This window comes from Dendropsophus ebraccatus, chromosome 5 (assembly GCF_027789765.1).
Source record: "Dendropsophus ebraccatus isolate aDenEbr1 chromosome 5, aDenEbr1.pat, whole genome shotgun sequence".
In the NCBI taxonomy this organism is placed as follows: Eukaryota; Metazoa; Chordata; class Amphibia; order Anura; family Hylidae; genus Dendropsophus; species Dendropsophus ebraccatus.
In genome coordinates, this window is record NC_091458.1 from 154525232 (window position 1) to 154669410 (window position 144179).

General features: G+C 44.9%; 4 protein-coding genes across 15 annotated transcripts; 1 reads left to right on the plus strand and 3 right to left on the minus strand.

The window, feature by feature from the left end:
* Positions 1-5788: 5788 nt before the first annotated feature.
* LOC138793919 (uncharacterized) lies at positions 5789-47742 on the minus strand. Its single transcript, XM_069972663.1, has 8 exons — positions 47691-47742; positions 45476-45619; positions 41765-41852; positions 37989-38170; positions 36506-36629; positions 34070-34187; positions 32058-32294; positions 5789-6739 (listed from the first exon to the last, which is right to left on the minus strand). The coding sequence occupies exons 2-8, from the start codon at positions 45551-45553 to the stop codon at positions 6682-6684; spliced, it is 885 nt and encodes a 294-aa protein (XP_069828764.1). The 5' UTR covers positions 45554-45619; positions 47691-47742; the 3' UTR covers positions 5789-6681.
* A 14007-nt stretch (positions 47743-61749) lies between these two features.
* MEAF6 (MYST/Esa1 associated factor 6) lies at positions 61750-80853 on the minus strand. 3 transcript variants are annotated; one of them, XR_011363238.1, is made up of 9 exons: positions 80629-80853; positions 77017-77132; positions 76248-76335; positions 74835-74880; positions 73027-73219; positions 68445-68474; positions 63724-63777; positions 63396-63429; positions 61750-61981 (listed from the first exon to the last, which is right to left on the minus strand). XR_011363238.1 is itself a non-coding variant. In XM_069971691.1 (7 exons), exons 1-7 carry the CDS (start codon positions 80716-80718, stop codon positions 61973-61975), a joined length of 576 nt encoding a protein of 191 aa, XP_069827792.1. In that variant the 5' UTR covers positions 80719-80850; the 3' UTR covers positions 61750-61972. The 3 variants fall into 3 exon arrangements, 1 of the variants encoding a protein (XP_069827792.1); XR_011363239.1 differs by lacking the exon at positions 68445-68474 and having other exon boundaries at positions 80629-80851; XM_069971691.1 differs by lacking the exons at positions 63724-63777; positions 68445-68474 and having other exon boundaries at positions 80629-80850.
* Positions 80760-119555, plus strand: AIRIM (AFG2 interacting ribosome maturation factor). 10 transcript variants are annotated; one of them, XM_069971685.1, is made up of 8 exons: positions 80760-80989; positions 83954-84019; positions 87244-87334; positions 95688-95797; positions 111148-111420; positions 114041-114220; positions 118530-118651; positions 119446-119555. In XM_069971685.1, the coding sequence occupies exons 5-8, from the start codon at positions 111149-111151 to the stop codon at positions 119487-119489; spliced, it is 618 nt and encodes a 205-aa protein (XP_069827786.1). In that variant the 5' UTR covers positions 80760-80989; positions 83954-84019; positions 87244-87334; positions 95688-95797; position 111148; the 3' UTR covers positions 119490-119555. The 10 variants fall into 10 exon arrangements, with proteins under 10 accessions (XP_069827786.1, XP_069827789.1, XP_069827784.1 ...); XM_069971688.1 differs by having other exon boundaries at positions 87264-87334; XM_069971683.1 differs by lacking the exon at positions 83954-84019.
* SNIP1 (Smad nuclear interacting protein 1) lies at positions 89942-100386 on the minus strand. The gene is made up of 4 exons (XM_069971680.1): positions 99985-100386; positions 95671-95782; positions 94363-94922; positions 89942-92340 (listed from the first exon to the last, which is right to left on the minus strand). Exons 1-4 carry the CDS (start codon positions 100122-100124, stop codon positions 92049-92051), a joined length of 1104 nt encoding a protein of 367 aa, XP_069827781.1. The 5' UTR covers positions 100125-100386; the 3' UTR covers positions 89942-92048.
* Positions 119556-144179: the final 24624 nt, after the last annotated feature.

Consider the following 144179-nt stretch of genomic DNA (forward strand, 5'->3'; position numbering starts at 1 on the left):
AGATCAGTGATCTATTGCCTACATGCAGTATAAAGTTACAGCAATAAAGTAACAATTTGCCAGAAGCAGTGTCATCCGTTTTCCAACATCCAGAACTACATTTTAATACTTATACATAAGAGCTCACCACATCAAACCACATTTAACCACTTTGGGTTACTTTTGTTTGGTAAGAACTTTCTCTAAACTCATGCAGGTGGAATGTGGCCTTGAATCACCTATGGTGCTGCACCTTTCCTGCACCTGTGTAAAGTTTTCTCTCAGGTTTACAGAGTGTGTTCTGTGTTTTCCCCACTAGGTGTCACTCCTGTGTTTTATTATAGCTTATTCTGTGCACAGCTGAGGAAAGTACTGGGTTGTCTGTTGTCACATGTTACTCTCTTGTCCAGTTGTAGGTGCAAACTGTTTTCCCTCCATTTTCTGCAATATCCTATCCCTTCTCTCTGACACATACAACGCTCCACCAATCACATAGAATCTTAGTAAGACCCTAGGTAAGGAGTCTAGTTCCTTGTGGGAGGAGTTCAATCGAGTCTAGTCTCAGACAGTGGAGAGAGAGCAACCAAAAAGAGACAGTTCCTGCTGCAGTCAAGTCAGGGTCTGGCTCCGGCTAGAACCCTTTGTCAGGGACCCAGAGACTTAACTCACTTCTTCTCTAAAGCAAACAACCACCAGCATGCAGTGCTAGACCGCCTTAGGTGGAAAAAGACATTCTCTGCGGAACACCTTGCCCATGCCAGGGATACTAGCCTCACAGTACAGGGCAGTAACCTGGATCCAGTTAGGCACTGACCGCAGTGGAACAAAGGTCATTAGGAGGTTCAGTAAACGTGAGTAAGAGGATTTTCTCTTCTGCTTATTCTTCTCTCCGTCACCCAGCTACGCTATCCCAGGCAGAGCACAGTTCTACAATGGGCAGGGCCCTCGAGACGGTCCACTACTACACTCTCTTCAGCTCACAGCTTTACACTTCTTCGCTATCCCGTCTGCACCTATTGCCGCATTAAATAAAGACAATGGTTGACCGAGGAGACGATCATTGACTGATTGTTTACTTTTATCAAGTTAAAAAAATCTGGCTGGTGAAAGTGTAAAGAAAATAATATAGATTACACTTACCTGTCCATGCTCCAAGGTGTCCTGCTGCCTTGTTCCTGTGTTCCCTGCTGACCGCAGCTGGTTCTGTTACTTCCGAGCCCGTCTCTGAAGTGACAGGCCATTCAGAAAATTGCTGACCGAGAGGGGGCAGCACCGATTGGCTGAGCCGCCATTCAGAGACGGGCTCAGAAGTATCAGCAGCGGCTCTGGTGGGGAGCAGTGAACAGGAAGGAGCACAGTAAACAGGTAAGTATTGAACATGTCAATTCTTTGAGCGGAGAACAAGACATCCCATTAAGACAGTGAGGCAGGCAAGAGTCCGTGGCACAAGTTCCACTTAGAATTTCCGCCTATTTTGCTCCGTGTAAACAGGTTCTTACATCAGATCTCAGGCTGTCGAAAACAGCCCTAAGTGCAATGGAGGCCAAAAGAAGACATCATCGGGTGAAAAGAACCCTACGGATACATTTTGCAAATAAATGCTTGGAGATCCTCCCAATGTTTACACAAAACACAAGCTCCAAATGTCATGTCCCCATAAGCTTTATCTTCTGACCTTTTGCTAAAGCCGCACGGTGGTGTCACCCGAAATACACTGTCCTCCAGTATAGCATATTTCTAGTACTAATGCTAGCAGACTACCTGTATAGAATACACAACACTGACCAAAGAGGTACGCTGCAAGTAAACTTAAAAGGGATTTTCCACTTCGGACTTTCATGACAGTAACAAGTTCATCCCACACAGGGTTCAGCCGTGAAGTGTCCAGTTTCCTTGCAGTTCCTTGCTCTTTGTAACTAATCTCAATTTAGTAACTTGGAATTCCATAATGTATGAAAATGGGTTTTCTAAACCAAAGAAGCCCTTTAAGTCATTATGTAATAGTAAGGGGCAGGGAAGTGCAGACATACCCATTCCCCTGTTAAGAAATAGTAATTAAAGGTGACTGTGGTCAGCAAGCGTCTCTTTAAAAGGGTTATCCAGTGTTAGAAAAACCTGGCGCCTCAGAGACAGCACCGCTCTTATCTCCAGTTCAGGTGTGGTTTGCAATTAGGCTCCATTTACTTCAATGAAACGGAGTTGCAAAACCAGCACCCAAACTGGAGGCAAGAGGGCTTCTGTGTCTGAAAGAAAGTGGCCATGTTTTTTATAGGCTGGATAACTCCTTTAAATCTGACGCCAGCAGGACACGTCAGAGGACGCTGAACTTGAATGACCTGGCATTCCTGTTTCCTGAAAGGCTAACCAGCACCACCATCTGCAGGGTTGGTAGATGTATTAATGGGAAGCCTCTTTATGCCTGACACTAGGCTTGATCGAACATTGAAAAAAGCTAGGTTCGATCAAACTCGAACCTAGCCGGACCTTCCGCTTTTTATTGCTAATGCCTTCACGGTCCGTGCGGGAGGAGGAGACATCCTGGGGACCGCCTGGAATTCTAGGATACAGCCTATTACCTAGGCTCCCCGGGATGTTTCCTCCTTCCTCACGGACCATGAAGGCATTAGCAATAAAAAGCGGAAGGTCCGGCTAGGTTCGAGTTTGATTGAACCTAGCTTTTTCCGATGTTCGATCAAGCCTACCTGACACGTCATTGGCTTGGTTGGGTCTTCTATCTGGTTTAGGAGAGAGAGCAGCATGCAGCCCACACTATCCAGTGAAATGATATTACCGATGCACAATCCAAGTTGACATATGATTTATTTTTTTTTATTTTTTACAGAATGAACTTTACAAGATTATCTTGGTAAATGTTTCATCCTATATTGCACCATGATACTTTAGTTATGACATTGCTCAGAATTTCTATTGCTCTTCCTTCTGAAGACTCATTTCCTAAAAATGGTAGGTATTATTGCCTTTACTGCAGATCTTTGCAGGATGTTCTTTTGTAGTTCCTTGTGGACACGGTCATGCTTTGTGAAACATACAGGAATGCAGCTTTTTTACTGTAAGAATGACGGTTCAAGTAAATGAAACCAAACTGCCAAGAGGGAAATACTTGGTGTTTTTTGTGCCATTGAAAAAAAGAATGTTTAGACATGAAAAGATACGTAAGAAAAGTCCTTTGCAAGAAAAAAATGGTCACTCACTTAGACTGTGACTTCATTGTTCTACTTGGTTACTGTTTATTGTTTTGAAAAAAAAAATGTATCCATTGTTAAATATTATTATGAATACAATTGCAAGAGGGGGTTACCAAAGGTGGTCATACACATTAGACATTGCTGGTCGGTCAACAACTAAACAAACAATCGCCTATCGAATAATCGTTCCACCACTGGTGCCATACACACTTTAGTGCATATTGGCTCCTATAGTTGTTCGAACTATAACAGTTAGTTGGGAGAATGTCTCAAGAAGTGGCAGAACAGGAACAGCAAAAAAAAAAAAAGGATATAAAAAAAACCTATATCAGCAGAGCAATGGTCAATGGAAACTGTGCAATCTCCTTGCAATTAGCCAATCTGAAGTGGATCCAAGGTTGATAACCAGTATCTCTGTCCAACTTTTAAGACACGTTATACCAGAGATTCATGCGATCATCATTAAAGTATTAAAAAACAAATTTCCTCTAGAATGTACGAAAATTTTTTAATCAGATTATATAAAGCAAAAGACAGAAAAACAAACCGACATAATGTCTAGGGTTTGAATCTTTCAGTCATTTATGTGGAGAGCATTTAATACCGTTATGCAAAAATACCACCTGCAGTTTTTGAAGCGTGCAAAAGAACATGCATGTGTGATTCCAACCTAGTTGGTGTGCAATTTTATTTTACACTCTTAAGAGGGGATTTATCATTCAGCGCCCTGCCGTACAACGGGAAAAAGGTGCCGATTTTTGTGTACACCATACAGAACCACGCCTTTTCCCTGACTTAAGGCCCATTCGTCTGATGGGTGGGGGAGGGGCACTGAAAGGCGGAGAGGAGGTGTGGCCTCCTCCCGAGCACTTCCAGGTGTAAATGATGGCAGAAAGTTATATGCTGTAGCCGGAGTGCTAAGGTGTTATGCAGCAGGTAAGCTCAGGTGTTTTTGCTGGGACACTTGTCATGGTGGCCAGGAGTGGTGGTACCCAACCCCTGACACTCTGGCACTGGCACTTACTAAGGTAGCACCGTTATTTTCACACAGATTAGTATCAACATGAAAGATTGGCTGGTTAATGAAGATGCCACAAGCCTTTTGTCCACTCAGTCGTAATCTCCCTCACATAAGAGAGCTTTTGTTGAACATACTCTAAGGGGGAGACAGCCAGCAAAAACAGGCAATCAGTCACAAAGTACAGCAGAGTTACCCTCCTTCAAAGTGGTATGGTCAGGATAAGCATCGGAGCCAAGATTTTTCTTTAGTCCCCCGTGAGCCGGGGCTTCCCCCATATGTTCCTGGTGCAGGTTACAGAGCCTTGGATGGTGGGGGTATGAAGGCTCCTGAGCAGCTCCGGTTACCAATTGTATGGGCAGCTCTGATCTCCACCACTGCACTGCTCTGCTCCCTCTCTGTCTCGGATTCCTCTGCCATGCAATTTCAGCATCAGACCATGTAGTTTCAGCTTCCCACTACATCCGATTACTTGGAGAAAGCCTATCTTGCTTCTCCAGAGACGGATCGCATAGCGTCAGGAACCCAGCGAGCACTAGTATCTCCGCGTGGAACACGGTAAGCAAGAATGCCTTTGCATTCACCTTAATCTATGCCCAAGTCTGGGTTAGCATTGCCTGAACCTCAGAACACGCCAGGATAAAATCCTCAGGTCAGAATAATAAGAAAGACGCCGGACAAGGCGTACCTCAGCTCCGCCCCATGCTCCACCCCAAGTTAGCACAGTTGTAAGGGTGCAGAAATGTAGCTTGACTTAGAGAAGGTATAGGCATCGTCTTCGGGGCCTTGTCCAAGGTAGAAGTGTACTCTTCAGGGATTAGTTTAGAGAATAGTACTTAGTGTGTTCACTGAATTCCGGCCCAGAAAACTGACATGTCAGTTTTTTCCGGCGCCGCATGGGATCCCGGCCGCAGCGCATACAATGTGTGTACGCTCCGGCCAGGATCCCATTGAAAATAAGGCTATGTTCCACCCCTCAAAACTACGGCCGTAGTTCTGCAGCGAGAACTACGGCCATAGTTTTACGTAGTGTGAACATAGCCTTACAGTGAACTGTATGAGCGATTAAAGGGACCTGTCACCCAGGGCAGAGTCCGCCCGACCTCCTGGTGGAGCCCCCAATACTTACCCACTCCTGCCAGTCTCGCTCCCGAAGACAGGTCCTCTGCTGAGAAATCACCGCCCGACGGTCTTTGTGCTTGATATGTGAATGAGAAGATATGGATCTAACGTCCATAGGAAATCACTGGAGCAATGATTTCCTATGGATGTCGGACTCATCTCTTCTCATTTACTCATCATATACATGCTCACCTCGCTCGGCCTAGTCCCCCGGCATAGTCATTCCTAGTGACGTCTGGGAGAATGAAGAAACGCTGAGGGACTGTGCCAGGTTGGGTGAGTATGGGGAAGAGGTGTACAGAATTCATGGGGCCCCGTGCAGTCCAATCCTATCTACACTCCTGGGACTGGGTCAGCATGTCACTTCTCACTGGTTCTTCATTCGTGCCTCCAGGATCGGTTCCTCTGGTCAGCCCGACAATGCACTCACCTTTTTCTTCCAATATAACTTCAATTATCTGCAAATGTTTGTAAGTTCCACGTTTCTTTCTTTGCCAAATTGAATATGTTTTGTCCTCATTTCTGGCATAAAGATTCCTCACAGGTTACAAAATGTTGGGATCCTTTTTATTAGCGTTTTAAGGTTTATTAGATAAAATTTTATTAGATAAAAAATTTGAAAAAAAATTAAGTAAAGAATATAGAAAAAATAAATGCCTGGTGTAATATTAATCAACTACTGACTGCCACATGGTTGCAGGCTATTATAATGGAGATGGTATGTGCTGCTGATCTGCGAACAGTAAATATAGCATGGCTACCTAATATATCCAGTTAGGGTCATCATAGAACTTACACCTAAACTAGATTACAGCAGTGGTGTTGAGAATGGATACGAGTTTGAGGTATATATATTTCCAAGTAACGCTGGGTTCACAGTATGTTTTCAAAATCGTTTTTTTTTTCATCCGTTTTTGCAAAAACGGATGCATTTGTGTGCATCTGTTTTGATCCATTTTTCCATTGACTCCCCTTATTTAAAATAGGATCAAAACACAGCCGTTTTTTTAACGTACACAGAAATGTACTTGACCTTATTTTTGTAAATGTTAAAAGTAACGAATGCGTTTTGATCTTTTTTTTTTTTTTTAATGGGAGTCAATGGAAATACAAATGCATACGTTTTTCCATTCGTTTTTTTGCAAAAACGGATGAAAAAAAATGGATTGCATAAACGTAGTATGAACCCAGCCTAATGTGTATAATGCACATAACATACTACTGTATATACACAATTAAAATCCACATAATCCAATATACTTCTAGTGAATACTCTTTGGGGTTCCAAACATATGGATCTTCATTAATCTTCAGAAGTAAAATCCAGTAAGAACAGAACAAGACTGGAGAATCGGTTCATTCCCAAACCATTAGTACTTTGCTGAAAGGCACAAGCACACCCGAGGGCGGATCACTGTAACAAATAAAAAGCAAAACAATAACAATTCAGAAAAGAAAAAAAAACTCCTTTTATTTAATCCAAATCATTCATGTCAGTCTCTAGTGTCGTTTCTGTGGAACTCTGTACAATACACATAATTTCTTTGTGAGCATAAATTCCACTACAACATGGGACTTGTAAGATAATTATGAGCCTTATTGTAATGTTCCAGATGTACAGAACCAAAATTGTGGCACCATTAAAAGTAAAAAGGAAGTAACCCCAGGAAAAAGGAAGTAAACCCAGGAAAAAAAGAAGTAACCCCAGGAAAAAGGAAGTAAACCTAGGAAAAAAGAAGTAAACCTAGGAAAAAAGGAAGTAAACCCAGGAAAAAAGGAAGTAAACCCAGGAAAAAAGGAAGTAAACCCAGGAAAAAGGAAGTAAACCCAGGAAAAAGGAAGTAAACCAAGGAAAAAAAAGGAAGTAAACCCAGGAAAAAGGAAGTAACCCCAGGGAAAAAGGAAGTAACCCCAGGGAAAAAGGAAGTAAACCCAGGAAAAAGGAAGTAACCCCAGGAGCAAAAGGAAGTAAGCCCAGGAAAAAGGAAGTTGTAACCGGTTGCTTTTGATAATAGTCTGAGAAGGCTACAACCACACAGATTTATAGAAAAAGAAGAGATTTATTACAGAAAACAATACTTAGCTGCAGTTACAGATGGTACAGATGCATGGTTGTTCCTTCCACAATGAAATGGAGATCCCCATTGTATATTATGGACTAATATACACCCATCCCGCTCGATGACAGGGTGCTGGGCACCTTCCATCCATGGTCCCAGCTGAGGCTGACTAGAAGCTACATACCCCCGATCTTTATAGTAAGTTTGGGTGGGGGGTGATGTGCTTCCAGAAATGTCTATGTAGACCAGGGGCGGATTAACTTTACCATAGGCCCCGGGCTGTTCACCAGGCCTGGGCCCCCCCACCCCACTGTAACTATGGCGGCACTAGCCTGGTGTTCATAGTACAGGATAGATAATGTCATGATGTCCTGATTTGTGCAAAATTGCCATAAAAAAAAACTGTGATTTTTGTAAATCATAGTGGAAGTGTAGCCAGGAGACAGTACACCACTGAAAGTATAAGTCTTTTGGGTGGTCATGGGCCCCCCAGGAGCTCAGGGCCCTGGGCTGCCGCCCGAAACGCCCCTATTATAATCCACTTCTGATGTAGACCACTGATGACCATGAATGGAAGTTTCCCAGGCCTTGTACATGTTTATCAAGCACAATGGGCACATGGTTTTACAACTACAGCTACAAGGTTTTGACAGCTGAACAACAACAACAACCAATGTTGACACTACTGGGGAGGTTTACAGCTGATTGACACGAACATATTGACCATTACAAAAGGGAATAAGTATACATATGGGTTCCCACACACACAACTATAATGAGTTTCACACACATAGCCATACAAGGCCAGCTAATCTATACATATACGATACATTGCTTCCTATCACATCAATAAGACACTTTAATATTCTTTAATAAACCCATCTGGTTACAGAAGTAAACCCAGGAAAGAAGGAAGTAACCCCAGGAAAAAGGAAGTAAACCCAGGAAAAAGGAAGTAAATAAAGGGGAAAAAAGGAAGTAAGCCCAGGGAAAAAGTAAGTAATTGCAGGGGAAAAAGGAAGTAAACCCAGGAAAAAGGAAGTAAGCCCATAAATAAAGGAAGTAAACCCAGGAAAAAATGAAGTAAACCCAGTAAGAAAAGGAAGTAAACCCAGGTAAAAAAAAAAAAAAACAGTAAACCCAAGAAAAAGGAAGTAAGCCCAGGAATAAAGGAAGTAAACCCAGGGAAAAAAGAAAGTAAACCCAGCAAAAAAAGGAAGTAAACCCAGGAAAAAGGAAGTAAACCCAGGAAAAAGGAAGTACACCAGAAAAAAAAGGAAGTAACCCCAGGGAAAAAGGAAGTAAGCCCAGTGAGAAAAGGCAGTAAGCCCAGGAGCAAAAGGAAGTAAGCCCAGGAGCAAAAGGAAGTAAGCCCAGGAAAAAGGAAGTAAACCCAGGAAAAAGGAAGTAAACCCAGGAAAAAGGAAGTAACCCCAGGAAAAAGGAAGTAAACCCAGGAAAAAGGAAGTAAACAAAGGGGAAAAAAGGAAGTAAACCCAGGAAAAAAGAAGTAAACAAAGGGGAAAAAAGGAAGTAAACCGAGGGAAAAAGTAAGTAATTGCAGGGGGAAAAAGGAAGTAAACCCAGGAAAAAGGAAGCAAGCCCATAAATAAAGGAAGTAAACCCAGGAAAAAATGAAGTAAACCCAGTAAGAAAAGGAAGTAAACCCAGGTAAAAAAAAAAAAAAACAGTAAACCCAAGAAAAAGGAAGTAAGCCCAGGAATAAAGGAAGTAAACCCAGGGAAAAAAGAAAGTAAACCCAGCAAAAAAAGGAAGTAAACCCAGGAAAAAGGAAATAAACCCAGGAATAAAGGAAGTATAATAAAGGAACCCAGAAAAAAGGAAGTAAACCCAGGAAAAAGGAAGTAAGCCCAGGAGCAAAAGGAAGTAAGCCCAGGAAAATTCGACTTTGGAGCCAATCACTTGCCTTTATGGGTTTATTTCCTTTACAAATATCCTATTAGACTGTATTGATGTGCGTGCAAAGATAACAATAATGTTTAACATATAACTAAAATGTGCACTCCACCCATGTCCCAAGGGTGCTATAAAAAGAGATCATTTGGCTTCTATTTGCCCAGTAGTGTGAAAATGCTAGAGTAGGGACCATGTCTCTAAGGACACCTTAACGTTGGTGACATGGTCCACTCTGTTTGATCAAATAGTTTGCTAAGATGAGGTGAGGACCTTTTAATATCTACAGAGCAGGTGTTTACTGGAGAGTATATATGGTAAGCCCTTGCACCTTCTGTTTTTTTTTTTTTTTTTTTAAACTAGAATATATATATTATAAAATATAAGAACCCTTATGGTAAAGATTGTTAGAAGGACTACTCAAGACTACTACAAGGATTCAAGAATTGCACTGAAGACTTCCTTTCAAAATCCACAATAACAGAACGGAGGATAAACCTCTGGAAGACAAACTTAAATACAGCTAACATTAAACTCATTAATAAATCCGTATTCAGGGAGACATGACAGACTGTAAGAGGGAGGCAGGGCTTAAAGAGAACCAATCACGGAAGAAATTTTAAAAAAAATATATTTTCTAATTCAATGTAATTATTTATTTAATTAACATTTGTAAATACTTTTATTTATTTTTTCGGCCGTGTTTTTTCAGCAGTCTGTATCTTCATTTTGTCTATTTAGGAAGATACAGACTTCCTTTGCAGTCTGTTTCTTATACTTTACCTGATCCTCATGTCCGCTGCAGCAAGGCCGGGCGCCGCCATCTTGAATACGTCACTTGCGTTCCACCGCTGGAACGCAAGTATTGTAATCAAGATGGCGGCGCCAGACAGCGGACATGAGGATCAGGTAAAGTATAAGATACAGACTGCAAAGGCAGTCTGTATCTTCATAAATAGACTACCTTTACAGTCTGTAGCTTATACTTTACCTTATCCTCTTGCAGGATAAGGTAAAGTATCAAGATGGCGGCGCCCGGCCTTCGTGCAGCAAACAAGAGAATTGGGTAAAGGGATAAGATACAGACTGCACAGGCAGTCTGTATCTTCATAGACAGACTTAGGGAGAGATTTCCTTTGATAATAGGGACAGTGATTTTTAGGTGATTGGTCCTCTTTAAAGTGTAGCTGTCACAATCATTTAGGAATACAACAGGGATTGTGATCTCAAGAAGTTTTGCAATATATTCTGATTCTCTGCTACACTGGGACAATATATTGCTGGGTGGTATGATTACCATGTTTTCATGTATCATGTATTACACACTGTATTATTGTTTTCTTTGTTTTAGTCCCACCTTGGCTCATTAAGCTTATGTACTGTATGTAGCAGTGAGCAACCTCCTGCATTATAGGAGGCTGCTGTTTTTTGATTTTAAATGTTTTTAACTTTTTATAGCCGGTGTGCGCCTTACCTTCACACCCTATGTTCCTCTTGGTTTATACAATCTAATAATGGACAATCCCTTTAAGCAACCTCTGATAAAGGGGAATTCTAGCCATAACCATTTGTGACCTATCAGTCCTGGAACCCAAATTGGCCAACAGTTGCATGAAGCAATAGCTGACCATGCTTTTTGGTAGGCACATTTGTATTGTCCCAGAGCGAGTGTGCCACTACTGTTCCTAGCACATCTGGTACTATGTATTTCTATGCTGTGGGCTGAAGGTTTGCACTTTACTGCCTGCTACTAGGTGTCTCACTATTTCTATGTTCTTTGAACAGCTGAAGGGAGTATAGAGGGTTGACGCTGTACTTATGCCTTGTTATGTTTGTCACTTTGTTGTCCAATCCTTGAGCTGGGTACCCACCTCCACCTATTACACACCAATGCGTAGTTCCTCCCTACCAATTGGAGATTAGTCCCATCATCTCCTATAAAGCTCACTGAAGGTCCTTAGGTGGGAGTTCAGATCTAGTTTTATGTCAGAGAAAGTGTACACAAAAAGTCTGTTTCTGCTGAAGCTCACCCCAGGGCCTGGCCCGGGGGCCAGGTTCCATGACAGGAACTCTATGACAGGTTCTGTTTTCTTTTTAAGTACTACTACAGCTGTTATGCAGTGCTAAAGAGGGGGGGGGGGATACTAATAAAGGGATAACTTCCTCTTAAGTCGGGACATTCCAGTTACCAAGGGTTTGTATGCAGTTAAGCAAAGAGCAACTACAGCCAAGTGCTCCATTGATATTCGCCCCGTCATCTCGGGTAATCGTGAGTGTCTAGCTACACCCGGTTGTGCAAGCCTGGGACCTATGCTTCCAGAACTGGCACTCTGTGAGCTCTCTGGCAAGAGGCGGTTTTCTCCAAGTCACCCTGACTGAGTTCTGCTACTGCATAGGCAGAGTTCCCCTTGGTAGCCCCCTAGCCTTCCTTACAAGTCTACTACAAGCCTAACTTAGCTGAACTTCACCTACAAGTCAAAAACAAGTCTACAAGAATATATACCTCAACACCCATGTCAAGTGATTTGTGTTGTCCACCGTGTGAAAGAGTACTATTTTTGCTATTTTACCATTCACCTGGTTAAATACTGGACTCTGTGGTTACTCGGCTTTTGCACCTACATCTGTTCTACCTCGAAGTTGTGTATCAGTGCATTCAGGGGGGGGGGGGGGGGCAATCCCACTCAAGTGCCTAGTCAGTAACCTAACACCTAGCCTCCAGCTAACACCTAGCTACCCCGGCTTACTGTACATTAACAACCAAGTGCAAGATATTAGGCCCGGAGCAAAAAACACAGAATTATCTTTTTTAGACTATCACTATTCCAACATATATTTCCGATACAAATGTGGCGAGTTTTTGTACATGGTGAATTATTTGTTGTTGTTATTAAGTGCCCTCAAGTTATTGTAGGCTTGTTGGATAGCTTCCCTGTAGCATGTTCTGTCTGATGCCAGATAACTTTGATTTCTATATATCTGCAGCAGTTGTTATGATGTCAAGTCTACAGGTGACAAGCCTTCATTTCTTGTGAATTCCATCTGTCTTTCCCAGCATGACGTCTCTATCTAGTGATGTTTTTTCTTCTCCTGATTAGGGATGATCGAACATCTGAAAATCTTAGATTCTATCGAACTTGAACCTTGTCGAACCTTCTGCATTTGATTCCCGATGCCTTCCCGTTCCGTGGGGAAGGAGGAGACAGCCCGAGTACCGCCTGGAATTCCGGGATACAGCCTAGTTAATAGGTTGTATCCGGGAATTCCAGGCGGTACCCGGGCAGTCTCCTCCTTCCCCGCGGAACGGGAAGGCATGGGGAATCAAATGCGGAAGGTTCAACAAGGTTCGAGTTCAAAAGAACCTAAGATTTTCCGATGTTTGATCATCCCTACTCCTGATATGACCGGAATATGTAGGGAAGTACTCACTCAAGAGTCTCCATTGATACATTGCCCTCTATAAATTTAAATATGCAAAAAAGGAGTCTGTGGAGCCTCAGTTGCGAGTCTCAAAACACGGGAATAGCCAGATATTCTCCAGGGAAGGAAAGCCTATTGCCAAGGGGGGTGATCACCAAACCCCCCTGATATGAAGCCCTTTAAGTCCCACTCGGTACAGTGCTCCCTCAACTTACAATAGCCTCAAGATACAATATTTTCAACATGTAATATTCCTTTCTGGACCATCGCAACTTGAGACCAGACTCAACATACAACATACAATGCTACAGTCAGGATCTGCGGCACATGTGAAAAACTAGATGATCAACCAATGAAACTGGCCATTTTACTGGTAAAACCCCAGTATTGCTGAAATGCCTGCACTGGTTGGCTGTCTAGTGGTGATTCTCCAGAGTATAGTGATATACTACCTGTCCTGTACTGCTCTGTACCTGCGCCAGAAAGAGTTGCTTCTTTGGGCACCAGGTATGGGTGGCTTCATTTTATATTTCTGGGACCCTGTGTGTTCTGTACAGGACTCTGAAGACGAGGGCCGGCTCCAGCTTTTTGTGGGCCCTTGGGCGACAGAGCCTCGGCGGGCCCCTTTGAGGAGCAAATCATGGAGAAACAGGCGAGGAAAGATTTGCAGCAAAAGAAACATGCGGCTGCTGCATATCTTTCTCCTCCTGTATCTCCTGATCTCTGTGGTAGTCAGGACTCTGGAGGAGTCAGACCCAGTCACAGGAATATATATATATATATATATATGAACATGGTGAGACCTCTAGTTCTCTTATATACAGGTCCTGCAGTGATATACAGTGTATATATACAGTATATATATATATATATATATATACACACACTGTATATCACTGCAGGACCTGTATATAGGAGAACTAGAGGTCTCTCCATGTTCATATGATAGATAGATAGATAGATAGATAGATAGATAGATAGATAGATAGATAGATACAGATATCTAGTTGTTTTGTGTATAGAGGTCCTGCTGTAATATATATATATCCTGCTGTAATAGACATATATATATATATATATATATATAACAGCAGGACCTCTATACACAAAACAACTGGAAGCCCCAGCACATACAGAACAGGTCAGGTGTCCGATCACATGACCCGTGACATCATCAAAGGTCCTTCACACTCAAAGGTCCTCTTTCCTACTCGGCTGTAGGGAAGATTTGTGAAGGAAGACAGGTGCCCGGGGACCCCAGTATGTATCGGCGGGCCCCTAACTGTCACATGTGGCCTCTAGGGGCCCAGTCCCATTTGTTACTACCCTTTTTTTTTTTTTTATTAACAAAAAAAATGTAGTAACAGACGGGACTGGGCCCCTAGAGGAGCTGTGGGCCCCGGCATTTGCCCTAGTTAGCCGGGTGCTGACGCCGGCCCTGCTGAAGACGATCCCATATTCTACTTAGAAAATAATATCAAAGCTTCCAGTAACTCTTTCTGATTGTTGTATGTAAGGATATGCTTTATCTAAATTAATTATCTGCTTATTTTCCTTTGAGGCTATGTTCAAACTGCGTACGAATCCGTACGCAGGTCTTACGATGCCGTACATGTGCGGCTGAAACTACGGGCGTGCGAAGAATCGACATGTGGCCGTATGCGTACGCACCGCGAACATACGCCCGTAGTACAGTTATGCTTTCCTAGCTTGTTTCGAAGCGATCTGAGGCAGGTCATTTACTTGGAAATCTTCGCCCAGCCGCGTAAACCACACAGAACCTTTTGGATCGAAAAATCAAGTTCAATTTGGCTGAAATAAGTACTCCGTACGGGACCGCATGGAAATCCACGGCCGTGAGTTTCAACATTTCCGTCCTCAAACAATGGTCTTGTTCATTTTTCACGGCGCCGTATACGATCCGGCCGTAAGCTCATATGTAGTGTGCACTGTGCGGGCGTATATCGTATACTTTCAAGCGAACGCATCAACCTCAAAACTACGTGCGTATATTCGCGGTTCGCACTATGGACGCATTCATACGCAGTGTGAACATAGCCTAAATCTTATTTTTGTCTCATTTTGGGATGACATTTTAGTAGACTTAGAACCAATTACCAGTTTTCCGTAGAATTTTGGTCTCAACATACAATATTTTCAACATACAATGGTCGTCCTGGAACCAATTAATATTGTATGTTGAGGGACCACTGTATTGGAACATAAATAGGAAAATACCAGGTTGGTTCCTTTTGCATCAAAGTCTAAATCAGTTGCGAGTATTGGGACATGACAAGGTATTACCAAAGCCAAGCATCCATCCACAGACAGTTGTTTCAGGGTATTTGCCCCTCATTAGTGTGGAGCAGGATTATGGCTAATGGGGGAAATGAAAAGTAGACCAACAAAACACAGTAATCACTGAGCTCAGGGTGGTCAGTGAAAAAAAAAGATCCAATGAAGTACTCACTCAAAAGTCTCCATAATACATTGCCTCATATAAATTTAAATATGCAAAAAAAATATGCAAAAAAAGGAGCCCGCAGAGCCTCAGTTGCGAGTCTCAAACAATAGGGGAAAGAGAAAGCCAAGGGGAGGCTTCTTTAGGGAAAGCCTTTACGCCAATGTAATCACAAGGGAAAACCCAAGGCCAGGGATCCATCCACAGACAGCTGTTTCAGGTGTTGCCCCTCATCAGTGTGGAGCAGGAATCTGGCTAGGTGGGAGCAATGCCTAGTAGAGCCATACAGGAAATAGATCACTGATCTAAGGGAGACCAGCCAAAGAAAACACTGTCAGCTGCTGTAAAATCCTAGGTGCATTGCTCCCTGGGAAATATGAATATGCAAAAAAAGAGTCTGTGGAGCCTCATTTAAAAGTCTCAAAACACAGGACTAGCCAGATATCCCTGACTTATAGGGCCACTTAATATGGTGGGTTTGGGGGTTTCCCTACAGGAGCCATCCCTTGGCTGGGCCCTTCCTGAAGGTCTGTGCCCTTGCAGTCCTTGCTAAAGGATAATAGGCCCAGTAAACAAGTGCTGATGTAGCAGATCAGCCTGTCTAAAAGAACCCTAAGAAAGTGGACATTCAGTGTATAAAAATGTGCCCCATTCTGTGAAAGTTTACAACTGAAGCGTACAACACAATGGAAAGTGAGTTGATAAATGGTCCCATGTTTATTGACATATATCTCCAAAGGCGAAGCAGTTATTCACTTTCCTGGAAACAACGCATTTCAAATAACTTAAGGTTATCAACTGCGCACAGTACAAAGTACATGTGTTCGTGGTCCTCTCCTTAGATGCCCTTTCAAAGGACTGTTCCAGTGTAGTGTATGGTTGCAGATACTAATGCTGAAGGCATGGTCAGTTTTTAAGTCACTTTACGGCTGGCTTCACGCTGCCTTTAAATCTAGGAAAAATGCAACAAAAAAAAACACAATTTTTTTTTTCTTTAAAAAAAAAAAAAATGCCAGCAGTCAGATGTTAGCTGGAGGTCAATGGAAATTTATAATCGGCCTTACACACTTGGAGCTTTTTTATTTTTTTTTATGGGGTTTTTCTCTCCTTTCTGGTGTTTTTGAGGCTCTGTGGCAGTTTTTCCAAAACGCAGTATGCTGAGGGGGTGGCTTTTTTTGCATACTGTGACGTTTTTTCTGATGGGATTGTTCTGGTTGTCTTGTCATAGCTGTGTGTATGCTGTTTTTTTTGGCATGTGGTCCAGCAACATGTGATGGTGGAGGAAAAGAAAGTTCAGCACAAAAAAATAGCATGTATATATGACAGGTTTCAGTAATACAAGAACTTGAGGGAATTTTTCTAAAGATAAAACCAGACAACCCCTTAAAGGAAGTCTTACGATATCAGAATTTGCATCTTCACTGAATCTTTGGGATCGGGTATCTTGGGAGAAGGCTGGGCAAATGTACTTTGTACTGTTTATAGCCTATAATCCTGAGTTACTGTATTTTAAATAGATTACAGTAAATGTAATTACTGCAAAGTCCAGTTCCTGATATATGGTAGTACATGTCAATATAGCTTGATAACTGGAAGTTCCTAGACCCCAATTCAAGCCTGTATAGGGACCTCCCAACAGTCACCTGCCCCTTGCTGTATATATCATATTTTCCAGCATATAAGATGACTTTTTAACATCGAAAAATTTTCTCAGAAGTCGGGGGTCATATTATACGCCGGGTATGGTAACCGCATACGGTTGGGGAGCTTAAAAATTGCCGCACCCCCACTGTATGTGGCGGCCCCAATAATAAAAAAAAAAAACTCACCTGTGACCCGTGCATCTCCCGTCATGTTTCTGGTGCGGGCAGTGTGATGCAGAGACACTGCCTGTACCGGAGGTCCCCGAAGCCCTCCCGGCAGCCAAGCGTCTCATCGGAGATGTTCGGCTGCCAGAAGAGCTTCGGGAGAATGGCAGAGATGCCGGAAGTCCCTGAAGCCTTTGTCATTATCCCGAAGCTCTCCCGGCAGCCGAACGTCTCTGAGCTTCTCCAATTGATTATTGTTGTTTTTTTCTTCAACTTCAGTTAACCACTGCCTAACCGCAGCAGGGCTCCAGCTAGTAAACACTGCTGCGGTCAGGCAGGAGTTAACATTTTCCGGCGTATAAGACAACCCCCCGAAAATCTCCTTAAAAGTTTTATATGGGTCGTTTTATACGTGGGAAAATATGGTACTGTAAAAATCAAGTACGATGCCATAGGCTATTGCTGTCTCTTAAAGCATCAAAAGGCAGATACAGATACACAATCCCCTTTCATAGGTCCGCCAATCATGACGAGATGAGCGAGCACCAAAAAACTCAAGCTGAGTGCTTTCCAATGCTAAAGTGCTCAATTCGAGTAATGAGCCTCGTTGAAATCAATGGGAGTCTCAATCTTGAATTAACCCCCTGGGGACCAGCAGACTGTGCCCTGTTGTTGGGGGGGGGGAGAAGGTAAATGATACTTACCGCTCCGGTCTTCTATCTGTCTTCACTACCACCGCTTAGCCAATCAGAGGCTGGGGTGGTACATTGCTGCTGCAGCTGCTGACTGGCTGAGCGGTGGTAGTGAATACAGATAAATATACTAAGTAAGTATACTTTCCCACTACCCCTTGCAGTTTAAAGTGTACCTGTCATGATCAGACCTTCTGCTAATCCGGAAGATCGGGTCTCCATGGATTATTATCCATAATCCCTAGCGCCCGTCCAATCAGCTGCAAACCAAACTGTCATGTCAGCACTAGAGATGAGCGAACCTGGAGCATGCTGGAGTCCATCCGAACCCCAACTTTTGGCATTTGATTAGCGGTGGCTGCTGAACTTGGATAAAGCCCTAAGGCTATGTGGAAAACGTGGATATAGTCATTGGCTGTATCCATGTTTTCCAGACAACCTTAGAGCTTTAACCAAGTTCTGCAGCCCCAGCTAATCAAATACCAAACTTTCGGGTTCGGATCGACTCGAACCCGAACCCGGTTCGCTCATCTCTAGTCAGCACCTCTCACTCCTTATGAGGTGATTGGCTTATGGGAGGCGGCCATTCAGCTGTGTTTAGTGGAGAGAAGGCTGCAGCAGGGAGAGAAATAGAGAGAGATAGGGACAGAGAGGAGAGGAGGGAGAGAAATAGAGAGAGAAAGGGACAGAGAGGAGAGGAGGGTGAGAAATACAGAGAGATAGGGACAGAAAGGAGGGGAGGGAGATACAGAGAGATAGGGACAGAGGAAAGAAATACAGAGAGATAGGGACAGAGAGGAGGGAGAGAAATACAGAGAGATAGGGACAGAGGAGAGAAATACAGAGAGATAGGGACAGAGAGGAGGGAGAGAAATACAGAGAGATAGGGACAGAGAGGAGAGGAGAGAAATACAGAGAGATAGGGACAGAAAGGAGAGAAATACAGAGAGATAGGGACAGAGAGGAGGGAGAGAAATACAGAGAGATAGGGACAGAGAGGAGGGAGAGAAATACAGAGAGATAGGGACAGAGAGGAGATGAGGGTGGATTGTGGGTGGTTTTCTGTGGGAGCAGTGAAGCCATTGTCCAGTATAGTCACTGGGTGCTGGGTGTGCATTATACCAAGTCACTGGGTGCTGGGTGTGCATTATACCAAGTCACTGGGTGCTGGGTGTGCATTATACCAAGTCACTGGGTGCTGGGTGTGCATTATAGGAAGTCACTGGGTGCTGGGTGTACATTATAGGAAGTCACTGGGTGCTGGGTGTGCATTATAGGAAGTCACTGGGTGCGCATTATTGGGGTTATCTGCCCCCTTTTGGCTAAGGTAACCAGGACTGCAAGGGGTTAATGTCTGTGTAAGAGAGGAGGGGTAGGGGCAGTGGAAGCTGTGCTCGGCTGTCATAGCTGCCCTCCCACTTCAGGGGAGGAGCTGTACATTATATATATGGGGGGCAGTCCTTCCGGGGTCCTCTTTCTCCAGCTGCCTTTCCTAGTGTGCACATCCTCCCTAGACAAGGTATGGCTGATGAAGTGTCCCTTATCTCTGCTCTGCGTTCTCATATGCAGAGTGATGGTGGTTTTCTACTTCGCCTGGTTGCAGGCTTAGCAACCCCTGAGCAGCGTCTGCCTGTTTCACAGGCAGAGGCTGTTATTTCTGCCCCCAAAGATGCTGGCGGCCGGCGGCCCACGAGACGTACCCGCCCTCCAGCTAGACTTAGTCACAGCCCCCCTCGGCCCCCGGGTGCTTCCCGTGCGTCCCGCTCCTCTCGTCCCCCGGTGTCCCGGCAGCGGCGCCCACAGGCGGGCCCAGCGACGGCTTCACTCACCTCCCCTTGCAACATCACTCTAGAGGCCTCCGGCACTCGGGCGTCACAGGCGCCGCTTCGCGCAGTCCCAGTAGCTCCTCCCACTTCCGGTTACGTCACTTCCGCATCCGTCCAGGGCCCGTTGTTTGCCGAGCCTCCATTAACACGCGGTCAGCAGCCACTATCAGCCCAGCTCACCCCCTCCACCAGCATGGGAGCTCAGCAGTCCTCTGGCCTTTCCTCACAGAAGGCCAGTGACACAGCGCCTGCCAGTTTAGTCACCAGCCAGGAACCAGTTCAGGTCCAGCCCACACCAGTGAACCCGGAGCAGATTGCCTCCAGTGCAGCTGCTCCTGCGCCCTTGGAATTAACCCCAGCTGCCCCTGCTAGCACCTCTCCACCTCTCCAACACCAGGCCTCCTCCAGGGAGCGGCAGCCTGATAATCCTGCAGCTACCATGGTCACTAGATCACGCTCGCACAGACGTAATCTTTCTGTTTCCACTTCATCCACCCGGGTTTCTAACAGGCGTAGTCGCCGTAGATCCGCTGGTAGAAGACACCGCTGCTCCCACAGGCGCTCCAGGGAGTCCAGGAGGTCCAGTCGCAGCACGCGATCCAGAGCCTCAAGATGGTGGTCACCTTCTTCTTCACGGTCCTCTTCACAGAACTACTCTAGCTCAGACAGAGAGTCCCGACATCGCAGACAGAGGCCGGAGCCTAACTCGCTGACCAGAAACCGGTCGCTTCGCGGGGCCAGTCTGGCCAGCGCGGGTCCTCCATCTCAGCCTGTTCCAGTTCCAGCTCAGGAGATTCCAGTCCCTTCTCAGGAGATCCCTATGATGTCCCCAAATCCTGTGAGCGGTGAGTTCAACTATGCTACAGCTTGGGGTAAGGGGTCTGATGAGCACAACCTTTTGCCAACATTGAGGGCTCTGCTGTCTAGATTAGAAGCACCAGCACCAGCGGTGCCTGCAAAGCCCCCCCCCCTAAGGCGGGGGTGCATAAAGAAGCTTTATTCTGCGGAATTAGTCCGTTAGGTACCCATGTAGATGCAGAAACGAAGCAAAAAATCTGGGACAACCAGTATGTGGATATCTGGTCATTAGTCACTGTAGACCAAACCACGGTAGATAGGGAACGCAAGCCGTACTCAGATAAAGCTTTTGAGCGGAGGCCAAAGGTCGCTAGGACCATAAACAACTGGTTACAGGCCTTTTCGGTGCTCGGTTGTGTAATGGGGGAGAAGCACCCAGAGAGATGTTCCGAACTCTTTATTTATTTAGACTCTGTTTATAACGCCTTTAAGTCGTACGGCGGCAGTGCCTGGTGGAAGTACGATGAGGAGTTTCGTCGCAGCCTGGCACTGCAGCCGGAGATTGGTTGGGGTGTGAAGGCCACAGATGTGTGGCTTAGACTAATGATGGCCCAAAAGTCTTCTCCCTTTCGATCTGGGGCCGCTGCCTCCTCCTTCGGCAGTGGCCGTTAGACGCCCGGGAACGTGCCCAGACATTCAATCAGCTTTCCGCCTTTTGCCTGTCCACCCAGAATGTTATCACCTCCTGGGTTTACAGGTAGACGGTCTTTATTACTATGACACCTGCTTACCCATGGGCTGCTCCATTTCATGCCATTACTTCGAGCTTTTTAGCTCCTTCCTAGAATGGGTAGTGCGCTATGAAACGGGCAGCAACGCCATCATTCATTACTTGGATGATTTTCTCTTCGTAGCCCCCGGCGGAGAGAACACATGCCAATTTATGCTTTCCACATTCCGTTATTACATGGAAAAATTCGGAGTTCCCATAGCCGAGGACAAAACTGAGGGCCCCACCACTATCCTATCATTTTTAGGCATAGAGCTGGATTCAAATGCCATGGTTTTCCGGCTTCCAGATGACAAATTACAGAAGTTGCAAGGTTTGGTTGATGGTTTTTGTGGGGTAAAGAAGGTAACACTGCAACAGATGCAATCGCTACTGGGCTTGTTAGTTTTTGCTTGTAGAATAATGCCCATGGGCAGAGTTTTTGCTAGGCGATTGTCCCTCGCTACTCGGGGGGTTTGCAGACCTTCCCACCACATTAGACTGACTAAATCCCTAAAATCTGATCTCCAGGTGTGGAAGTGTTTCCTGGCCGGTTATAATGGTTGGACATGCTTCCAGGCTTTGGAGGTCTCCAATCGGGAGGTCTCTCTGCACACTGATGCGGCCGGCTCAATCGGTTTTGGAGCAATTTTTGGGCCGCAGTGGTGCGCGGAGAGGTGGCCCACGTCATGGCAGGAGTCGGGTTTGTGTCGCAACCTAACTTTACTTGAGATGTTTCCAATCATTGCGGCTATCGAGCTTTGGGGTCAGCAATTAGCCAATCAAAGGGTATGCTTCAGGTCCGACAACATGGGCGTTGTGCACTGCATTAACAACCTTTCCTCTTCCTCTCTTCCAGTGTTAGCTCTTCTGCGGCATTTGGTGCTGCGCTGTCTGGAATACAACATCTGTTTTCGGGCTAAGCACGTGCCCGGGGTGAGTAATACTTCTGCTGATGCTCTTTCCCGTTGTAATTGGCAGGCCTTCAGACTCTTGTGCCCGGAAGCGCACCAACAAGGACAGGAGTGTCCACGTCACCTGTTGGACATTGTGACCCTCGGCTCCAGCCTTTGATTCAGGCATCTGTGTCCCCAATGACCTGGAGGAACCATGGGAAGGCGTGGGAGGAGTGGCTGGCCTTACCCGGGGATCGCATTACCAGTGACGAGGCCAGGTTTTTTTCAACTGCCTTTTTTGCGGCTCTCAGAGTGGGGGAGTTAGTATCCCCTTCGGTTACTCGTTCGGGGGGGGCTCCTAGCGGATGATGTCCTCCTCTCGGCCGGTATTGTACGGCTTAAGATACGCCGCTCTAAAACTGATATTTTTGGCCATGGCACCTGGATCACTATTCTTCCCGTTTCAGGCCCTGTTTGCCCGATACAGCTCTTGTCCACTTACTTTCAGGCGCGCCCAGCCGGCGCGGTATTTTTTCTGCATAAAGATGGCGGCCCAGTCACTCGCTACCAGTTTCAAGCGATCATGCGCAGAGCGCTAAGTGCGGTTGGGGTTGATCCACGGTTTTATGGCACGCACTCTTTCCGCATAGGTGCCGCCACGGAGGCGGCCAGGGCCGGCCTATCTAATGACGCGGTCCAGCGCTTAGGTCGCTGGAAATCCTCTTGTTACACAAGTTACATTTGTCCTGATTTAGTTGATTGATTCGTTTTTCTTCTCAGGCAGCCTTCGGCCGGCGGTATGGTTCTTAGGCCATTCTTACATACTCCAGGCAGCCCAGCGGGCAGAGTGTCGTCCAGGAGGCCTTTCGTTAGGTTTTCATGAGGCAGATGTCCATTGGAGGGGGATTTGTGGTCTCCGCTGGCCCCAGGTATTCTCTGAATGCATCGATATAGCCCGATCCTCTCCTTCCATCCCGATAGTTCTGGTCATTCAAGCAGGTGGTAATGACCTCTGCTTCCTGCGTCTGGATGATCTGCTCACGCGCATGCCCGCCTTTTTTTCCGAGCTAGTTTTAGTTTGGTCCGAAATAGTCCCTCGGGTGGTGTGGCAAGGTGCCAGGGAATATTCAGCGGTGGAACTGGCCAGACGTACGATCAACGCTCGCACTTCCCGATTTGTCAGGTCCCGGGGGGGGGGGGGGGGGGTCGTCATCAGGCATCGCCAGCTAGAAGGAGATAATCATAGCCTCCTGATCAATGACGGGGTCCATTTGAATGCCATAGGCCTCGATATATTCCTTTCCGGCCTGCAAGATGGGGTGGAACAGACTCTTTTCTTAGTGGGTGGGGTCGGTGCTCCGTGTAGGTATACACGTGCCCCTCCATGGAGGTCGGTAGTCATATCCAGGGGAACTCAACGTGACTTGCCCCCCGGTTCTGGTGGCTGGCATACCTTGAGGAACACCTCTGATGGTTTTGTGGTTGTGGAAGACGGTTAAAAGATACAACAGTTAAAAGAGTTTTAAAAAAATACAATAAATAGCTGTGGCCGACTACCGTCCATTAAGAAAGAGCCTGTTGTCCGTGTGTTTATTCCATGCCCCGGGTAAAAGGGTTCAGTGGTTGTTTGGCCCATCCTTGTAGTCTACCAAGTGACTGGGTGCTGGGTATGCATTATAGGAAGTCACTGGATGCTGTGTGTGCATTATAGGAAGTCACTGGGTGCTGGGTGTATATTATACCAAGTCACTGGGTGCTGGGTGTGCATTATACCAAGTCACTGGGTGCTGGGTGTGCATTATAGGAAGTCACTGGGTGCTGTGTGTGCATTATAGGAAGTCACTGGGTGCTGGGTGTATATTATACCAAGTCACTGGGTGCTGGGTGTGCATTATACCAAGTCACTGGGTGCTGGGTGTGTATTATAGGAAGTCAGTGAACACAGTGTCCATCTTAATACCTCACTGTCTCCTCATTTACCAATGTCCACTGCTGTCCTGGGAGAACATTGATATTACGCTGCTGATCTACCAACGTCCACTACTGTCCGTGGTGGAAATTGAATGATTGACAGACTGACATTTTTTTCAAATTGCCATTTTCCAATGTTGACAATGTCATAGCAACAGCTGTTGAAAAAATTGCTACTCTGTAATAGTCCCACTATTGTAGCTACTATAGTTTGCCTGTTTTAATAAAAAATTGTTTGTGTGCAATTTGTGAATATTTGCTAATTTGCATGAATATTTGCGAACTTCACAAAATACATTTCTGAGTGATTTGCTCATCTCTAATTATAACAACTGTCAACTTCACCAAAAGCTTCACTTCTGCAACCACACCTGACTGTCAGAGTGCAAATAAAATGATTGTTGACCAACACATGGCAGAGGTGGTAGCAAAAAAAGTGGAAGGTTCAGACTATAATAATACACTCCACTGTCAGCAACATATGGGTGTCCACATTTAGAATTTTGCTTGTTCCTCTCTTAGTGATATGGGCCTTGAACAATACATGAATGCACAGGTAGTCAGTACAATGTATAGTAGACAGGAGAAAATACAGGAAGGAAACAATTGTTACATTGTAAATCTAAAAATTGTGGTATATGGTATGAGCTTTGTCATTTTTTACATTAGTTTTCCTTTGATGGGCCAGTGGAATATATCCACCTTGTATAGATACAAAGAACATATTGTAAGAACTTGCTTCTACAGTACATGCTAAGAATGTCACTGTCCTCAAATAAAAATACCTCACATAAAAAAAATCATGTTGTGACCTAATTCAGTTGTCATCTACGCTCTACTTTCCTTGGCAGCGTTCCAAGTTCAAGAAGTTTCTATTTACTGGAAATAAATACAACTATGTCCGCCTTACATTTAATTACGAATAGTCAGAAATTGGGGTACGGCCGAACTGGATCACTTTGGCATTTGACTCCTGGTGGCTGGAAAAGTTGGATGCAGCCCTAGGGAGTCCTGGAAAACATGGTTACCGCCACAGGCTGTAACCTGGGTGGCTTCCAACTTCTCCAGCAACCGGGAGTCAAATGCAGAGTGTTCGGGTTCTACAAGTTCGTTTTCTAACAGCAGGGGCAAGGGTAACATAAAAACTACACCAACTCCCCTCTCCCCGTGCCTCTCCAGCTCTGAAATGCCTCTCCAGGACCCCCACTAGGCTCCGGGATCTCCATCAGAGCCAATGTCACAACCCGGTAATGGACTGCCTGCTCAGCCAATCAGTGACTGGGACAGGACACCACTCCAGTCACTGATTGGCTGAGCGGCCAGTTCATCAGCCAGGACAGGCATTTTCCCGAGTCGTGACAACTAGGGGGAAAATTTGTTTCGGTAGGGGTCCCGAGGCTGGTCACGCTGCTCATCACCGGCACGGGGAGAGGTAAGCAAAGGTTGCTTGGTATTTTCTCCCCTGCCCCTGCTGCCTCTCAGATCTTTGACAGGGCTGGACTTCTCCTTTAAGCCTATGTTCACATTACGTAAAACTGCACCCGCATCAGAGCTCCGCGGCCGGAAAGATCATCCGGCCGGTACTTAAGTAACGGCCGGGATGATCCGGGCTGAGACCGGCTGTTCTGTGACCCAGCCGGGGTCACAGAACGGCCGGGTGTTCACGTTATGTGAACATAGCCTAATACATCTATAAAGAGTAGTTAATATAAGCGGCCACCAAGCATTTATTCATGTAGCTCCTTTATTAAAACGCTGAGGTCAGCTGTACGTGTTGAGCTATATGACGGAATCTCCAAAAAGCCTGCTAGAAGTAGGAGCACAGCTTCATCTAATAGTCCTGCTCGAGACTGCCAGAAGGCATAAAACTTGTGAAGTTGGTTCCTAGTGCCTGACCACAGCTGACGTCAGCAATACGAGCAAATAGGAAGCAGAGTCATCACACATAAGTTCTATTTACTCTGTCTCCATGGTGACAATGTCAACACAAAACACGTAGAGTCTGCGTCGTGATGATTACATAACCCTAAGGCTGGAATGTGTTCTAATCCGATTATTATTCTAAACATTATATAAATGTTATTCTCTGTACTGTGACATCATCGTGTGCAGTAATCTTTTTGGATAACTTTTTGACGTCACTGTGTTATTCTGTCTCGTGACCTTATTTTATGCACTATCCCTATACTTTAGTTATCTGTCACCTGGGCCGTGATAACACTGTGATATTGCTCCTGTACTGTTATATAACTTTGGCCATCACCTTATGTGCTCTGACATCACTCTACTTGTTTAGTTATGAAAAATATGACTTTGGAGGGACATATGGCTTGTACATGAATATATACAGTAGCTCACACCTGGAAAAAACCCAAATGCCGTAACTGTACCATGGCAAATTGCACGTAAAAACCATCTACTCTAAGGATGCCGTCACACATAGTTTTTTGTGGCGATTTTCTGGTATCACAAAAATGTCAGAAAAAAAAGTCAATGCGTCGCATGGCTTTTTTTGTTTTGTTTATGAGTTTGAGTTTATTTTGTTGGTTTTTTATGCTGTTTTTGTGTCTAGGTGTGTATTGTGTTTTATGTAGCTTTGACATTTTGGGGGGTCAGAGTTTGGACCTGAACATGGACTTCACTGCAGAAGTCCATGTTCGGGCCCAAACACCGACTCAAATGTACCCGGGGCAGAATAGAAGGGGTCAAGTGACCCCACCAATGCTGGGGAAGGCGCCAGATCCAGCACACTGAGTTTTCTATGTGCCAGGTCGTTATATGTTGTGTGCGTGGGGAAGAAGGGGGGGGGGCGAAAACTGACACTCTGGCACCAAGGGGGTTAAGTGCTCCATTGGGGGAGACAAGAGGTGACACCCCGGTTCACAGGTGGTTAAGTTAACTCTCTATGGTCCAGACAGTGCTCCGCTTAGCGGGAGAGCAAATAAGAAGACTGGCCCAGGTTAAGTTAACCCCCTGACTGTTCTGTCTTAAGAGGATAAACTTACCCTCCGGCTGTCCTCCCGGTCTTCTTCCAATAATCAGCCGATCAGCAGCTGAGGTGGGACCCCGCTGAGTCTGATGATTGGCTGAGAAGAAATTGCCCTTCCCATGGAGCACAGTCTGGCCCACTGTAGGACAGTGGGTTAATTTAACCCCCTGGGAGCCAGACTGTCCCCCTAGGGGCTGCAATAGCACATAAGTGCCGCTGTTTCTGAGAGAAAGCATTTGTGTTCTACTGATCCTGTATAAATCACTTTTAACTGTTTCCTGACATACAGCCATAGAATTTACTGCAGCTACCATAAAGGGGAGCTTAATGTTCTGAGCGGACGTAGGGGTTTATATTAAGTTTTGCTATGTTCACTGGAAGATCTAGTTTTTACAATAATTGATTGTTATGTAATCTCTACTCACTCACATCATAAAGGGGTTCTCCAGGCTTATAAAAACATGTCTGCTTTCTTTCAAAAACAGCACCACTCTTGTCTCCAGTTTGGGCGGAGTTTTGTTATTAGGCTCCATTCACTTAAATAGAACCGGATTTCAAAACCCCACCAAAAACAGAGACAAGAGTGGTGCTGTTTCTGAAAGTAAGCGACCATGTCTTTCTAAGCCTGGACAATCCCTTATAGGTCTCTATATGTGTAGGAAATGCCGACTACATTGACTACATTTGGGCCATAAAACTGCTAGTACACTGCAGAAAACATGGCCCTTTTTGACCATGCAAACAATATGCCAGGTAAATGTGTTGTGAATAGAGATGAGCGAACCTGGAGCATGCTCGAGTTGATCCGAACACCAACTTTCGGCATTTGATTAGCGGTGGCTGCTGAACTTGGATAAAGCCCTAAGGCTATGTGGAAAACATGGATATAGTCATTGGCTGTATCCATGTTTTCCAGACAACCTTAGAGCTTTATCCAAATTCAGCAGCCCCCGCTAATCAAATGCCGAACGTTCGGGTTTGGATCGACTCGAACCCGAACCCGGTTCGCTCATCTCTAGTTGTGAACCCAGCCCAAAAATGGCGTGCCAAACAAACAAACAAAAAACATGCCTGGTCATTAACAGGGGGAACTAAGCCGGCCTTGAACTTATGAAATGTTTAGTCCATTTTTTGGAGCATTGCACTAGGAGGCCAGCTTGGACTGAGTTTCTTTGTGTAGTTATTCTATCACATAACAGAAGTAACAGTGACCTCTGCAGGTTATCTAATGGTTCAACATGACAGTGTGGAGGCAACACAACCAGAGCAATAGAGAGACCCTATAAGCTAAGGGCCCTATTACATGGGACAATTAGCGTGCAAATTATACACAATTACATACACAATTGTACATACACAATTACAATTAAACAACAATAGTTGTTTTATGTAAATGCAGGAAATGATCAAACGACCAACAAGAAATCGTTCATCGTTTGTTTGGTGCTGATTCAAAACCAAAGTTAACCGTTCGCTGTAAGTCCACATTCTTTCCCTAATAATTCAGTGTAATTCCACATCGTTCCTTCATTGGCTGGGATCAGATGGAAGAAACGAACGACTATCATTCTGTGTAATATGGTGAACGATTTCAGGTTTACGATAAAAAAAATCATCTTTGCGAATGTGGTGAGCCATCCCCGCTCTAGTATGGAGGTGGAACGGCGGGTCACTTGCTAGGTGGTGGAGTGTGACGCTAGCTCTATGGTGGTTGGCTGAGATGTAGCCGGACCCCAGGGTGTTATGTCATGACGCCAGTGCCAGTTGGGCACACAGGTATGGTGGCACACCTGCTTTTATTTTAGAGGGCCGATTACTCCTTGTTCCCCTGTGGTCAGTGACCTGCTGGGCTGCTACGGGGTCCCTTGGGCTGTAGGCATGGTGGTCCGGAGTTAAATAATAACCCACCAGTACTGTTGGCACTGCCACCAACAGAAAGGAGAAATGTCCCAAAGAGTGTGAGTATACTGTGTTGGTGCGCGGCGAAGAATGACAGAGTCTCTTTACCATAAATAAAATCCTGTTTACTCTGAAGGTACTTGTGGGCAGCAGAACATACAGCTTTGCATTGACCGAATATGTTACACTTGATAATACAGGATCCAGATCTGTGTTGAGAGCCTAGAGAGTAGTACAGTCATGCTGACTGGGTTGCGTGTTGAGAGGTATACAGAAGAAGCAGAGAAGCAGAGAGGAGGATGTCATGAGAGCCCCAACCCAAGTAGTACTGTGCTCTGCCGAAATGTTGGAGGATGAGGTAGAAATATAAGAATACTTGAGAGAGAACACTTGTGCCTGTGCATCGGAATGAACCATCTATTGCCCTACCAGTGTCGGTGGACCCGTCCTGAAGGGTGACACAAGCCCCAGACCCTGTTACCTGGGATGAGCAGACTGTTGAGGATTTCCTGCTGAAAACCGCACTGCAAGATAGAGTTGATAAGCTTCTAGAAACTTTGCTCAGTTCCTAGCTTTCTGCCTTTATGGATACTGTCCTGCACTGTAACTCTCCTAGTCCACGGCGTGGGTTGAGATGATGTCTGACTTGTCCTCTCCTATAAGGGTTTTAACACTGCATAGTGCTGAATAAGGTGTCTTGAAGAGAAACGGTTAGGTGCGTCTTGTCTCTATGGAGTCTCATGACCCAAGACCTCATACGAAGGCAGAGAGCCTGGGCCCAAAGGAACCACTGTGGGGAGCGTTCTAGCTTGCGTCCTTCCCCTACCATGTCCAACATCAAAAGACCTTTACACTACCTCTACCCACGTGATTTCTTATCTACAACTCCCTGTAAGGTGTGTTGTGACTGGGCGAAGAGTACATAAAGAAGAAGTAAAGTAAGAGATGATAGGACAGAAGAAGAAGATACTCTCATTGGTCCACAGATCCATGTGACATATAAGCAAACAATAACCCTTTACATACTTCAGCTGTGCAGAAACTAAGCACACATACTCACAACAGCGACATCTCATGGCGAAACATTATCACTACTACATCACCTTTTACTTACAATAAGTACAGACTTTTGAGAAGGGTGTAACCAATAGCAAATAGATTTCAGGTATTTATTTGAATAAATAAAATTGGTTGCATGAAATCCACAATGGATGGAAGTATGTGTGCATGTACCCTTAAAACCAATGTGGTGCAGATGCCATCAGACCGGTGCTGGGGAGATATATTTGACAGAACCTTTAGTTCTGCTAATCACCCCATGTTCACACATAGCGTTTAATTAGCACTTAATAATTGCTATACTGTCGCAAATAGCACAATTCACGTTAAAATAGCGCTATTTTTTACCATGATTTTGGCTGAATCGCTGCAAGAATAGAGCTATTTAGAGCCACTTGCATGATTTGCAGCAAAATAGAGCTAATTAAAGCCAATTAAATGCTATGTGTAAACAAAGCCTTAAAAGAGAACTCCGGGCTGGGTTTTTTTTGGCAGAATGCTGGGAAGGGGGAGGATGAAAGAAGTAACATGTTCTCACCTCCCCTGCTCCAGCGCTGATGCCCTGGTTCCCTGGTGATGCTGTTTCTATGTCTGAGTGGGGACCTGGGACCCCACTTAGGGCCCTATTCCATCGTTTGCATAATTGTTAACGATTAACGATCTCAAACGACTGCTATTGCGAAAGACCTGAAAACGTTCACTCATTTCCATGGAATATTATCGTATTTGCGATCGTTTTTTCTTCGCTATTTCTTTGCTATTGCGTTCGTATCCACTGCAAACGACCGAACGACGTCTTATTCAATGCGAACGATTTGCGAACGTTTTGCGAACGAGCAACGATAAAAATAGGTCCAGGTCTTATAAAGCGATCAACGATTTCTTGTTCGGTCGTTAATCGTTAACTGCATTTCAACCGAACGATTATCGTTTAGATTCGAACGATTTAACGATAATCTGAACGATAATCGTCCCTTAGACCCAGAAGCAGCCGGGACTGGGGAACCAGGGCATCAGCTCTGGAGCAGGGGAGGTGAGAATATTACTTCTTTCTTCCTTCCCAGCCTTTAAGTTCTTCTTTAGGGTGCCTTCACACGTACCTACTCGCAGCGGAAATCTCGCTGCGAGTTTTGCAGCGAGATCCGCTATGAGCTAAGGTCCTGGCAGGCCCCTGTGACTACATACTCGTAGCGGTTTGAAAAGCCGTATGGGCCGTCATTAAAGGTTTAGGTGTTGGTGTTTGATTACAGTGCTAAGTCCTAAGGTGGGGTAACTGCCTATATGGGTTACCTAGTCTCCGTCACGGGTGACATTTTCCTGACCAAATCAGGACGATTCTTAATTTTTCATTGGAGCAAAGTGCAAGTCAAGCCGGCGTACTCCGTTGATATCTGCTCGGCCTACTCGGGGAACCTTGGTGACTATCACTGTTATGGCTGTTCTGTGTTTGTGTCTATTATGGCCATCTTGTGAAAGGAAACAAAAGTACCCAGGGTATGTCCTCAAAACACAGTAAGAAACTACAAATGCCATGCAAATACTGTTGATTTAAACCCAAGACCCAAATATTACCAACTGCTAACCACTGAGCCACCATGCAGCTTTAGGCCATGTTCACACAATGTAAGTTTCACAGTAATCACGGCTGTTGTTGCAACGGCCGTGATTAGTACAGAACTTACGTTGTGCTGAAGGCTAAGGGAATCCTGGCCGGACATGTCCGCTATTCAATGAATATGGGCCGCAGAAAACCCTGTCAGTTCACACAATGGAGTGTGAGTCTCCGGCCGCACGCTCCATTGTGTGCAGTGGAGAGTTCCGATGCGGACGCGCACGGATGCGCCTGCATCAGAACTCTAAAGATCATCCAGCTAGTACTGCAGTACTGGCCGGGATGATCTTTTCTGAGACTGGCCGTTCCGTGACCTGGCCGGGTCACGGAACGGCCGGTCTCTTACAAAATGTGAACATAGTCTAAAAGTAATTTTTTTATATTGTTACCCTGTTTGCTATATTGCACGTTTTCACAAACTAGAGCTTATTTTACACAACTACAGTAAATCAGTGAATATTTTTGCTGTTGTTATGTAATCCAGCTAATTCCTCCCTACAGTAGTAGTGCCGAGACATGTATCACGGATATGCAGGTTAACGATAAGGTCGAATTTACCTGTGAAACGTGTATTGCGCTTTAAAATTGCTTAGATGTTGCCAGGACTCTTGAGACTCCACGTCCACACCCACTTGAAGTTCATCTTTTCCAGGCGGCTGTCCCAGTTTATAAACTATCCCAGTGCCAACTTTACCGGAGGGTAAAAGAACTTTTACTCTACTCCCAATGTTCAGATCAAGAGGTGAGCGCGGGACAAAGACGCGGAAACATTTAGAAGCCTTCTGGGCATTGGTACTGCAATTAAAAGAATTGGCAATTGTCAAACTATTCAGACTGAGGCTATGTTAACACACCGGCAAAATGGAAGGCCTTCATTTAACAGGAAATAACGGCCGATATTTTATAAGAAAAGGCGCTGTTCGTAAAGTAACGGCCGCTGTTATGTAATAACATTTGTTATTTGCCGATAAGTGACACGTGCAATAGAAAGTGCAGGAAGTGGTATCCCTTCTAGTCTGGAGACCAGGGGAGGTTTTCTATGGGGATTTGCTACTGCTCTGGACAGTTCCTGACATGGACAGAGGTGGCAGCAGAGAGCACTGTGTCAGACTGGAGAGAATACACCACTTCCTGCAGCACATACAGCAGCTGATAAATACTGGAAGACTGGAGATTTTTTTAATTAAACCAAATAAAAAATCTCTGGCACTAGTTGATTTGAAAGAAATAAAAATTTTGTGAACACCCCCTTTAATGGCCATATAAGTTAATGGCTATGTCCCGGAACCCATGTGAGCCACTGGACACACGCCGCATCAACCCACGCACTGGACGACACTCTCCCCCTGTATGGCGTCCTGGGCTGGGCCTCCCTCCGCAGCGCTCCACCGGCCGTATTAGGTGAGTATGATTTATTTATTTTTTTTGGTGTTGAGGGAGAGCAGGGGGCAGGGTGGCATCTACTATGGGGCATTACTATGGGGACAGAGCAGGGGACATTTCTATGGGGGGCAGGGGACATAACTATGGGGGTAGGGGACATTACTATTGGGGCAGGGGACATTACTATGGGGGATGAGCAGGGGGCATTTCTATGGGGGCAGGGGACATTACTATGGGGGACAGGGGACATTACTATGGGGGTAGGGGACATTACTATGGGCACAGAGCAGGGGACATTTCTATGGGGCAGAGCAAGGGGCATTACTATGGGGGCATGGCAGGGGGCATTACTATGGGGGCAGAACAGGGGGCATTACTATGGGGGCATGGCAGGGGGCATAACTATGGGGGCAGAACAGGGGGCATTACTATGGGGGCATGGCAGGGGGCATTACTATGGGGGCAGAACAGGGGGCATTACTATGGGGGCATGGCAGGGGGCATTACTATGGGGGCAGAACAGGGGGCATTACTATGGGAGCATGGCAGGGGGCATTACTATGGAGGCAGAACAGGGGGCATTACTATGGGGGCATGGCAGGGTGCATTACTATGGGGGCAGAGCAGGGGACATTACTATGGGGGGACAGAGCAGGGGACATTATTCTGTTTCAGTTTTTTACACCAGTCTTTTTAGCTGATCAAGGACTATACTAGAGTGGCTGGAGAAGTTGCTTATTGTGCCAATGTGCCCCGCTGACTACTGCTACATCTACTAGGGTAATCTCGAGGAATTAGCTCCTGCCGGTTGTAGAAACCCGGGGCCCATACTACTGGACCTGGTACTCTGTAATATCCTCCAGCATTAGGCAGATTGTCATTGCCGTGAGTATGGGTTATTCTCTTTTATCTGCCACCTCGCCAAAGTTGTAAGGGTCTCCTCGACAGAGTTCTGCACTACATAGACAGGCCCCCTCCTGGTAGCCCCTTAGCCCTTACTTCAAGTCTTCTACCAAAATCTTACCAAACCAAATGTGGATTAGGCGTTTCGAGGAAGCCCTCTTCATCAGATCTGGTTCCCATACTGTATGCTCATGCCGAGCAGGAAATCAACTTATCCTATAGACTCAACCTGGCCATAAAAATGACAAAAATATCATTTAACAGACAAGTAGCTACTTATTTACCCATCAAGATAGGAGACAGCGGAACTTTCCATAGGAGGGAGAGAATTTGAGTATTTGGGAGAAGGAGATCCATTCAGGAACGGCCAGCTGCTGCCATATGCTGATTTTGCCTGCTCCCCTGTATTAAAAAATATATGAATATATGAAAATGGGAAAGGCGATGATTTAAACTTTTATTGGGGGAGGGGCTATGGAATTTTTTTTTTTAAACTTTTTACATTTTTTTTTATCACTCTTTATGTCCTTTTATGTTCCGATCGGACAGTGACAGGAGGACAGCCGTCGTTAACAGGGAGGACCTGGCTGCTAAGCTCACTTCATAGCGCCGCCAGACCCACTGGCCTACTGGTACATCATGGGTCCTTAAGGAGTTAAAGGGAACCTGTCACCAAGACAATGCTATCTAATCTCTCACCATCATGTTATAGAGCAGGAAGAGCGGAGTAGATTGATATATATCTTTGTGGGAAAAGATTTAGTATAATTTGTAACTTGTCTATTTGAATCCCTGATCATTCTGTGGGCGGTATCACTCAATGGACTGGAAACATCAATCAATTGCATCAGAGATTTCAATAAATAGATAACAAGTTATACTGAATCTTTTCCCATAAAGATGTATATCAATCTGCTCAGCCGTATATCCTGCTCTATAACATGATGCCGATAGATTAGGTAGCATTTTAAGGGAGACGGATTCCTTTTAAAGAAGGTAAACTGACAGCACATATATGCATACATCCTTGCTAGTGGGACAACAAAGCAACAAATAATATAAAAGACCACAAGAATGTTAGGTCCTGTATGTTTCCACATATAGCAGATAGGTCCCCTCTATGCCCCATATAGTAGTTGGGCCCCATATGTCTCCATATAGTAGCTAGGCCCCACTTTGCCTTCATACACTAGTTAGACCCCTCTGTGCCCCCATATAGTAGTTTGGTCCCTCTGTTTCTCTATATAGTAATTGGGCCCCTTTGTCTCCATATAGTAGTTAGGCCCCTCTGTGCCCCAATATAGTTATTAGGTCCTGTATGTTTCCTCATATAGCAGATAGGTCCGCTCTATGCCCCATATAGTAGTTGGGCCCCATATGTCTCCATATAGTAGCTAGGCCCCACTTTGCCTTCATACACTAGTTAGACCCCTCTGTGCCCCCATATAATAGTTTGGTCCCTCTGTTTCTCTATATAGTAATTTGGCCCTTTGTCTCCATATAGTAGTTAGGCCCCTCTATAGTTATTAGGTCCTCCTTGTTTCCTCATATAGCAGTTTGGTCCCCTCTGTGCCCCTTACAGTAGTTGGGCCCCCTCTGTCTCCATATAGTAGCTAGGCCCCACTTTGCCTTCATACACTAGTTAGACCCCTCTGTGCCCCCATATAGTTGCTTGGTCCCTCCGTTTCTCCATATAGTAGTTAGGCCTCTCTGTGCCCCCATATAGTTGTTAGATCCTCCTTGTTTCCTCATATAGCAGTTTGGTCCCCTCTGTACCCCATATAGTAGTTGGGCCCCCTCTGTCTCCATATAGTAGCTAAGCCCCTCCCAATTGGGTGAAATTGGGGAAAAAAATACAATTCTGCAAATTTTGGGGGGGTTCCCTGTTTACATAATGCAATTTACGGTAAAACTGACATAATATTTTTTTTTTACAAATACGTGTGATTACAATTACCCTTTTTTTTACTTTTATAGCAATTTTATTTTTTTTAACCTAGAGGGCTGTATTTTTTGCACCATAATCTCTAGTTTTTATTAGTAACAGATTTGTGTAGATCAGACCTTATTGATACATTTTTATAATTTTAAAAAAAAATAAAATGTAATAAAAATAATCAATCTTGGGTTTTTTTTCACCGCTTTTTGTGTACATCGTTCACCGTGAGGGAACATTATTGATTAATTTTAATAGATCAGACGATTGCGCACGCTACGATATATATGTTTACTTATTCATATTTGTTTTATTTATAAAATGGGAAAGGGGGTGATTTAAACTTTTATTAGGTCCTCCTTGTTTCCTCATATAGCAGTTTAGTCCCCTCTGTGCTCCATATAGTAGTTGGGCCCCCTCTGTCTCTATATAGTAGTTGGGCCCCCTCTGGTCTCCATATAGTAGCTAAGCCCCTCTTTACCCTTCATACAGTAATTAGACCCCTGTGTGCCACCATATAGTAGTTTGTTCTCTCTGTTTCTCCATATAGTAATTAGGCTTCTCTGTCTCCATATAGTAGTTAGGCCCCTCTGTGCTTCAAAATATTATATGTGCTCTCGGCACCCTGATATAGTAGTTAGGCCCCTCTATGGCCATATACAGCAGTTAGACCCCTCTGTGTATCTGTATAGTATTTTGGCCTCTCTGTCCAAGAATAACTAACCGAGAACCACATCCGAAAAATGTGTGATCAAGAACTTGTAAGGAACACGGCCGCACTTACCAAGTCGTCTGTGCAATCCATCTCTCATATTGGCATTTGATTCAACAAAGCCATCAGTAGAATCCATACACTGAGGCATTAAGCTATCAGATCTACTCTCTCCAAGGTGAAGGTATTTCTCTTGCTGTGGGACAAAAGGAAATAGAACTGAAGAAGACAAATTGTTTCATAACACAACAAAGAAGTAACGATGAAGAAATTATTATGGAACAAGCCACAAATACTAATATTAATCAGTACTGGTCTGGGGAATAGAACATCTGAACAAAGACTTTTCAGGTTTTTTTTTTACATTTTCTCGTTCTTGTTCCCATATTGTTTCTCTTTTTTTTTTCTTTTACTAGTTTAATTTTAAGGTTGCCATAGTCCTTTTTTTGAACCACAGCCCCATTCCTGCGCATGGCTCCGCTCTATCCTCGGTGACCAGCCAGGCATGAACAATCATTCATTCAGCTGTCAATTATCTCTCCCATTTGGCGCCCGTCCTCCCCATACAGAGGAACATTCGGCACGGCTAAATGTTCCTGAGTTCTCTTCGGGGAGGGGTAAGCTCTGGCTGCGGTTTCTCTCTCCCAGAACAAAGGAGTTGGGAGTTATCACGCCTATCTCAATTGACATCATCGGGAGACCCCAATATACCACAATATAATCAAATATAGGTGGTTAACATGAAAAAATAAATAAATACAAGATTCCACTGAGGTGGGCAACAGGAGGACAGCATTGTTTGGATAATAAATGGTGCTGAAAATTGTTACTGATCCAATCCAAAGGCTATAATTATGGGGGCAGGTGTGGTGAACTTCTCCTTGTCCTTGACCGTAATATGACCATAATATAACATTGCATTGTAAGTCACCCAAGTGGTCACCTATTCTCCTCCTGAGTTGTCTTCTTGTTTTTTCCCACATAATCTAATGGACATGTACAAATGTAAGCACTCCTACTGCCGATCCAGCCCTGTGCCTTCCTTCCTGGGGATTTGTAGTGGTTATGTACATGGCGGCCCCTTGATGACCTTTGATTTTTAAGAAATCAACAGGGGTTGTAATTGCAAGTAGTTTTGCAATATATTCACTTTATTTTTCAATGTTTAAATCAATGTTATACATATGGCCACTAGGTGTCTCCCTTCACTGGGCATGTATACAGCAACTGCACGTCCACATTCAGTAGCAGATAATCGTGTGAGTGCTCGCATTGTACGGTCAGCTCTCCTGTCAAAAGGCACCAAAATCTCTGTAATCACACAGTGATATTATACTGACTGAATTGTCGCATAACAAAGAGCTGCAGAGCAGATAATAGAATTAGCCAAAGGTATTAATATAAATGATATACAACCTGCATGAAGAACAGACCAAATAGAGAGTTTGTGGTAAAGAGAATGACCCCATTCAGTGCAGGAAAGCATAAAAAGGAAAGATCGCCCTTAGAATTTTGCTAGCATGTGAATGTATTATATCATATTCCTTGATGTTACCTGCGCTTTCAGAGTTTGCTGGTCTTGGAGGAGCTCTTGGAACTTAGTTCTCCATAATTCTTTCTCCCCAGAAAGCTCAGTCTCCAGGTTTTCAACTTTCTCCTCAAATTTATACAGCCTGCCTATGGAAGAAGTGTTGGTATCTTGTAACCGTCTCAGCTCATCTCTCAGCTCTTCATTATCTATGAACCAAAAATTAACAACAAATAAAATAACAGTTTAACTACCCACCGGGTGTTGGGTGGGTGGGGGGTTATGTCTGCTGAGGGGGGCTTGGTGCTAGGGATCTCCCTGTTACTACTCCTCCTATCATCTGCTCATACTATGAGCAGATGATGGGAGTAGTAGAAGTGTCTTTCTGTCCCACTGCACCAAGCAGGGAGGGAGGAAGTAGTTAGATGCACCTGCACCTCTCTCCCTCCCTGCTTGGTGCCCTCCATTTGGGGAGCAAGTGCCCTTACTCCCCAAATTATTCCATACACATAGTCTATTAATAAAGTGTAGTTTTTACATTACATACTCTTCTATATACTTCAATACAGTCCATAGACTTCTACATATAGTGTCACAGTTTTTGAGAGAATTTAAACACTCCCTGATCTACTAAATTAAGGGAAATAGCCCTATATGTGCATTTCCCATAATTAATGTACGTAAGGAATTTGTCTAACTTTCCATAAGTAATAACATATTAAAAAAAATTTGACCGAAGTTGTCCTTTAAAAGAAAGAAATGCTGGAATACCCCTTAAAATATTACTGATTTTTTGGAGATTTTTTAATTTTATTTTTATTATCTATATTTTAAAATAACCCTGAAATCTTGCAGTCTGGACACTAGGCCGAAAACTAAACTGAAAGCAAATCTACCAGTTTAAGTAGTAATTTTATTTTATTTTATTTATTTTTTTTAGTACCTTGTTGGAGCTGATGCAAAGGGTTTCAGTGCCGTTTTTTTATGTGCACCTGCCCGCTCTATGCAGTGGAGGCGGACCTAGCGCGGGTTGTACTTGATGTACATGTCTTTTTTAACTGGCAACTTGTAGAGGGTTTTGTCACTGTAGTAAGGGTCCAAGGATGGACGATTCCTGATAGTGTGCAGTGATGCAGCGTGATACAACAGGGAGACCTGCTCTGAAAGTGTCTGGACTCCTGCGGTCAAGGAGGAAGTTGGTGGGCTGTAGGGTGGGCCACCGGTGTGGATCGGTAGTTCCACCCGAAAATGCAGATGAGGAGGGAATGCACTTTTAGGCTATGTTCACACTACGTAAAATAACGGCCGTTGTTTTCACCGGCCGTACTTTTGCGACCAAAACTACGGCCATAGAATTAAGATCGTACAGGCTAGTCGTGAAACTACGGCCGTTGTTTAATTTTGATTCCTAGTATGTTTATAAATGGGATGAAACAGGTCCTTTACTTTAAATACTGCGCTCAGAAACCACTCAGAAATTTTTTTACATCAAAATCAAGTTTAATTCGGCAGATATAAGTTTTACGTTCACGGCCGCATTGAAATCCACGGCCGCTGTTGCAGTATTACCGGCCGGAAATAATTGACATGTTTATTTTTTACAGGGCCATATAAACAACGACCGTTATCTGATACGTAGTGTGAATTCAATGGCCGTAGTTACATTGCATTGCAGTCATTATAGGGACCTGAAAACAACGGCCGTAGTTTTACGTAGTGTGAACATAGCCTTAGGCTATGTTCACACAACGTATAAGACCGGCCGTTCCGTGACCCCGACCGGGTCACGGAACGGCCGGGCCCTGACCGGTGATCTTTCCGGCCGCAGAGCTCTGATGTGGGCGCATCAGCTCGCGCCCGCATCAGAGCTTTCCATAGCCCACTGTGAAGCAAGCGGCCGGAGCCGCTCGCTTCACTGTGTGAACCGACAGCGCTTTCTGCGGCTGTAATTCACTGAATTCCAGCAGCAGAAAACTGACCTGTCAGTTTTTTTCGGCGCCGCACGGGATCCCGGCCGGAGCGTATACGATGTGTGTACGCTCCGGCCGGGATCCCATTGAAAGTAAGGTTATGTATGGCCGTAGTTTTACGTAGTGTGAACATAGCCTTAGTGTAATTGTACTCCTTTAAAACCATGTATCACAGTAGTAACACCATGTAACACAATAGTACTATAGCAGAATTATAGGTGGCATCCCACTGGAAATATTCAAGAACAAAAAAGTGGCTTTATTTAAAGTGAATCTGTATCACCCGACACCACCCCCAAATCTCCGGTACCATTCAGTAGTTCTCAGTCCACGTCTGGATCCACGTCAGGTCTCCATGGGCACTAAAAATTTCTTTTATTCCGGTGGCGCAGTTTCTAAGGGGCGGAGCCTAGAGCCGCCGTACCTTAGGGCTGCCAAAGATGAATATCCAGCCCAGAGGCGTGCCGACAAAGAAGAAAGGCAGCAAGAGAGGCGCTACTGGCCTTGGTCATGGAATTTTACACAAATACTGGCCCCAGGAGACAGAGGAACCACGGGACCAGGCATGGATTAAGAAGAACTACCTAGCGATAACAGAAGTTTGGGGGCGATACAGATTCACTTTTAATAAAGCCACTTGTTTGTACATAAAGTTCTGGAATATTCCCAGCAGGGTACATGTACAAATGATCTGTTTTTATTAAGCAAAAGGAGCAAAACCAAAGAATTATGTAAATTATAACCAATAATAATATTGGTCATTGGTCATTTATATCAAATAGTGAATGCTGTAAAGAATTATGATTAAAAAAATTTTTTAATACAATGCACTATATGCACTTCACAGTGGTGTAGTAATAAATACAACACACCCTGCAAAAAACAAGCCTATGTCCAAAACGTAATGGTTCTTTTAAGGAAAGCTGTCCCCAAAAAATCAAGGCCTAAAGGGTTCATTCAAATTTTATTTATGATATTTTGGATACTAGAGTCAACAGATTAATATTTTCCAAAATAAAGTAAATATGGAGACACTTTAACCCCTAGTTATAGTATACAATTTAGAGGACTGGCTGTGTCCCCTAAGGGTTACTAGACCTCCCAAAACATTGAATGGCGGAGGAGCAAGAAGCAAGAAAGAGTAGAAACTAATACAATTTTACAGGACAGAATAAAGGGAAGCAGGTTAGAAACATCTGTCCTGCTGATATGTCCCTATAGCGCAGAGGGTGCCGAGGAGGAAGGTATATTTCTAACTTTGATCCTCAGCACCATTTTTGGGAACTTTGTAGGTTATTAGATATGTAAATCAGGCAGTTTGGTGCACTGGGGGCGGGAATATCATCCTCAGTGCACTGGTCCACGCCCGGCCCGCCCACCTACTATATATTTATCCATTGCTCTGCATTGATGAGTGACGTCACTGCATAGTGCTGCCTCAATATTCATTAAGAAGGCAGGACAGACCTGGCGGATTGGTGCACTTAGGATGATATTTCCGCCCCCAGTGCACCACACTGCCTCATTAACATATCTAATAAATTACAAAGTTCACAAAAACAGCGCTGAGGATCAAGGTAAGAAATATACCTTCCTCCTCAGCACCCTGTGTGCTATAGGGACATATCAGCAGGTTCTGACACTTCTAACCTACTGATAGTTTCCAATTTACCAATTTACAGATCAGTTATTATGAGAGTGAAAGAAGGACAAAGATCTCTCAGACCCTATACACATTATATAGCCATAGGTTGCATTTAACTGAGATATATATATATATAATGCTAATTTTAAAAAGTTCTTTTAAAGAAAACAGAATGGTGTGATCTTTACCTGCATGCTGTTTATCCTGCTTTACAGATGGCATTAGTGTATTTTCCTCTGTAGATGACTTTGATCCAAATGTTAGAGCTGATGTGATCTAAGAGCGAAATAAATACGTTTAGTAAAAGAATGAGATGAGAGCCTATATCATGGCACACGGATTCAGTTTGATCCATCAAAAAACACTCCTCCTGCCTGCTTAAAGGGGTACTCCATGCATTCATAACTTTTTTTTTTTAGATATTTTTGGGGTTGCATTAAAAATGATAAACTTCCTATTCTTATCCCTCGGGGGTCCTCCTGTAAAGTCTTCAGGTCCCTGGCTAAACACTCTGGCTGCAACTTCCGAGATGGACTTGTTTTGGACAGCAGGACAGATGGACAACCTGCCCAGCACTGTCCCACTTTAACCAGTGGCATTCCCCAGCATGGCAAAAACCCAGGTAAGTCCAGCCTATGTTCTTTTACTCACCTCTGCATCTGCCAACTTCACTTGACTGACAGCCACTACATAAAGAGGACATGGAGTGAACTTATCTTGGCTCTTGCCAGCTGGAGAACACCCTCTGAGCTTTTGAGCTTCATATATATATCAGCAAAAAGAATTATACCTCAGCGCTAGAGAGGACAATAAAACATAAGGGATTACTGTGGCCGAGAACAATAAAGGGAAACTGACAGCAAAGATATATACTGTATATATCCGTGATTTCCAGATCACAAGCAGCAGTGTACACTATACATACCAGCCACTCTGCTTCTCTGTTCTCCAGTCCTCTGTCCACTGCTGTAATTTCTGGCCACCACCTCCTCTGGAATGATTGACAGCCATAGGAGGCGGGGCCTGAAGATACAGGAGGCAGTTGGAGGACCAGAGAGCCAGAACGTGTAGTAGCGCCGGCAGTGAGTGGGGAGTGAAGAGCAAGCAAGCACTGACCTCACAGATCGGCGCTCATTTGCTCCCGCTGATTGGCCCATGTAATAGGACCCTTAGTCTTTCCCTTGTCGTGTTTTTTAAAATGTGCATGGTGCCTTGGTTAGGGTACAAAATGATCTCTTATTCTGCAGCAGCCGAGTCAATGAGGCGTGGCATGCACACTGTTTAGACAAGTGATGACTGGGAGAAATCTTTCCCAGGAGGAGGGCAGGGAGGAAGAACGGTTTGTTGAGATCTCAGACAAACTGTAAACTATAAACCCATCTTAGGAATGGGAGACTCTATCGTGAAACTATAACGTTTTGTCCACATATCAGTTTTTGCATCATGGAGGCTCCCATAAAGGTCAATGGATTGGTTTTAAAACTGACGACATATGGATGCACCATTCGTGTGCCGTCCGTGATGCATTGCCTGGCAACCCCCGGGCAGGCTCTTCTCAGCGGCCATTTACTACTCCGCTATTGGATCCACAATGGATGCTATAAGGATAATTTCTCCAGGATGGGGTGTAATCAGGGCACCCTAAGCTATTTAATGATAGCAAAATCTCATTTTATCCTTAAAGGGATATTCCACGCATTTTAAACGTTTAATATGTTGCTGCCTTGGTAGAGAACATAACAAACAGGCTATTCTTACCTCTCCACACTCCCCTGGTGTCGTATGGCATCTTGGGGTCCCCGGCTAAGCGGTCCTGCCTCCACTTCCGAGACGGACTTTTCTCGGCAGTGTTAGGATGCTCAGCCAATCACCGACTGAGACGGGACATCTCCATGGCCAGTGATTGGCTGAGGGGGCTGTCATTGCCGAAACGAGTCTGTTACGTAAGGGGAGGCAGCATCGTTCAGCCAGGACCCGAAGATGCTGTAGGAGGACGACGGGGGATCGCAGAGAGGTAAGAATAATTTTATACTTTTTTTAGTCATTCATTAGAATTTTTCAATTTCTGCACATTACAAATATGAGAGAGAAAAAGAAAGAGGTGAGAGGGAAAGAGGGAAGGAGACCACCACAAGGACAGGAAGATGCTTATATTGTTACCTCTTCAGAAAGTAGCAGTAATAAACGCCAAGTAAATTTGTACCAAAAGAATGGATTCTAGGAAGAGAACGGAAGAAAAAGAGAACACAGGTGGGAAACAGCAAACTGCTAAAATTACTATTTTGTAATACTAAGAAGCCCTGCGAAATTCAGAAAAGGGAAGGAAGGCGGGGGGGGGGGGGGGGAAATAATAAACAAAGTAAACGTACCCGTCCCTGTGCCCCGTAGCACCGGTTCAGGGTTCACCTGACAGCTGCCGATGTCCTGAAACTCTCCTAGCTGCAACGTCAAGTACCCGGCTGAGTAATCGCCCCAGTCCTTGCCGAGCAGGCGATCGCTAAGCCAGGCCGTTACGTTGCAGCTAGAAGGGCCGGGTATGTGACGTATCCAGATGCCAGCCGAGAATGTCCTACCTGGGAGTGACGCTACCGAGGCATGGGAACAGGTAAGTTTACTTTGTTTATTATTGTCCCGCACCCCCGCCTCCATCTCTTTTTTTGAATTTCCTAGAACTTATCCTTTGATTTAAATTTTTGACAATTCATGCAGAACAATTTTTGACATATTAGTTTTTGCACTCTATACTTTGATGTAAAACTTAAATAAAGCTCAAGTTCGATCATTCAGCATTTGAATACTGGTGGCTGAGGAAGTTGGATGCTGCCCTAGGGAGTCCAGGAAAACATGGATGCAACCTATTGACTATGACTGTATCCATGTTTTCCAAGACTCCTTAGAGTTGCATCCAACTCTTTCAGCTACCGGTATTCAAATACCGAACGATCGGACCTGAGCATGCTGGAACTGGCTCACGCGCCTCCTCTCTCCATACTGAAGAATGGACATGTTTATTCTTCAGCGTCAAGAGAGGAGGCGCACGAACCTCCCTTAGACTGCCATGATGATGGAGACTGCCGGGATTCCGCTGCAGAATTCCACCAGTTTTACACCATGTGAACGGGGCCTTAAAGGGATACTCTAGCGGGGGGGGGGTACTTTTCGCTGGGATCGGGGACGAGGTGGCTGAGGGAAAAGACGTCCACTCACCTCCCGTCCACTCACCTTCCAGCGGCGGGTCCTGCATTGCGGCGCTCCGGTGCCTGGCCGCTTCCTGGTGTCTGACGCGGGCCCGAGACGTGACGTCTCAGCCAGTCAGTGAAGGAGGCGGGATCTGAGCGGACTTGAAACGGATCCCGCCTCCTTCACTGAGTGTTTGAGCGGACCTGAGACGTCACGTCTCCGGCCCGCGTCAGACACCAGGAAGCGGCCGGGAACCAGGCATCGGAGCGCCGCGATGCGGGACCCGCCGCTGAAATCGGGGAGGTGAGTGGACGTCTTTTCCCTCAGCCACCTCGTCCCCAGTCCCAGTGAAAAAGTGCCCCCCCGCTGGAGTACCCCTTTAAACACACTTCATTTCATCAGTTAACAGTGTCAGGTAGGCGGGGCTTTATGGCAGTTGAGCCCCATCTCCTGGCTGGGGAGAGGGTTCAACTGTCATGAAGCCCCGCCCACGTGACAATGGTTACCGATGAAACAAAACAATTTTAGAGCAGTAAGAAGACAGCGACAAGTGTTATACAGTACAGGTGTATATCAAATTGTGCAGCATCTAAGATGGTGTGAAGAACCTCAGATAGAGTAAGAGGGTGACAGTATCACTTTAAATCATTTCAGCCTCCAGTATCTTGTATAAGGTTGTAGTATATACTATACAGTAACATAAAGAATGACACTATTACCCATGCCAAGCTACACAGGCTGAGGATACTATATAAAGTCTTCTTCACCCTGGACAAGAAGTGGTAAATGCCCATCATTACAGGCGTGACGTCTGCCGCAGCATCGGCCGCCTATTGTAGACTAATGGAACGCTTCATCTTTTTCTGGAAAAAGGGGAGAAAAAATATAAGATGAGAGTTAAATTATCTATGGTTGGCAAAGTAAGTAACCAGGCAGCACCGATGAGGGTCTATTATTCCATAGGACACTGGGGTCATTGACACATTTGTGTTGGGTGCCAGTTCTGTCATACAATGCAGCACAGAACCGGTAATACCTCACTGTGTGAACACATCTGAATTCCAACAATTCCCAGTATCCAAACACTTGTGCAAATGTAGATGGTAAGTTTAGCACTGGAGAGGATTGACATACATATACATAATAGAATAGTACTGTATAAGACTGCTGGAGTGCATATACAGTACAGTAGTAGTACAGGCAGTGCACCACCATCTCCCATCCTGTACTGTATAAGATTGCTGGAGTGCACATACAGTACAGTAGTAGTACAGGCAGTGCACCACCATCTCCCATCCTGTACTGTATAAGATTGCTGGAGTGCATATACAGTACAGTAGTAGTACAGGCAGTGCACCACCATCTCCCATCCTGTGCTGTATAAGATTGCTGGAGAGCATATACAGCACAGTAGTAGTACAGGCAGTGCACCACCATCTCCCATCCTGTACTGTATAAGACTGCTGGAGGGCATATACAGTAAAGTAGTAGTACAGGCAGTGCACCACCATCTCGTCTCCCATCCTGTACTGTATAAGATTGCTGGAGTGCATATACAGTAAAGTAGTAGTACAGTCAGTGCACCACCATCTCCCATCCTGTACTGTATAAGACTGCTGGAGTGCATATACAGTAAAGTAGTAGTACAGTCAGTGCACCACCATCTCCCATCCTGTACTGTATAAGACTGCTGGAGTGCATATACAGTAAAGTAGTAGTACAGTCAGTGCTCCACCATCTCCCATCCTGTACTGTATAAGATTGCTGTAGTGCATATACAGTAAAGTAGTAGTACAGTCAGTGCACCACTATCTCCCATCCTGTAATGTATAAGACTGCTGGAGTGCATATACAGTACAGTAGTAGTACAGGCAGTGCTCCACCATCTCCCATCCTTCGATGTATAAGATTGCTGGAGTGCATATACAGTACAGTAGTAGTACAGACAGTGCACCACAATCTCTATGAGGGGGGGGGGGGCACTATACAGTAAAAGATGAGTGAGGAGTTGGTGACTTCTGTACTATAATTGCTGGTTTTGTTAAAAGTTTCTTTTATATAATGTCCTGGACTGAAGGGATTAAACTAGGCACTTTTCAATATAATAAATGATACTATAGTTAAAGGGGTATTCCACTCAAACATAACCTTTCATATGTTGCTGCCCATGTTGAGACTAACAATTCCTTCCATACTTGTTATTATCTGTTCAGTCTCCTTCCCCCAGTTCTCAGCTGCTGCTTTCTGCTGAAGACACAAAAATCTGTGTGTGAGCTTTTCTCTCTGTCTCCCCCCCCCCCCCTTATAAGACAGCTGATAAACAACTCCCTGGTGGACTGTATCTGCAACATTGTAGCTTCTTTGTAATGCTGGGAGGAATAATTATAGTGAGTTCATCAGCAACTTGACCTCAGATTAACCCTCCCAGCATTACAAAGAAGCTACAATATTGCAGATAAAGCCTGCCATGGACCTGTTTACATCAGAAGGGAGGGGGAAGAGGGAGAGACAGAGAGAAAAGCTCACACACAGATTTCTGTGTCTTCAGCAGAAAGCAGCAGCTCATAACTGGGGGAAGGAGACTGAATAGATAATAACACATATGGAAGGAATTGTAAGTCTCATCATGGGTAGTAGCATATCAGAATTTATGCATGAGTGGAATACCCTTTTAATTGGAGGGTGCTGGAACCAATTAAACACAATTACATAATTTCCTATGGGAAGACACTGCTCGCTTCTCACACTTCCCTCCTGGAACAATGAAGTTCGAGAACAAAGGTATCACGATTTTTTTTTTTTCTCAATAAAATACAGATGCCCGACAGATCTCCTATTTAAAGGAGTCCATCAGGCCCCATGAGCAGGTCCCAGCACTGGTGTTATGGATATAGCAGTACAGATATGAGCAGCATATAAAAGCATACACTGTACCTTCAGACTGGTCTAGGAGCTCTGTTCTCAGCCATGTTGTTTCTAGTCTTCCAGGCTCTCACAAGCAAATCCTTTAATTATGAGGAAATGTGTTTGTGTAATCTGCTTAAAGGGGCTGTACAAAGCGCCGTGCCTCGGTCTCTTACTGAAATTCCTAGCAGATGCCTGAGTATGAGTGGTTTATGGGAGCTCGGTCAGGAATCCAGAATAAGGACTAGCGTGTCCAATGCAACAAGTACATGTTATAGGGTTACATGACCGGACCCCTACTCCTTATTAATACCGGCTGTCATCTTGTAACAGACCACAAAGGAAGTATTGGTATACAGTACTGGGCACAGTGAGAGGTTATAGGGGGAAAGAGCAGAAGCAACGTGAGAAAATATTACTTTACTGAAAGAGTAGTAGATGCTTGGAACAGACTTCCAGCAGATGTGGTTGGTAAATCTACAGTAACAGAATGTAAACCTGCCTGGTATATACATATATCTATCCTAAGGTAATAAGGGGAAATACTTAAAGGGCCGACTAGATGGACCCAGTGGTCCTTTTATGCTGACAGTCTTCTATGTTTCTACTGGTATATTACGCCTTATAAATAGAGAGGAGTGGGACTCGAGCGTGGTTAGGTCCCATTGTTTGGCATTTGAAGAAGTTGGATGCAGCCCTAGGGAATGTTTATCCGGACCCCATAGCGCTGCATCCAACTTCTTCAGTCAGTAATATTCAAATGCTGACCAATCGGACTCGGGCATGCTTAACCCCTTAAGGACGGAGCCACTTTTCGTTTTTGCGTTCTTTTTTCCTTCTTGTGTTTAAAAGGTCATAGCACTTGCATTTTCCACCTAGAAACCCACATGAGCCCTTATTTATTGCGTCACTAATTGTACTTTGCAATGACAGGCTGAATTTTTTCATAAAGTATACTACGAAACTAGAAAAAATTCAATGTGCGGTGAAATTGAACAAAAAAAACAAAACGCATTTTGTTTATTTGGGGGGTATTTGTTTTTACACCATTCCCCCTGGGGTAAAACTGACTTGTTATATATGTTCCTCAAGTCGTTACGATTACAATGATATGTAACATGTATAACTTTTCTTTTATCTGATGGCCTGTAAAAAATTCAAACCATTGTTAACAAATATACGTTCCTTAAAATCGCTCCATTCCCAGGCTTATAGCGCTTTTATCCTTTGGTCTATGGGGCTGTGTGAGGGGTAATTTTTTGCGCCATGATGTTAACTTTCTATCGGTACCTTGATTGCACATATACGACTTTTTGAACGCTTTTAAACCGTACGAGATCGGGAATGTGATTAATTAATAGTTCGGGCGATTACGCAGGCGGCGATACCAAACATGTTTATTTATTAATTTTTTTATTTTTATTTATAACATGGGGAAAGGGGGGTGATTTAAACTTGTATTAGGGGAGGGGGCTTTTTATTAACAACAACACTTTTTTTTTTTTCTTTTACACTTATACTAGAAGCCCCCCTGGGGTTAGGGTTATTCCCCCCCTGGGGTTAGGGTTATTCCCCCTGGGGTTAGGGTTATTCCCCCCCTGGGGTTAGGGTTATTTCCCCTGGGGTTAGGGTTATTCCCCTTGGGGTTAGGGTTATTAGTATATGCACTCTGATCCCTCATTTATCTATGTTGTATATAGTTATACAGCATAGATCGATGAAAGGCACTTGATTGCTTTCGGCTGCTGCAGCCGAAAACAACCAAGTGCCTAGCCGGGATCAGCACCATTTTGGCGAAGACCCCGGCAGGTATTAGACACGGAGATCGCTCCTCTGGGACAACGTCCCAGGGGGGCGATCTCCGCTACTAGACACCAGGGACGGCTGCATACAAGTGATCGGATGCAGCTGTCAACTTTGACAGCTGCCTCTGATTACTTAATTAGCGGGCACAGCGATTGGACCGTGCCCACTAATAGCTGCGGTCCCGGGCTGCACGCGACACCCAGGATCGCGGCGGCCCCGCTCTGAATATCTCTTGCGGACGCATGACATACCGGTACGTCATGCGTCCTTAAGAGGTTAAAGTGTCACTGTCGTGAATTTTTTTTTGCAGAAATCAATAGTACAGACGATTTTAAGAAACTTTTCCCAGCCCCCCCCCCCTCCCCTCCTCTCTCTCATTCACTGCTCATTATCAGGAAATCTCGACTCTTTTATATCAATCAGGCCCTGTGTAATCTATGGAGAAGGGAGGGGGAGAAGGGAGATTGGTCGGCAGCAGAGAGCAGAGAACAAAGGATTACACAGTGGGAGCTGTGTGAAAGCGGGTATTCAGAGGTCAGAGTGGTCAGTGCTGACTTCAGAGGAAATAGTGATGTAGCTGTAAATTAACTCTTTGTTGTCCTGTTTTGATGCCTCATCTCCCTCCACCCCTCCCCTCTCCATAGAAAAAAAATGAAGACAGGGGAGAGAGCGTCAAACTGCTTTTTTTATGATAAAAAATGCATTTTTCGGCTAATAAACCCAATTACAAAGTTTCCTAAAATCGCCTGGACTATTGATTTCTGCAAAAGAAATTTAAGCGACAGTGACACTTTAAGTTGCTCTCATCAGAGAGTCATAAGAGAGCATACAAGTTATCAGAGAGGCACACATCCTAGGATCTACACATCCCTGGACATCAGGTCATTCTGTTTGGTCCTGTCCAGTCACTATGTGGTGTACTGATAGTGGTCATGAGATGGCGGTATTATATATCCCTTCAATAGGGGTAATCTTGGTAATATCGGTCTCGGTATACTGGGATTGGTCAAGTTACGGTATAATGGTAATATGTATGGTGGTATTTTCTAGGTATATTGGTGTTATTTGGTACCTGTGTAAGTATACAGTAACATCATGTGTAGACAGTTGGGGGGGACATAGCCGTAACGTGTCCCTTGCCAGTGAGAAGTAGCTCCTTAGAGCCTTATTACACGGAGCAATAATCTGACCAATCAGGACTATTTGGCAGATTATCATTTTGCGTAATAAAGACAGCGATCAGCTGAAGAAGTGATCCCCCCCCATACATCCCCCCTTGTGCCATGGAGAAATCCCCACCCACTCGACCCATATGCAAAATTAAAGAGATGAGTCCGATGTCCATAGGAAATCACTGGAGCAGTGATTTCCTGTGGACATTGACTTGCAGTAAGTGGTGTATTCTTTCCAGTCTGGAGGACAGGAAAGGTTTTCTATGGGGATTACTGCTCTGGACAGTTCCTGACATGGACAGAGGTGGCAGCAGAGAGTACTGTGTCAGACTGGAGAGAATACACCACTTCCTGCAGGACATACAGCAGCTGACAAGTACTTGACTGAGGATTTTTCAATAGAAGTAAATTACAAATCTGTATAACTTGAAACCAGTTGATTAAAAAAAAAAAATTGGTAAATAACCCCTTTAAGAATCACTACACAACCTGTGTGCAGGGAGATCCAGGCAATGGGACTGAGCTGTGAGACCATCAACACAGGACAAAGCTACATGGACATTCTGAGAGGGAATCATAATAACAGCAGGAGGTGCCATAATAAGTATGGACAAATAATATCTACTCGCAGTAGACATTCCATTATATCAAACCCATTTAAATGTTATATACATTTAGTTGTTAAATACAGTTGATGTATTAATCTGTGTATCTATTTTTATGTATGTGTGTATCTATATGTATGTGTGTATCTATATGTATGTGTGTATCTATATGTATTATGTGTGTATCTATATCTATTTTCATGTATCTATTTATGTATATTTACACGTGTGTATCTATGTATATACGTATGTGTGTATCTATGTATATACGTATGTGTGTATCTATTTATATGAATGTGTGGATCTATGTATATATGTATGTAGATGTGTATCTATATGTATGTGTGTATCTATGTGTATGTATATATGTATGTGTGTATCTATTTATATGTATGTGTGTGTTTGTCTATGTATATATGTGTGTGTATATCTATGTATGTGTGTATCTATCTATTTATATGTGTGTATCTATGTATGTGTGTATCTATGTACGGTATATATGTATATGTGTATCTATGTATGTATGTATGGAATGTCTGTATCTCTATGTTGTGGAGTTTACAAAGTAGAAATAAATATGTCAACTGCAAAATAACAAGTCTTTGGTCAGTATCTATCATTGTTAAAGTATATTGCATATAGTACAGGGATTCACTGTATGTATCAGGGGCAGGAAACCTGGTCTCTCCAGCTGTTACAAAACTACAACTCCTACCATTCCTGGACAGCCAATGCTTTAGCTTCCCGACCCTACCCTTGGTATACAGTATCACTGCATATAGTATTATAGTATGTATATATATATATATATATATATATATATATATATATATATATATACTGGTTATACTATCACTGCATATAGTATAGTATATATATATGTAGGGCTGGGCGGTATACCGCAAAAATACCGATACCGTCACTGGCGTCGGTTAACCGACCTCAACTTAGCCAGGACGGTATCTGCGGTATTTTTGTATTTTTTCTGCTGCTCCTCCAGCTCGGACATGCCGGCGTCACTGCACACACAGCACAATAACTTGTGCAGGGACGCCGGTATCAGAGCGGGAGGTGGAGGAGCAGCAGGGTCCAGGTGACAAAGCCGCCCGCCCCGCCCCCCGCAGCCAAGCGCCCCTCGCCCGTCCGAGCGCCCTCACCACTTCCCTCCCCACCCGTCCAGGCCCCGTCCCGCCGCACCTGTCCGTTCATGCGCCCACCCGTCAAGTCCGGTCCCGTCCGGCATCCCTGCACACACAGCATTGCCCTCCCCGCCCCGCTCGGACGGGACTTGTGTCGGGAAGTGAGGTGCAGGTCGGTCGGGCATTCCGCCTAACAGCCGCGGCTGACCAGCTCTACATATCGCGTCCTGTCGCCCCGGCCACACATGCAGGTCCCGGTCTCTGGAGGAGGCTGCAGAGACTGTAATGGTGATAGCGTCCTGCGGGTCCTGGAGCTGAACAGCGGGATCTGCATCCCCCGATCCCGCTCTACAGCTCCAGTAATGGCAGCACCATTACAGTCTCTGCAGCCTCCTCCAGAGACCGGGACCTGCATGTGTGGCCGGGAGGGGAACCTGCGTGCCTGAATAAGAGGAGGGCAAAGTCCCCCTGTGTCCCCCTGTGTCCCCCCCAGCTGCCCCAGTCCCCCTGGTGTCTGCTCCAGTCCCCCTGTGTCCCCCCCAGCTGCTCCAGTCCCCCTGTGTTCCCCCCAGCTGCTCCAGTCCCCCTGTGTCCCCCCCCAGCTGCTCCAGTCCCCCTGTGTCCCCCCCCCAGCTGCCCCAGTCCCCCTGGTGTCTGCTCCAGTCCCCCTGTGTCCCACCCAGCTGCTCCAGTCCCCCTGTGTCCCCCCCAGCTGCCCCAGTCCCCCTGTGCCCCCCCCAGCTGCCCCAGTCCCCCTGGTGTCTGCTCCAGTCCCCCTGTGCCCCCCCCCCCCAGCTGCTCCAGTCCCCGTGTCCCCCCCAGCTGCTCCAGTCCCCCTGTGTCCCCACCCCCCAGCTGCTCCAGTCCCCCTGTGTCCCCCCCAGCTGCCCCAGTCCCCCTGGTGTCTGCTCCAGTCCCCCTGTGTCCCCCCCAGCTGCTCCAGTCCCCATGTGTCCCCCCCCCCAGCTGCTCCAGTCCCCCTGTGTCCCCCCCCCAGCTGCTCCAGTCCCCCTGTGTCCCCCCCCAGCTGCTCCAGTCCCCCTGTGTCCCCCCAGTCCCCCTGTGTCCCCCCCAGCTGCCCCAGTCCCCCTGGTGTCTGCTCCAGTCCCCCTGTGTCCCCCCCCAGCTGCTCCAGTCCCCGTGTCCCCCCCAGCTGCTCCAGTCCCCCTGTGTCCCCCCCCAGCTGCTCCAGTCCCCCTGTGTCCCCCCCAGCTGCTCCAGTCCCTCTGTGTCCCCCCAGTCCCCCCCAGCTGCCCCAGTCCCCCTGGTGTCTGCTCCAGTCCCCCTGTGTCCCCCCCAGCTGCTCCAGTCCCCCTGTGTCCCCCCCCAGCTGCTCCAGTCCCCCTGTGTCCCCCCCAGCTGCTCCAGTCCCCCTGTGTCCCCCCCAGCTGCCCCAGTCCCCCTGGTGTCTGCTCCAGTCCCCCTGTGTCCCCCCCAGCTGCTCCAGTCCCCCTGTGTCCCCCCCCAGCTGCTCCAGTCCCCCTGTGTCCCCCCCAGCTGCTCCAGTCCCCCTGTGTCCCCCCCCAGCTGCTCCAGTCCCCCTGTGTCCCCCCCAGCTGCTCCAGTCCCCCTGTGTCCCCCCCAGCTGCCCCAGTCCCCCTGGTGTCTGCTCCAGTCCCCCTGTGTCCCCCCCAGCTGCTCCAGTCCCCCTGTGTCCCCCCCCAGCTGCTCCAGTCCCCCTGTGTCCCCCCAGCTGCTCCAGTCCCCCTGTGCCCCCCCCAGCTGCTCCAGTCCCCCTGTGTCCCCCCCAGCTGCTCCAGTCCCCCTGTGTCCCCCCCAGCTGCTCCAGTCCCCCTGTGCCCCCCCCCCCAGCTGCTCCAGTCCCCCTGTGCCCCCCCCAGCTGCTCCAGTCCCCCTGTGCCCCCCCCCAGCTGCTCCAGTCCCCCTGTGCCCCCCCCAGCTGCTCCAGTCCCCCTGTGCCCCCCCCCAGCTGCTCCAGTCCCCCTGTGCCCCCCCCAGCTGCTCCAGTCCCCCTGTGCCCCCCCAGCTGCTCCAGTCCCCCTGTGTCCCCCCCAGCTGTTCCAGTCCCCCTGTGTCCCCCCCAGCTGTTCCAGTCCCCCTGTGCCCCCCCCCAGCTGCTCCAGTCCCCCTGTGTCCCCCCCCAGCTGCCCCAGTCCCCTGGTGTCTGCTCCAGTCCCCCTGTGCCCCCCCCCCCAGCTGCCCCAGTCCCCTGGTGTCTGCTCCTGTCCCCCTGTGTCCCCCCCCAGCTGCTCCAGTCCCCCTGTGTGTCCCCCCAGCTGCTCCAGTCCCCCTGTGTCCCCCCCAGCTGCTCCAGTCCCCCTGTGTCCCCCCAGCTGCTCCAGTCCCCCTGTGTCCCCCCCAGCTGCTCCAGTCCCCCTGTGTCCCCCCAGCTGCTCCAGTCCCCGTGTCCCCCCCAGCTGCTCCAGTCCCCCTGTGTCCCCCCAGCTGCTCCAGTCCCCCTGTGTCCCCCCCAGCTGCTCCAGTCCCCCTGTGTCCCCCCAGCTGCTCCAGTCCCCCTGTGTGTCCCCCAGCTGCTCCAGTCCCCCTGTGTGTCCCCCAGCTGCTCCAGTCCCCCTGTGTGTCCCCCAGCTGCTCCAGTCCCCCTGTGTGTCCCCCAGCTGCCCCAGTCCCCCTGTGTCTGCCCCAGTCCCCCTGTGCCCCCCAGTCTGACCCAGTCCCCCTGTGTCACCCCCAGACCCCCTTCAGTCACCCCCAGCTGCCCCAGTCCCCCTGGTGTCTGCTCCAGTCCTCCCTAGCTGCCCCAGTCCCCCTGTGTCTCCCCCAGTCCCCTGGTGTCTGCTCCAGTCCCCCTGTGTCCCCCCCCAGCTGCCCCAGTCCCCTGGTGTCTGCTCCAGTCCCCCTGTGTTTGCCCCAGTCCCCCATTAGTCACCCCCAGTCTGCCCCAGCCCCTGATCAGTCAACTCCTGTCCCAGTCCCCCTTCAGTCAACCTCGGTTTGCTTCAGTCCCCCCCCAGTTTGCCCGAGTCACCCGCAGCTCCCTCAGTTTCCCCCAGTCACCCCTCATCTTTACCTGTATTAATACACCCATCTTTACCTGTACTGCTACTACACCCCTCATCTTTACCTGTACTACTACAGCACACATCGATATCTGTACTACTAATCCTCCTCATCTGTACTACTAAAACACCCCTCATCTTTACCTGTACTACTACTACACCCCTTATCCACTATACCTCCACTACTACACCCTACCTAGATGGAGGCACAAAGAAGATCTCCTATACTATATGGGGACACAGAGGGGGCTTGTCTACTACATGGGGAGCACTGTTACACTGGGAAGCAATACAGTTGTTGTCTCAAACGTCATTAAAATAGTATCTGACGCTGCAGGGAGAAAAATGTTCTGTTTATTAAGCAAAAAGAAAAAAATCGAGATTTAAATCGAGAATCGTCCAAAATTTTTTTTTTTAAATTGAGACTTTATTTTTTGCCAATATCGCCAAGCTCTAGTTACAGCTCTATATTGTTACTGAGGGGACTGCAGGTCCCAGCATGCACCTCCCTGTATAATACACTCCTATCCGCCTGCCATCACTATGTGCCCCCTGTAAAGCTACACACCCCTATCCACACCCCCCATATAGCCATAAGCCCCTATCCGCCCCCCCTGTATAGTCATACATTCCTGTCCGCCCCCCTGTTTAGTCATACGCCCCTATCCGCTCCCTTATGTAGTCATACGCCCCTGTCCACCCCCCCCGTATAGTCATACACCCCTGTCCGCCCCACCGTATAGTCATACACCCCTGTCCGCCCCCTCTTATAATCATACACCCGTCCTCCCCCCGTATAGTCATACGCCCCTATCCGCCCCCCTATGTATAGTCATATGCCCCTATCTGCCCCCCCCGTATAGTCATACACCTCTATTAGTCATACACCCCTGTCCGCCCCCCCGTATAGTCACACACCCCCATCCGCGCTCCCTGTATAGTCACATACCCCTATCTGCCCCCCCCCCCCTGTATAGTCACACACCCCTATCCGCCCCCCCCTGTATAGTCACACACCCCTATCCGCCCCCCCCCCTGTATAGTCACACACCCCTATCCGCCCTCCCTGTATAGTCATACACCCCTATCCGCCCTCCCTGTAGTCATACACCCCTATCCGCCCTCCCTGTATAGTCATACACCCCTATCCGCCCTCCCTGTATAGTCATACACCCCTATCCGCCCTCCCTGTATAGTCATACACCCCTATCCCTATGCGCTGCCTGTATAGTCCTGTAACCCGATCCCAACCTCCTGTATAGTAATACATCCCAATCCATCCCCCCCCCATATAGTCATACACACCTATCCCTCTGTGACCTGTGTATACCCTGTAGAGGCTGTATACCTGTATATACACATGTCCAGGTCTCTGCTGAGAACCCCTAATAATGACAAATAATAATAATGATAATAGACTAACCATGGGTTGCTGCTCAGTGAGTTCTATTTTACATTTTTGAATCAAAATATCGCCAGTTTGGCACGGCAAGTGGGTGTGGTTTGCAAAAAAGGGGTGTGTCATAATCATTCAATTATCGTTACCGCAGCTACATGTGCGATAAACCGCGATATTGATTTAGGCCAATATCGCCCAGCCCTATATATATGTACTGTATATACTATCACTGCATATATTATAGTATATATATATATATATATATATATATATATATACACACACACACACACTGTATCACTGCATATAGTGTGTATATATATATATATATACACATTATATATATATATATATATATATAGTATCACTGCATATTGTAGTTCAGTGATTCCCTACTAGCCATGAAGCAGCCCGTGTACGCCTGAGGCATCTGCAATGAAATGTGGCAGGAATAACTTTCTGTAGAAGCATCTAGGATTACACCTTACCTCTCTGTATCCCGGAGTAATCCGATCAGAACCGATATAGTATACAGGTGACTGTCATTCAGGAAGCATGCATGTGTGCAGACCTTTGTCTATTATCCCTCTTCTACCATATGTTTACAAGCTTTGCCCTGTTGCTAGGATGAAGCTCGGCTGAAGGGTACAATGACAGGACTACTGACTCCCTGACAGAAAATCTACATTATGCAGAAGAAATCCAACAGGTTTCACTGTGGCAACACCTGTATGTCCCATATATACTGTATATTAGGCTATGTTCCCACACAGTATCCTTCATCCAAAACCAGGAGTGGATTGAAAACACAGAAAGGCTATGTTCCCACACTGCGGAAACTGAGTGGATGGCCGCCATTTAATGGCAAATAGTTTTTTTTAACGCAATATTTTTATTTGAAATTAACTGGTGTCAGAAAGTTATATAGATTTGTAATTTACTTCTATTTAAAAAAATAAATAAATCTCCAGTCTTCCCATACTTATTAGCTGCTGTATGTCCTGTAGGATTTTTTTTTTTTTTCGTCTGACACAGTGCTCTCTGCCTACATCTCTGGCCGAGACAGGAACTGTCCAGAGAAGGAGAGGTTTTCTATAGGAATCCCCATAGAAAACCTCTCCTACTTTGGACAGTTCCTGTCTCGGCCACAGATGTCAGCAGAGAGCGCTGTGTCAGACTGGAAATAAAATATTTCCTGAAGGACATGCAGCAGCTAATAAAAAAAAAAAAAAAAAAATCTTTTGTTTCAGTACTTAATAGAAGTAAATTACAAATCTATATAACTTTGACAGCAGTTGATTTTAAAGAAATATTTTTTCTGGATAATCCCTTTAAGCAGGAAACCTTTGCAACTTTTGCTAAATTTCGAAATTATCGTCTCCTTAAATTCCTTCTAAAAAAGGAAGGAAGCAGCTACCCCTATAGAGATGGGTCTTAAAGTGTCACTGTCTTTTTTTTTCTTTTTTGCAGAAATCAATAGTACAGGTGATTTTAAGAAACTTTGTACTTGGGTTTATTAGGCAAATATGCCATTATCTGCATTCAAAAAGACTTTCCCCAGCCCCCCCCCCCCCTCCTCTCTCTCATTCACTGCTCATTATCTGGAAATCTCAACTATCCTGGTATTCAGAGGTCAGAGAGGTCAATGCTGACTGTCAGAGGAGATAGCCCAGTGATGTAGCTGTAAATTAACTCTTTGTTGTCCTGTTTTGGTGCCTCCACCCCTCCCCTCTCCATAAGACAACCAAAAATACAGGGGGGAGAGCGTCAAACTGCCTTTTCATGATAAAAATGCATTTTTCGGCTAATAAACCCAATTACAAAGTTTCTTAAAATCGACTGTACTATTGATTTCTGCAAAAAAAATAAAAATAAATTTAAACCGCAGTGACACTTTAAGCTATTTCATGTATATAATTTGTGCTCCGCTCTTTTTTCTTCAGTTTTTCTTCTTTTTTTTGTTGTGCCCACCCAGTTGCATTAATCAGAAAGCATATTACTACCCACTTTTTTTTTCTTCATATACCAGTGATAAGGCAAACGTTATAAACTGGTCGAGTAACAGACACGAGAACAAGGGACTAGCAAATAATAGGTTTATTTTGTAGATCCACAGTGAATGGACAAAAAAAAAAAAATCCAAAATAAAGTCTTATCAGTCAGCAGGAGGGGGAGAAAGAAAACACACATTCATATTCCACCTCTCAGGATACGCCACTATGGAATAAGCTTCTCCCCTCTCAGTCCGGGGTCACACATTCTGTTGCCCGTAACAACCAGGGTTTTATAGTTTGTTAGTTTCATTGCTGGTTTAGGTTAAATACTAACTAAACTAGTGTGTGACCCCAGAGCCCCTGGGGGAGAAGGAGAAGACTCATTCCTTTAAATATAAAGACGACGTGTGGTGGTTACTGAGAGGTTTTACAGAATATTTGTATCCCCGTTAAATATTCATTCTAGAACAGCTCTTTAATAGCTCTGTTCTATTCCCATTATTCTTATAAGAAATGTATGACTAAATAGACAATTGGGTGTCACCAGTTTAAGGGTAGGTTCACACGTAACTGATCCGAGAGTTTGCTGTAAATCCCTTACTGTCATTCTCACTAGGATTACATACTCGCAGTGGAACCTTAATCCTGCTGTGAGTATGTAAACACCCCCCCCCCCAACCTGCGGCAGCCCGGTGTACATATTACCTGCTCCACGCTCTGGTGTTTCACTCAGCCAATCCGTGGGTGCGGTAGCACCGTGTACCGCTTGGCTAAACAGGACATCAGAATGCCGAGAGCCCCCGAAGCAAGCCGGAGCATGGACTGGTAATGTGTACACCGGGCCGCCGCGGGTTAAGAAGGGGGGGAGATTACATACTCGCAGCAGGATAAAAATTCCACTGTATGTAATCCTATTTAGAATTTTTAACGATTAACGGTCGCAAACGAGATAGTTTATCGCTAACCTGAAAACTTTCACCATATTACACAGAACGATAATAGTTAGTTACGATCGTTATTGCGATTGTTACGATGATCTACGATGATCGTTTACTCCTTCCGATCCCAGCAGAACAATGAACAATGTGCAATTGCACTAAATGATTAGTGAACAAAATGCGGAACTTGAGCGAACAAACGTGGAATTACAGCGAACGATTAACGATGATTTTAGGTTCAGCTCTAAATCAACGATCAACGACATACGAACGATTTTTCGATCGTTGCCTGCAATTACACAGAACGATTATCTTTAAATTCAAACGATTTTTCGCACGATAATCGTCCCGTGTAATAGGGCCCTAAGGGATTCACAACGGATTTCACCGCAAACTCGCAGTGCGCAATCAGCTGCGGATCCGATGCACGTGAACCCACCCTTAGGGATACATTACTAATAGAGATGAGCAAATTTACAGTAATAAAGCAAAGCGCTTTGTTATCTCTGCAATCCGCTCATCCACTGCTGCCTTATAACTGACTGCCGCTCCTCCCCGGGTGCTGGGAAAAGCTGGATCCAATCCTGGGAAACTGGGAGAAGTTTTAAAGGACTAAGTCCAGCTTTTCCCAGCACCCGGGGAGGAGCAGCAGTCAGTTATAAGGCAGCAGTGGATGAGCGGATTACAGAGATAACAATATTAAAAATCTCCAGTCTTCCAGTACTTATCAGCTGCTGTAAGTCCTGCAGGAAGTGGTGTATTCTCTCCAGTCTTAGACAGTGCTAGACAGGAACTGTACAAAGTAGATGTGTGCTATAAGGCCGAGATAGGAAACCATGGCTCCCCAGCTGTTGCACAACTACAACTCCCATCATGCCCGGACAGCCAAAGCTTTAGCTGTCCGGGCATGATGGGAGTTGTAGTTTTGAAACCGCTGGAGAGTCGAGGTTCTCTATCCCTGCCTTATAGCAAACATCTACTCTGTACAGTTCCTGTCACAAAAAAAAATGGCAGCAGAGAGCACTGTCTCAGACTGGAGAGAATACACCCCTTCCTGCAGGACTTACAACAGCTGATAAGTACTGGAAGACTGAAGATTTTTAAATAGAAATAAATTACAAATCTATAGAACATACTGGCACCAGTTGCATTAAAAAGAAAAAAAAACTCTTTAAAAGGATCACTGGAAATTGAAAGATTCTTTATGGTTATGGTACTATTTATTGGTTAGCATCATTTGGGCAAAACCATCCACTGTGTTATTGTATTAGCATACAGCATATTGATCTAAATGAAGATAAAAATATTAAAAAATAAAAATATATGTACACATTCACAATTTTAGGAAAAAAAAAAAAAAAAAGTAAAAACAAATCCCTACTGCATTTATTAATGTTCCAGCTGGGTACAACCGCGTATGACGCACTAAACCCCGTGTGAATAAAAGTACCAGTCTCGCTTTGCACAATCATGTTACAATGCCCACAGTCTCCTCCGAGAGGACTCTTTAATGTATTTTAACATAAAAAAAAAAGAAAAAAAAAAAAAGTATGTAACAGAAAGAAAACAGAACACAAAGAAAAAATGGAAATGCAAGACCATGTATGAAATGGGGGGGGGGGGGAGGGTATAAAACTGTTTCTTCTTTTTGTTCACGTGACAGATACAGGAGTGCAAATTGCCCAAAAAAGTTCAATGCTGGTCTTTAAAGGTCAACTCTGGTCTAAATATTCAGTCTTACTTAAAGAAGTTTTCTTGGACTTTTCATTGATGGCGTATACTCAGGACAGGCTATCAATATGTGACTGGTAGAGGTTGGATTCCTGCATACACAATGAATAGAATGGGAAGCAGACAGCGCCGTACATAGTGTAGTGGCCAAGCTGAGCTACTGCAGTTTAGCTCTCATTCACTTCAGTGGGAACTAAACTGCAGTAACCCAAGAACAGCCACTACACATTGAACGTGTATTGCTTGGGGGGGATGCCAGTTGTCAGACCCCCCACTAATCAGATACTGAGGACAGACTTTCCATGATAAATTCCTCAAAAACCCTTTAAGCTTACTAATAGGACTTTATATACTTTCGTATATATACATTCGTTAACCAACCATGACCATACTTTGACTAAAATCAGGTTTCTGAAGATCTTTCTTAACGCCATATAAAAAACTATTTTTTTTCCCGATGCCTTAGTCCAGTCTTGAATGAACAATGGCGATTCTGGATGAGGAATTCATTTTTCAGGTGAATTTTTACGTTGAAGATGGAGCAACCTTAATAATCCTAAAATGAGAAGGAGAGGAGGTAAGAATTTAATATAGACAGAATAATCTAATAAAATGCCTGCAATAAAAGAGTGATCGCCATATAAATACATGCATTTCACAAAGGGTACTACTAACATGATGTAGTAAACAAGTAGGTCCCAAAAAAAAGAAAAAAAAAAAATATATATAGGATAAGGAATAACTAGCTGACCGCTGGGGGTCTGACTTTGCTGAAATGCTCCTACCCCAAAAATCAAACATTTACAAATGATCCCAGCTTTACATCATGGCACCCAGCCGGGAAACTACATCTCCCAGCATGCATTGTAATTTAGAGCCAACTGTCTGGTACCCGCCCCTGTCTCAAGGAGAGACAGAGACAGAGACAAAGAAAAAGAGAAAAAAAAAAAAAAAAAAAAAAAAAAAAAAAAGAGAGAAAGAGAGAAAGAGAGAGAGAAATGAAATGAAGCAACAGTGTCTCATTTCCCCTATACTACTCAGGAGAAGCTGTTGTTTCTCCGCCCTTGGCCAGGTGGTCACTGTGTAATGTCAGTGCTGGGCAGGGTTACAGATGAGGTGTTCCAGCTTGCCTGGCAACATAAGAGATCACGTGACCTCTGTTTCAGAAGAGAGGGGGAGGTCAGAGGAGGGGAGCAGATAGTGAGGTTTTTAGCAGCTTTGCGGTATGTTCACACTGAACAAATCAGGCGGAATCTCCCCTGTCTGTGTCCCATAGCCCCTTTATGGGAGAGCGTGCGCTCCTCACAGCCGCCGCTCTCTGCTTAAAGTAGTAACATATCACTTCTTTTAGTGGAGATATGACACACTGAGGCAGGCAGGAGAGTTCCTCTGCAGAATTACGGCTATTTTACTCAGTGTTAACATACCCTTAGGGTGTGAGTCGTGACATGCTGCAGAAAAAAAAACCACCAACTGACATCAAAGAAACCTATTAAAAACAAGCTTAAAAGGGGTACTCTGGTGAAAATCTCTTTTTCAAATCAACATGTTTCAGAAATTTATACAGATTTGTAACTTACTTCTATTTAAAATTGTCCAGTCTTTCAGTACTTATCAGCTGCTGTATGTCTTGCAGGAAGTGGTGTATGCTCTCCAGTCTGAAACAGTTCTCTCTGCTGCCTCCTCTGTCCATGTCAGGAACTGTCCAGAGCAGGAGAGGTTTTCTATGGGGATTTGCTGCTGCTCTGGACAGTTCCTGACATGGACAGAGGTGGCAGCAGAGAGCACTCTGTCAGACTGGAAAGACTACACAATTTCCTGCAGGGCATACAGCAGCTGATAAGTACTGGAAGACTGAAGCTTTTTTTTATAGAATAGTTTTTCCCGAGTAACCCTTTAAATTATGGGTGGGGATTTTACAGGGTTAACTCTTTCTTAACTGGAGCTCCCATTTAACACTCCACACTTACCGATCTTGGTTTCTTGTTCATCTTGAGGTCAATTCTACAAACACAAAAAAAAGTAAAAAAAAAAAAAAAAAAAGGGTAAAAGGAGGAATTGTTAATGCACTGGAAATAAAGTCCCTTCTGAAGAACACATTCCTGTATGCCATGAAGTTTAACTATTTAACAAGATGCCATTTACACTATTGCATGGCAAGAAATAAAATAAAAAAAATAAAAAAGTAAATAAATTAAACAAATATCATATCCTGCTATTATGAAGGGACAGTCACAAAAACATAACATTTACAGTAGAATCTGCCATTACTTCTAGAGACCCTAGGAAGCCACTTACACATGAGCAAGGAAGCGCAGGCGTCACTCTGTGCTTGATCGGGAGATATTGAGACTGAAAATAGAGTAGATGGTCTTCAACACACAGAAAATAAAGAATTAACGTTACACTGACAGGTTTCACGAGGGAACGATATAGGCTTGCAGTTACTTTTTGTGACGGTGTCCCAATCAAAACACGTACGGCGATATGGTTCTCTAAAAAGGGGCAGGGACTTGCACACATTCTTTTACACTGCACCTTCTAGGTCTCCGCTTAAAGTGTCCCTGTCGTTATAGCTTTTAAAATCTAAATCAGTAGTAGATGTGATATAAAGCAAGTTTGCAAAACACATTATTTTATTTTTTTTTAGTTATCATGGAAAACACTGCACTTCCTGTTTTCTGACTCTGAAAAAAAAAAAACTGTCAGAAAACAGGAAGTCCTGTGTATCCCAGGTCATCTGTGCGCTCAGAGAGAAGGCAGTCATGTGCGGACATATTGAGCCGTGACTCTCTGTACTGGTCGGAAGTATAGCCGTTATATAGCTGCCTTCAGGAGACTGGACCTGGATACAGGAAAGTAGAGCTGTTATATAGCTGCCTTCAGGAGACTGGACCTGGATACAGGAAAGTATAGCCGTTATATAGCTGCCTTCAGGAGACTGGACCTGGATACAGGAAAGTAGAGCTGTTATATAGCTGCCTTCAGGAGACTGGACCTGGATACAGTAAGTATATCTGTTATATAGTAGCCTTCAGGAGACTGAACCTGGATACAGTAAGTATAGCCGTTATATAGAAGCCTTCAGGAGACTGGACCTGGATACAGTAAGTATATCTGTTATATAGTAGCCTTCAGGAGACTGAACCTGGATACAGTAAGTATAGCTGGTATATAGCTGCCTTCAGGAGACTGGACCTGGATACAGTAAGTATAGCTGTTATATAGCTGCCTTCAGGAGACTGGACCTGGATACAGGAAAGTAGAGCTGTTATATAGCTGCCTTCAGGAGACTGGACCTGGATACAGTAAGTATATCTGTTATATAGTAGCCTTCAGGAGACTGAACCTGGATACAGTAAGTATAGCCGTTATATAGCAGCCTTCAGGAGACTGGACCTGGATACAGTAAGTATATCTGTTATATAGTAGCCTTCAGGAGACTGAACCTGGATACAGTAAGTATAGCTGGTATATAGCTGCCTTCAGGAGACTGGACCTGGATACAGTAAGTATAGCTGTTATATAGCTGCCTTCAGGAGACTGGACCTGGATACAGTAAGTATATCTCTTATATAGCAGCCTTCAGGAGACTGGGCCTGGATACAGTAAGTATAGCTGGTATATTGCTGCCTTCAGGAGACTGGACCTGGATACAGTAAGTATAGCTGTTATATAGCAGCCTTTAGGAGACTGGACCTGGATACAGTAAGTATAGCTGATATATTGCTGCCTTCAGGAGACTGGACCTGGATACAGTAAGTATAGCTGGTATATTGCTGCCTTCAGGAGACTGGACCTGGATACAGTAAGTATAGCCGTTATATGGCTGCCTTCAGGAGACTGGACCTGGATTTCTGGTAAGTTCAGCTTTGTTTTACAGCATGAGAAAAAAAAATGTATGTAAACTGCAAACTTGCTTTATATCACATCTACTGTTTATTTAGATTTTGAAAGTTATAACAGCAGGGACACTTTAAGCCATTGTGTAGATGGGGGTACAGTTCCTGATGCTCAGTTATACTATGTTGTAGTAGGCATGTAACATGATTTCAGATCAGCTATTATAAAATCCAGGTTAGATAATTTAGGAAGATTCCTTCATACCACTTTCTGCTAGTGAATTGGTATTGAACGATCAGTAATAGACATCGGGCATTTGATGTGTGAACTCCCATATTGCAGGGTGTTAAAGGGGTTATCCAGGATTAGGAAAACATGGACACTTTCTTCCAGAAACAGCACCACTCTTGTTCTGAGTTTGGGTGTGGTTTTTCCGCTTAGTTCTATTGAAGTGATGCTGAATTATAGTCACACACACAACCTGGGGACAGGGGCGATGTTGTTTCTGGAAGAAATCGGCCATGTTTTTCCAAGTCTGGATAACCCCTTCAATAGGATAACTGCACACTTGGTCACTTTATTAGAGACACCCATGTAGAATGTAGTTTCCTCATTCTAATGTGGATTCACAGTGAAACTGATCCACAGAAAACCTGATCACTACGTTTTATGCAGCACTATGGGGTCACAGGTCCAATTTCCATTGGGGAAGCTCCAATTGTGAAAGGGCGGCTGTCTCTAATAAAGTGGCCGTTCAGTATGAGAAACCCTGATGTTAATGTTGTGTGGATTTCAGTATTCTTAAAAGAATTTGGATCCTGTGGTTGTTTTTTTTTTGTAGCGTTAAGATTGTGATCAATTCCTTTTATTAATGTAAGAACTTAATGAAAACAACTGTACTAATGTTTGAATGGGAAATCCAGTGTTATTAGGTTATTTATGATATTCAAGTAAGATACCATAGGTGGAGTGTGATTCTATAGCGACTCCATCATGAAGCAGTCAGCACTGGTCTATCAGAATTTGTTGGATTTCCTCTTTAAGCAGTGTAGCATACTGGGGGCAGAATCCATGCTTTGAGGGTGGTAGCCCCACCCCCAGGGCACCAAACAAAATTTACATATGGAAGTAAATACTTCCAGAAAACAGAGGTGAGGATCAAGGTAAAATTACCTCCCGCCTCAGAGCCCTGTGCTCTATGGGAACACTTCTAACTAGTTTCCCTTTAAATGTATCTAGTATCCCAAAGGGTTTCCAGGTAATTTTTTTTTTTCTTTATTTGTTAACATGTTTAGTGGACGGAACTCTGCTACGTCTGGGAGGTTTGCACGGCAAGCCTAACCTCATTCTGCGCTCGGAAGCTTCAACGGCTGCACTGTGGCAACTACACTTTACTGCAGTGTGAAGAGCTCATGAGATTGGAAGTAGTCTGTAATCTGTATACATGAATTTGGGATACCGTATCTTTTGCTTTATAAGACGCACTTTTTAACATTAATATATCTTGCTTAACAGGGACAGAGTCTTATATTCTGCAGACAGGGTGGACCAACGCTGTCAGACTGCCCTGACTACTTCACTAATGTTTAAGCCGACTGCTGAGTGAACTGTGCAGCGACTGCTAGCTGCACAGTCCTCTCCCTTCTCTGCCAGACAGCGATCTGTGATCGGTGCCAGGCAGGAGAGGAGTCTGGGGGTGATGTGGATAACCTTCAGATTCCTGCATGTAAAAGCCCCAGAGAACTTACCCAGAACAGAGCTGGAGGACCTCCAGTGATGTAACAGTGATTAGTCACATGACTGAGGAGTGTACGCTTCAGATACTGTATGTAGGGATAATGTTAAAAAAAAAGAAACAATAATTGTGTCTGTATGTAACAGAGCTGTTTGGGTAAGGTCATGTAGCAGAGGTCTGTGAATGTGTCTATATTGATATTCACTGTGTGTGCCTGTTTATGTAGCAGAGGTGTGTATGTGTGGGCATAATATACTGTCATGGAGAGTGTTAAAGGAGAAATCCGGAGAAATTTTATTAAAGTATTGTACTGCTCCCCAAAAGTTATAAAAACCACCAATAAACACGTATTACGGGAAATGCACATAAAGTGCTTTTTTCCCTGCACTTACTACTGCATAAAGGCTTCACTTCCTGGATAAACATGGAGATGTCACTTCCTGGATAAACATGGAGATGTCACGACCCGACTGTGGCTGCTGGAGAGGATGATGGCAGGGGGATGCTCAGTGTCCCTCCAGTGCCCTGTGTCCCTCAGTGTCCCCCTGCCATCATCCTCTCCAGCAGCCACAGCCCGCACAGCTCTGGGAGTCGAGTCGTGACATCACCATGTTAACCGGGAAGAGACATCACCATGTTATCCAGGAAGTGAAGCCATGTTTTCCGGGAAGTGCAGGGAAAAAAAGCACTTTATAAGCATTTCCCATAATAAGTGTATATTGGGGTTTTTATAACTTTTGGAGGGCAATACAGTACTTTAATAAAAATTTTCACCGGACTCCTCCTTTAAAGTAGAAGTCCTGCATCTGCTGGACCATCCGCTCTGCTAGTCAGTGACTGGGGTGGGACGCAGCTTTAGTCACTGACTAGCTGAGCGGCCAGTCCATCAGCCGGGACAGGCATATTTCCTGTCATCACAACTTCCAGCAGGGATCCCGCAGCCAGTCCTGCTACTTACCGCAGGCACGGGGGGAGGCAAGTTAGCACTTGTAATCAAATTTCCCACCTGCCCCCGACGGATTTTATAATCCCCTGGACTTCTCCTTAAAAGTGGCCCTGTCAGCTCAAGAAACGTGGACGCCTTCACTGCCTTAGATGACTGGGGACATTTAGTTAAAGTTTAAAAGTTGTTTTTTTAGGACAATAACTGCATCACCTGCTGAACGGACCCCAGAAAAGATCTAGAATTAAAAGCAGCTATCCGAAGGTACAGAATGTGTGGCACAGGCATGTGTCCAGAATGCGGCTCTATACGTGCCACCTCGCCAAGGGACTAGCCAAGTGACAATTTCCCACGTAGACATAAATGTACATGACAGACCAAGCCTAAAGCAACATTCAGGCAGGCATTTAAAGAGCGCACAAGCGGATACAGTGATAGACATACAGTTTTCATTAATCTAAACAGCAGCAGTTGTACAGACTGAAGAATCGCACTTACTCGAAGTCATAATCATACATGCCAGATGGACTGAGGGAAGCATTAAAGGAGAAAAGAAAGCAACAGGAGTTAATGCAGCGATTAGTGGAATTGTGTGATTAGCGCAGAACACAATGCTAATCTGAAGAAAAACGACTCAAATGGGCCGGATTAGGAAGAAGCGGAAACAAAGCTGAAGGTTCAGGCTTTTTCCTAAAGACAATTAAAACCCTGTAGTATTGTTTGCAAGTGAAAACATAAAATTATACAATATAGTTGTGCAGCATAGAATCACGTCGCTAAAGCCTAACCTTAATGGATTATTCTGAAATGTATCAAAGCTCGGGGCACGAAAAAAAAAAAACAAGACTCCAAAAATTATCATCGGGGTACAAAGATTATTCAACACATAATAAGGTACAGCCACACTGTGAGAGCCCTCATTCTGTGGTTACCACCCCCCCCCCCCCACAAAACACTGTATCCCCTGATGTCAGGACATGTAGCATATTTTGCAGCGAATAAGACGGCCCCTGACTTTTAAGAAGATTTTCAGGGGTTTGCCTTATACGCTGGAAAATGTTAATCCCCGGCCTGACCGCAGCAGGGTTTACTAGCTGGAGCCCTGCTGAGGTCAGGAGGGGGTTAACTTAAAAAAAAAACAACAAAAAAAAAAAAAACACAATCAACATGCACACTGCCTGCGTCAGTCACCGAAGCTCTCCCTGCAGCCGAGTGTCCCCAAGCTTTTCCAAGAGACGCTCGGCTGCCAGGAGCGCTTTGGGGACCTTCAGCACAGGCAGTGTCCCTGCTTCATACTGCTAGCCAACACACCAATGTATCTCCGATGTATGAGCACTGTGCGTATTCTCACATGGTTTATTACTATACGCTGTATTACTGATTACTAATACCCACGGCTATTTGGTCTCCTGAGGATTCTACTGGTGTGGGTGAAACACGTAGGGACAGGTAGTTAAATGTATTCCCCCATAGTAGGGATCATTTATACTATGTGTCCTGGCCTCCAGGGATGAAGTGTTTCATGTTATGGAGGTTACCACCTAATGAGGGTGGCTGTACCTTGTGTATTGAATAATCTGTGTATCCTCAATAACAATTTTTGGAGTATTGTGATGTGTGTAGAGCTTTTATACATTTTAGGTTAAATTTTAGCAACGCGATTCTATACGACTATAATAGTTAGTTGCCACACACATGTACTCTGATTCAGACAGAATAACCTCCTCTTACTATCCAGGATTAGAAAAACATACCAGGTTTCCCCCATTGTGTGTGGTAGTGCAGCTCGGTTCCATTAAAGCAAATGGAGCCCAGTTGTAATAAAACACATGACGGGTGTGGGACTACTTTTTGTATACAGCAGCTGTGTTTTTCTAATCCTGGATAACCCTTTTTAACCTGCTGAAGCCATATGGACAAGGAGTCGTTTACAGAATTTGGAATCTTCAATGTTTGCACCAAAAAAAAAAAAAAAAAAAACTAACTATGCACAGATATTCAAATGTCTTAAAGTGACACTGTCGCCCTCTTTTTGCATTCTGACTCCTCTACATAGGTAGAAAAGGTAAATTTAGCAGTTGTCGTACCTTATTTTATATCATACGTCATGGTGCTTGTTCAAGTAAAAAGTCATCTTTTATCAACTGCAGATTATGTTAAGTGGGCGGGGCTTCATGGCAACAGGGCCACTTAGCCCTGCCCAGATTACCACTGTTGGCCCCTCCCCTCCATGACGTCATAGGTTCCGTCCCCTCGCCGACTATTGGAACAGGTTGGCCTAAAGGCCTAGGCCCCACCCCCTCTTGGTCGGCCTACACAATGGGCATTGAGGGGGCAGGCCTATGTACATATGACATCACAGAGGGGCGGGGCTAATTGGCGCTGTTGCTGTGAAGCCCCACCCACTTAGCACAATCTGCAAAATGCAAGAAGGGGGTGACAGGGTCACTTTAAAATATATACAGAATAAATAACTGATATGAAACAACCTGTAGTATACAAAAAATTGATTCATTGTATAATAAAAACATAAGCAACTAAGACGCTGTGTGAAAAGTCTTCACATTTTCTCACCGTTGACATGGAAGACGACAAAATAAACAAGCAAACAAATAGTTAAAGACAAGTTTTACATTAGAGGCATCCACTTTATAACCTCTACTCCCATTTTATAAAGCTGAGGCAATAATGCTAGGATAGACTGTCACTTATGATTGTTGGGGCTTCAATTAGAAATTAGCAAATTTACAGCACAAACAAAGAGAAGGACTTTGTTCGCTCGGCAGTCGGCTGCTTTTGGAGTCCGTGCCGCTCCACCCCGGGTGTCTGGAAAAGCTGGATCCAGTCCTAGGAAAGTTCTCCCAGCACTGGATCCAGCCTTCTCAGATTAAACTCTAGTTTCAACCTCTGGTACCCAGCAGAACATGAGATTGAAGGGGAGCAGTGCTGTGTCCCCAACAGAACAAGCCAGACCCCATTACAGTTAATACACAAAAGAAGAGCCTGTGGAGCCTCAAAGAGTCTCGAAACACAGGACTAGCCAGATATCCCTCTGGGAAGGACCCGGAGGAATATCTGGCTGACCCGGAGGCATATTCATGTTTCCCAGGGGGCAATGCACCTAGGATTTCACTGCATTGAGCGCTTTCACTAGCAGCCGGCAGGGTTATCGCTTGGCTGGTTTCCCCGAGATCAGCAATCTGTTTCCATTACAGTTAATGGAGTCTATTGGCCTCCGTTTGCAAGTACCAAATAAAATTTGCATCAGAGAATTCTTTTTGCGTAAATTCTGTAGAGGATACATAACTGCGTTCCCAAATAAGATTTTATATTCAACTGAAGTGCAGAAATTACAAAGAAATTAAATACAATAAGGACTGGCCCAGAGCCTATCTATTATAATGGAATAGTTTACTAGGCATGTTCTGTGACCAGTGCACAGGGGAAGGGGTGGGGCTTATCTCTGATCACCACCTATTGTGAATACATGTCTTCTCTATATACTGATGTCACCTTTCACTGTATTCCTGTCTGTGACAAAACTGCTGAAGGTGATCTGTACAGAACAGGAAGTTTCAGATTAGATTAAAAAACAAAAGATTTCAGGATTTTTTTTTTTTAGGTCAAGACTCACAAGACAGATCCAAATCAGATTTCACACAAGAGTTTGCAGCAAAATCCGCTGCGGATGCCAAACTGCCATTTTCAATGAGATTACATACTCACAGCGGGATTGTTATTCCGCTGCGAGTATGTAAATGCAGACTCCATAACCCACCGCCGCCCGGAGCATACTGTACCTGGTCTGCGCTCCGGCTGCATCTAAGGCTCCCAAATCCCTGTTGGTCCCACTTAGCCAATCAGTGCACGGCCCCCCCGCAGTCACTGATTGGCTGGGTGGGACCTACGGAGACCGGGAGCCTCAGATACAGCTGGAGCGCGGACAGGGGGGTTAAAGGCCAGCATTTACATACTCGCAGCGGAATGACAGTTTGGGATCTGCAGCGGATATCGCTGCAAACTCGCAGAATGAAATCCGCTGCGGATCGGTCCTGTGAGAATTTAGCTTAAGGGTAGCTTTACACGTACCGGATCTGGCGTTAAAGATTTAATATATTGCTGCTGTTATATAGAAACCAGTAAAAGGGCCTTGGTTTACCTCTCGACATAAAAATTTGATGTAACACATCAGGTGATTGTCCAACGAGAAGGCACTGCCTACCTTTTCCTTTTCAAAATTTGATCCAGATACTGAACCATGTTATTTTTGTTCCTAACCTGTTTCTGGGGGCGGCCATTTTGCCTTAACTGCTTCTAACAGCAAGGTCAAATATTGTTAACATTAGAACAATAGGTCTTTCTGATGACACATTCAATTTAAGGGTATATTCACACGGACGGGCTTGCAGCGAAATTCTCGCTGCGAGCCCGGCAGGTCCTGGCAGTTCCCATACACTACATACTTGCTGCGGTCTAAACGACCGCAGCGAGTATGTAATTCTGCCGCCCTTAACCCCTTCTGCTCCCGGCCGGCTCCCCCGCTGTAAGCATACTTTACCTGTCCTTGCTGCACGGGTCCAGCGTCCTGCTCTCTCATCCGGCCAATTAGTGTGTTGCCCGGCCGCAGCCACTGATTGGCCGGACAGGAGAGCAGGACGCCGGACCCGTGCAGCAAGGACAGGTAAAGTATGCTTACAGCGGGGGAGCCGGGCGGGAGCAGAAGGGGTTAAGGGCGGCAGAATTACATACTCGCTGCGGTCGTTTAGACCGCAGCAAGTATGTAGTGTATGGGAACTGCCAGGACCTGCCGGGCTCGCAGCGAGAATCTCTCTGCGAGAATCTCGCTGCGAGCCCGCCCGTGTGAATATACCCTAAAGGAGATTATAAGCTGCCATACAGACCTGAACATCTATAGTATGATTACATGTAGCATGGCGGTGGGCATGACTTTGGGACCATAATCATTTTGTGTAATAAGTCAGGTTAAAAGGTTGTGTGTGTGTGGGGGGGGGGAACAAAACAAAAAACACATCAAATCTTTAACAATTGAAAAAGGAAAAGTAACAATTATTTAGCCAACCTGTGCCTATTTTTATTCTTGCGTTTCTTATGACTGCTATGATGCCCTCCGGAGTTTGTAGACGAAGCTGCTTTCTGAGGCTTGACGCCAGACAAGGAACCATCTAAATCTTCTGCGTCATCTTGGCTGGGTTCATTTTCCTGATTCTGAAAGTCTGGGGAGTTGTCACTCTCTGTTCCACTGCCTGGTTCTCCTACAATAAAATAACAGAAAGTGTAAAATTTCAAAAGTTCATTTAAGGTTACTAAAAATACTCCATCCATGGGTCTGTCTAAGGCAAAGTTTACACTGGGATTTTATTTTGGTATGTTTAAAACAAAAAAAAAAAATTTTTATATATATATTATATATATATATATATATTTATTAATATTATTATTATTATTACTACTATTACTATTACCGGTCCACAAGTACACCCCTGTATACGCTAGCTTTATTAACGTAATCCTTGGTATGCCAGTAGAAAAGTCCCAAAACATGATGTGAACATGACCACACTGTCGCAAAAATTATTTTTAAAGAAATCAACAGGGGTTGTGATCCCAAGGAGTTTTGCAAAACATTCTCTATTATTTTTTTTCTGTTTAAATCAACATTATACATATGGCCACTAGGTGTCTCGCTTTGCTGGGCATGTGTACAGCTGCTGCGAATCCACATTCAGTATCAGAGAATCCTGGGGGTGCTCACATTGCATGGTCAGCTCTCCTGTCACACAGCACCAAAACCTCTGTAGTCACACAGTGACATTATACTGACTGAATTGTTGTACAACAAAGAGCATTGTCTCCTGGTAAACTGAAAAGCGGATAATAGATTTAGGAAAAGTTAATATAAATTAGCGCAAGTTAATTGTCCTCAGTTGATATATAGCCTGTGTGACGAATAGGTGACTTTCCTTGTGTGAGCGCACCAAGGATGGGACTTCCTGTGTTTGGTCCAATTTTTTTTTTTTTTTTTTTAAACAAAGAAAAGATCAAATATCAGTTTGGCTACATGTATCGTTAATTTAAACATAGAAAGTTTAAATAAATAAAGAGAATATATTGCAAAACCGCTTGCGATCACAACCAGTTGATTTATTTCCGAAAAATTTATGCAACAGGTACGTTTTAACTCTTTCTAGGGAAAGGGGTGGTCACTATTAAAAGGTTAAAACAGCCAATCACAGAGTCATCATTTAATGCAAACTATGTAGTTCCCTTAACATACCATTACAGAACTGTGTGGAAATGGGATAAAAATTATTAAGAGATAAGTTTATTGGACTTTTCCTTTCTCCCCCCCCCCCCCCCCCCCCCCCCAGCAAAACCTTAAAGGAGAATTCCACCGAAATTTTTTATTAAAGTATTGCATTGTTTCCCAAAAGTTATACAAATCACCAATATACACTTATTACAGGAAATGCTTATAAATTGCTTTTTTCCCTGCACTTACTACTGCATCAAGGCTTCACTTCCTGGATAACATGGTGATGTCACTTCCCAACTCCCAGAGCTGTGCAGGCTGTGGCTGCTGGAGAGTGTAATGGCAGAGGGACACTGAGGGACACTGAGCATCCCTCTGCCATCATCCTCTCCAGCAGCCACAGGCCGCACAGCTCTGGGAGACGGGTCGTGACATCACCATGTTATCCAGGAAGTGAAGCCTTGATGCAGTAAAGTGCAGTGAAAAAAAGCACTTTATAAGCATTTCCCATAAGTGTATATTGGGGATTTCTATAACTTTTGGGGAGCAATACTGTAATTTAATAAAAAATTTTGCCAGACTTCTCCTTTAAGACTGAAATTAAACGATCAACTTACGTTTGTCAATCATTTGATCTTGTACTCCAGCCAATGCACTTACTGCCTAGAATGTAGAAAAAGAAAAGTGATTTTAGCTGTTGCACAAAATTTAAAAGTAGAAGTTCGGACTGACTCTCCCCCCCCCCCCCCCCAAAAAAAAAAAAAAAAAAAAAAAAAAAAAAGAGTCAGGGAGGAGGTGGGTGAATACAAGCACCTACCTCCTCCCTCCCTGGCTCCAGCACTGGGGTCTGCTGTCATCTGCTTCAGACAGGGTTCTTCAGTATGGAAGCAATGCTTCTATTAACACTAATTTAACACTACCACTAGTTTAAAGGAGTTATCCAGCGCCACAAAAACATGGTCACTTTATTTCAGAGACAGCACCGCTCTTGTCTCCAGTTTGGGTGCAGGTTTTGTAACTCAGTTCCATTAAAGTGAATGGAGCTTAAAGGGGTAGTGCGGCGGTAAACAATTATTCACAGAATAACACACATTACAATGTTATACAACTTTGTAATTTATGTCTGTGAATGGCCCCCTCCCCGTGTCCCACCACCCCCACTTGTGTACCCGGAAGTGTGGTGCGCTATACATACCTGTCACGTGCCGACTCGTCTCCGATCTTCAGTCTGCGATGTCGTCTTCGGACGGCCCGGCCGAATCCCTCCGAGTGTCCTGAGTGCCGACCTCCCTCTTCAGCGTCATCGGCAATCGCGGCTACGCATCTGAAGACGACATTGCAGACTGAAGATCGGAGACGAGTCGGCACGTGACAGGTATGTATAGCGCACCACACTTCCGGGTACACAAGTGGGGGTGGTGGGACACGGGGAAGGGGGCCATTCACAGACATAACATACATTACAAAGTTGTATAACTTTGTAATGTGTGTTATTCTGTGAATAATTGTTTACCGCCGCACTACCCCTTTAACTGCAAACCGCACCTGAACTGGAGACAAGAGCGGTGCTGTCTCTGGAAGAAAGTGGCCATGTTTTGGTAGCACTGGATAACCCCTTTTATGTGTATTAGGGGGATGGTGACAGTTTCACTTTGAAGCCAACCTAATCCTTACCATCATGTACTATTGCCCTATGTCAGCAGGTTAGTATGGTCTAACCAGATGATGGTTATGGAGCTGAAGCCGCAAATTTGATTCTGTTTATAGCATACAAGAGTCTGGGCTCTTTCTAGAAGCTTATGTACACCAGGCCTCTGGAAATAAGGCAAGTGGCTTTGAAGTCTACGTGTCTATTGTCCGCTAGGTTATTTTTAGGGTGCGTTCACATGTACAGGATCCGCAGCAGATTTGAAGTTGGAGATTCAAAGCTGCTGCAAACCTGTTGCGGATCTGCTGCAGATTCAAATCTGCACCATCAAATCTGCGGAACCTGTACGTGTGAACACACCCTTAAATGCAGATATACTCACCGCTGCGGAAGTGACTGAAGATTTGCTGAATAGTCTTTCTGCTTCTTTGAACTTTCTATTTCTCCTGTCATTTTTACTGTTTGAGTTCCTAAAAAAAAAAAAAAAAAAAAAAAAAAAAAAAAAAAAAAAAAAATTCCTTTATAAACTTTTTCACAATTCATATTTTTTTACCTCACCCCAACTAAACACTCAATATACAGACAATGCATTTAAAAAGGTGTATGCCAGAGACTACAAATATATTTCCAATACACTGCTTTAACATGGTTATTTTACTTGTGATCTGTATAGTCAGACAAGGGAAGACAACCATATCATTACTGAGGTCATGGGCCTCCCCCTAGCAATTACTCAAATGTGGAGACAGCGCTTCTGTAGTCGGGAGCAAAGTGCTCACTATGAACGAGGTGCTCAGGGTGACAAGGAAGGCTTGTCTCGGCTGATGGACAGCCCACTCAGCCAATCTGTGACTGTAGCAACATCCCGCCCCAGTCACTCAAAAAAAAAAAAAAAAATCTGGACTTCTCTTTTAATTGAAAAGCTGCTCGCACAAAGCCGCTAGACCCGGTTAAACACTGGGGTAGTTGCCTAAGGGACAAGATTCATCAATAAGTAGACATGCATTAGGGCATCCATTGTTGGAACCAGTGTGATTCAGAGCCCCAACACTAGTACATTCATAACCACCAACACCAGGTTTTTCCCTTTGTTTTTTTTTTCCTTTTTGGGAGCATAAAAATGTAGAATAAAAATGTGATCCACGACTTACTTTTGGTTTGTTAAGTATCGGTCCCAACCTCTGATAATGTTTCCATACATCTGTGTATCTTCCAGGTAACTTCCTTCAAATGCATAGATCTGGCGTTCGAGATTTGCCAGCGTTTCCTATAAATACAGTAAGGAGGGGTTAATGCACATGATAGAAGTTCTCTGCTCCACATGCTCACAAACATCTGACATGCTGCTATGACATGTCTGAAATCTGTTTAAGGGTCAGTTCACACGTACAGACTCGCAGCGTAAATCTGGCTGCGAGTCTGTCAGGTCCTGGCAGTTCACTGTCACTACATACTCGCAGCGGTCAGAACGACCGCTGCGTGTATGTAATTCTGCAGGCCCCTTAACCCCTTCGGCTCCCGCCACCTGCTGTATCTGTATACATTACCTGTCCTCGCTGCACGGGGTCCAGGCGTACTGCTCTTCTGCCCAGCCAATCAGTGTGTTGCCCAGCCGCAGCCACTGATTGGCTGGGCGGGAGAACAGGACAGCGGGACCCCGTGCAGCGAGGACAGTTAATGTATACAGCTACAGCGGGCAGCGGCAACCGAAGGGGTTAAGGGGCCGGCAGAATTACAGGTCCTGGCAGTTCACTGTCACTAGTCGTTCTGACCGCTGCGGGTATGTAGTGACAGGGAACTGCCAGGACCTGACAGACTCGCAGCCACATTTACGCTGCGAGTCTGTGCGTCTGAACTGACCCTAAATCATAGGTACGATTTAAAGGAGAAGTTCGGCCCATGCAGGGGCACAAGGGAAAGTAACAAAGTATTAACTTACCTCACCAGCCTTGGATCGCCACTCCGGGACCCCCAGCAATGCACACGTCACAACCTGGCGGATGTACTGGCCGCTCTGCCAGTCAGTGACTAGAGCAGGACACCACCCCCGTCACTGATCAGCTGAGTGGGCTGTCCATCATCCCATTACACAGAACAAATATTGTGCAAATCGAATCCGATCGAATTTGAACGATCGAATATCGTACGTGTAAACGCTGCGAACGATCAAACGACGAATGAGAAATCGTTCATTTTGATCTTACAACATGTTCTAAAATCGTCGTTCGCAAAAAATTCGCAGATCGTTCAGTGTAAACAGTTGTTCGCCGGTTTAACCAATGTGTGAGATAGGCTTAAGCGATCGCACAACGATTGCAAAGCGAATTTCCGTACGATATATCGTACAGTCTAAACGCTGACCGTTACGAAAAAAAAAAAACGTTACTCCAACATCGTTAATAGTACGATCGGGCCAATTATCGTTTCGTGTAAAAGCAGCATTACAGTGTCTCATCAGAGAAGCTCAGCTGCCGGGAGAGCTTCAGAAAAATTACAGAGGCTCCGGAAGTACCCAAAGCCTCGGTCATTCTTCCGAACCTCTGCTGGCAGCCGAGAATCTCCGAGCAAGACGCTCGGCTGAGCTTCGGGGATCCCGGTCGCAGGCAGTGTATGTCACACTGCCTGCACCAAGAACGGGCCCCAGGTGAGTTAACTGTGTTTCTTTTTTAGACTTAGCTGCAGTTAACACCTGCCTGACCGCAGGGGTTACCTGCTCGGCGCTGCATGTGAGGCTCCCATTGGTCCCTATCAGCCAATCAGTGCTGCCGTGCACAAATTGGCTGATGGGGACCGATGGGAGCCTCACATGCAGCCGCAGCGCCGAGCAGGTAATGTATGCTCCAGGTCGGGAGCTGTTAAAGGGGCCGGGTCACATATCTGCAGCAGAATGAAAATTATGCTGCAGGTATTTAGCCCCATACAACTTCACACTACCAGGATCCGCAGCGTGAAATCCGCTGCAGGTTCGATTCGTGTGAAGCTACCCTTTAGGCTGGGTTCACAGTGTGTTTTTGCAATCCGTTTTTTGCTAAAAAAAAATGGATGGAAAACCAGATGCATATGCATCTGTTTTTCCATTATAAAAAAAAAAAAAAAACAGATCCGTTTCTTTTTTTTTCTTTAAACGGACAAAAAAGTGAGGTCGATATTTTTGTGTACGTTAAAAAAACAAAAAAAAAATCCGTTTCTTTTTTTTTCTTTAAAAGGACAAAAAAGCGAGGTCGATATTTTTGTGTACGTTAAAAAAACAAAAAAAAAAATCCGTTTCTTTTTTTTTCTTTAAAAGGACAAAAAAGCGAGGTCGATATTTTTGTGTACGTTAAAAAAAAAAAAAAAAAAAAAAAATTTTGATCCTTTTTTTTTTAATAACAGAATTCAATGGAAAAACGGGTCACATACTGGCAGCGGAATGAAAATTCTGCTGCGGGTTTGTGACCCACACACTAACACACATTGACTTCACACTACCAGAATACGCAGTGGATCCGATACGTTTGAAGCTACCCAAAAAAAGAGAGTTTGTCTATTATTTCTATAGCATCGAATTTCACAGAAATGGCGGCCGTTGCGACATCAGTGGGTATCGGGAACTATCTTCAGGTTCCTATGCACAAACCTGCTGATGGTTCTCCTATAGGGTGCCTTCACACGTACCGTATCGCTGCGTATTTATCGCACCGAACTCGCATGTAAGTAGCTGTGTTTTTTGTGGTGTTGAACTCGCACATGAAAATCAAAATACTCATGTAAAAATCGCACCAAACACGCAGCGAGAATACACATACATCAACACGATAGCAATCAGTATCTGTGCGGATTTATGTGCGAGGAACTCGCAGCGATACGGTACGTGTGAAGGCACCCTTAAAGTGAATGGAACCCCCCTGACGCATAGCTTTTTTGTTTTTCACAAACAGACCAGCATAGCTTTTTTTAAATTTTATTCATATGTTCATGATGTAAAAAAAACACTGAGCGATGTGGGTACATTCACTTTAAGTAGCCGGTTATACCTGTCCTCCCCAAACAACATCACACACCGTACCACAGACATAACACCGCAATTCAGATGCATTTGCATCTGGCCAAAAGTCAATTTTATTTTTTTTGACAATTTTTTTTTTTATGAAAAGAGTCAAAACTCAATTTTAGGGTACGTTCACACTTACCGGATCCGCACCGTATTTTCTGCAGATTTCATTTAAATAACTGAACACAGCATCAAATCTGCTGCGGATCCTGTTCATACCTACAGGATCCGCAGCAGATTTGATGCTGTGTTTAGTTATTTAAATGAAATCTGCTGCGGATCCGCAGCAGAAAATACGCTGCGGATCCGGAAGTCTGAACGTACCCTTTATGTCTAACCAGCTGCCACACTACTACACAGCTCAGTAAGCCAGAGCTATCAGCCCAGTAACCGCGCACAGCGCGGCTTTTCTCTTTCCCGCCCTCCCATCTACGGCTCCAACGCCCCCACCGTAGCGTACACCAGACTACGCATGCGCTATACGGGGAAAAGGGGGCGGAGACTTTTACCAACGTAGTATCTCACATACGGTCTCATCCATTACACGTACAGCAAGTATAATTCACGCACCACAGATACGTCACTGCACACACGTAACAGCAAGGCTACGCATTCTCGTTACGCTATTTGCGTAGCTCGATGGTGGAAAATGCGGGATATTATGAGATATTAACGTAAAGACGCCAATGAGCAGTTGGATGTAATACAGAGAGATAGAGATGATCGGTTTTACCGCTAGCTCCTGTTTTCGCTTCACTAGCTCGGCTAGTTCCCGCCGCGTATCTGGGATCTGAGGCGCCGTGGCCTTGTTATGCATCGCCATGATGGAGTGCGAGGAAGGAAGGCGGGGCTAGGGGAGGCGGCGGCGACTATATAAGCCGAGCCCACCCACCGGCTTCTCCACACGCCGCTCATGGCCGTTTGTAATGGGGGCTCGGTGTGCGGCCGGTACTAACGTGTTACCGTATCTTCCCCTCACACAGCGCAGTAATAATGTCTGAGGCGGCTGCCATAACAACCGTACATGAGGAGACGTGACTGGCTGCTGTACAGTCACTAGCAGCCATTTACCTGAAATACATGGAAAATAAGGGGTAAATCCATCAAAAATAGGGGAAAAAAGCATGTGAAAATGTGACAAATTTTTATTTTTTATTATATTTATTCAGCAACTGAAGATTCCACTCAAAATAAGGAGACTCCCGTTAAAATCAATGGATTGTAGGCAGAATAAAGATTCGGATGCGGACTCCAGAATTGGCCGTGTGTAAATACCGTGGCGTCTAAGGGCCCTATTACACCGAGCGATAATCAGCCGATCGTCACTGTGTAAGGGCCCTATTACACCGAGCGATAATCGGCCGATCGTCACTGTGTAAGGGCCCTATTACACCGAGCGATAATCAGCCGATCGTCACTGTGTAAGGGCCCTATTACACCGAGCGATAATCGGCCTATCGTCACTGTGTAAGGGCCCTATTACACCGAGCGATAATCGGCCGATCGTCACTGTGTAAGGGCCCTATTACACCGAGCGATAATCAGCCGATCGTCACTGTGTAAGGGCCCTATTACACCGAGCGATAATCGGCCGATCGTCACTGTGTAAGGGCCCTATTACACCGAGCGATAATCGGCCGATCGTCACTGTCTAAGGGCCCTATTACACCGAGCGATAATCGGCCTATCGTCACTGTGTAAGGGCCCTATTACACCGAGCGATAATCAGCCGATCGTCACTGTGTAAGGGCCCTATTACACCGAGCGATAATCGGCCGATCGTCACTGTGTAAGGGCCCTATTACACCAAACGATAATCGGCCGATCGTCACTGTGTAAGGGCCCTATTACACCGAGCGATAATCGGCCGACTATCACTGTGTAAGGGCCCTATTACACCGAGCGATAATCGGCCGACTATCACTATGTAAGGGCCCTATTACACCGAGCGATAATCGGCCGATCGTCACTGTGTAAGGGCCCTATTACACCTAGCGATAATCGGCCGACTATCACTGTGTAAGAGCCCTATTACACCGAGCGATAATCGGCCGACTATCACTGTGTAAGAGCCCTATTACACCGAGCGATAATCGGCCGATCGTCACTGTGTAAGGGCCCTATTACACCGAGCGATAATCGGCCGATCGTCACTGTGTAAGGGCCCTATTACACCGAGCGATAATCGGCCGATCGTCACTGTGTAAGGGCCCTATTACACCGAGCGATAATCGGCCGACTATCACTGTGTAAGAGCCCTATTACACCGAGCGATAATCGGCCGATCGTCACTGTGTAAGGGCCCTATTACACCGAGCGATAATCGGCCGATCGTCACTGTGTAAGGGCCCTATTACACCGAGCGATAATCGGCCGACTATCACTGTGTAAGGGCCCTATTACACCGAGCGATAATCGGCCGATCATCACTGTGTAAGGGCCCTATTACACCGAGCGATAATCGGCCGACTATCACTGTGTAAGGGCCCTATTACACCGAGCGATAATCGTTCGCATAATCATTAACGATCTCAAACGACCGCTATTGCGAAAGACCTGAAAATGTTCACTCATTTCCATGGAACGATAATCGTTACTTATGATCGTATTTTTTCTTCGCTATTGCGTTCGTATCTACTGCGAACGACGTCTTATTCAATGCGAACGAGCAACGATAAAAATAGGTCCAGGTCTTATAAAGTGATCAACGAATTTCTCGTTCGGTCGTTAATCGTTAACTGCATTACAACCGAACGATTATCGTTTAGATTTGAACGTTTTAACGATAATCTGAACGATAATCGTCCGGTGGAATAGGGCCCTTAGGGTCCGTGCACACTACACAATCTGTGCCGAAATTCTGTGCAGAACCCCGGCCTGCGGAATCGGCACCAAATCCTGCCTGCTATGTGTTTCAATAGGAGGCCTCGCGTGCATCCGCTCTGTGTGCTTTCCGCTCAAAGAATTGACATGTCAATGAGAGCGGAGGCACGCAGGACCTCCCATTGAAACACATAGCGGGCAGGATTCCACGGGTGGGGGTTTCGCACGGAATTTCGTCGCTGACTCTATAGTGTGAACGGACCCTAATAGAGACAAAGATCAGCTGGTGAAATGATCATTGGCTGATCGTTTCTTTAGGCTCAGACCTAAAATCACTGACCATGCATCGCTATGTGTAATACTGGCTTCACGGCAGCACGCGGTGCCAGGACGCATACTGCTGACGGACTCCAGCCACATGACGCCTAGCATTTGTCCTTCATTAGGAGGAACCCTAACCGCACCAGCATTTGGTCTCACAAGGGCTCTGAGGATCTCATCTTGGTACCCTATGGCAGTCAGGCTCCCTCTGGCAGCACATGGAGGGCTGTGTAGTCCCCCCAAAAAATGCCACCTCACACCACTACTGACTGTCTGCCAAACTGGTCAGGCTGAAGTATATTGCAGGCCGGAGATGGCTCTTCATGGCATCTCCAGACTCTGTCACATGTGCTCAGTGTGAACCTGTGAAGAGCTTAGGTCGCTAGTGGCGAATCTGCCAATCCTGGTGTTCTCTGGTAAAGGCCAAGCGTCCTGCATGTGTTGGGCTGTAACGTCGGGCCCTGATACCATCTTCATGGAGTTGGTTTGTGCAGACAACTGGCTGCTGGAGGTCATTTTGCAGGGCTCTGGCAGTGCTCCTCCTGTTCCTCCTTACTCAAAGGCGGAGGTAGCAGTCCTGCTGCTGGGTTGTTGCCCTCCTACAGCCTTCCCCATATTTCCTGGTATCTGCTCCATGCTCTATACACTGTGCTGACAGACACAGCTAACCTTCTTGCCACAGCTCGCATTGATTAGCCATCCTGGATGAGCTGCACTACCTGAGCCACTTGTGTGGGTTGTAGACACCGTCTCATGTTACCTCTATGGGTGAGAGCAATGACAATGCAAAAGTGACCAAAAATGAGAGCAGAGAAACTGTCTGTGGTCCCCACCTGTAGAATCTCTCCTGTATAGGGGTTATCCTGCTATTTGCCTATTGTTTCTACCTGTTAATTGTTCCATTTGTACAACAGCAGAAGAAACTGATTCCCCATCAGTGCTGCTTCATAACTGGACATTTCATGGTGATTTCATAAAAGGTGCGATTGACTTGGAGTTATATTGTGTTGTTTAAGTGTTCCCTTTATTTTTTTTGAGCAGTGTATTTTAGAGTTTCCACCATTTTTGTTGCCCGTAGTAGTAGAGCAGTATTGGGGGTAGTAGTAGCAGCAATGGTAGTGCAGGCTGTAGGGTAGTATTGGGGGTAGTAGTAGTCTTGCAGTACTGACTGCACTGACTAGCACAACATAGCACAGTACAGAGGCTGTAATACATGAAAACATGACAGGTCTTTTAGAAAGACGGCCCCACCAGACGCACACAGTGACAGGCACACTATTCACACCATGAAGTGGGCACCAGCTCCCCGTCTTGTGGGTCCGTGTGGCTGCGGACGGCGATCATGTAGGTGGGTGTGTGTTTGGTAGGGCAGCTTTTGCAGTTCTGCAGGTCGGAGTGGATTTTTTTTCTTTTCCTTGAAAACCAAATTTGTTTGAAAATAGATTCTAAAAATCTAGGCAAATTAATCGAATTAATTCGATTAATTGCCCAGCCCCAGTTTACACAATGTCATTTTAGGCTAAATAATAGCCGTAATTAACTATCATGATCATTTTTAACGGCTGAAATTATCTAAAAAACTGCAGTGTTTTTGCCTAAAAAAAACACAAGTCAACGTAGCCTTAATACAGAGATTTAAAAGTGGCGGAGCTCCTGGCATTGCGTATCATCGTGAATCCAGTCCACAGCACATATTCCACGCACGAAGCATATTCTCTGAACGTGTGAACATGGCCTTAGCCTGTACTCAGGCTTCATAAGGATGCATTCACAAGTTCCGTGAATATGGTTTGTGCAAGGAATAGGTGCTGTGGACCAGATTCACGGATGTCCCAGCACCACGTATCATTAGGATGCCAGGAGCTCCGCAACATTTCAAATCTTTGCGCCACTGTACTGACACAGGTGTGTGGCTGTGTCAGTACAGTATAGTGAACATTTTAACTGTCTCAGATAATAATGATACACATTGCTGGGGAGGCCCACAGCAAATCTTCCATGCATGGAATGTGTCAATGCGGCCTAATAAGAAGGAATTTATCACCCCCTGCACCTGAGTAGAATGTCAAAGTAGTGCAAATATTTTGTGCAAAAACTGGTACAGGTAATAATAAATTTTTCCCCAGTGTCTGGAAGATGACCCATCATATCTCCCTAGCAGAGGCTTCTTTTTCTAAATCGTGTTGTCACATATTGCGGTAGAAGGGGTCACTGCCAGGCTCGCTTTGCATCTTTTTCATCAGTCTTCATATGGCCAGTATATCATACAGTATTGTATTAAACTTAAAGGGCGAGAGGGCTCTTTTCACTATGCTTAGGGAGGGGTGGGGTTAAAGGAACAACGTCCACTTACTTCCCCGGTTACAGCGCTGGGTCCTGCATCATGCTGCTCTGGTCTCCAGCCACTTGCTGGTCTATGACGCGGCTTGAGATGTGACGTTTCAAGCCCCCTCCGCCATTCAGAAGAGGGACCCCACTACAGCGGCTGAATGACTGCGCGGGCTTGAAACATCACATCTCAAGCTGCATCATAGACCAGGAAGCAGCCAGAGACTGGAGCAGCCCAATGTAGGACCCAGCGCCAGAACCAAGGAGATAACGCTTGGTTCACACTACGTTTTTGCAATCCGTTTCTTGTGCAAAAGATGGATGGAAAAAAAATGGATGCGTGTGTGCATCCGTTTTTCCATTGAATTCTATTACAAGAAGAAACGGATCAAAACGGATCAGGTTTTTTTTTTATTTTAACGGGCACAAAAATGAGGTCGACTACGTTTTTGTGTACGTAAAAAAAAAAAAAAAAAAAGATACGTTTTGATCCTTTTTTTTTATATTGGAATTCAATGGAAAAACGGATGCACACACATTCATCAGTTTTTTGCAAAAAACTGATTAAAAAACACGTCAAAAACGTAGTGTGAACCAAGCCTAAGCGGACGCCATTGCTTTCATCCACTTCCTCCCCAGCCATAGTGAAAAAAAGCCCTCCCCCTTTAAAATAAAAACCCTAGAAGAACCTATAGGTTAAAGGGAACCTGTCGCTTAACCCCCCCCCCCCCCCGTGCCAGGGTGAAGGCCACCCAACCCCCCGCTAGAGCCCCGGATACTTACCCCTTCTCTCCAAGTTCCGCATCTGGAGCCAACCCGGGACAGAGATATCCCCGTCAGCAGCCGTGCGTGCGCTCCTGACATGAGTCCGACGCCCATAGAGAATGACGGCTCCATTCATTCTCTATGGGCGTTGGACTCTTCTCAGAAGCCCGCGCTCCTGGCTTCTGACGGGGATATCTACGTCCCGGGAACGGCTCCTATACAACCATCTGACACGTCATAGCGACATATCACAAGTTTGTATTGTTGGAGGTCTGCTCACCATACCCCCTAAAGTGATAGGGCAGAAGCGCGGCTGCACCTGCTGTGCCCCTTCCTCACCACTCTAAACAGCTAAAATGAGCGGTATACTGACTTATAATGGAAATTTATGGGATGTCCGGCAATTCTGTAAGCCAGAAGTCCCATAGACCCTCATTACAAAAGCCTGTATACCGCACGTTAGAGCAGAAATAAAATGGCACAGCGCATGTAGCCGCACACCTCTGCCAGGGGCCCCCAACAACACGTCAAATGTTTGTCTCGGCACTTGATTCCCTGTGGCTGCAGAAGTTGGATGCCGCCCTAGGGCTGCCAGGAAAACATGGATGCAGCCTATGGACTATGACTGTGTCCATGTTTTCCAGGGCTGCGTACAACTTCTCCAGCTACAAGAAACGTTGCCGATCTCAAACAGTTTAGTAAAACACCATTCGTCATAAATTGGAAGCCATGAAAACTGAAGGTAGAACTAGTCAGGTACAGAACAGGTTCAAATATACTATAAAAAAAAAAGGTCACTCGTGTTACAGACATTTTGTACAATATGTAAATTAGACTTTATTTCATATTTTGGGACTATTTACAGTACAAAAGATCTGGATATGTATGGCACTGCTTGGTCCACACATACAAGTAATGTATACAGAAGAAAATAAAGCAAAAGCTAAATGGTAACAATATGCAATACAAGTTTACAACTAAATCCCACTAGACTATAACAGGGCAACATTTACTGATTTATATGGGAGGTTCCTATATATACTATGCCTTACTTCTATAGGCCTGTTTAGACTTTATCAATCTTGTCTGACATCCATGTTTTCCTATAAAGGTGTCACTTCTCTCACACAGTTGTTGGATGTGACCAGGACAGACTGGTGAAAGTGTCCATTCACTGACAGCAAGAACACACTGAGAAGAAGGTAAGGAATTAAAACAAGGAAGCTTTAAAGTGTCCCTGTCCTTATAACTTTTAAAACCTAAAAAAAACAGTAGATGTGATATAAAGAAAGTTTGCAATTTACATTTGTTTTTTAGTTATAAAGGAAAACATGGGACTTCCTGTGTGCGGACTTTTTTTTTTCCTTTCAGAGTCCAGGAGACTGGAACTTGATCCAGTAAGTATAGCTGTAATATAGCAGCCTTCAGGAGACTGGACCTGGATACAGTAAGTATAGCTGTAATATAGCAGCCTTCAGGAGACTGGACCTGGATACAGTAAGTATAGCTGTAATATAGTAGCCTTCAGGAGACTGGACCTGGATACAGTAAGTATAGCTGTTATATAGCTGCCTTCAGGAGACTGGACCTGGATACAGTAAGTAAAGCTGTTATATAGCTGCCTTCAGGAGACTGGACCTGGATACAATAAGTATAGCTGTTATATAGCAGCCTTCAGGAGACTGGACCTGGATACAGTAAGTAAAGCTGTTATATAGCTGCCTTCAGGAGACTGGACCTGGATACAATAAGTATAGCTGTCTTCAGGAGACTGGACCTGGATACAGTAAGTATAGCTGTAATATAGAAGCCTTCAGGAGACTGGACCTGGAGACAGTAAGTATAACTGTCATATAGCAGCCTTCAGGAGACTGGACCTGGATACAGTAAGTATAGCTGTCTTCAGGAGACTGGACCTGGATACAGTAAGTATAGCTGTAATATAGAAGCCTTCAGGAGACTGGACCTGGATACATAAGTATAGTTGTAATATAGCAGCCTTCAGGAGACTGGACCTGGATACAGTAAGTATAGCTGTAATATAGTAGCCTTCAGGAGACTGGACCTGGATACAGTAAGTATAGCTGTTATATAGCTGCCTTCAGGAGACTGGACCTGGATACAGGCAAGTATAGCTTTGTTTTACAGCGTAATAAAAAAAAATGGCTGTCAATTGCAAACTCTCTTTATATCACTTTTACTGTCGATTTATATTTATTTTGAAAGTAACAACAGGAACACTAACCTTTTGTTACAGTCCAGCAAATGTTTACACCACTATGGATGTATGGAAAAAGATGAACATATTTAACTTGGTTTAATATAATCAAAGTCAAACTATGCAGGCTATGTAGATGAGGACATGAGCCAAAACACCATACGTTTTCCTAGTCCACTAAACATTTTACCATTTCTTTAAATTACTAGCAAAGTCAGTTTTTTTTTGTTTTTGTTTTTTTTTTTATAGCTTCATGCACAACGGTATGGCCTGGAAAGTAAATAAGTAGGGGCCTTCCTTTATTTGTTTGTAAAGGAGGTGCAGATAATGTTGGCACTATACAAATATATATCTATATATAATTTCTGTTGTACAGATGCCATTGGTAGCTGTGGACGAGTTGGGTTACAGGTCAGACTTTACCACATGGATCCTAGTATGAGGCCAACAGTCTCCATTAACTGGCAGGAGCTATTTACTCCCAACCTAACCACAACTGTAGTTTGAGAAGATTAGATGAACTTTGGGAAAGACCAGAATAAACCATAGATTTAAGTGTCTATCAAATATGGTTATATTTTTTTTTTCTTCCAAATCATCTGGTGTCAGAATGTTATATAGATTTGTCATTTACTTCTATTAAATATTTCAGTACTTATCAGCTGCTGCATGTCCTGCAGGAAGCTGTGTATTATTTCCAGTCTGACACAGTGCTCTCTGCTGCCACCTCTGTCCATGTTAGGAACTGTCCAAATCTCGAAAGGTTTTCTCTGGGGATTTGCTGTTGCTTTGAACAGTTCCTGACATGGACAGAGGTGGCAGCAGAGAGCACTGTGTCAGACTGGAACAAATACACCACTTCCTACAGGGCATACAGCAGCTGATAAGTAGTGGAAGACTGATTTTTTTATTTTTTTTTTAAATAGAAGTAAATTACAAATATATATAACTTTCTGGTGCATAAGTGTGTTTTGGCCTCAGAGGTTATCACTTTCCTCCATAAACTGCACCACCCTTGTCTTCAGTTTTCATGTGGTATTGCAGCTCAGTTCCATTAAAGAAAACCGAGCTAACCAGCATAGAAAACACACCATGGGGACAAGTAGTTTTTTTTTTGTCTCTAATCTTCAATCACCCCTTTAAGGGCAAGTATACATGTCAAATTTACATCAGATATATTTCTACTGCAAACATCTGCAGCTTGTGGATGAGGTTTGTATAAGGGGTTGTCCAGCGAAAATCTTTTTCTTTCAAATCAACTGATATCAGAAAGTTACATCGATTTGTAATTTACCTCTATTAAAAACTCTAAAGTCTTTCCATACTTATTAACTGCTGTATGTCCTGCAGGAAATGTTTTATTTTCAGTCTGACACAGTGCTCTCTGCTGACATCTGTGGTCGAGACAGGAACTCGGTCTCGGTTTTATATGAATCCCCATAGAAAACCTTTCCTGCCCTTGGACAGAGATTGCAGCAGAGAGCACTGTGTCAGACTGAAAATAAAACAACATTTCCTGCATGACATACAGCAGCTGATAAGTATGGAAAGACTTGAGATTTTTTAAGTGAAGTAAATTACAAATCTGTATAACTTTCTGACACCAGTTGATTTGAAAGAAAAAGATTTTCGCTGGACAATCCCTTTAACAGGTGGACTCTCAGATTTGACTTGGATTTTAGTGAGGAATCCATGCATGTGTGTTACACTCCTGCTTTCAGCTTACAGATGATGTAAACAATTTCTTAAGGTGCCAAAATACATCAAATGGTTTTCTTGTCCAGTGTTCTGGCTTTTCTCTTACACATATAGGGGTCTGTAGTCTCACTAGAAGACCCTCTATACTGCTGCTGGTCCAGTTTACAGTACTGAATACCACCACAAGACCAATGTAGTTCGGAGCTGGACCAGTGTGTTTGTTTTTTTTTATTTTAAGAATGTACAAATTTCTTATAATACGAACAAAGGGATAAAATAAAAATAAAAAAAAATCACCAGTTGACATTTTTTTCAACATTTGTAATCCAACAAAAAATTCTTAACCATTTTACAGTTAGAAAGCAAGCTAGTCATTGATATTTTGCATACATACAGTACATGCCTCAATATCTACCCAATGTAGATACAATGAAGCCATAGATATAATGAGACACATTCCATATAAATATATATATTTTTTTCCATTAAATTCTTTAGCCATAATTTATAGAACTTTAAAGGGGGTCCTAATCCGATGCATTGTGTGAAATTGAACTTTTTTTAAATGTACAAGCATTTCTGAACCTGTTCTCTATGAGACATATAGACTTACTAATCCCCCATGTGTCCGCATTGGTTGGATAAGCTGCTGCCCTTGCTTATGACCCACTAAGAAGGGCCAGACATGCTCAGATCTACTGCAATCCACAGGAAGTACCGGCTGTTGGTCTCCACTGAACCTGCAACCTGAAGTGTGGGAAAGTGTGTGCACTGTTACATAGCAACAGCGGGGTCACAGTTCAAAGAGAAAAAACAGGAAGTGATTAAATCCATGGAGAAAAATGGTAAAGTGATGAGCAAATTTACAGTAATAGCGAAGCGCTTCACTTCTAAGGGTCCTATTCCATGAGCTGATGGGGGCCCGATCAATAATGTAAACGAGCGCCGATCTGTTAGATCGGCGCTTGTTTACTGGGCCTATTACACGGCCCGATAATTGTTTAGCAAGGGCTGCAGCCTTTGTTTAAACACCATACATTACCTACACATGTTGCAGGGCTTCTGCCTCCTGATCCCATCCATCAGCAGCTTCGGTGCAGCCTGTCTGAGCTGACAGACTTCTCAGCCAATCACTGACCGAAGCTGCTGCGCATGGGACGAGGAGAAAGAAGGAGCGCAGGAGAAGACCTGCAACATGCTTAGATAAAGCATTGTGCTTGTGAAATCGCCGGCCGCACACCGCTATTCCACCTAGCGATGCGCTGTAGGTGCCCGATGATTTTAGGTTTGAAACTAAATAAACGATCAGCCGATAACACGATCGGCTGATCATTGTCTCTATTCCACGGAGCGATAATCGGCCGCTTATCGCTCCGTGGAATAGGGCCCTAACTCACTGCTGCTCCTTTCCAGGTGCTGGGAAAAGCTGAATCCAGTCCTGGGAAACTGGGAGAAGTTTCTCAGGACTGGATCGAGCTTTTCCAGGCACCTAGGGGGGAGCAGAGTTAGAAGGCAGCCGGCTGTTGAGCGGATTGCAGAGATAATGAAGCGCTTTGCTTCCTTATTACTCCAAACTGGCTCATCTCTATCTCATATGTGATTGTATGAACTTCCTGACCCTTCTTAAGCTGTAGCTACACTATTACAGAGTTTCTTAGCCTATTCAGCGAATAAACTACTGGGAAGGCAGGACTGTTTAATATCAGTATGTGATCCCTTCGCCCAGGAGGCAATAGCCATGTAGAAATAGAATGAAACAAATACAATACACCGTTACAAATTTACAGAATAAAAACAGCAGTGTGTACAAAGTATATCTGAGAATTGTTCACGTTCAATGACACCTGAGAATTGGGGGGGAAAGCACACCAATACCACTAGTTCCATATGGTCTTAAGAAAGGAAAAAATAAATCTTAAAAATACTCCAAGGCCAGAAAACCCACCCGTTACAACCTGATATTACTGGTCAATTTGACAAGTGGGTGCAGAATAATCTTCTTAGTCATCTGTGCCCGCATCTTCTTCCTCCTCCTCCTCCTCCTCCTCCTCATCTTCGTCATCATCATCCTCCTTCTTCTCCACTTCGGAAGTATCTGAGGATTCATGTAAAACAACATATTCCCTGCTGCTGAAGCCAAATTTCAGTACATCCTTTTCTTTCAGTTCATAGTACCGCTGGGGCTCAATTCTTTGGTTGTTTAGGTAAGTGCCATTGCCAGACCCAAGGTCAATGATGTATGGTCTAACCCGTCTACCAGTTGTTCCGTCCGCGCGGGTAAACTCCACCATCCTAGAAACAAAAAGACAAAATTAGGCAAAACTGCCTACTTCCATGCCACACAGTCTATGTCTTCAATGGGTAAAAAAGGATATGCTGAACCACCTTGGAAAGATTGGTTTACCTTTAAGCCAGCATTTTACTCCAACAACGAGTTTTAGGAGGATGAAAGTAGTAACATGCTCACCTCCCCCGCTCGGCTCTGGTGCCGGTATACCGCAGCTCTGGTCCCGGCCACTCCTGGGTCCAAGTGGGGACCTGGGACAAGATGTGTAAGGCCTGCGCAGTCAGTCACTTCCATAGAGTGGTCTCACCTCGGCTGCTGGCTGACTGGTTGGGTCTAACACTTCACATCCCAGGTCCCCACTCAGACTGGAGACTGGAGCAATGGGATACAGACTACGGCCGTAGTACAGCACCACAATGTATGCAACTGTACGTTGTGGTGCAGAAGGGTGTTAAGCGGTTAAATGTCAGAGATGGCAGCTCTGGTCTTGGCTGTTATAGCCAACACCTACTATGGATAGCACAAGCCATCCAAACAATGTAACAGTAGGCTGTGGTGTGCAAAGATATTCAGCAATACAATATACAGGTAAGTCATAGGCTCAGATGTATTAACCCAAGACGAAAACATATGTGATTGTCTCAGACAGCAACAACCAATCACAGCTCACCTTTCATTTAACTAAAGTAATTTGGGAAACAAAGGCAGAGTTATGATTGGCTGCTATCTGTCTGAGGCAAAAATCAGACAGACTGATATACCTAGGCCATAGGTTACACAGTGTCCATTTTTTTTCCGTCCAAGTAATATACTTTAATCACAGTGGCCAAAAAAGTCACGAGGGTGGGATATCCAACCCAGTGTATACCTCCAATAGTCCAACAAATGTAATCACAGAAGGGGGTACGATTAAAATGTAACCTTTGATGATACTGCTATATAAAATACATAATAATCCCCACAAAGAAAAACAACAAAAAAAAAAAACTACAAATATCGGTCGCACACTATGGACCTGCACATTTAGGGGTGTAAACAGACCAAGCAGAAGCACATATAAATGAGCACTCAGTGGGGCCAACTTGCAAAAAAATATGTAAACCGCTGTGCTTACCTGATCATAGGATGTGCTGCATGATTCCTTCGCCTGGTGCAATATAAAAAGATCAGTACCCAGCTTTTCAAGGGTTCTGAAAGGTAATAGGGAGGGAGTTAAGCCCTATTGTGCCCTAGTGTGTAAGTAGGCCGGCTCTCCCTACTCGCACAGGGTCTGATGGGGCACTCGACCACTAGTCCCGAGCTTCCCCTTTGAGAACACCCTACGCTATAAAGTGAAAAAACACAATTACTGTATAGGACAAAAGTCCTACTCCGACGTACGTTTCAAACCAAGTTGTTAGCATCATCGGGGAGGGAAACTAGTAGGGGGTAAATATACAAACAGAAACAGGGTATAATGTAAGTTACCTCCTTGCAATGGCTATGGAGAGTAACCGCTCACAGACGGCCATCTGGAGCTAATCACCAGTGAGCGAACATAACTCATGTCACAGCTACAGTGGTAGAAGGACCTCACTCATTCCTGGTGCGGGTGAAGGGCAGTGGCCACTTACATACTAGGGCACAATAGGGCTTAATTCCCTCCCTATTACCTTTCAGGACCTTTGGAAAGATGGGTACTGATTTTTTTAAAATTGCACCAGGCAAAGAAAACATGCAGCACGTCATATGATCAGGTAAGCACATCAGTTATCATATTTTTTGCAAGTTGGCACTGCCGAGAGCTTATTCATGTGTGCTTCTGCTTCGTCTGTTTAGACCCCTAAATGTGCATATATTGTACCCCCTTCTGTGATTACAAGAAAGATACTACTAGCTTATGAAACCCAACAGCTACATTATATATATATATATATATATATATATATATATATATATATATATATATATATATATATATATATATATATATATTTTTTTTTTTTTATATATTTTTTTCCCCCCTTCTTTCTGGTGCAAAATATTACCTGTACTGCAAGACTGCGTGTTGTTTGGAGCAAGAAGGGTGATCTATGGGTATGTCAGCAATCCGCCTTTGCCTGCCCAGCAGGTACGCACTTTGTCTATGGATGTACATGACTGGGAGAGCCTCATCGTTCTTGAAAGGATACAATCGCCAGCGTTTCTTTGGGATGCGAGATTCAGGGGGCTCGCTGTACTTTATTACCACACCCCTGAAAGTATTTGTGTCCTCAAGTAATGCACCAGAAAGTTCAAAATTTGGTGCTTCTTTCTTATTCCCAGTACTGTCATTCTCACTTCCTTGCTCTTCTCCTCCTCCTCCTCCTCCCTCTTCTTGTAGTTGTTGCTCTCTCTGCCTTCTCTCTCTCCTCCTCTCATTGTGGAAATCCCTTTCTGCTCTCTGCTCTCTCAGATTGTTCTCCTCTCGCTTCCTTTCTCTATGCCTGGATAGGTTATGGCTGCTCCTGTCTGCTTGGTCTCGGTGTCTGTTTCTTCTGGAATCTCCGCCCCTATTTACAGGTTGACGCTCATCTTGTACTCTCTGCGAGTGCTCTGTGTCTCTTTCCTTTGGCAAAGTTAGGAGAGGGGAAAAAACAAAGTGCTCAGCATACACAATCTAAACCTTAGCGATATGTGGAATGTTAAAGTGAAAATACAGGTATCAGCTCCTGACCACCGCTCTGATAGCTGAAAGCAGTGGTCGGGATCCTAGGCAACCAATGCCAAAACGACAGTGAGATAAAAGGGACCAAACTTTTAAATAAAATAAATATTGCTAATGCAACAACATTTGTAAAATTACTTTCTTTTTCATTTCCCACCACCTAACAAAAGTGTTGTTGGTGGGAATACCCCTTTAATGGAAAAGGCCAGCGAAAATTTTTATTAAAGTATTGTATTGCCCCCTAAAAGTTATACAAATCACCAATATACATTTATTAAGGGAAATGCTTATAAAGCGCTTTTTTTCCCTGCACTTTTCCTTACTACTGCATCAAGGCTTCACTATATGGATAACATGGTGATGTCACCTCCTGGATATCCAGGAAGTGACGTCACCATGATATCCAGGAAGTGACGTCACCATGATATCCAGGAAGTGACGTCACCATGATATCCAGGAAGTGACGTCACCATGTTATCCAGGAAGTGACGTCACCATGTTATCCAGGAAGTGACGTCACCATGTTATCCAGGAAGTGACGTCACCAAGTTATCCAGGAAGTGAAGCCTTGATGCAGTAGTAAGTAGTTAGCACACAAAAAATACCCCCCCCCCCTCATGATATTTAGTTAGATAAACTCTAAGTGTACCTGCTTTATTTTTACAGGAAGGTGGGGTGGACTCCTACTCTCACTCCTGGGCCTCCTATTCCTTGGAGATCGGCTGCGTTTGAGAGAGGATTTTTTCCGTTTCCCTGGTGACCTATATACAGAACAGGTGTTTAATGCCCGGAACTAAATAATTGTAAAGGAGAAGACAGATAGGTATCAATGTCTACATTTTAGAGAACAAGTGACCCCTAGACTGGAAGCCATGGAGCCCAGCAGTCATGTATCTGTTTAGGTCAGGTAGCACGGGGGCATCAGTTCTTGCAGCTTTGGAGTTTCTAGTACTGTGCACATTTAGTACTATCGGAAGCTATAATAGTTATAAAGGTCATGTCTAAGGGCCCTATTACACGGGGTGATTATCAAGGAAAAAATCTTTTGATCATTCAAAATTAAAACGATAAACATTTATGCAAGGGTCCTTTTACACAGAGATTTATCTGAGATTTTTGAAGCCAAAGCCAGAAACACACTATAGACGGAATACAGTTCATAAAGCCTGCCTTTGGCTTCAAAAATCCGTCAGATAAATGTGTGTGTGTGTGTGTAAAAGCACCCTTAATGCAGACAACGGGAAATCGTTCATGCATCATTGATCGTTGGTTCTGTGTCGACACCAAAATCATTGTTAGTCGTTTGTTAATTGTTCAGTGTATGGGTCCATTTACACAGAAAGATTATTTGACAGATTATCTGCCAAAGATTTGAAGCCAAAGCCAGAAACAGACTATAGACAGATCAGGTCATAAGGGAAAGCCTGAGATTTCTCCTCTTTTCCAATCCATTCCTGGCTTTGGCTTCAAATCTTTGGCAGATAATCTTTCTGTGTACATGGACCCTAAATAATTGTAACTAACGACCATTGTTCTGTGTAATATTGTCGATCTCGTTTGCGATCGTTTACAGTTACAAATCGCTTTGTCTAATAGGACCCTGAGTCAATATGGAGATACCTAAATAATAATAAACTAAACTGTTCCGGCACTATCAGATTGGATGGCGTCAGTGTAGGGACCTGACGCTAACTGGTAGCAACAAGAACGGCCGCACAGCTATAAGAAAAGATGTTCCAGAATGGTTACTCCATTAGGAATACAGGAATTTACTAAAGCAAGCATGTAAGGAGAGGCCACTGGTTCTCTTTAAAAGGGGTTGTCCAGCGAAAATCTTTTTCTTTCAAATCAACTGATATCAGAAAGTTATGAAGATTTGTAATTTACTTCTATTAAAAAAATCTCAGGTCATCCCATACTTATTAGCTGCTGTATGTCCTACAGGAAATGTTTTATTTTCAGTCTGACACAGTGCTCACTGCTGACATCTCTGGCCGAGACAGGAACTCTGTCTCGGTTTTATATGAATCCCCATAGAAAACCTCTCCTGCTCTGGACAGTTCCTGTATCGGCCAGAGGTGGCAGCAGAGAGCACTGTGTCAGACTGAAAATAAAACACTTCCTGCAGGACATAAAGCAGCTAATAAGTATGGGGAGACCTGAGATTTTTTTAATATAAGTAAATTACAAATCTATATAACTTTGATATTAGGTGATTTGAAAGAAAAAGATTTTCGCTGGACAATCCCTTTAACACTGGAGAGAGGAAGGGTTACCCCAGTGTCACACCGTTGGCCAGTCTAAGCCTGCATTCACACAGACCATGTTCTGTCTGTGAAACACGCACCGTGGCAATTCAAAGAGTTTCCTCACAGCCAGCATGATGTCGATACATTGCGCCGTCCAGGACTCGCATTACACGTCCATGTCATCTGTGTTTCACAGACGGACGTGCACGCATGGGACGTGCGAATGCAGCCTAAGGCAGGTGGTAGAATCTTATATTGAAAGGTAAAAAAAAATTCTTTTTCACAGGAACGGAGACACCTAACACCTTTATGTATAACGCCAATTTAACACGAACGCATCGCTATGCCTAATGTTACAGCACCTGGTCAGCACCGACGTGTGGATCGCGGTGGTGCCAGACATTTTTCAAACCAACGCCCGGTTCCCAATCTGCAATTCTACAAGAGGTCACCGAGGGGAGGAGATATCAGTGCGCCGAGCAGCCGTAACTACAGACCGAGAAACCGGACGGCAGTATGGAAAATGGGCCGTGCCACCGAGATCTACACACCTGAAAAAAAATATATATTCATTAGGCAGAGTGTTACATTGGCGTCACACATAGGAAAAAAAAAAAAAATGGAGAGTGTATGGCGCAATACTACAACTCCCATCATGCCTGGACAAGTGTCACTGTTTTTTTTTTTTTCAGAAATCAATAGTACAGGCGATTTTAAGAAACTCTGTAATTGGGTTTATTAGCCAAAAAATGCATTTTTATCATGAAAAAGCAGTCTGAGGCTCCCCCCCTGTCTTCATTGTTCTATATGGAGAGTGGAGGGGTGGAGGGAGATGAGGCACCAAAACAGGACAACAAAGAGTTAATTTACAGCTACATTACCAGGCTCTCTCCTATGAAGTCAGCACTGACCTCTGAATACTGGCTTTCACACAGGTCCTGCTGTGTAATCCTTTGTTCTCTGTTGGCGACTAATCTCCCTCCTCCCCCCTCCATAGATTAGACAGGGCTCGACTAATGTAAAAGAGTCGAGATTTCCTGATGAGCAGTGAACGAGAGAGAGGAAGGAGAAGGGGGGAACTTTTTGAATGCAGACAATGGCAGATTTGCCTAATAAACCCAATTACAAAGTTTCTTAAAATCGCCTGGACTATTGATTTCTGCAAAAAAAAAAAAAAAAAAAAAGTCCAGGCGATTTTAAAGGGAACCTGTCACCCCCCGTACCGGGGTGACAGGCTCCCGACCCCCCGTTAGAGACCCCTATACTTACCTCATCCCGCCGGGTCCCGCTTCTGGATTCGGTCGGGTCCCGGAGATCTCAGCCGCTGCAGCCCGGCGCGCGCGCTGAGAGATGAGTCCAACACCCATAGAGAATGACAGGAGAGTCCAGCGCTCCGTCATTCTCTATGAGCGTTGGACTCATCTGTCAGCGCGCGCGCCGGGCTGCAGCGGCTGAGATCTCCGGGACCCGACCGAATCCAGAAGCGGGACCCGGCGGGATGAGGTAAGTATAGGGGTCTCTAACGGGGGGTCGGGAGCCTGTCACCCCGACACGGGGGGTGACAGGTTCCCTTTAAGACACTTTGTAATTGGGTTTATTAGGCAAATCTGCCATTATCTGCATTTACTGCTCATTATCAGGAAATCTCAACTCTTTTACATCAGTCGAGCCCTGTGTAACCTATGGAGTTCCCCATCACTGGACTACAAGGCTGACAGCTGCACAGGCGTCATAGTAAGTGGTGGGTTAGGACGTGCTGGGAGTTGTAGTTCCCCAGGCTTCTCCTCTATGACCCCCAGCACACAGCTTCTCATAGTAAGTGGTGGGTTGGGACATGCTGGGAGTTGTAGTTCCCCAGGCTTCCCCTGTATGACCCCCAGCACACAGCTTCTCATAGTAAGTGGAGTGGTTAGGACATACTGGGAGTTGTAGTTCCCCAGGCTTCTCCTCTATGACCCCCAGCACACAGCCTCTCATAGTAAGTGGTGGGTTGGGACATGCTGGGAGTTGTAGTTCCCCAGGCTTCCCCTGTATGACCCCCAGCACACAGCCTCTCATAGTAAGTGGTGGGTTAGGACATGCTGGGAGTTGTAGTTCCCCAGGCTTCCCCTGTATGACCCCCAGCACACAGCCTCTCATAGTAAGTGGTGGGTTAGGACATACTGGGAGTTGTAGTTCCCCAGGCTTCTCCTCTATGAACCCCAGCACACAGCCTCTCATAGTAAGTGGTGGGTTGGGACATGCTGGGAGTTGTAGTTCCCCAGGCTTCCCCTGTATGACCCCCAGCACACAGCCTCTCATAGTAAGTGGTGGGTTAGGACATGCTGGGAGTTGTAGTTCCCCAGGCTTCTCCTCTATGAACCCCAGCACACAGCCTCTCATAGTAAGTGGTGGGTTAGGACATGCTGGGAGTTGTAGTTCCCCAGGCTTCCCCTGTATGACCCCCAGCACACAGCTTCTCATAGTAAGTGGTGGGTTAGGACATGCTGGGAGTTGTAGTTCCCCAGGCTTCCCCTGTATGACCCCCAGCACACAGCTTCTCATAGTAAGTGGTGGGTTAGGACATGCTGGGAGTTGTAGTTCCCCAGGCTTCCCCTGTATGACCCCCAGCACACAGCCTCTCATAGTAAGTGGTTAGGACATGCTGGGAGTTGTAGTTCCCCAGGCTTCCCCTGTATGACCCCCAGCACACAGCCTCTCCCAGGCCGCCTCACCTGCTCCGTCTCCGGGCCGCCGGTGAGTCCCCCTGGCTGTTCCCGGAGCTGGGACTGCGCCGTGCCCGGTGCCGCCTCTCCTCCTTGATGGTGTCCGGACTGTGCGGCCTCCTCTTCTTGTGCCTCCCCTCCTCCTTCATCCTGTCCAGCTCTCCGCGCACTCTAGTCACAATACAGGAGCGGGTAGCCTCGGCTACGACGCCGGATAAAGCAGAGGACGCCGGGAGGGTTTAGCTTCCGGTGGCCGGCTGCTCACTTCCGGTTGTATGTCGGCGGCCGGCACTGGAGACTTTTCCGATAACAAAGTATTATATCCCATCAGAGCCCGGTGTTCTGTCCCGTCACCGGAGAGACCGCGAGCGCGTCACCCAATTCCCATACCAGACCGAAGCCGACAACGCGTTGTTTGTGTGCTATTGTAAGGACTAATAAAGTTTGTTGACATAGTGATGACGTAGAGGGGCGGTCCCCCGGCCACACGCTGCCAGGTACGTCTCCCGTGCCGCCGCGCTGCGTGCGTTACTTTGCTGTGTGTGTTAACGCGTTATTTCACTGAACAGGGCTGTAAGCTGTTATTGCCGCTTCTCATCCATTCACCTGAATAACCAGTGACTGTTGTGTAGGGATCACTGAAAGGAAGTGCAGTATAGTATTTATGTATGAAACTCATTGTGTGGTGACGTCATGCCCCTCCCTTCTGAGACAGAGGTCACATGATCCCTGTCACTTCTGTTGCCAGGCAAGCTGTAACACCTCATCTATAAACCCGCCCACTACTGACATCACACAGTGATCACCTGGTCAAGGGGCGGAGAAACAACAGCCTCTCCTGAGTAGTACAGGGAAAAGGACACCCTGTTTTTTTTATCTATCTATGTAGGGGTGGGTTCATACTGAGGAATTCTCGCAGATAATGTCTGCGGAATTCTGCTGTCTGTCCGCGCGCCTTTCCGCCGGCTCCATAGACACCATTCTATGAGAATTCCTCAGTATGAACCCACCCATAGATAGAAAGATATTGTGTAAAGCAGAAGCAGATTGGGTCGGTGATTTGCAGATACTACAGACGGGCAGGTACCTGGCAGTTGGAGGTTTGGGGGTGCAATGCATGCTGGGAGATGTTCATGATGTAAAACTGAGATCATTTGTGTAAGGCTTCATTCACACGTCCGTGTCAGTTTTTACTGTCAGGAAATTCTGATCAGGAGACCTCAAATGTCATCAGGAAAGTATCAGGATTTCCTGACAGTAATCCGTTTTTACCTTCAGGAAACCATCAGGAAAAACCTTCAGGATTTCCTGCTGAGAAGAAAAAAATAGGATATGATGGGAGATGCAAACTGGATGGTCACAGCTTGCAGAACTACAACTCCCATCATGCCCGGCTGACAGGTCATAATGGGAATTGTACTTCTGCAGTCTGTGGCCACCCAGGTTGCAGGGCATGATGGGAGTTGTACTTCTGCAACCTGCACGGTCACAGGCTGCAGAAGTACAACTCCCATCATGACCTGTCAGCAGAAATACAACTCCCATCATGCCCTGCTGACAGGTCATAATGGGAGTTGTACTTCTGCAGCCTGTGGCCGTGCAGGTTGCCGAAGTACAACTCCTATCATGCCCTGCAACCTGGGTGGCCACAGACTGCAGAAGTACAACTCCCTTCATGCCCTGCTGTCTGTGGCCACCCAGGTTGCAGGGCATGATGGGAGTTGTACTTCGGAAACCTGCATGGTCACAGGCTGCAGAAGTACAACTCCCATCATGACCTGTCAGGGCATGATGGGAGTTGTATTTTTGCAAGCTGCACGGCCACAGGCTGCAGAAGTACAACTTGGGGGGGAATCAGCGCTGAAGGTCCGGGTGGCCGGAATTAGTGATCCCCAGCACTGCTCCGTTCCGGGGGCAGGACGTTGGCGCTGATGGTCCGGGGACAGAGGCGGCCGGTGGCGGAGAAGGTCAGTTGCGGAGACGGTGTGGGGGGGCGCTTTGGGGTGCTAGGTGGCAGCGCTGAAGGCCCCGGGGTGGTGTGGGGGGTTGGCGATGAATCAGTGAATCAGTGGGGGATCAGTGAGTGCTGCTATATTCTTTTTTATTTTTTTTAATGGGATTGCTGGAGTTCCCCTTTAACCCCTAGACGACCCTGGACATAGGGTTACGTCATGGAAGTCTGTCCCCAGACGACCCATGACGTAACTCTACGTCCTGGGTGTTTCTCCGGCTATGAAGCGTGCTCCGGAGCGGAGCGCACTTCATAGCAGGTGGGGGCCGGCTGCAGTGAGCTGCCGGGACCTCACCGGTAATGACACGCTGCAGCGATCGCGCTGCCGCGTGTCATTAACCCCTTAAATGCCGCGACCGCGGCGTTTAAGTGTAAGTGACAGGGGGAGTCCCCTGTCACTTACCGATCGGGACCCCCGCAGTGTGACTGCGGGGGTCCCGATCGGTAAAACGGACCGCCGGAGGTCTCTCACCTGCCTCCGTGCGGTCCGATCGGCGATCTGCTGCACTGAGCCTGCACAGGCAGGCTCAATGAGCAGATCGCCGATAACACTGATCAATGCTATGCCTATGGCATAGCAATGATCAGTGTAAAAAGTAGTGAATGTAGAAGTCCCCCAAAGGGACTTCAAATGTGTAAAAAAAAAAAAAAAGTTCAAAACACTATTACACTACCCCAAAACCCCTCCCCCAATAAAAGTTGAAATCACCCCCCTATCCTATTATATAAATAAAACATATAAAAATAAATAAATAGATAAACATATAATATACCGTAGCGTGCGTAATTGTCCGATCTATTAAAATATAACAAGCATCATTGTGATTGGTGAACGGCGTACACGAAAAGAGGGAAAAAAGTGCGCGGATTACCGATTTTATGTTACATTATATATTTTTAAAAATCAATAAAAAGTGATCAAAATGTCCGATCTTCACAAATATGGTATTAATAAAAACTAGAGTTCATGGCGGAAAAAATGACGCCCCATACAGCCTCATAGGTGAAAAAATAAAACCGTTATAAGCGTCACAATAGGCCCATTTTATTAATATTTAATTGCCAAAAAAAAGGATTTCATAAAAAAAAAATATATATAACATTAGAGAATCTGTGTAACCTGCATATGGTTGTGTTCGGACTGACCTATAGAATAATAGTATCATGTCGCTGTTACCGTATAGTGCATTACGTAGACACAGGAACCCCCCAAACGTTACCATATTGCATTCTTTTTTACGATTTCACCTATTTATATCTTCATAAATAATATATTTGGGATTCCGTCATACATGTTATGGTAGAATGAAAGACGCCATTACAAAGTACAACTATTCCTGTAACAAATAAGCCATTACATGGCTTGTAGATAGAAAACTGAGAGTGCTGGAGCTCTTAGAAGGGGAGGAGGGAAAAACGAAAACAATAAGATCAAAATTTGCGCGGTCCACTGGGTCATTTTGGGCCTGGTCCTCAAAGGGTTAAAGCGACTCCATACCCACAATCTGTCCCGCCCCCCCCCCCAAACCACTTGTACCTTCGGATAGCTGCTTTTAATCCAAGATCTGTCCTGCAGTCCGTTCGACAGGGGATGCAGTTATTGTCCTAAAAACAACTTTTAATCCGGCAGCGCTGTGTCTAACGGTCGGGGCTTTGTATTTGCATTAGGCTGGCACAACCTTTCTGTCCTTCCTCCCCACCCTCCTCATCATTAGGAATGCTCCAGGCAGATTGCTCCCTATTCCCCACCTGTGTGCATAATGAACATGGGCTGGATTGTTAATACACCTGTGCAAAGCTCAAACAGCAGTAAATGTTCCTGGATCATTCCTAATAATGAGGAGGGTGGGGAGGAAGGACAGAGAGGTGGTGCCAGCCTAATGCATATACTAATGTAAGCCCCGGCCGTTAGACACAGCACTGTAGGATTAAAAGTTGTTTTTAGGACATCACCTGCTGAATGGACCCCAGGACAGATCTTGGATTAAAAGCAGCTATCTGAAGGTACAAGTAGTTTGGGGGGGGGGGACAGATTGTGGGTACTTAGCTTGTGGGTACTTAGGGACAGATTGTGTAGTAACTTAGCTACAGGTCATGAAAAAAACTTGCCCAGAGCTTTTTTTTTTTTGTCAAATGTTTTTATTGAATTTTTCGGCATTGTGACAAAAAAAAGGCTAGAGTACAGTATCTCTTGTATTACCATATTAAATGATGATATTTACATAGTAATATAGAACATGGGAGAATTTGCAATACTACATTATACATAAAAGAAATAAGAAAGTCCAAAAGGGAGACCCCTAGAATAGTCCGTAGGAGCTGAATAATGTAGGATTATTGTCTGTAGATCGAGAACATCACCAAACACAGCAAAACTGTGCAGCAGGTAGTATGCCGCATAAAAATAAAAGAAGCACTATTATGTAATAGAACCATAATATATATGTATATATATATATATATATATATATATATATATATATATGACTAATAATGGAAAAGCAAAAAAGAAAAACAACAAAGAAACATGACAAAAATAAACAAACAATTAACCCCTTAAGGACAGAGCCTGAAATGGCCTTAATGACAGAGACAAATTTTATGAATATGACCAGTGTCACTTTAGTCATTAATACCTTCGGGATGCTTTTACCTATCCGGCTGATTCTGAGATTGTTTTCTCGTGACATATTGTACTTTACATTTCTGGTAAATTGGAGTCGATACTCATAACAAATCTTTATGAAAAAAACCCAAATAATGTGAAAAAATGTGAAAAAATGCATTTTTCCAACTTTGAAACTTTTTTGCGTATACAGAAAGTGGTTATACCACATAAATTATATATTAAATAGCAATAGCAACATGTCTACTTTATGTTGGCGGCATTTATTAAACTATTTTTCATTTTTTTTACACAATAGGGAGCTTAAAACATTAGCAGCAAATTTCCAAATTTTCAGTAAAATTTCAAAATCAGATATTTTTAGGGACCTGTTCAGGTTTAAAGTGTATTTGAGGGGCCTGTATGTTAGAAAGCCCCACAAAGCACCCCATTTCAGAAACTGCACCCCCCAAACTCTGCAAAAGCAGATCCAGAAAGTGTTTTAACCCTTTAGGGGAGTCACAGAAATAAAAGCTAAGTGTGTAAGGAATTTGAAAATTTTAATTTTCTGTGCAGAGATTTTATTGTAATCCAATATTTTTCATAATTATAAACCTATTACCAGAGAAATGCACCCCAATAATTATTGCCCCGTTTCTGCAGTTTATAGAAATACCCCATATGTGGCCCTATTGCGCTATTTGACGCAACCACAAGCCTCAGATACAAAGGAGCGCCTAGTGAATTTCAACGCCTCCGTTATATTTGGTCATTTTTGACTGTACCACTTCAGGTTGGCAGAGGCTCTGGGGTGTCAAATCCTAAAAAACACCCCTAAAGGGACACCATTTAGAAAACTACACCCCTCAAGGAATGTAACAAGGGGTGCGGTGAGCATCTGGACCCCACAGGTGCTTCACAGATTTTCCGAACAATATGGCGTGAAAAAAGAAAAATTTATTTTTTACACTAAAACGTTGTTCTAGCCTTCAATTTTTCATTTTCTTAAAGGGATAAGAGGCAAAAAAAGACAAAAAATGTGTAGCGCAGTTTCTCCCGAGTACAGAAATACCCCACATGTGGACATAAAGTGCCAAGCGGGCGCAGGACGAGCCTGCAAAGGGAAGGAGCGCCAATTGGCTTTTGGAAGCTGAATTTCACTGGAAAGGATTTCAAGGGCCATGTCGCATTTACAGAGGCCCTATGCTACCAGGACAGTGGAAACCCCCCACAAGTGACCCCATTCTGGAAACTACACCCCTCAAGGAATCTAACAAGGGGTGCAATGAGGATATGGACCCCACTGGTGACGGGCACAAATGTGGAACAATGTGACGTGAAAGGGAAAAATTTCATTTTTTCACTTTCATGGCACAAATGTGCCCGTCATCAAGGGGTCCATATCCTCTTTCCCCCCCCCTGTTAGATTCCTTGAGGGGTGCAGTTTCCAGAATGGAGTCACTTGTGGGGGGTTTCCAGTGTTTTGGCAGCACGAGGGCTCTGTAAATGCGACATGGCGTTCATCATCCATTCTAGCCAAATCCAACCTCCAAAATCCAAATGGCGCTCCTTCCCTTCGGAGGCTTGCCCTGCGCCCACATGGCGCTTTATGTCCACATGTGGGGTATTTACGGACTCGGGGGAAATTGCTCTACACATATTGTGTGTTTTTTTCTCTTTTAACCCCTTGTGAAAATGATAAATTCAAGGCTAAACCAACATTATAGTGTAAAAAATGTAATATTTCATTTTCACGCCACATTGTTCCACATTTGTGCCCGTCACCAGTGGGGTCCATATGCTCACTACACCCCTTGTTACATTCCTTGAGGGGTGTAGTTTCCATAATGGGGTCACATGTGGGGGGTTTCAACTGTCTTGGCAACACAGAGGCCTTTTGAATGCAACATGGCCCCTCAAAATCCATTCCATCCAAATCCAGCCTTCAAAAACGAAATGGTGCTCCTTCCCTTCGGAGGCTTACCCTGCACCCGAATGGCGCTTTATGTCCACATGTGGGGTATTTACGGACTCGGGGGAAATTGCGCTACACATTTTGTTTTTCTTCTCCTCTTTTAACCCCTTGTGAAAATGATATATTCAAGGCTAAACCAACATTATAGTGTAAAAAATGTAATATTTTATTTTCACGCCACATTGTTCCACATTTGTGTCCGTCACCAGTGGGGTCCATATGCTCACTACACCCCTTGTTACATTCCTTGAGGGGTTCAGTTTCCATAATGGGGTCACTTGTGGGGGGTTTCAACTGTCTTGGCAACACAGGGGCCTTTTGAATGCAACATGGCCCCTCGAAATCCATTCCATCCAAATCCAGCCTTCAAAAACCAAATGGCGCTTCTTCCCTTCGGAGGCTTACCCTGCACCCGCATTACGCTTTATGTCCACATGTGGGGTATTTCCGTACTCAGGGGAAATTGCTCTACACATTAAATGTTTTTTTTTATCTTTTAACCCCTTGTGAAAATGAAAAAACATGACAAGATTAATAATTTAGAGTAAAAATTTTACAAAAATTACACTAAATGTTGGTCTAGCCTTGATTTTTTTCCATTTCCACAAGGGGTTAAAAAAGAAAATGAACACAAAACGTGTAGGGTAGTGTCCCCTGAGTACGAAAATACCCCACATGTGGGCATAATGTGCCATATGGGCACAGGGCAAGTCACCAAAGGGACAGAGCGCCATTTAGAGGCTGGAATGGAGGATGGAGGCCATGTCGCAATTACAAAGCTCCTGTGCTGCCAGGACAGTAGAAACCCCCAACAAGTGACCCCATTCTGGAAACTACACCCCATAAGGAATCTAACAAGGGGTGCAGTGAGCATATGGACCCCACTGGTGACGGGCACTTACGTAGAACATGTGCCGAGAAAATAAAAAATACAATTTTTTTCATTTTCACGTCCCAAATGTGGCCGTCACCAGGGGGCCATATCCCCGCTGCCCCCCTTCTTAGATTCCTTATGGGGTGTAGTTTCCAGAATGGGGTCACTTGGGGGGGGTTTCTACTGTCCTGGCCGCACAGAGGCTTTGTAATTGCATCATGGCATCCTCTAATGGGAATGGTGGCCATACCTACTTAGCTGGGGAAAAGGGACAATTCTAATTTATTTGGGGGCAATTGGGCCAATTATTAGTTTATAAGGTTGGAAATGACAGGTGTCCATCAAACTCAACCTGTGTTGATCCAGAGGAAGGCAAAAACCCCTCGTGAGGCAGACGACAGTAGCCTCATCACAGGGAAAAATTCCTTCCCGACTCTATAATGGCGATCAGAATAATCCCCGGACCAACGTGACCCCTGAAATAGGAATAAGGGACAGAATTTAGATAATGTAGAACCCCAGTGACGTGTGGTGCGCCTTGGAGCGATCCAGTATGCAGAGGCCGGGGGGATCAGGACAGGTGTCACACTGGAAAATGGTGTCCTTCCTGATCCCCTGTTACCCCACACTCTGCACTTCTTCTGGGGTCTCCTGTTCTCCAGTGGGGGGGACGTCACCTGGAAAATGTTGTCCTGGTGCGATACGGGGTCCCACATATCCAGAAGCGCTGGGTCCGCTCCATGGCTGCTAAATATTAGGGCGCTATTACTGCTTCTGATATGTTCGGATCGTGCCGCAAGCTACAGGGCAGCGAGGGACTGGAAGAGGGGGTGCTGGTATAAAAGTTATCCCGTACAGGTGGTAACCTTTATCCAGCAGTGGGAAGATCAGTTCCCGGACGATCTCCCCACTAACTCCGAGGATGGGGGGGGGGGGAGTGGGCATCTGGGGGCTGGATTCGGGTGTCCCTTCCTACATACACTCTAAGGGTACATGCACACTGCGGAATCGCGACAGATAACCCTTCGTGCATTCCACAGCTGGCACCCGCCGGCGGACTGATGCAGGCGCACGTCTCCACACGTGTCATAGACTCCATTCTATGCACGGGCGGATTCCGCTCTCCGTCCAACGTGTTCATTCTTTGGATGGACGACGGATTCCGCCCGTGCATAGAATGGAGTCTATGACACGGGTAGAGACATGCGCCCGCATCAGTCCGCCGGTGGGTGCCAGCTGCGGAATGCACAAAGGGTTATCCTTCGCCATTCCGCAGTTTGCACGTACACGAAATCTGTAAGTGTACCCTGAGGTACTGTCACAGAGTTTGTAGAATTTCACGCCATACCGTGATCTCTTATTGGGACGGTACTGGCAGAAAAGACGTGTCTGGGGGGCAGCGCACACTACGCTACCCCCAGACACGTCACTGGATGATGAGGATGAATGGAGGAAAGAAGGATCCCCCCCATTCATCCTCACTGGCTGTTTCGGTGTCGGAGGTAATAATAACTTATCCCTCTGACGCCGAAAACACCCTGGGGGCCATCTTTATATGGGGACTAGTATATGGGGTATGTAGTGGTGTAGTGTCAAACTTTATTCAATGTAGTGTGGTGTAATGTAGTGTTTTTTACGTGTTTTTTTACAGTAAGTATAAAAAAAAAACCTACGCCAACAAAGGAGTTGCTGATAAATGCCGCACTTATGTGCGGCACTTATAAGCAGACCGTGGCAGTAGGATATAGAAAAAAAACACCAACGGCGATAGGGTGCGGAAAATAGAAAAAAAAAAAATTTGGAAAAAAAAAACAACCTTTTTCTACATTCTGAATATCCCTGTAGCTGCTGATAAGTGTATTACACATATCAGCCGCTAGAGGGCAGCAGAGCGCAAAATCCGGAAAATGACGAGGCTGGAGCCGAAAATAGCCGAAAGAAGACGACGGGGACCGCCGGAAAGACCCGAAGACCGAACGGAATGACGGAGGACGCCGCGAACCCGGAAGACGCCGATCAGGAGCCCGGGACAGGTGAGTAATGTACAAATACCTGCTCTGGACCCCTCGGCTACCTAGCTGAGGGGTCCAGGGCAGGTATTTACTATATTGTGGGACTCTGATCGCCGTGCCACCGGCCCGATCGCCGTGATCACCATTACTTTTTACAGTAATGGCGGTCGGTGCCGTCCTCGGACAGCACCGACCGCCATTTTTTTCCGGGTCATCGGGTCGCCGATGACCCGGAAAGGTTCCGATCGCCGCTATTGGCTGATCTGAATTGATCAGCCTATAGCGGCGATCGTAAGCACGGGGGGTGTTAACCACCCCCCGTGCCGTGAAGCTAAGATGGCCTGCTATGATTTATAGCAGGCCATCTTCCCCGACCGCTGTGTGTGAACACGCAGCGATCGGGGAAACATCGGGCGTACCCATACGCCCGTTTGCGTTAAAGCCCAGGCAACGGGGGCGTATGGGTACGCCCGATGTCGTTAAGGGGTTAAAGTAAATCACACAACACAAAAAAGAGCTTGCATCCTCTTGTCAGAAATTATAATACAAGGTAGAGAAAAAACCTTGTTTCTTGCTAAATAAATGTATATTGAGTGATGTCCATGTCATTATCAATACTATGTCCATCTCGAGCACAAAAAGTCACATTCCAAAAATTATAATTACCACTTATGTTAGTAGTGATCAAGGCAGAATACCCCATATGCCTTAAAGTGTCACTGTTGTGTTTTGTTTTTGTTTGTTTTTGCAGAAATCAATAGTCCAGGCGATTTTAAGAAACTTTGTAATTGGGTTTATTAGGCAAATCTGCCATTATCTGCATGTAAAAAGACTTTCCCCAGGTCCCCTCTCTCTCATTCACTGCTCATTATCAGGAAATCTCGTCTTGTTGCATCAGATGTGCCCCTGTCTGTTCTCTGGAGGGGGGAGATTGGTCGGCAGCAGAGAGCAGAGAACAAAGAATTGCACAGTGGGAGCTGTGTGAAAGCCAATATTCAGAGGTCAGAAAGGTCAGTGCTGACCTCAGAGGAGATAGTCTGGTGATGTAGCTGTAAATTAACTCTTTGTTGTCCTGTTTTGGTGCCTCATCTCCCTCCACCCCTCCCTTCTCCATAAGAGAACTATGAAGACACCGGGGGGGGGGGGGGGGGGGGGGGGGGGGGGGGGGGGGGGGGCTTCAAACTGCTTTCTTATGATAAAAATGCATTTTTTGGCTAATAAACCCAATTACAAAGTTTCTTAAAATCGCCTGTATTATTGATTTCTGCAGAAAATAAAAACAGGTACACTTTAACATATACTTATGCGAAGCAGATCAACCATTATATTTTGTACATTTTGTTGTGATCTAATACTGGTAAATATGTGAACACACCGGATCCTCCCTGAACCTCTTACTAAGATGCCTGTGTCATTGAGCACCACCTATGTCTGCTCTCGCCTGAACTATTTACCTGGGCCTTTGTTATGTAACTTTACATTTACTATATAGGTCAGGGGTAGGGAGCTTTTGCCCTCCAGCTTTGGCAAAACTACAGCTCCCATCATGCCTGGATAAGTAAAGCTTTGACTGTCTGGGCATGATTGGAGTTGTAGTTTTGCAACAGCTGCAGAGCCAAGGTTCCCTTCCCTTACGTTTGGTATAATGTTCTCGTATACCACGTAACTTTTATACCCTTCTTCTCTCCATTTTAGAATGCCAGAGGATGCAGCCCTGTTGTCTGTTCAGCAATCTCTTAGACAGTGCTTTGATGCTATAGAGCAACAACAGGAGGAATGGAGCCGAGCTATTCTGGAGTGTGCCCCATTGGTGATCTCATTGAGTAACTTGGCTGAGCAGCTGCAGTCATGCCAGAAAGTTGCTTTCCCAAAGACCCCTCTCAGTGGCTTCTCTGATCTACAGGATCGACTTCGCTATAAGCTGGAGGCAGCAGTTGACCTCACTCTTGAGAAGCTAAATGATAAGATGTAGGTTTTTTTTCTGTGGTTGTATTTTTTTTTTTTTTTGCAGAAGTCAATAGTATAAGCGTTTATTAGGTTTTGCAGCCTCCCCCCTCACTACTTTATCTGCCCATTATCAGGCAAAGTTGTATACATTACAGAGAAGCAAAATGTTCTGTTGTGCCATTTTAACCTATGGAGCAGGGAGGGGTCGAGGAGGGATGAGTGAGCAGAGAAGTAGCTGTGCAGTTTGGAGACTGTCTGGGCACACTGTTGTTTTTTTTTTTGGTAGAAATCAATAGTCCAGGCGATTTTAAGAAACTTTGTAATTGGGTTTATTAGCCAAATATGCCATTATCTGCATTCAAAAAGCCTTTTCCCAGGTCCCACCGCCCTTCTCTTTTCCATTCACTGCAAAATATCAGGAAATTGTGACTTGTTGCATCAGAAACAACCCTGTCTGTTCTATAGAGAGGGGAGGAGGGAGTTAGTCGGCAGCAGAGAGCAGAGAACAAAGGATTATACAACATGGAGGTGGGTGACAGCAGTATACAGAGGTCAGAGAGGTCAGTGCTGACTGTCTGAGGAGATAGCCGGGTGATCAACTCTTTGTTGTTCTGTTTTGGGGCCTCATCTCTCTTTACCCCTCCCCTCTCCATAAGCAAGTCATGAAGACAGGGGGGAGAGATTCAAACAGTTTTTTCATGATAAAAATGCATTTTTCGGCTAATAAACCCAATTACAAAGTTTCTTAAAATCGCCTGTACTATTCATTTCTGCAAAAAAAAAGTAATAATAATAATTAAACGACAGTGACATTTTAAAAGATTCACAGGTCAGACTGATCAGTGCTGGTCAAGGAACTTGGGGAGATAAGATTGCAGGATGTTGTGTTGTGCTTTCTGCTATACATAAGCTGTTTGTCTGCTCTATATGTTTCCTCAACCCCTCCACCGTCCATAGAGCATAATAGACACAGATGTGAGGGGGAGGCTGTAAAACAGCTGATCGAGTACAGAATGAAACTCTTTTGCTTAATAAAACCCATTGCAGAGTTTCTTTAAAACGTTTGTACTATTGATTTCTGCAAAAAAAAAAAAAGTAACCACAGTGACACTTTAAGTCCCTTTTACAGGGTCCGATTATTGCTAGAATTGCACCTTTGGCTGATGATCGGCTTGTGTAAAAATGTCATCGATCAGCCGAAGGAGCAGGAAAACGCCCCATGCTCAGCTGATCAGATTTTTTTCTTTTTGCCGTGTTAAAATATATCGCCTTATATGGTCACACATCTTCCTGTGTAAACGGGATGAACAGCTGACATATATAGCGATATATTTAAAAGGCAGCACAAACGATACAGTGATCGTTTGTGCGGCCTGGCAGCATCATGCCTTCTGAATTCGTTTCACATGAGCACCGATCTCGCTGATCAACGCTCATTTGCTTCCGTAAATGGCCTCATATTGAGCCGTCTGGAAGGACTTTTAGTTGTGCGTATTTGATGCCTATTAATAAATCCTGTGTAATGTACATTAGAATGTATGTAAATGTGAGGATCTCTGACCATATCCTAGTAGATCCTTCAGCTTTTGATATCATTTGCCAGCTGTCCAATATTAACACAGACGACAGTGGAACATGTTAAACGAGGCACAGACATACATCAGCCCTATCAATACACTGAAGTGAATAACATTAAAGGGGTACTCCAGAAGGAAAAAATTCACATCAGCTGGTGTGAGAAGTTATACAGATTTGCAAATTACTTTTATTAACAAATCTCAAGTTTTCCAGTACTTAGCAGCTGCTGTATGTCCTGCAGGAAGTGGTGTATTCTTTCCAGTCTGACACAGTGCTCTTTGCTGCCACCTCTGTCCATGTCAGGAACTGTCCAGAGCAGCAGCAAAAAAAACATGGTGTCAGAAAGTTATATAGATTTGTAAATTACTTTAAAAACAAGTCTTCCAGTTCTTGTCAGCTGCTGTATGTCCTGCAGGAAGTGATGTATTCTCTCCAGGTTGACACAGTGCTCTTTGCTGCCACCTCTGTCCATGTCAGGAACTGTCCAGAGCAGCAGCAAATCCCCATCGAAAACCTCTCCTGTTATGGACAGAGGTGGCAGCAGAGAGCACTGTCAGCCTGGAGAGAATACATCACTTCCTGCAGGACATACAGCAGCTGACAAGTACTGGAAGATTTGTTTTTAAAGTAATTTACAAATCTATATAACTTTCTGACACCAGTTGTTTTCCCCTCTAGAGTACTCCTTTAATTATCTTATTACAATGACATCTGTCAAAGGTGGGATATCTTAGGCCTTAAAGGGGTTATCCAGTGCTACAAAACCATGGCCACTTTCCCCTTCTCTTGTCTCCAGATTGGGTGGGGTTTGATACTTAGTTCCATTGAAGTAAATGGATCTTAATTACAAACCACACCTGAACTTGAAACAAGAGTGGGGCAAAAGTGGCCGTGTTTTGTAGCACTGGATAACCCCTTTAAGTGAACAGTCAGTTCTGTAGGTAAGCAGGAAAAAATGTATTGTACTTTATCTATTGTTTTGGGGATATCTAATCAAATCATTTTTGATCACTGATACAGGAATATGATATTACAGTTTGGTAAAATGTGTTTATTGTTGCAGGTGTATCCTTCAGAGTGTGAGGGACTGTGTGAGTCAGCAGGTGGGATCAGTTCTCTATGTCTATGAGGTAAATGCAGAGAAGCTTGGCCTGGAGTCATTGCTGGGACGCACCTCTCACAGCCCGTCCATAGCCGACATGTTAGAGTGGCTGCAGGACGCAGAGAAGTATTACAGAAACCAGTATCCTTCCTAAATAAATTATATTGTTTTGCCATTAACAGAAAATGTTCACTTTTCTATACAAAATTCTACCATTTGCCTTGGACTGGCCCATTTGGAAGCTTTAACCCCTAGACGACCCAGGACGTAGAGTTACGTCATGGAAGTCTGTCACCAGACGACCCTGGAGGTAACTCTATGTCCTGGGTGTTTCTCCGGCTATGAAGCGCGCTCCGGAGTGGAGCAATCAGCAGCCAGGACCTCACCGGTAATGACACGCTGCAGCGATCGCGGCCGCGGCATTTAAGTGTAAGTGACAGGGGGAGTCCCCTGTCACTTACTGATCGGGACCCCCGCAGTGTGACTGCGGGGGTCCCGATCGTTAAAACGGACCGCCGGAGGTCTCTCACCTTCCTCCGTGCGGTCCGATCGGCAATCTGCTGCACTAAGCCTGCACAGGCAGGCTCAATGAGCAGATCGCCGATAACACTGATCAATGCTATGCCTATGGCATAGCAATCATCAGTGTAGAAATCCAAGTAGTGAATGTAAAAGTCCCCCAAAGGGACTTCAAATGTGTAGAAAAAAAAAGTTAAAAACACTAATACACTACCCCAAAACCCCTCCCCCAATAAAAGTTGAAATCACCCCCCTTTCCCATTATATAAATAAAATATATAAAAATAAATAATAAATAAGCATATAATATACCGTAGCGTGCGTAATTGTCCAATCTATTAAAGTATAACAAGCGTCATTGCGAACGGAGAACGGCGTAGACGAAAAGAGGGAAAAAAGTGTGCGGATTACCCATTTTATGTTATATTATATATATCAAAAAATTCATAAAAAGTGATCAAAACGTCCGATCTTCACAAATATGGTATTAATAAAAACTAGAGATCATGGCGGAAAAAATTACACCCCATACAGCCCTTTAGGTGAAAAAATAAAACCGTTATAAGCGTCACAATAGGCCCATTATATTATTAACTAATTGCCAAAAAAAAAGGATTTCATAAAAAAAATATATATATAACATTAGAGAATCTGTGTAACCTGCATATGGTTGTGTTCGGGCTGACCTATAGAATAATAGTATCATGTCGCTGTTACCATATACTGCATTACGTAGACACAGGAACCCCCCAAACGTTATCATATTGCATCCTTTTTTACGATTTCACCAATTTATATCTTCATAAATAATATATTTGGGATTCCGTCATACATGTTATGGTAAAATGAATGACGCCATTACACAGTACAGCTATTCCTGTAAAAAACAAGACCTTACATGGCTTGTAGATAGAAAACTGAAAGTGCTGGAGCTCTTAGAAGGGGAGGAGGGAAAAACGAAAGCGCAATTATCAAAATTTGCGCGGTCCACTGGGTCATTTTGGGCCTGGTCCTCAAAGGGTTAAAGTGTCACTGTCGTTTACATTTTTTTTTTTTGCAGAAATCAATAGTATAGGCGATTTTAAGAAACTTTGTAATTGGGTTTATTAGCCGAAAAATGCATTTTTATCATATCTTCGTGATTTTCTATTTAGGGGGGAGGGGTGGAGAGAGATGAGGCACCAAAACAGGACAACAAAGAGTTAATTTACAGCTACAACACGGGGCTATCTCCTCTGAAGTCAGCACTAACCTCTCTGACCTCTGAATACCGGCTTTCACACAGGTCCCGCTGTGTAATCCTTTGTTCTCTACTGGCATCTAATCTACCTTCTCCCCCCTCCCCTCTCCATAGATTACACAGGGCCAGACTGATGTAAAAGAGTCGAGATTTCCTGATAATGAGCAGTGGATGAGAGAGGAGGGGGTGGGGGGGACCTGGGGAAAGTCTTTTTGAATGTAGATGATGGCATATTTGCCTAATAAACCCAATTACAAAGTTTCTTAAAATCGCCTGTAGTATTGGTTTCTGCAAAAAAAAAACAAAAAAAAAAGGCAGTGACACTTTAATCTCTCCTGGTGGGCCCTGAACTTCCAGGGACCCCAGCAGTACACCTCTAAATAGTGGGACACTCAGGTAACCTTCCTCTCTCCAGTTTTGTTGCTGCTTGCTGTTTATGGAGGGGATAGCAGGCGCCAGTAACAGATATTACTCCTCTAGAGGGCCATACTTATGGTGTCTAGTAGGGGGCAGCATCACAGTAGTGCTGCCCCCTGCTGATGTAATACTACAGAAGAAAACTGCCGCTGATGCCCAGCAGTACCTGCACTGCTCCTCCCGGCTGCTGACTAAGGATTAGAACCAGGGAGGAGTGCCAGGTACATTACGTTATTAGGCTATGGTCACATGTAGTATGAGACTGGTCTTTCCGTGACCCGGCCGGATCATGGAACGGCCGGTCTCAGAAAAGATCATCCCGGGTGGTACTGAGCTCTGATGCGGGCGCATCCATGTACGCCCGCATCAGAACTCCCCACTGAACACAATGGAGAATGCGGCTGGAGCCGCACGCTCCATTGTGTGAACCGAAACTTTTTTTGCGTCCGCTATTCATTGAATGTCATGTCATTGACATGTCAGTTTCTCGCAGCGCCGCTAGGGATCCCGGCCGGAGTGTATACTATGTGTATACTATTCCCTCAGCCTTCAGCACTACGTAAGTACCGCAGAAATTTCTGTGGAACCTATGTATCTTATGATACATATTCAGAAATAGAAATGGGGTCCGTTGCGCACAGGTGGTGAGCCTGGCGCCCCCAGTGCAAAGATATCTCCTCCCCCCGGTGATGCACGCCTTCTCTTCTTACTCAGTCCACCTTCATTTTTCTGTCCAGCTCGGCCTGGCTCTGTGGCCTGTTGTTGAGTGCCGAGCTGCTCTTCACTGACATCCACAGTCCCTCTCAGTGGGTGCATTGAGCCTGCACAGTAAGGCTTATACCCCGCTCTGATGATGGCGCCCGCACTGGGCAGGGAACTGAAGGCAGGGCTTAATAAGAAGAGAAGCGCGCATCACCTGGGGGAGGAGATATCTGTGCACTAGGGGCGCCGGGCCCATCTCCAGTGCACAACAGACCTCATTTGTATTTCTAAATAACGGCAAAGATCACAGGAACCAGCGGATCGATTTTAAGATACACAGCCTGGAAGTAAATGTGTTTAATTGGTTTTTACTCTCCGTGGGTCAGGTGCAGAGCGTCCGGGTCACAGAGTGTAAAGGCTAGCAGTAAGTTGTGATGCACCTTGCACCACCACTTACTGTAAAAGAGTGGGGACACCTGTCACAATGACGTGAATCCCCACTATAAACAATTGTTCCCTGCAACGGAGAGACCGACGGCAAGTTTAAACAGCCACCCCACTCTTGTCTCTTTGCCACGGGGGACATCCGTTTAGGGCAGGGATTCCCATCATTATGACAGGTATCCCTGCTCCTGTAACCATCGTGTTCCCGAACACCTCAATAACCATAATAATAGTGCAACTAACAGTTATCTCCTCTGATTTTGTTGGAAAACTAAACTAAACTTCAGGGGAAATTTTGTTTAAACACCAAAGGGTTCGGGAACCGAGTTATTAGTCCTTAGGGGCCTATTCCACGGATCGATAATCGGCTGAATCGGGCGATAATTATTGCCCCGTGGAATAGAGAGAACGATCAGCCGATGATCTTGTCATCGGCTGATCGTTCATTTAGGTTCAACCCTAAAATCATCGGTCGCCACTCGCGCATCGCTACATGAAATAGCGGGCGTCTGACGATTTCACAAACATCATACATTACCTGTCCAGGCTGCAGGTCTTCTCCTTCTCCTGGTCCCGCGTGGCAGCATCAGCTTCGGAGCGGCCTGTCTGAGCTTACAGACCGCTCAGCCAATCACTGGCTCCGAAGCTGATGCTGCTGCGCAGGACCGGGAGAAGGAGAAGACCTGCGCCTGGACAGGTAATGTATGAAACAAGGGCTGCAAGGACATCAGTAACGATGTCCCTGCAGCCCTTGTTAAACGATTATCGGGCCGTGTAATAGGCCCAGTAAACGAGCGCCGATCTAGCAGATCGGCGCTCGTTTAAATCGTTGATCGGGCCCTGCTAGGAACCTTATTCACACGATCACCTAGTTTGTTTTTTCTTTTCTTGTTACCCATTCCCTACCACAGCGCAATTTGGCCTAAAGCCTGGAGATCAGCAGATAATGATAGATAAAATATAGAAGATATTATCAAAGAAGCACCAGCGCGCAGCGGGGGGACAATTTAAAATAAAATGTTGGCGTGCTTCTTTAAGATAAATAAAGAAGTTGGATGCAGCCCTAAGGAGTCCTGGAAAACATGGATACAGTCATAGGTAGAAAACAATTCCTTAAATATTCTGCAGATACCTACAAAGGAAGCTGCTTCTACAGATACAGGATAACCGTCTGTCCGATATCAAGAACTTAACTCGTTCTTGGGAAAGATTAAATGATACATTTACAGCTAAGCAACATCTTGTCACAGGTAAGACTGTAATGTGTACAGCCGGGAAATCAAGGGGTTCAGATGAGAAGGGGGAACGTACTATTAGGAAACCGTCACACCTACCATATCAAAATGGATTGACTTGAGCTTGAGTTTCCCAGTGAAATCCGCTGCGATACGGATAACCATTAAAGCCTATGTCACTCCATTCTCCTAGAAGATTTTCATGCCTTGTAAAAGATATCTTGCTGCTGTGTTGTTAAAGGGGAAGTTCAACAACCAAAAAAATTCTTTCAAATCAACTGGTGCCAGAGATTTGTAATTTACTTCTATATAAAAAAATCTCCAGTCTTCCAGTACTTATCAGCTGCTGTATGTGCTGTAGGAAATGGCGTATTATCTCCAGTCTGACACAGTGCTCTCTGCTGCCACCTCTGTCCATATCAGCAGCAAATCCCCATAGGAAATCTCTTCCTGCTCTGGACAGTTCCTGACATGGACAGAGGTGGCAGCAGAGAGCACTGTGTCAGACTGGAAAGAAAACACCACTCCCTGCAGGACATACAGCAGCTGATAAGTACTGGAAGACTTTAGATTTTTTTTTTTTTCTAGAAGTAATTTACAAATCTCTGGCACTTTCTTGCACCAGTTGATTTAAAATATTTTTTTTGGGGGTGTGCTTCCCCTTTTAAGCACAACCTGCACACAGCACCCAACACTTAGAAATAGAAAATCTGTCATTTACTTAGTAACCCGGCCGCATGGATGGATGTCTGTCTATACATTTTGTAGCACTATATACAGATTGTAATTATTACTTTCTCCGTTTACAGATATGTTGCTGAATGTATCGTTCTTTCGAGAAGTCGCAAAATAAAGTCATCACTGTGGACACATTGGGGGAGATTTATCAGACATGGTGTAAAGTAGAATTGACTCAGTCGCCCCGAGCAACCAATCAGATTCCACCTTTCATTCCTCACAGACTCTTTGGAAAATGAAAGGTGGAATCTGATTGGTTGCTAGGGGCGACTGGGCCAGTTTCACGTTACACCATGTTTGATAAATCTCCCTCAATCTGTACATTATAAGTGAAAAGAAGCATCAGTCCATGTAAAGTGGGATAGCAATGTTCAGCTACCAGCAGCCAGGGCGGAGGAAGAACACGGAGCCTGTGCGAGATTTCAGTCCGGGTGACATACCAGGCTGCCTACCAGCAGGGGGCGGGATTGTAAATCATGGACCGAAGAGGAATAGGGGGGCACAAAGCCGGAAAAGCCCCGCCCCCATGACACTCCACAAAAATAAACATATTTTTACATAGATTTTATTACCAGCCAGCAACTGGGGGGCATGGGGGGTATCACGTAACATTTATTTTGAACAAAAATAAAAACTTTTGTGAATAACTTTATTAATATTATGTATATTATGCTGTAGTATACACTCTATAGCATGTGTGTGTTTGTTTTTTTTTTTGTTTACTACATACACTACCTATTTGACTGGAATTGATGGAAAGCGTAAAAGTTCCCACTTCAGTGATATTATATAGAATGTAGGAAATCTAAGTAGAAGCAGCAATGGGGGATTTCCTCTTCTCAATTTGTTGAAACAAAAGCCGCCCCCCAGTGGTGGGTATATACCCCAACAACACGTCAGCATCTCTATAACCTGTCATGTGACCTTGAGAATCAATTACAGAGGACAACAATGTCTCCTACTGTTCACAAGTCTCTTCTAAGACATAGTATCCTACTTGGAGGGTGTCTCTGAGGCCAATGAGGTTCTGCAGTATGGAGTTACAGGCCTCTTCCTTACTACTCAGCTGATCTCATAGCTTTTCTAAAGGATTTCGGTCTGGATAAGGTGCAGCTGGTCCATGTGGTGTCCGGCAGTCTCCAGCATATCCTTTCCCTAATGATGAGCGGGAGCATTGTCCTCCAGGAAGATGATATTAGGTCACCACCCAGCACCACCTTACAAGCTCCTTGTTAGAGAACAGCAAAAGAACCAAAACATGAAACAGTTGGACAGGCGCTTTTATAAACTTAGAGAAGGTCACATTAACCCTTTGAGGACCAGGCCCAAAATGACCCAGTGGACCGCGCAAATTTTGATCTTTGCGCTTTCGTTTTTCCCTCCTCCCCTTCTAAGAGCTCTAGCACTCTCAGTTTTCTATCTACAGGCCATGTGGGGACTTGTTTGTTACAGGAATAGTTGTACTTTGTAATAGCGTCATTCATTTTACCATAACATGTATGATGGAATTCCAAATATATTATTTATGAAGATATAAATAGGTGAAATCGTAAAAAAGAATGCAATATGGTAACGTTTGGGGGGTTCCTGTGTCTACGTAATGCACTATACGGTAAAAGCGACATGATACTTTTACTCTATAGGTCAGTCCGAACACAACCACATGCAGGTTACACAGATTCTCTAATGTTATATATATATTTTTTATGAAATCCTTTTTTTTTGGCAATTAAATATTAATAAAATGGGCCTATTGTGACGCTTATAGCGCTTTTATTTTTTCACCTACGGGGCTGTATGGGGTGTCATTTTTTCCGCCATGATCTCTAGTTTTTATTAATACCATAGTTGTGAAGATCGGACGTTTTGATCACTTTTTTTTTTTTTTTTTTTTTTTTTTTTATATATAATGTAACATAAAATCGGTAATCTGCGCACTTTTTTTCCCTCTTTTCGACTTCACTGTTTGCAATGATGCTTTATATATTTTAATAAAAAGGGGGGTGACTTAAACTTTTATTGGGGGTGGGGTTTTGGGGTAGTGTGTTAGTGATTTTAACTTTTTTTTTTATACATTTTAAGTCCCTTTGGGGGACTTGTACATTGATCACTTTCCTTTTTTAAATTGATCATTGCTATGCCATAGGCATAGCATTGATCAATTTACGGTTCAGGGAAGAAAAAGAGTGCTGCACCTCACACCTATGGCTGATACTAGTGCCTCTCGGCTGCATAAAAAACATCAGAATTCTGTATATGAATTGATCAAGCCATACTGCCCCATGTACCGCGTGCAGGTATCTGATACACATGGGTCCCTACACTAAGTCCACACTGTGCCGGTCAGCGACCACCACCCCCGCAGGCGTGCACAGTCAGGGAAGGGAGGCCATGGAACGGCCCTGCAACCCCCATGCCACAGGACCAGACCCAAAAATGCCACACCAAAACCCAGCCAGCACCACCGGCGGAGGAAGCTGCCCCCAAACAGCACAAGTCTGGATAAGGTATTGCACTCACCACATGACCGCAATTAGCAGGAGACACCTGAGTGCTCATGGTTTTAATCCCTCCTGTCTGTCCCATTCTATCTTTGATAGCTATGGTGAGTGCAATACCTTATCCAGACTGTGCTGTTTGGGGGCAGCTTCCTCCGCCGGTGGTGCTGGCTGGGTTTTGGTGTGGCATTTTTGGGTCTGGTCCTGTGGCATGGGGGTTGCAGGGCCGTTCCATGGCCTCCCTTCCCTGACTGTGCACGCCTGCGGGGGTGGTAGTCACTGACTGGCACAGTGTGGACTTAGTGTAGGGACCCATGTGTATCAGATACCTGCACGCGGTACATGGGGCAGTGTGGCTTGATCAATTCACATACAGAATTCTGATGTTTTTTATGCAGCCGAGAGGCACTAGTGTCAGCCTTAGGTGTGAGGTGCAGCACTCTTTTTCTTCCCTGAACCGTGTAGCATTGATCAATGTTATCGGCGCTCTGCTCATTGAGCCTGCCTGTGCAGGCTCAGTGACCAGAGCGCCGATCGGACCGCACGGAGGCAGGTGAGAGACCTCAGGCGGTCCGTTTTACCGATCGGGACCCCCGCAGTCACACACGTGTCATTAACGGTGAGGTGCCGGAGCGCGCTTCATAGCTCAGGACATACCGTTACGTCCTAGGTCGTTTAGGGGTTAAAGGAGAATTCTGGCAAAAAATACAATATAGTTAAGGGGGGGGGGGGGTTTGGAGGAACATATTAAAGAATCCATACTTACCTGTTTCTGTGCCGTATCACAGCTCACAACCCCCGCCGCTGCTCTGTGGTTCTTATATGTCAAGGACCTATGGAGTTAATTAAAGTGTCACTGTTTTTTTTCTGTGTTTTTTTTGCAGAAATCAATAGTCCAGGCGATTGTAAGAAACTTTGTAATTGGGTTTATTAGGCAAATCTGCCATTATCTACATTCAAAAAGACTTTCCCCAGGCCCCCTCCTCCCTCCTCTCTCTCAGTCACTGCTCATTATCAGGAAATCTTGACTCTTTTACATCAGTCGGCCCTGTCTGTTCCATGGAGAGGGGAGGGGGGACCAGGAAGGAGGGAGATTAGTCGCCAGCAGAGAGCAAAGAATAATAATAATAAATTTATTTGTATAGTGCCAACAGATTCCGCAGCACTTTTTTCTATGCATACAGTACAGAGGTACATAATACACAGTTAAATAATTAGAACAAAGGATTACACAGTTGGGACCTGTGTGAAAGCCGGTATTCAGAGGTCAGAGAGGTCAGTGCTGACTTCAGAGGAGATAGCCCGGTGATGTAGCTGTAAATTAACTCTTTGTTGTCCTGTTTTGGTTCCTCATCTCCCTCCACCCCTCCCCTCTCTATAAGAAAACCATGAAGACAGGGGGGAGAACTTCAAACAGTTTTTTCATAATAAAAATGCATTTTTCGGCTAATAAACCCAATTACAAAGTTTCTTAAAAACGCCTGTAATATTGATTTCTGCAAAAAAAAAAAACACCATATCTGACCCTGAGACCCTGACCGTGTGTTTTGGAAGGTGCTCTCTCCTCCATTTGAGAATATAATCAGGTTGTCCAGGGATAATAACGTTTTTTTTATATATGGTAGGGGACAATATAAGACTGGGACTACCAAAGTTAATGGAGCCATGTTCCAATAGCGACCTGATTTATCACCACTTCTTTCCTGTTCCTGTGATACGTCATTCCCGCCTCCGCCAGTTATTGGCTGAACAGGGCAGCTGTAGGGACGATGCGGTACAGGAAGCAGCGGGGTCGAGCAGGAAACGGGAGTCATTCAATCAGCAGCTGCAGGGGATTTGGGGAGCTATCACTTTGTATGGCACCCCCAGCCATATATAAAGACTATGTTTAACCCCTGATGACCCCTTTTATCACTTCCTAATATCCCTATGAAGAATGTGCCTGACAAAAATACCTGAACCACAAGAACAAACATAAACTGCGAACATTGAGAGAGATGTAGAAAATTCTTGTCTGCATTTCACACACTGACCAGCAGGTGGTGCTGTTGTTTTGTCTACCTGTAATTGTTCATAGCCACCGATAAGTCCAGACATGGATTCTGTGTTCATGAATATATTATGGAAGGGATATGTGCGGCAAAAGTGTTATATAATGCTAATAAAAATGCAATGGTAATTCCGTAATCCTTTAAGGTTAGTTCTAAAGTCTTCTGCCTGTTATCAGCACATGCGTTGGAGCATACTAATGTGTCATGGGCACGGTATTATAGGTTTGCCAGCCACCATGTTGGCCATGTATTTGTAGCACTGGATAACCTCTTTAAGGGGGAGATTTATCAAACATGGTGTAAAGTGAAACTGGCTCAGTTGTCCCTAGCAACCAATCAGATTCCACCTTTCATTTTCCAAAGAGTCTGTGAGGAATGAAAGGTGGAATCTGATTGGTTGCTAGGGGCGACTGAGCCAGTTTCACTTTACAGCATGTTTGATAAATCTCCCCCTAAGGGGGGTCAAACCCAGGCCGTCCAAATGCTGCAAAACTATGATTCCCATCATGCCTGGACCGCCAAAGCTTAAGCATGATGGGAATTTTAGTTTTGGAATAGGAGGGCCTGAGTTTGACACCTATGATATAGACAATACTAAGCAGAAAAATTAGAAAAACTTGTTTGTTTAACATAAAAACTTGATTTAAAGAGTTCATTTAAATATGACATGTCAGAGGTTTGTATAGGTCGGGGTCCGGGTGCTGAGACCCTTGCCAATCGCTAGAATAAAAGGGCAGATGTGCATGCTCAACTGGTTACAGAAAGTTATATAGATTTGTAATTTACTTCTATTTAAAAATCTCAAGCCTTCCCATACTTATCAGCTGCTGTATGTCCTGCAGGAAGTGGTGTATTCTTTCCAGTCTGACACGGTGCTCTCCACTGCCGCCTCTGTCCATGTCAGAAACTGTCCAGAGCAGGAGAGGTTTTCTATGGGGTCTTGCTACTGCTCTGGACAGTTCCTGACATGGACAGAGGTGGCAGCAGAGAGCACTGTGTCAGACTGGAAAGAATACACCACTTCCTGCAGGACATACAGCAGCTTATAAGTATGGGAAGACTTGAAAATTTTAAATTGAATAAAATTACAAATCTGTATAACTTTCTGAAACCAGTTGATTTGAAAGAAAAAGATTTTCACCGGACAACCAGACCATTTTCTGACACGTAGATGGTCAGCTGTTTCTGACACTGGTTCGCAGACACTCCACCTCTACTTGCTGTAGGAGTCACAGAACAGCAGATCACAGGCTGAGTGTTAGCACATCGCCGGGCACACGGACTCCATGTTCCTGGCTCCTTTTTATCGGCTTGTTTGCGGCAGCAGTTTTATGATGTGATTCTGGAAGGACTTTAATGTGATGAAATGCCTGGGGAATGTAATCTACAGCCGGCAGCCTCTCCACAAGCATAAATCACAACTTCTGTTTTCACCTAATTTCCCCAAACCCTGAAGTTACCACCCTTTAAATACAGGTTTTATTGCAGACCCCGGACCATGTATTTATATATTTTATTGTTGTGCCAAACAAATAGGGCGATAGTAGTGCTGACAATCATGAAGGATGACAGCAGCATATCATTACATTTATTAAGCTGGTAGTGCCAAACTGTGGACTCCTCTATATTGCTGATATAAAAGACCCTACATTGTAAAACAAGAAGCACAAATATGAAGTAGAAAATGAGTAGCACTCACCTGACCACCGCGGTCCGTGGAAGCACCCTGGGCGCGAAACAGTCTGTCTCCATTTGATCTTGGCATCTTCTCATGTCATGTCTGCACAGTGTCCTATTTTTTAAGATGAAGAAATAAAATGTCAGGAACTTACCTGACCAGGATCTGGCGCCGCGTGGTGTCCTCTCGAGTGATGTTACGGGTACCCAAAGGCGTCCCTGGTAACCAGGGACGCAGCGGGCTCTGCTCACTCGGCCACTCAGCTGAGCAGTGTTAACACTAAGAGTGAGTGGCAGACGTTGCTGTCGCTCGCTCTGCAGCGCTACTGTCATGATGGTGCCTGAAAAGGTATCAGTGCCACCCTCTGCGGCGAAGATTCGACCTCTGCACCAAACGCTGCGCTTTTGGCCTTAAGTCGGTTCCTGGTTTTATTTTGTTCTTTGCGTATGTCTTCTGTGATCCGTTCCATGTTTCTTAGTTCTCCCTGCTCTTAAAGGACAACTCCGGCGAGACCCCCCCCCAAAAAAAAACCACAGACACCATACTCACCATCCCTCCGGTGACGATCGCCACTCCATTCACCCGCCGTCCGCCTCACCGTCACCTGCGTCCGCCGTCCAGCGATGTCTCTTGCTTCCGGGTCCATCATTGGCTGGAGTGCATCACATGGCTTCCAGCAAGCTCAGCCAATCAGGGCTGAGCAAGCTGGAAGCCATGTGATGCGCTCCAGCCAATGAAAAGGCTGCTGGTGCGCATGTGCACCAGCAGCCTTTTCTCTCCCATTCACTCTCAATGAAGACGCCGAAGAGGAAGAAGACCCGGACCGCCCCCCTGCTCTGACGTCACCCGTCACCAGATGCCGCCCGGGAGAAGAGGACCGTGACGACCGTAATAGGTAATGTATACATTCTTCAACTTCCGGGGTGGAGGGTCGGGAGTCGGAAAGTGGGGGAAGGGGGCCAGACCGGGTATTTAACCACATTACAAAGTTATATAACTTTGTAATGTGTGTTAAATAAGCCAAAAAAAAATTTCGCCAAAGTTGTCCTTTAACTTGCTGTGGTCTATTCACTGATTGTCTCTGCTGTGTTCTGATGGACACGTCTCTTCACCTCTGGCTTTCTGTGTTTCTCCTGCTTTACCTATAGGCTTTGTGTCCGGGACTTGGTCTCCCTTATAGCTGTCTCTCTCCCTACAGTCTGGGCTCTTGATAGTCTTGTGCAGCTTGTCTGCTAAGCTAGAGCCAGCCTTTTTGCCTTCAGTCTGTATTCCTAGTTTCATGCCAGTTTCTTGCCATTCTTTGTCTTTTGGTTCTGTACCTCGCTTAGTTCTCGGTGTTTCTTGCTTAGTCCTTAGTTCATTTTGCTGAAAAAACAAAACAGGGGGCTCTACCTGAATAATTAAGGGACGGAGTGCCACTCAATGCCTAGATTGTAACTTGCATTTCTAATTTTTTTCTGTCCCATGTCTGCTCATTGGCCAAGTATAATAAACTAACTATAATCAATTTGGGTGGTTCATCCTTGTATGTATATTTTTAGGCAGTGGACGAGTTTGACATACTACTGGAGGCACTAGTAGTACCTTGTGTTTATTGGACTCTATTTAACTTCAGGTAGGTACTCTAGGGTTAGAACCTCATTGGTATTCAATACCATTTATTTACAGTGCCTACAAGTAGTATTAAACCCCCTGCAGATTTAGCAGGTTTACACATTCGGAATTAACTTGGCATTGTGACATTTGGACTGTAGATCAGCCTGGAAGTGTGAAATGCTCTGCAGCAAAAAAGAATGTTATTTCTTTGTTTGTTGTTTTTTAAAATTGTGAAAAGTTTATTCAGAGTGTCAATTATTATTCAACCCCTCAAACCCCCAGAATTCTGTTTGGTTCCCCTAAAGTATTAAAAAGTAGTTCAGGCACAAAGAACAATGAGCTTCACGTGTTTGGATTAATTATCAGTTTTTCCCGCCTTTTCTGACTACTTGAGACCCTCCCCAAACTTGTGAACAGCACTCATACATGGTCAACATAGGAAAGACAAAGGAGCATTCCAAGGCCATCAGAGACAAGATGGTGGAGGGTCACAAGGCTGGCAAGGGATACAAAACCCTTTCCAAGGAGTTGGGCCTACCTGTCTCCACTGTTGGGAGCGTCATCCAGAAGTGGAAGGCTTATGGAACTACTGTTATCCTTCCACGGCCTGGACAGCCTTTGAAAGTTTCCTCCCGTGCCGAGGCCAGGCTTGTCCGAAGAGTCAAGGCTGACCCAAGGACAACAAGGAAGGAGCTCCAGAAAGATCTCATTGCAGTGGGGACATTGGTTTCAGTCAATACCATAAGTAATGTACTCCACCGCAATGGTCTCATTCCAGACGAGCCCGTACCTTTACTTTCAAAGCGTCATGTCAAGGCTCGTCTACAGTTTTCTCATGATCACTTGGAGGACTCTGAGACAGACTGGTTCAAGGTTCTTTGGTCTGATGAGACCAAGATTGAGATCTTTGGTGCCAACCACACACGTGACGTTTTGCGACTGGATGGCACTGCATACAACCCCAAGAATACCATCCCTACAGTCAAGCATGGTGGTGGCAGCATCATGCTGTGAGGCTGCTTCTCAGCCAAGGGGCCTGGCCAGTTGGTCCGCATCCATGGGAAGATGGATAGCACGGACTACCTGGAGATTCTGGCCAAGAACCTCCGCTCCTCCATCAAGGATCTTAAGATGGGTCGTCATTTCATCTTCCAACAAGACAACGACCCAAAGCACACAGCCAAGAAAACCAAGGCCTGGTTCAAGAGGGAAAAAAATCAAGGTGTTGCAGTGGCCTAGTCAGTCTCCTGACCTTAACCCAATTGAAAACTTGTGGAAGGAGCTCAAGATTAAAGTCCACATGAGACACCCAAAGAACCTAGATAAGTTGGAGAAGATCTGCATGGAGGAGTGGGCCAAGATAACTCCAGAGACCTGTGCCGGCCTGATCAGGTCTTAGAAAAGACGATTATTAGCTGTAATTGCAAACAAGGGTTTTTCCACAGAATATTAAACCTAGGGGTTGAATAATAATTGACCCACACTTTTATGTTTAAAATTTATTATAATTTAACTGAGCAACGTAACTTTTTGGTTTGTAATATTTATGCATCTGTTTATAAATCCTGCTCTTGTTTGAAGTTTGAAGGCTCTAACTTATTTGCAACTTATCAAACCTGCTAAATCTGCAGGGGGTTAAATACTACTTGTAGGCACTATAGGTATGACTAATCCTCAATGACTATGCGTAACAACAAGTAATTATAACTAGGGATCGTCTATAAATAAATAGAATACAATTGTCAGGAATGTGACTTTGCGCTCCTCGGTCCATACTGGGCGACCGAGGAAGCGCTGAGCCTCTGGTTGTTTTTTGTTTGCAGTCTGTCTGAATGCTGTCTTAGTTTCCCAGCCACACCCGCATTGCCTGTTACACTCTGGCAGTGCAGGGGTTACTCCTTATAGACCTGTCCAGCTGAGCTGGGTGCTGGGATCAGGGCTGATCCAATCAAGTGCTGGACCCAGTCCCTGCTGGCTATTGAGTGTTACTTAGCTAAGCGCTTCAGCTCTCCTGGTTCTGTTACTTCTGTTGCCTGACCTATTGCTTGATCTTCCAACCTGCTTTGTCTGCTGCCTGCCCTGACCTCCTTGTCTGTCTCTGACTCTTCTTCTGCCTTACGTTTCTGTACCTCGCTGACCGGCGTTGCTGACCCGGACCGTAGACTTTGCATTATTGTGTTTGTTTCGTCTGTATTGTTTTGTGTATCACCTGGTGTAGGACAGGGACTGACACCGTGGTTGTCCACGGCCGTTTAGGGCCGTTGAGGCAAGTAGGTAGGGTCAGAAGGTGGGTTCTAGTGGTTAGGGCTCACTGTCTTGTTCTGTTCCCCACCTACGTCCGGCGAGTTTGTGACAGAATAGCCAGCCAGAAAGAAGATTTTTGGGTCACCTGCATCATGGACCCTATGAACACCCTGGTGACCCAGATGCAGGGTCTGAATACATTGGTTCAGACCCTTGCTGAGCGTGTGCAGGAACAAGAGTCCTTGCCCAGGCAGATGTGTCTGACCCCCCCCCCCCAGGCTCCTGAACCCCCAGTGCAGCTCCCTGAGAAATTTAAGGGGGACAGGAAAAATTTCCGGACCTTTCGGGAGGGGTGCAGATTATTTTTTCGGCTATGTCCCCGCTCTTCCGGAGATGAGACCCAGAGGGTGGGCATTATTATGTCCCTCCTGCAGGGCCCACCCCAAGAATGGGCATTCTCACTACCTTCTGACTCCTCTGATTTAATGACCGTTGACAGATTTTTTTCAGCCTTGGGCCTTCTGTATGATGACCCAGACCGAGCAGCAGAGGCAGAGCGCCAATTGACGACACTCAGACAGGGTAAGAGACCAGTGGAAGAATACTGTGCTGACTTTAGGCAGTGGTGTGTACCCTCTACTTGGAATGACCCAGCTCTGCGTTTCCAGTTTCGTGCGGGCTTGTCTGACCAACTGAAGGACTTGTTAGTAGCCTATCCTAATCCTGAGACTCTGGAGGAAACTATGACCTTAGCCATACGGGTAGATAGGCGTATGCGGGACAGACGCAAAGAGAGAGAAACGTCTAAATTCCCTTCTGGTTCATGTCCTTTGACCTTACCTCCTAAACCTTCTTCTTCCTCTCCTGTGTCCCCTCCGCAAGACGAACCTATGCAGATCGGGTCAACTGACGCCAAGGCCAGACGTGCATATCGCCTCCAGAACCATCTGTGTCTCTACTGTGGCAAAGCGGGGCATCAAGTACGACAATGTACCGCTAGACCCGGTTCACCGCCGGAAAACTTCAGCGCCTGAATGATTATCGAGGGGGTCATTCAGGTGCACAGGTAACCTTCGACAAGAAAAAGAAGTTGTTGTTGCCTATTTCTTTGACTTTGGGAGATAAATTTATCTCGGGATATGCCCAGGTTGACTCTGGGGCTTCTGCTAACTTTATTAATACTGTTTTCTGGTCTGGTCTGGGGGCATGTCCGCTTCAGCTTAAATGTCCGTTGAATGTGACTGGAGCGGACTCTGCCCCTTTTGCTCAGGGTAATATACGCTACATTACCCCCCATCTTGAGGTAAAGGTGGGATCAGTTCATTTTGAAAAGCTTGACTTTTTGCTTATGGAAAATTTGTCTGCTGATATTATTCTGGGGTTACCCTGGTTGGACCAGCATAACCCCGTGTTTGACTGGCCCAACAGGGAACTGGTTCGATGGGGACCAGAGTGTGCTCCTCATTGTATTTCTTTGTCGCTTGCTGAATGTTCTTCTGATGATGGGGAGATTCCGGAGTTTCTGCTTGATTATGCTGATGTGTTTGATGAGAGATCGGTGGATGGATTACCTCCCCATCGTCCCTATGATTGCACTATTGACTTGATACCAGGGTCTAAGTACCCTAAGGGTAGAATATTTAATTTGTCCTGTCCAGAAAGAGAGGCTATGCGAGATTATATCAAGGATAGCTTGCATAAAGGTCACATCCGTCCCTCCTCTTCTCCCATGGGGGCGGGATTCTTTTTTGTGGGTAAAAAAGATGGTGGTCTACGCCCCTGTATTGATTATCGAGAATTGAATAAGATCACTGTGAAAAATCAACACCCTCTGCCTCTCATTCCAGACTTGTTTAACCAAATTGTGGGAGCCAAATGGTTCTCTAAGATTGATTTGCGGGAAGCATACAACCTAATAAGAGTAAAGGAGGGAGACGAGTGGAAGACTGCCTTTAATACTCCTGAGGGACATTTCGAATACCTCGTTATGCCCTTTGGATTATGTAATGCTCCGGCAGTCTTCCAACATTTTGTTAATGACGTGTTCCGTGAACATCTGGGTCGTTTTTTTGGTGGTATATCTAGATGATATTTTGATATTTTCTCCTGATTGGTGCTCTCATGTTCAGCATGTTCGCACTGTGTTAGAATTGCTAAGGCAAAATCACCTCTGCGCCAAGCTGTCAAAATGCCAGTTTGGGATACAGGAGGTCTCATTCTTAGGGTATAAGATCACCTCCAACTCATTTTGTATGGACCCCCTTAAAGTGACAGCCATTGAAAATTGGGAGCGACCCAGTAGCCTTAAGGCCCTACAAAGGTTCCTGGGATTCGCCAATTACTATAGAAAGTTCATCAAGGGTTTTTCTGTTATTGCTAAACCATTAACTGATCTAACCAAAAAGGGGGCAGACCTGGTTAATTGGAGTCCTGAGGCTATCCTGGCATTTGACAAGCTTAAGAGGTGTTTTGCTGAAGCTCCTGTGTTAACTCAGCCTGACTTTGAACAACCCTTTGTCATTGAAGTTGACGCATCTGAGGTTGGGGTAGGAGCAGTTCTCTCACAAGGTTCAGAGACCCTCACCAACCTCAGACCCATAGCCTACTTTTCTAGGAAGTTCTCCAAAGCCGAAAGTAACTATGACATAGGTAACAGGGAACTTCTGGCCATTAAATTAGCCTTTGATGAATGGAGACATTTTCTGGAAGGGGCTAAACATAGAATTAAGGTGTTAACAGATCATAAGAATCTGATATATCTGGATAAAGCCAAACGTCTCACTCCTCGTCAGGCCAGATGGGCTTTGTTCTTTACACGATTTAATTTTGAAATTTCTTTTCGACCTGGGTCTAAAAATGTTAAAGCTGACGCCTTATCGCGCAGCTTTGACATCGACACGGTTCCCAGGGAGCAACCAGAGACCATCCTGTCACCCGGGGTGGTGGTGGCCACTTTGCAACCCGATCTGGCAGCTCGGATTGCGGAGTCTCAGTCTCTGGCTCCCCGGAACACTCCTGAGTCTAAACTGTTTGTTCCTCCAAACCTTCGCCTTAAGGTTTTGGAGGAGATTCATAATTCTGTGTTGGCTGGTCACCCGGGAATTGCAGGTACTAGGTACTTACTCTCACGGCATTATTGGTGGCCTTCATGGGCAAGAGATGTCAAATCATTTGTCGACGCCTGTGAAACTTGCGCCAGATCCAAGGTTCTGCGTAGACTACCTGAAGGTCTCCTCCATCCCCTTCCGGTGCCTACCAGACCTTGGACTCATATTTCTATGGATTTTATTACCGATTTGCCACCCTCTAAGGGAAAAACAGTCATTTGGGTGGTTGTTGACAGATTTTCTAAGATGTGTCACCTTATTCCTCTGCGTAAGCTCCCTAATGCTCGTACCTTGGCTACATTGTTCATAAACCATATCTTACGTTTGCATGGTGTTCCAGAAAATGTCGTTTCTGACAGGGGGGTACAATTTGTCTCCAGATTTTGGAGAGAATTTTGTGGTCGGCTGGGCATCTCATTATCCTTTTCGTCGGCTTTTCACCCACAATCTAATGGCCAGACAGAAAGGGTGAACCAATCTCTGGAACAATTTTTGAGGTGTTTTGTTGCAGGGAGCCAAGATAAATGGAGAGAGTTTCTATCCTTAGCGGAATTTGCTCTAAATAATCGTGAAAATCAGTCACTCAAGATGTCGCCATTTTATTGTAATTATGGCTTTAATCCCAGATATTCTTCTGTACATGCGTCAGAGTCCGTAAACCCTTCGGCCGAAGGTATTTATTCTAAACTGTGCACAGTTTGGGCCCAAGCTCTTCAGAACTTGGTCAAAGCCCAAGAGACAGCTAAGAAACAGGCGAACAAAAGACGCATATCTGGCCCAGATTACGGTATAGGAGAAAAGGTATGGCTCTCAACTAAAAACTTGAAATTGAAGGTTCCCTCTGGTAAACTAGCACCCAAGTACATTGGTCCGTACGTTATCACAGAGATCATTAATCCTGTTTCATTCAGATTACGATTACCTGGGTCTATGAGAATTCACAATGTATTTCATAAGTCTCTTCTCAAAAAATATGTTAATCCTGTGCTTCCTTCAGTCCTCCCTGCTCCTCTGGTCATCCAGGGGGAGCTGGAGTTTGAAGTGGACAGGATATTGGACTCTCGTCAAATTCAAAATTCCATCCAATATCTTGTCCAGTGGAAGGGATATGGTCCTAAAGAAAATACGTGGGTTGCCAGTAAGGATATACATGCCCCACGTCTCATCCGGAAGTTTCATGACCATAACCCCTCTAAACCGGGTCCTTTAAATAAGGGTCCTGAGGCCCCTCATAAGAGGAGGGGTACTGTCAGGAATGTGACTTTGCGCTCCTCGGTCCGTACTGGGCGACCGAGGAAGCGCTGAGCCTCTGGTTGTTTTTTGTTTGCAGTCTGTCTGAATGCTGTCTTAGTTTCCCAGCCACACCCGCATTGCCTGTTACACTCTGGCAGTGCAGGGGTTACTCCTTATAGACCTGTCCAGCTGAGCTGGGTGCTGGGATCAGGGCTGATCCAATCAAGTGCTGGACCCAGTCCCTGATCCCAGATAAAAAAGCAGCAGGCTCTTCATTTCCCTGCTGGCTATTGAGTGTTACTTAGCTAAGCGCTTCAGCTCTCCTGGTTCTGTTACTTCTGTTGCCTGACCTATTGCTTGATCTTCCAACCTGCTTTGTCTGCTGCCTGCCCTGACCTCCTTGTCAGTCTCTGACTCTTCTTCTGCCTTACGTTTCTGTACCTCGCTGACCGCCGTTGCTGACCCGGACCGTAGACTTTGCATTATTGTGTTTGTTTCGTCTGTATTGTTTTGTGTATCACCTGGTGTAGGACAGGGACTGACACCGTGGTTGTCCACGGCCGTTTAGGGCCGTTGAGGCAAGTAGGTAGGGTCAGAAGGTGGGTTCTAGTGGTTAGGGCTCACTGTCTTGTTCTGTTCCCCACCTACGTCCGGCGAGTTTGTGACAACAATAATATAAAATAAAAAATAACATAATAAAACACAATAAGGGACAATAAACAGGAATAAATAAATAAAGTAATAATATAACAGTACAATATCAGTACCCGCATGATTAGATTTACTAATATACTTGGCTACTGAGTTATTATTTATCATTATTTTCATTACTACCCATGTCTCACTTACTGTTGATACATATCACTTTTTCCTTGCTCTTGTTTCCCTTGTGCCTTACTTTCTCTTTCTCCGATCCTCTTTTCCCACTATTTGGGACTAATTCCTATACACTGCCTCTTTCGTTAGGGACCGGTATTTACAGAGTCTTTGGTTACTGTGAAGAGAGGTTACAGGGACCTCTATCCACTGTATCTTTCAATTAGATGTATTATTGCATTTGTGTCTAAGTTTTCCCGCATGCGCGAACAGCGCATGACGTGGCAGTCACATGATCTTGAACGCCGGGTTATGTCATGATCAAGTGACACCGAGCGGACGGACATGCGCACCAGGTGTTCCGGGACGCCGGGGCGGCCATGATTTGAATGTCCATCCACACAACGTAGCGCCACCAGGTAATTGTAATTAAAGGTATGTTTTATGCCTACACAGCTGTACTGTATGTCGTGCTATACTTGAATATTTAAGGACATCACAACACATGGTCTTCACTCCTGACGAAGTCACCGGAGGATGATGATACGCGTGGAGATTTTCTCCCAGGGGTGTTCGGTCTATGACCCCTTTTCAACCCTGGCATCGCTCACCACTTCCTTGACTGGGTGATATGATTGATATGGCCTTTTTTTTGTGCAGTTTTTTTCTCCTATTTACATATATTTTTTGTGCATCTGTGGGTTTTATAACATAATGATTTATATCTGAGTTATTTAAATATACTATCTACTTGATACAGATTATCTCTATTCCTCCACTGTATGATATTGGTGTTTTCAGTTATTTGTTTTTGCTGCACGCTGTGCCTGGGCAATTAATTATTATACATCTTCTTACATATCTTTATTTTGGGTCATGGTAGCAATATTATTTGCTTGCAACCCCCTGTAGGTCACAACCCCATTGATAATCATATGTGTCTGGGTTGACCATGAATTTCTGTGTTCTGATTGGAATTTTTAATTGTTTTTAACAAGTAGTGTTCCGTGTAATCTTCAATATAATTAAATAAAATATATTTGTACTCTTTCATAATTAGCAAGTGGAGTGCACTCTTGATTGATGTCTAGTCTTTGCTTCTTTTGGTTTACTTAGTTCATTTTGCTACTATCTCTGGCTTTTGGTTCTCTGTTTACCTTGTTGCATCTCTGGCTTTCGTCCACCATTGGTTTAGTCCCTTGTTCCTCGCTGCCTTCTTGCTCCCGTCCTTCTGTGTGACTTTGCTTTGTCTACTGTCATTGTACCTTGTTCGCCTGTACTGTGTCTTGTCTGTGTTTTGCACTTATTTGAGTTCAGGGACTGATGCCCAGTTGCGGACGGTCATTTAGGACCTGTACTGCAAGTAGGTATGGACAGCGTGGGGGGTGTTAGCCATAGGGCCCACTTGTCCTCTGTCTCTTTGTCCCCTGGGATCCTGACAGCTACAGGTGATTTTGGTCCGGGCTCCTGGTCCTGTATTTAAAATGCCAGTGGTCATTTCCTGATCGCTGGCAATTAAGGTTCATACCCTGATCCCAGCTCCCTCTGTCTACTCCTGCGATCCCCGTTCCTTATTCCTCTATTTGCTTGACTCGGTACCTGACCTCCCGCTTGACCTTTGACTATCCGTTTGATCCCCGAATTTGTACTGCGTTGCCCGTTTGGTTCTGACTTGGCTTGTCAACTTTCCTTTGTTGTGTTTGTCTTGTTCGGTGTTACACTAATCAAGTGTAGGGCACGTCATTGTGGTTGTCCGCAGCCACCTAGGGCCGACTGAGGCAAGTAGGTAGGGACAGTAGGTGGGTTCAGCTACTCATTTCCTACTTCATAATTGTACTGTTTTGAAGTACTCTTTAACGTGAGTAGGCACCTCCGGATGACAGCTGGCTGCTACATCACATTATATAGCCTTACACCTGTTGGGACTAGTAGTGCCACCTCCCGCTGGTTATTTATTGTAAATTAGGAACTTGATATATTTAAAGGGGTATCCTGATAACCATATAATATTTTTTTTTTACTCGAGTTCAGTAAAAATTTAAAAAATAAATTATACTTACCTCCCCGGGTCTCTTAATGCTACTATCTCAGTGCTCACCACTCACCACTTGATGCTTCCAAGATGAGTCTAGTAAGCAAGGGAGAAGGACCTGGTTTCCAATTACTGGAGAATAGGACCTATTTAAAAGGATAGTCCCGTCACCTAAACTTTTGTTAGGTGATGGGAAATACAAAAGAAAGCAAATTTGCAAATGCATTCTATTTGCTAAATTGCTTTCTTTTCAAGTTTGGCCCCATGGTGTCCCTGTAGTGTTGTCAGCTTGTTGCCTAAGTTCCCAACTACCACTCTCAGCTATGAAAGCAGTGACTGGGCTGGGATACCAGTCAGGACCTCGGGGAGCGGTAAGTATGTTTTTATTCACTCTCTCTCAGTGAGGTCACACATGACTATTGTCCCTAGAGACTTGTGTAACCTCACTTTGTAACAACACGCCACCGCTCCGAACCAGGAAGTGAGCAGGAACGCAGCGATGCCAAGACAGGTTGTCAAGCTTGGGGTTATTTACTCTACAAAAAAGACATCTTAGAGGTGATCTGATCACAATGTACAAATATATGAATGGACAGTACAGAGATCTTTGTAGTGGTCTTTTTACATCTAGGTCTGTAACCATGACTAGGGGGCATCCTCTACGTCTAGAGGAAAGAAGGTTTCACCATCAGCATCGACGTGGATTCTTTACTGTTCGAGCAGTGAGACTATGGAACTCTATATTCTTTACTGTAAGAGCAGTGAGACTATGGAACTCTCTATATTCTTTACTGTAAGAGCAGTGAGACTGTGGAGCTCTCTATATTCTTTACTGTAAGAGTGGTGAGACTATGGAACTCTCTATATTCTTTACCGTAAAAGCAGTGGGACTATAGAGCTCTCTATATTCTTTACTATTAGAGCAGTGAGGAACACTCTGTTAAAGCACTATGGAACACTCTGCCACATGATGATGTCATGGCTAATTCACTATATAAGTACAGAGGAGGCCTGGATGCTTTTCTCGATAAATATAGGGGGAGATTTATCGAAGTGTGTACTTTACACTTTGATAAATCTCCCCCATAGGTTTTTTTTGGACGTTCTTTACGCCCAAAACAAAACACCACAAAAAAAAAAACGCCAATACGACGCATGGAGTTTTTAGTGCATTTTTCTCTTTGTGTATGAAAGTCTTTTTGAGACTTTGGGCATTTTTTCGGGTCGTCGTTTTCCCCCGAACATGGAAATCAATGCTGAAGTCAGTGTTTGGGTCAAAATGCCCACCCGAATGCACTCGCTCCAGAAAGGAAAGGGTTAAGTGACCCCTTCCTTTCTGGAGCCGGTGGCAGACACGGCACACAGAGTTTTCACCAGGGGATGGTTAACTTACCTTCCGGTCTTCTCTCCATCTTCACTTCAGCCGCTGATTGGCTGAGATGGCGATGCTCCGCTGCGGATCCAGTACATGTGACGGCGCCCTAAAAATACGTGCAAAAACATTCTAAATCGTTCTAAAAAAAAAATGTAACAGTTGCACTAACTCGAATACTCCTTAAAGGGGATGTCCAGCGAAAAAAAATAATAATTCTTTCAAATTAACTGGTGTCAGAAAGTCATATAGATTTGAAATTTACTTCTATTTAAAAATCTCATGTCTTCCCATACTTATCAGCTGCTGTATGTCTTCCATACAGATAGTGGAGAGAGAAAAAGCAAAGGCAGGAGGCGGCGCCTCGTGTAATACCTTTGGTGCTTGGTAGAGAGATGGTAGTAACGATTTAAGGGTCACCTTGAAGCCCCTTGGGCTTTGTGCGTATCACCCCTACTCTGGGGTATTTGTACAGGGTTCCGACGTAACTGTAGTGTCTGCTTACAGGCTGCAGAAAAAGCTAGCCAGGAGTGGCGCTCCGGGATACTCCCAAAGATGGGGCCCAGGCTGGGTTTAAAAAGGATACACAATGATAAAAAAGGGCGCCAGTCCCGCCCACTTTAGTTGCTAGGATACAGTAAACACAGAAGTAAATAACATTGTAAAGTGACTGTAATGTTAACAGGCTAGAGGATCGATACAGATAAGAAAAACGTGATTTGTATGTACTGTGTAGAGAAACACAGTAGCGGTGGATTCGCTGCCGCTATGGGGATAATGTGGCAGTGTTAGTAAAGATAATACATTAGTAGTTACAGTGCGTCGGCAGCTGGGAGTCACGTGGGGTAGCAGAGGCCAATCAGGAGCGGGGGTGTGTACTGTAGATCCAATCGGAGCGTGGCAGCTCGTGGATGAAGTACAGCCCCGATTCCCCATGGGACCGTGGCGTTGTACAGCAGCTGTGCGCTTCTGATGGATGGAATCTCTGTAGGTATCGGCATAGTACCGGCACGGGAGTTCTGTGTCTGGAGTGCCATGCGCCGCACCGGGGGAATGTACAGGGTAAAAGTAGATCAAAATATATGGTCATGGCATGAGTGGATTTATAATGGACTATTAGGCAAATATGCAACAGAAAAATATGCAATAGAAAAAAACAAACATAAAATAAAGGCATGTAAATACACATGAAGGATGATTGGTCAAAATATATATACAATACAATCAATAAAATAAAATTTGCAATAAGATAATGGTGTATCTATGGTAAATTGATAGTAAAAAGGGTATTGTTGGTGAAGAAGGGGAGGGGGGGGGGTTGGTCCCCATGTCACTGGATGAGATGCAAGTAAGGGAGGGGATGATAAATATGAATTAAAATAAGATCTATGTGTTAATAATGGGACCCTCATACCATAAAACAGGCTGGGAGAGAAATAAATGTAAAATAAATAAATGAATAAATAAACAGATAATGGATTCACTGGACTGATATCTAAATGTGTATAATATAACATACTTGGAGGAAGACATATATAGTAAAATCAGTAGCATGATAAAGGACAAGCAGAACTACCAGGAATAACATAAATTACTGTACATTTTCTATGTACTCGTTTAGCCCCTTGGGGACCAGGGTTTTGAGTTTGAAAATCCAAAAGTTTTCCCTTTTTCTCAGTGTTTGGAATCTGTGACCCCCCGGGGGAACTTGTTCAATGGGGGTGATTCGGAAGGGACAAAAACTGCATTTAGTGCATTCGGTGGCGTGTCTAGAGACGCTATGTAGAATGAATCCCTTTCCGACATTGGCTCTGTGTTGATTCATTCTACTGCGAAGGTTTTGGGTGGTACGGCCCACATATTGTATCCCACAGCGGCACTCAAGCAGGTAGATGACATAAGTTGATCCGCAGTGTTTAGGAAAGATTTGATTGGAAAAGTTTCACCTGTGGCCTGGGACCTAAATTGTGTGGCTTTATGTGTGATGTTCAAACAACATTTACAGGATCTAACGTCACATTTAAAACTGCCGAGGATTGGAGGTAAAAAAGATGTGATGGTATTCTGGGGTTTGATTCTTCTAAGTTTGCTGGGAACCAGAATATTCTTCAGGGATGACGATCTTCTGTAGGTGACAGCGGGTTTAGTGGGTACTACGTCGCAGAGGAAAGGATCTTGGCGAAGTATACCCCAGTGTTTGTTTAGGATACTCTTGATGGCCTTATGGTCCGAAGAGAAAGTGGTAATGAAGTTAAGACCGTATTCTGTAGGGATGCTGGTGTCTTTTTTGCCCGATTGTAGACATTGTTTCTGGCTTAGTGCTTTTGCTCTCAGGGCTGATTTTTTCACCAAAGACGGGGGATATTCTTTGGCCAGGAATCTCTTAGTTATGATCTTACTGTTAGTGTTGATGTCTAGGATGAACTTCTCCAGTTCTTCGGTGGTACCGCTCCAGATGATGAAAATATCATCAATGTACCGCAGATAAGTGACACTATTATCAAAAAGATGGTGCCTATAGATGATGTCGAGTTCGAAAAGGCCGACAAAAAGAGTCGCAAAACTTGGTGCGAATTTGCTGCCCATCGCGGTCCCGCACTGCTGTTGGTATATATTATCATCAAAATGAAAAATATTGTGTTTCAGAATGAAATTAATTGATTCCAGAATGAAGTCGACCTGTACACTAGGCATGGTGGAGTCAGTATGTAGAAAGTGAGATACAGCATTAATCCCAAGGTCGTGGTCAATGACCATGTACAGGGAAGATATGTCCATAGTGAGGAAGACGTAGTTCTCTTTCCACGAGATTGGAGTAATCTTTTCAATGAAATGGGAGGTATCTCAAGTGTATGATTCAAGGCATTTGACATGTTTTTGTAAGTGTATGTCCACGTAGTGTGATAGGTTACTAGTGAGAGAGTTAATGCCGGAGATAATAGGTCTTCCCGGTGGTCGCAAGGGATTTTTATGGACTTTGGGAAGATAGTAAAATAGGGATAATGATGGTTCAGTGACCATAAGATATCCAGACTCTTGTTTATAGTTATTTACACTACAAAAGTGCCCACTATAGGAAATGGATCACAAATATTCCTTTTGGTCAATTTAGGCGTATACGCCGCAATTGCTCCAATACAAAAGACTACAATCAGCAAAGTAAGATCATAACTAAGAGATTCCTGGCCAAAGAATATCCCTCGTCTTTGGTGAAACAATCAGCCCTGAGAGCAAAAGCACTAAGCCAGAAACAATGTCTACAATCGGGCAAAAAAGACACCAGCATCCCTACAGAATACGGTCTTAACTTCATTACCACTTTCTCTTCGGACCATAAGGCCATCAAGAGTATCCTAAACAAACACTGGGGTATACTTCGCCAAGATCCTTTCCTCTGCGACGTAGTACCCACTAAACCCGCTGTCACCTACAGAAGATCGTCATCCCTGAAGAATATTCTGGTTCCCAGCAAACTTAGAAGAATCAAACCCCAGAATACCATCACATCTTTTTTACCTCCAATCCTCGGCAGTTTTAAATGTGACGTTAGATCCTGTAAATGTTGTTTGAACATCACACATAAAGCCACACAATTTAGGTCCCAGGCCACAGGTGAAACTTTTCCAATCAAATCTTTCCTAAACTGCGGATCAACTTACGTCATCTACCTGCTTGAGTGCCGCTGTGGGATACAATATGTGGGCCGTACCACCCAAAACCTTCGCAGTAGAATGAATCAACACAGAGCCAATGTCGGAAAGGGATTCATTCTACATAGAGTCTCTAGACACGCCACCGAATGCACTAAATGCAGTTTTTGTCCCTTCCGAATCACCCCCATTGAACAAGTTCCCCCGGGGGGTCACAGATTCCAAACACTGAGAAAAAGGGAAAACTTTTGGATTTTTAAACTCAAAACCCTGGTCCCCAAGGGGCTAAACGAGTACATAGAAAATGTACAGTAATTTATGTTATTCCTGGTAGTTCTGCTTGTCCTTTATCATGCTACTGATTTTACTATATATGTCTTCCTCCAAGTATGTTATATTATACACATTTAGATATCAGTCCAGTGAATCCATTATCTGTTTATTTATTCATTTATTTATTTTACATTTATTTCTCTCCCAGTCTGTTTTATGGTATGAGGGTCCCATTATTAACACATAGATCTTATTTTAATTCATATTTATCATCCCCTCCCTTACTTGCATCTCATCCAGTGACATGGGGACCAACCCCCCCCCCCCCCCCCTCCCCTTCTTCACCAACAATACCCTTTTTACTATCAATTTACCATAGATACACCATTATCTTATTGCAAATTTTATTTTATTGATTATATCTATATAATAAAAATCAAAGTCTGTCTGTCTGTCCTCTATAGACTTCCAAACGCCTGAACCGTTTGACCCCAAATTTGGCACACAGATACATTGGGTGCCCGGGAAGGTTATTGCGAAGGTCCCGTCCCCGCCAGATGTACAGGAGGGGAGGGGGAGGGGAAAGAGAGGCGCCCCATAGAGATGAATGGGAAAATCTCCTCACTGCAAACACAGGTGATATAATTAGCTGCAGCAGACACGGCAGTTGGAGCCTTAGCAACCAATAGGATTACTGCTTTCATTTTCACAGGGAGCAATGGTTGCTAGGGCAGCTGCCTCACAACATCCACAGTAATAACTGGTAGACCCCCTACTCCATCTATACACTACATGTATACAGGACCCCCTACTCCAACTATACTGTACATGTATACAGGGCCCCCTACTCCATCTATACAGTACATGTATATAGGACTCCCTAATCCATCTTTACAGTACATGTATATACAGGACACTACAGGTATACAGGACCCCAAAACTATACACTACAGGTGCACGGGACCTCCACCAACTATATACTACAGGTATACAGGACCCCAAACTTTACACTACAGGTATACAGGACCCCAAAACTATACACTACAGGTATACAGGACCTCCGCCAACTATATACTTCAGGTACACAGGACCTCCACCAACTATATACTACAGGTATACAGGACCCCAAACTATACACTACAGGTATACAGGACCCCAAAACTATACCCTACAGGTATAAAGGAACTCCACCAACTATATACTACAGGTATACAGCACCTTCACCAACTCTATACTACAGGTATACAGGACCCCAAAGCTATATACTACAGGTAAACAGGAACTCCACCAACTATATACTACAGGTATATAGGACCCCAAACTATACACTACAGGTATACAGGACCTCCACCAACTCTATACTACAGTTATACAGGACCTTCAAACTATGCACTACAGGTATACAAGACCTCCACCAATTATACACTACAGGTATCCAGGACCCTCAAACTATAAATTACAGGTATACAAGACCTCCACCAACTATACATTACAGGTATACAGCACCAACTACATACTACAGGTATACCGGACCCCCGAACTATACAGTACAGGTATACAAGACCTTCACCAACTATACACTACAGGTATACAGCCCCCCCAACTACACACTACAGGTATACAGGACCCCCCAACTATACACTATAGGTATACAGCCCCCCCAACTATGCATTACAGATATGCAAGACCCCTAAAAACTATACATTGTGGGTATACAGAACCCCTCCAACTATGCACTACAGGTATACTGTAATTTCTCTGATTAACTCAGATGAAACAATACCTTTAGCTTGGCCTCCTGGGCACCTTAGAACAAATCTAATTAACACACTGACACTTTATACCCGGGCAGCGCCGGGTACATTTTCTAGTTGTATATATATTTTGACCAATCATCCTTCATGTTTATTTACATGCCTTTATTTTATGTTTGTTTTTTTCTATTGCATATTTTTCTATTGCATATTTGCCTAATAGTCCATTATAAATCCACTCATGCCATGACCATATATTTTGATCTACTTTTACCCTGTACATTCCCCCGGTGCGGCGCATGGCACTCCAGACACAGAACTCCCGTGCCGGTACTATGCCGATACCTACAGAGATTCCATCCATCAGAAGCGCACAGCTGCTGTACAACGCCACGGTCCCATGGGGAATCGGGGCTGTACTTCATCCACGAGCTGCCACGCTCCGATTGGATCTACAGTACACACCCCCGCTCCTGATTGGCCTCTGCTACCCCACGTGAC

Bases quoted from the DNA above. Each gene is read 5' to 3' on its own strand.
- LOC138793919 (XM_069972663.1), bottom strand. From the start codon at position 45,553: ATGATGGGCATTTACCACTTCTTGTCCAGGGTGAAGAAGACTTTATAT. The intron at 38,171-41,764 runs GTAAAGATCACA...TTTGGTTCATAG, and splicing joins GCAGGATAAACAGCATGCAG to ATAATGAAGAGCTGAGAGAT. The intron at 34,188-36,505 runs GTAAGTGCGGCC...TTTTTAATACAG, and splicing joins TGGATTGCACAGACGACTTG to GGGAGCAGGCAAAATCAGCA.
- MEAF6 (XM_069971691.1), bottom strand. From the start codon at position 80,718: ATGGCGATGCATAACAAGGCCACGGCGCCTCAGATCCCAGATACGCGG. The intron at 76,336-77,016 runs GTAAGTCGTGGA...TTTTTTTTTTAG, and splicing joins CGATACTTAACAAACCAAAA to GAACTCAAACAGTAAAAATG. The intron at 74,881-76,247 runs GTGAGTATATCT...TCTACATTCTAG, and splicing joins CTTCAGTCACTTCCGCAGCG to GCAGTAAGTGCATTGGCTGG.
- SNIP1 (XM_069971680.1), bottom strand. From the start codon at position 100,124: ATGAAGGAGGAGGGGAGGCACAAGAAGAGGAGGCCGCACAGTCCGGAC. The intron at 95,783-99,984 runs GTGAGGCGGCCT...TTCTGTATATAG, and splicing joins GCGGCCCGGAGACGGAGCAG to GTCACCAGGGAAACGGAAAA. The intron at 92,341-94,362 runs GTAATATTTTGC...TTTTGTTTCTAG, and splicing joins CACGCAGTCTTGCAGTACAG to GATGGTGGAGTTTACCCGCG.
- AIRIM (XM_069971681.1), top strand. From the start codon at position 100,976: ATGAACCCACCCATAGATAGAAAGATATTGTGTAAAGCAGAAGCAGAT. The intron at 114,221-118,529 runs GTATCCTTCCTA...AATATTCTGCAG, and splicing joins GAGAAGTATTACAGAAACCA to ATACCTACAAAGGAAGCTGC. The intron at 118,652-119,445 runs GTAAGACTGTAA...CTCCGTTTACAG, and splicing joins TAAGCAACATCTTGTCACAG to ATATGTTGCTGAATGTATCG.